The sequence below is a fragment of the Anabrus simplex genome, chromosome X (assembly GCF_040414725.1).
Source record: "Anabrus simplex isolate iqAnaSimp1 chromosome X, ASM4041472v1, whole genome shotgun sequence".
Lineage (NCBI taxonomy): Eukaryota > Metazoa > Arthropoda > Insecta > Orthoptera > Tettigoniidae > Anabrus > Anabrus simplex.
The window spans coordinates 6,194,479-6,338,657 of NC_090279.1; positions in this window are offsets into that span (position 1 = coordinate 6,194,479).

The following is a 144,179-nucleotide window of genomic DNA, read 5'->3' on the forward strand; positions in this document are numbered from 1 at the left end:
TTTACTTTCTTATATCCTTGACCTCAGATTTTACTGTAAAGTTTTCAAAATTACTGTCCCAGAGGAAGAAATGGTGGCAAGAATTTTAAAAGGCATCTCTCCCTTATACAGGTCCTACCTTTCCCTGAGTAAGTGCCCAACTACTTTTGATGAACTGGAGGTTGCATGCTCCTTCGCTGAAGACGTCAAGCATGGAGATGCCCCCAGACCTGTAAGTTTACCTCCACCTGCCAAACCTGTTCATCCTGTCCCCTCTCCTATATATAAGGATGCCAGTGCCAAGAAGTGTTTTAACTGCGGTTCTAGGAACCACCTCAGAAATGCTTGTACTGTAGTTAAGCGCAACTCTAGGGGTTGTTGCTATTCTTGTGGATCTGCTCAGCATCTTAAGAATAATTGCCCCTTGTCAGCTCCTAATTCTGGTCGATGACTAAAAGTTTGTAATATTTGTTCCGAATGAGTAAATTTATAATACCAATATAAATGGTCCGTTATTGGACATTATAAATTTTCCAGCCAACTCATTCCTGGTTGCCAGCGTTTCGCCCTCGTGTGCTAGGCTGGGCTCATCAGTTGGTACCTAGCACACCTACCAAGACGCATGGCTAGTGCATACCGTGGAGGCCACTGTGTAGGCCAATTGTAGCCACCGGCAGTGCCAATGCACTATGAGACACTCTGTCTCACTACTAAAAATTGATGCCTGCTAGGCCATCAGATAATACAGATGTTGATTCCCATAGGGAATCTGTAATATTTGTTCCGAATGAGTAAATTTATAATACCAATATAAATGGTCCGTTATTGGACATTATAAATTTTCCAGCCAACTCATTCCTGGTTGCCAGCGTTTCGCCCTCGTGTGCTAGGCTGGGCTCATCAGTTGGTACCTAGCACACCTACCAAGACGCATGGCTAGTGCATACCGTGGAGGCCACTGTGTAGGCCAATTGTAGCCACCGGCAGTGCCAATGCACTATGAGACACTCTGTCTCACTACTAAAAATTGATGCCTGCTAGGCCATCAGATAATACAGATGTTGATTCCCATAGGGAATCTGTAATATTTGTTCCGAATGAGTAAATTTATAATACCAATATAAATGGTCCGTTATTGGACATTATAAATTTTCCAGCCAACTCATTCCTGGTTGCCAGCGTTTCGCCCTCGTGTGCTAGGCTGGGCTCATCAGTTGGTACCTAGCACACCTACCAAGACGCATGGCTAGTGCATACCGTGGAGGCCACTGTGTAGGCCAATTGTAGCCACCGGCAGTGCCAATGCACTATGAGACACTCTGTCTCACTACTAAAAATTGATGCCTGCTAGGCCATCAGATAATACAGATGTTGATTCCCATAGGGAATCTGTAATATTTGTTCCGAATGAGTAAATTTATAATACCAATATAAATGGTCCGTTATTGGACATTATAAATTTTCCAGCCAACTCATTCCTGGTTGCCAGCGTTTCGCCCTCGTGTGCTAGGCTGGGCTCATCAGTTGGTACCTAGCACACCTACCAAGACGCATGGCTAGTGCATACCGTGGAGGCCACTGTGTAGGCCAATTGTAGCCACCGGCAGTGCCAATGCACTATGAGACACTCTGTCTCACTACTAAAAATTGATGCCTGCTAGGCCATCAGATAATACAGATGTTGATCCCGATAGGGAATCAGTAATATTTGTTCCGAATGAGTAAATTCATAATACCAATATAAATGGTCCGTTATTGGACATTATAAATTTTCCAGCCAACTCATTCCTGGTTGCCAGCGTTTCGCCCTCGTGTGCTAGGCTGGGCTCATCAGTTGGTACCTAGCACACCTACCAAGACGCATGGCTAGTGCATACCGTGGAGGCCACTGTGTAGGCCAATTGTAGCCACCGGCAGTGCCAATGCACTATGAGACACTCTGTCTCACTACTAAAAATTGATGCCTGCTAGGCCATCAGATAATACAGATGTTGATTCCCATAGGGAATCTGTAATATTTGTTCCGAATGAGTAAATTTATAATACCAATATAAATGGTCCGTTATTGGACATTATAAATTTTCCAGCCAACTCATTCCTGGTTGCCAGCGTTTCGCCCTCGTGTGCTAGGCTGGGCTCATCAGTTGGTACCTAGCACACCTACCAAGACGCATGGCTAGTGCATACCGTGGAGGCCACTGTGTAGGCCAATTGTAGCCACCGGCAGTGCCAATGCACTATGAGAAACTCTGTCTCACTACTAAAAATTGATGCCTGCTAGGCCATCAGATAATACAGATGTTGATTCCCATAGGGAATCTGTAATATTTGTTCCGAATGAGTAAATTTATAATACCAATATAAATGGTCCGTTATTGGACATTATAAAATTTCCAGCCAACTCATTCCTGGTTGCCAGCGTTTCGCCCTCGTGTGCTAGGCTGGGCTCATCAGTTGGTACCTAGCACACCTACCAAGACGAATGGCTAGTGCATACCGTGGAGGCCACTGTGTAGGCCAATTGTAGCCACCGGCAGTGCCAATGCACTATGAGACACTCTGTCTCACTACTAAAAATTGATGCCTGCTAGGCCATCAGATAATACAGATGTTGATTCCCATAGGGAATCTGTAATATTTGTTCCGAATGAGTAAATTTATAATACCACGGTATGCACTAGCCATGCGTCTTGGTAGGTGTGCTAGGTACCAACTGATGAGCCCAGCCTAGCACACGAGGGCGAAACGCTGGCAACCAGGAATGAGTTGGCTGGAAAATTTATAATGTCCAATAACGGACCACTTATATTGGTATTATAAATTTACTCATTCGGAACAAATATTACAGATTCCCTATGGGAATCAACATCTGTATTATCTGATGGCCTAGCAGGCATCAATTTTTAGTAGTGAGACAGAGTGTCTCATAGTGCATTGGCACTGCCGGTGGCTACAATTGGCCTACACAGTGGCCTCCACGGTATGCACTTGCCATGCGTCTTGGTAGGTGTGCTAGGTACCAACTGATGAGCCCAGCCTAGCACACGAGGGCGAAACGCTGGCAACCAGGAATGAGTTGGCTGGAAAATTTATAATGTCCAATAACGGACCATTTATATTGGTATTATAAATTTACTCATTCGGAACAAATATTACAGATTCCCTACGGGAATCAACATCTGTATTATCTGATGGCCTAGCAGGCATCAATTTTTAGTAGTGAGACAGAGTGTCTCATAGTGCATTGGCACTGCCGGTGGCTACAATTGGCCTACACAGTGGCCTCCACGGTATGCACTAGCCATGCGTCTTGGTAGGTGTGCTAGGTACCAACTGATGAGCCCAGCCTAGCACACGAGGGCGAAACGCTGGCAACCAGGAATGAGTTGGCTGGAACATTTATAATGTCCAATAACGGACCATTTATATTGGTATTATAAATTTACTCATTCGGAACAAATATTACAGATTCCCTATGGGAATCAACATCTGTATTATCTGATGGCCTAGCAGGCATCAATTTTTAGTAGTGAGACAGAGTGTTTCATAGTGCATTGGCACTGCCGGTGGCTACAATTGGCCTACACAGTGGCCTCCACGGTATGCACTAGCCATGCGTCTTGGTAGGTGTGCTAGGTACCAACTGATGAGCCCAGCCTAGCACACGAGGGCGAAACGCTGGCAACCAGGAATGAGTTGGCTGGAAAATTTATAATGTCCAATAACGGACCATTTATATTGGTATTATAAATTTACTCATTCGGAACAAATATTACAGATTCCCTATGGGAATCAACATCTGTATTATCTGATGGCCTAGCAGGCATCAATTTTTAGTAGTGAGACAGAGTGTCTCATAGTGCATTGGCACTGCCGGTGGCTACAATTGGCCTACACAGTGGCCTCCACGGTATGCACTAGCCATGCGTCTTGGTAGGTGTGCTAGGTTCCAACTGATGAGCCCAGCCTAGCACACGAGGGCGAAACGCTGGCAACCAAGAATGAGTTGGCTGGAAAATTTATAATGTCCAATAACGGACCATTTATATTGGTATTATAAATTTACTCATTCGGAACAAATATTACAGATTCCCTATGGGAATCAACATCTGTATTATCTGATGGCCTAGCAGGCATCAATTTTTAGTAGTGAGACAGAGTGTCTCATAGTGCATTGGCACTGCCGGTGGCTACAATTGGCCTACACAGTGGCCTCCACGGTATGCACTAGCCATGCGTCTTGGTAGGTGTGCTAGGTACCAACTGATGAGCCCAGCCTAGCACACGAGGGCGAAACGCTGGCAACCAGGAATGAGTTGGCTGGAAAATTTATAATGTCCAATAACGGACCATTTATATTGGTATTATAAATTTACTCATTCGGAACAAATATTACAGATTCCCTATGGGAATCAACATCTGTATTATCTGATGGCCTAGCAGGCATCAATTTTTAGTAGTGAGACAGAGTGTCTCATAGTGCATTGGCACTGCCGGTGGCTACAATTGGCCTACACAGTGGCCTCCACGGTATGCACTAGCCATGCGTCTTGGTAGGTGTGCTAGGTACCAACTGATGAGCCCAGCCTAGCACACGAGGGCGAAACGCTGGCAACCAGGAATGAGTTGGCTGGAAAATTTATAATGTCCAATAACGGACCATTTATATTGGTATTATAAATTTACTCATTCGGAACAAATATTACAGATTCCCTATGGGAACCAACGTCTGTATTATCTGATGGCCTAGCAGGCATCAATTTTTAGTAGTGAGACAGAGTGTCTCATAGTGCATTGGCACTGCCGGTGGCTACAATTGGCCTACACAGTGACCTCCACGGTATGCACTAGCCATGCGTCTTGGTAGGTGTGCTAGGTACCAACTGATGAGCCCAGCCTAGCACACGAGGGCGAAACGCTGGCAACCAGGAATGAGTTGGCTGGAAAATTTATAATGTCCAATAACGGACCATTTATATTGGTATTATAAATTTACTCATTCGGAACAAATATTACAGATTCCCTATGGGAATCAACATCTGTATTATCTGATGGCCTAGCAGGCATCAATTTTTAGTAGTGAGACAGAGTGTCTCATAGTGCATTGGCACTGCCGGTGGCTACAATTGGCCTACACAGTGGCCTCCACGGTATGCACTAGCCATGCGTCTTGGTAGGTGTGCTAGGTACCAACTGATGAGCCCAGCCTAGCACACGAGGGCGAAAAGCTGGCAACCAGGAATGAGTTGGCTGGAAAATTTATAATGTCCAATAACGGACCATTTATATTGGTATTATAAATTTACTCATTCGGAACAAATATTACAGATTCCCTATGGGAATCAACATCTGTATTATCTGATGGCCTAGCAGGCATCAATTTTTAGTAGTGAGACAGAGTGTCTCATCGTGCATTGGCACTGCCGGTGGCTACAATTGGCCTCCACGGTATGCACTAGCCATGCGTCTTGGTAGGTGTGCTAGGTACCAACTGATGAGCCCAGCCTAGCATACGAGGGCGAAACGCTGGCAACCAGGAATGAGTTCGCTGGAAAATTTATAATGTCCAATAACGGACCATTTATATTGGTATTATAAATTTACTCATTCGGAACAAATATTACAGATTCCTTATGGGAATCAACATCTGTATTATCTGATGGCCTAGCAGGCATCAATTTTTAGTAGTGAGACAGAGTGTCTCATAGTGCATTGGCACTGCCGGTAGCTACAATTGGCCTACACAGTGGCCTCCACGGTATGCACTAGCCATGCGTCTTGGTAGGTGTGCTAGGTACCAACTGATGAGCCCAGCCTAGCACACGAGGGCGAAACGCTGGCAACCAGGAATGAGTTGGCTGGAAAATTTATAATGTCCAATAACGGACCATTTATATTGGTATTATAAATTTACTCATTCGGAACAAATATTACAGATTCCCTATGGGAATCAACATCTGTATTATCTGATGGCCTAGCAGGCATCAATTTTTAGTAGTGAGACAGAGTGTCTCATAGTGCATTGGCACTGCCGGTGGCTACAATTGGCCTACACAGTGGCCTCCACGGTATGCACTAGCCATGCGTCTTGGTAGGTGTGCTAGGTACTGTACCATTACGTTACGATTGACGTCAGTTTACATGAATATACATCGGAAGAAAAATGGCGCAGATCAGCTTCAAGCGTTAAGAATGCACGGAATAACTTTTTGTGACAAGTTGACCGGAATTAGGAGGCAGTGCCTGGCGAGATGGAAAGGAAACTCTATGAGAAATGAACCATTATACGTAAAATAAAATTGAAAAAACGGTCTATTATTATCTACTTTGGCAAGAAGATTTTTCGTCGTAAACGGACTGTGAATTGCAATTACTTGACCAGAAGATTAGCTGACATAATCAATATAACCATAATAGGAGCCATTCGAAGGAAGAATCCAGAAACAAACTACTGGAAAATACATAAAAACGGCAGGGAAACACGCATAATAGATTTCAAATGCTGTACGGAAGAAGAGGTATTGGGATACGGCATTCGTAAATAAGGCCTACACTGACTTAATAAACGGCCAAATTTTCATCAAGTTATACGTATTGCCCATTGATAAGATTTAAAGAACATTATTCAGGCAACATAAAAAACCAAGGAAGAGCCAGTTTATGAAAATAAAATTGAATCTGAGCAGTATCTTTAAAGGAAAAGAAATATAAATTCAGTTAGAGAAAGTCCTTGGAAAAGCTCTATATACTGAAAATTAAGATGTATTCTATCAATTTAATAATATCTTTTCGTTGCATGGAATTTGGACACGAAATGGAGCTAGCCTAAAGCGATGGAGGGAGGCTGACCAGATCATCGTAAGCTCAAGCCTGAAGACCTAGAGATCCAGCATGACGTGATCCGGCACAAGGCTAGACGTTCCGAGATGCCGTGAGCAGGAAGAAGAAAGCAACGTCGGACATAACATGGCCATGAGATAAGTAACATTCTAAGAAATTTAACTATAAAGTATTTCATTTGGTGTAGTATAATTGTAGGAATGCTGTAGTGCCAAATATATGACCTGTTTGTGCCATTGTGTGAATTCTAAGGCATATGCCGGAGAAAATAACCACAGATACGTATTATTTATGTGTAGTAATATACTGCCGTGCTCAAAAGTTTGATCTGAGGTTAATGTGAGCAGTATCGGGAAGAGAATTGATGTTTTGAACCTATATGCTTAGGGAAACGGAGTATTCAAGCTAGGCGAGGCTGAGATATGAAAGTGAAGTGCAGTATAATAATAATAAACCTAGGCTACCCAATGACCAGATTGAATAACTAGGCCAATATCGTCTACATTTACGATGAGTTGAAATAAACAGTAGCAGCTTGCGGTGTTTTGAGTAGATATTTAGGTAAAAGGAATGTTTTAATGCGACGTGGTAGACATTACGTGGAATCTGAGTAGAGATATTGTTGTATGCGGAGGAATCGCAGTAATTAAATGCATAAATGATAATATGTTGTTGGAGATTTGAGATGTTGAATAGGTATTGTGTAAGTAAATGATTGATGGAAATAGGTGCGAATTTATGCTTAGCTACAGTTATGTTGCGATTGAAAATGAGGCAAGCAGTGAAATTAAGGCCTAGATACGTGAATATATTAAGTGAAGCAGTGAGATTAAATGGTCTATTGGTCGAACTTATATGGAATATGGAGATAGATGGATCGTAATTTACATGTATTTGAAGTGCATATAGAATAGAGATATAGTCGCCTAGTAATATATTTGTCTCACATAATGAATATATAGCATTGGAGCACGCGTTAACCTGAAAATGGTAAAATTAGTAGGCAGTAGAAGGAGTAATTTTAATTGAAAATACACATAATAATTAATCGGTCGGTACGATTCCGACAGGTCATGACGGTTGAAGAACATGGCGATGGCATTCGTAAATGAAGATATTTAATTTTATTTTTGGCACACATTTTTAATATATAGGATGTTGGAATTAATATTTATGGTTAGGATTAATTTCTTTTAGATACTTAAAATGGCATTTTGAAGCCATCATTGGAAAGAGTTACTTATCTCATGCCATAAACAAGTCAATACGCAAATTCCCAAACCAATTCCAAAGAGTAGTGCAAATAGACCTAAAGGAAAGAAAGACCACTCCCTCCTTTAATAAAGAGTAAATCCTAGTTGTCCCCATATTGAACTAAAATGATGAAGTGTGGTCACGCAACAAAATAATAATTGCCCAGATGAATTAAAGATACCTGCCCAATTTTAATTATGTCAATTCGTCAGTTTTAGTTGTCAAGAAAAATAATATGTGATTTTTTTTAGTTTACTTTCCTCTATTACCAAAGATGATTATTATTTTGTTAATTATAATACTGGCATGCTAATAAATTAGTTTTAAGATTATTCTAGCGTTTATTTTCAAAGGTAGAGATAGGAAGATTAGTTGTAAGGATACATTTAGGCTGATATTTCGGAGTCATGATATTTAAAGGCTTATATTAATTCTACGGTAGGATTTCGGAGTAAATGAGTAACACATTGAACTATACACCCTCTTCAACGGAACTCGCGAAGGTAAAAAGTATTGTTGAATATATATAGATGTTTTTACCCTGAGATATCGACTTAATATGGACATGCAACCACCGCGTTTGATTGGTATATCCATCCCCGATTTCGCATAGTTAATTAGCAACATGTAAGTGGAAATATTGCACGGGCAACATCATATTAAATTAGTACTACAACTTGAGGTGAAGTATGAGGAAGTACAGCGCGATGGTGATACCTATATTTTTATCAGTCCAACCTGGACCTTGGTAAGAATTAGGACTACGAGGCCACCAATAGGTTGCATTAAATTTGTTGCCCATACATGGGGCAAAGTGAAGAGAAAAACACTGTTGCCGCAGGTTGCATTAAATATGGCGGCCCGAACGTGAGGCAAGTTTGAAGAGGTCGGATGAATAATTAGATTCTGGATATACAGAAATTTGATAACTTGATTATGGAGTGAATCTTGAGGATGAGATATGGATGTCAGGCTTGGACATATGTCATATGATGCCGTAGCGTCGAGCAAGTCTGAAAAGAAGGATGAATTGAGGAATGAGAATATTTTCAAGAGAAAGATACCGGGGTTGTTGAATTAAATCTTGGACCACAGTCATGAAATTTATTCGAAGAAGGAGACGATGCCTGATAGTTTATGAACTGAGGTATGGCATGCGACGCAGAATGGATTGATAGCCATGAAGATTAAGGAAGAGAGGGCTTAACTAATGGAGAAATTTATATTTTTGGATGGAGAAGAAGAAGGTAGCAAGAAATTTGATGCGGAGTCTCGCAATATTTGACAGTCTCGTGGAAGGAGAAAGTCTACTGTATATATATTTAGGTTACTTTAAGGAATTTGATGCATGAGTGATGATGAGGGAAGAGTTTTATAACGCAAGTTTCATATTATTGATTTTATATATATGATTAGGTGGATACGACATAAATATAATTAAAATTGGGCATATAGGTCAAGGTTTGGATTTGCGTATGACTTGTATAGGTTGTCATGGCTGAGTTACGATGGTCTGGGTTAGTCTTTCCCAGTTAAACAAGAAAGTACAAAGTAAACTTTGAAGTATTTATAATAATAGATATAGTTATAAGTCTGATAGACTATTTTATGTTGATATTTGATGATTGGTTGGTTGAAGTTGAGGGATAAATAGAGAATTAGGGTTATATATAACATAACTGGAATTATAGAGCATTTTAAGTGGAATATCAAAAAAATGTCGAACTTAGCTCAATTAAAATCACAATTTGAGGATTATAAGAAAGAAATTGAGGAGGAGAACAGGAAGAGAGATGAAGTAATACAGAAAACCAAGGAAGAGCAATTAGGGATTCTTGAAGTGTTTAGACAGATAGCTGAAGAAAATAGGAAGCAAAATGAGAAGCTGCTCCAGGACATGATTAAAAGTCAGGAGGAGAAACAACAACAGGCGAATGAAGAAAATAGGAAGCAAAGTGAGAAGCTGCTCCAGGAGATGATTAAAAATCAGGAGGAGAGACAACAACAGATGGCTGAAGAAATTAGGAAACAAAATGAAGAAATTAGGAAGCAGAATGAAGAAAATAGGAACCAGATGACTGAAGAAATTAGGAAACAGAATGAAGAAATTAGGAAGCAGAATGAAGAAAATAGGAACCAGATGGCTGAAGAAATTAGGAAACAGAATGAAGAAATTAGGAAGCAGAATGAAGAAAATAGGAACCAGATGGCTGAAGAAATTAGGAAACAGAATGAAGAAAATAGGAAGCAGAATGAAGAAAATAGGAAGCAGAATGAAGAAAACATTAACAGACTGGAAGGAAAGCTCTTGGAAAGGATGAATGAGAAAAATGAGGAATTTCAGAAAATAATCAACGGACAGGATGAGAAACAAAAGCAAATGATTGAAGGAAAACTTCAAGAATTCATTAACAGGCAAGAAGAAAAACAGCAGGAAACAATGAAGGAAGTGAAAGAAGCTGTAAGGATGGAAATGGAAAAAGTCGGAAGTGAAATGACACAAATTAAAGTGGATATTGACGTTTTACGTAAGGATATGACAGGGATTATGGAAAATAAGAATCAAGAGGTAAATCAAGAGATAAATAAAGTTATGGAAGAATTGACAGAAAGCAGAAATGTTATTCAAAAGTTGAAAATGGAAGAGATGAAGAGTATAACGGATAATTTGGAGAGTTTGAGGATAAATTCCACAGAAAGAATTAATAAATTGAATGAAGCAATCGAAACAACGAATAAATCAGTGGAAGTAAATATCATTCTGGCAAGAGAGCAGGTGTCAGATAAAATTAAAATAATACAAGAAGAAGCTGAACGGAATAAAAATGAAACTGACAGCAGAATCAGCAGAACGGAGAGAGAATTACATACGATTCGTAAGGAAATTCAAGAAATGAGAATAGAGAACCGAACAACAAGGCCTAATGTCATGAGAACAGTAGAAATTCAGGCTTGTGATAGGGAAACAACGCCAGCAATGACTACGGATTCAAGCCAAGGTATTAATGGAAGTTCGATGGGGAACGGAAATAGTAATAATGGAAGTCCAGCAATAATAAATATAATTAAAACCATCGAGGATAAGCCAAAACATTTTAATAATACTGCAAGTTTATCCCCAAAACGATTTTTGAGGGAGATGGAGGATTATTTTCGGGATAATAACGTTCCAAACGAGAAACGACTCAAAGTAATTGAAAAACATTTAGATGCTAACCCAAGTATTTGGTACCAGGCATTTAAGTACAGTTTCCACGAATATGAGGATTTTAAAACGGCATTTTTAAGGAAATATTGGAGTCCGGAAGTACAACAGCAGCTTAGAATGGAATTGTATTCACGAAAATTTGCTGTTACCGGTCAGACAAGATATAGTGACTATTTTGCTTTCCAATTTCAACGTTTTCAGGATTTGGATTATGCACCCAGTGAATTGGAAGCTATTAAAACTATTCAAAGCCAACTTCCACCTGAAATACAAAGATTATTGGCGACCTCGAACGTTCAAACGGCAATTGAAATGGAAGATAGGCTGAGACAAATTGACATGACGACTTCTCATCCCACGAGTAGGTTAATACGTAGTATGGGAAATGAAGAGTCAATCAATGTAATAGCCCATGAGAATTACGAAATTAACAAACGAAGAGGACAAAGAGACGTGGCTAGGAACCAGGAGATGGATGAAAGAAAAGAGATGAGAGGATACCAACGTCAAAGAGATCAAGAATATCGACGGACATATCAGATGGATGGAAGATATGTGCCATATGACAGGCAAAGTAACAGATATACAAGAAACAGAAATATGATCCGAAGAAGGAATTATTACGGAGGAAGAGGTGGACGGAACTTCAGAGAAAGGGAATTCGGAAATAGAAGATATGCCCAGGAGCAGAAAGAAGACTTGAGAAATCAAGAAAAATGGAAGCAAGCGATTAAAGACAAGGAGATTGTTGGAGATATCGAGGGCGCAGAGAGTTTAGAGCTCCAACAATATAAAAATTCGGAAGCAGGGAAACGTCATCTTAACCCGAATGCACAGAATTTCAATACAGGGTTAGACGTTCCTGAGAAAAAAAACGACAATTTTGAAATAGATTATGATAAAAATGGTAATAGAGGAAAGAAAACGGATATTAAAATTATAAGTTGGATGACCAGGATAGGGATATGGTAGAAAAGTTACAAGCGATAGCTGAGTTACAGAAAACGGATGTGGAGTTAGCTAAAATCATATCTATGTTGGAAAACCAAACCGGAGAAACCCCATTAACCCAGACATACAGGATAATAGATGGAAGATTGAATAGATATCTTACCGAAGATCAAGATAAAGCACGGATAGTGGTGCCAAGGAAATTGCAAAGAGAAGTAATATGGTTAACTCACAGAATAACAGGACATGGTGGAATAGATAAGGTGTTGCACACCATCCTAGAGAGGTTTACCTGGAAGGGATTAAGAGCAATGATAAGGGAAATCATTAGAACGTGCGATGTTTGTCAAAGAACGAAGCATAGTACGAGATTAAATAGCCATCAACCAATCGCGATATTGCCAGCCAAGACCAGAGAGATATACGCAATCGACATTTTCGGACCACTTCCTATAGCCAGGAAAGGGAGAAAATTTATAGTGGTCACTATGGATATATTTTCGAAATATGTGGTTCTCCAGCCTATACAAAGGGCTAATTCGAAGCAAGTTATTCATGCAATTATGAAAGGCGTAATACCAAAAATGGGAAGGCCGGAAAAGATATTAAGCGACCGAGGTACTCAATTTACCTCTGAACAGTTTCGCGAGGCTATGCAAACATTAAACATAAAGCACGTATTTTGCTCAGTTAGACACCCGCAATCCAATCCCGTAGAACGTTGCATGAGAGAAATTTCGAAGTTTTGCCGAATATATTGTGGAAAAAGCCATTGGAAATGGATTGATGTAATCCCAGTTATTGAGTATTATATGAACAACACTATACACGAATCTACTGGGCAAATACCGAAAATATTACATAGAAACGAAGTCCCAGATAGGCCTTGGGATATTGTTCTAGGGAAGCTGATAGAAAATAGACCTAGTGCAGAGGAATTAAATGATATGGTACAAAGAAGATTGCAGGAACAATCCCAAAGAAGGCTTAAGAGGCTGAAAAACAAAAAGTTTCACCCTCAATTGAAGGTAAATGACTTGGTACTTATTAGAAAGACACCAAGTTCCAATGTATCCGGAAAGATCTTTGCAAAATTTCTGCATTTATATGATGGCCCATATATTATAAGAAAAGCATTTGGGAATAACGCTTATCAAGTTGAAAATTTATCTGGAACATATAAAGGAATCCATAACGCAGCAAATATCAAGTATTACTACCGGGAAAATCAGGAACAATCCTTAAATGATATACCGGAGATATGCGGAAAGGAAGGATGCATTAATTCAGAATGTCAAACAGATGGAGAAGAGGAGACTGTTTAAAAAGAAATATATAGAGTAATTGCAAAGTCAACAGTTATGAAATGAAGTACGGAGAAGGAAGTTGAGTAACGTAAAGGTCCATTTATTATACGAATGGAAGCATAGTATAAATATATTGTGACCAACATATTTAAAAAATAAGTGGGAGGAGAAAATGTACCATTACGTTACGATTGACGTCAGTTTACATGAATATACATCGGAAGAAAAATGGCGCAGATCAGCTTCAAGCGTTAAGAATGCACGGAATAACTTTTTGTGACAAGTTGACCGCAATTAGGAGGCAGTGCCTGGCGAGATGGAAAGGAAACTCTATGAGAAATGAACCATTATACGTAAAAAAAATTGAAAAAACGGTCTATTATTATCTACTTTGGCAAGAAGATTTTTCGTCGTAAACGGACTGTGAATTGCAATTACTTGACCAGAAGATTAGCTGACATAATCAATATAACCATAATAGGAGCCATACGAAGGAAGAATCCAGAAACAAACTACTGGAAAATACATAAAAACGGCAGGGAAACACGCATAATAGATTTCAAATGCTGTACGGAAGAAGAGGTATTGGGATACGGCATTCGTAAATAAGGCCTACACTGACTTAATAAACGGCCAAATTTACATAATTTGAAACTATAGGTGTTGATCATGATTCGAGAATGCACTGTTATGTTAGGGCACCCTTTCGGGATGTTGTGCATGATGTTTATCTCTGTTTTCCTCCCCGTTCTTCTGTCTACGGGGGTTGGTTTTGTTTCTACTGTATGATTGCTCACTCGTGCTGGTTGTAGGGCAATAGTGCATTCATCGCAGGATATGCTTCGCATTGTAATATCATTTCATTAGGTGGTGTAGGTTTGGAAAACCATTATTAATTGTCAGTGACCATGCCCTCTCTATGTCTAATCTTTGGCGGAAGTGATTAGTTGTGAAGGAGCTCTGTCGACTGGTGTTGGGAGTGGTAACCTGTTTGCCTTGTGCATGGACTTGAGTCTTTCTGGTTCTCCACTGTCTGACTGTTTGTAATAGGTGCTCCTCCTTTACTAATTCTCCTAGTGCCCGGTTTTCTACTATTCCCATCTCTTTGGGAGTTGTGAGTTCTTTCTGAGATTGGCTCGTTGCTAGTTCGTCGTACCTAAAGGATCTTCGTACCCAATTTGATAACTGTTGGAAGTATCTTTCCTATTATCGTTTTCTGTAGCCCCACGCTAAACTTTAGTTCTGAGCTCCTCTGGAAGCTTTATTCGCCAGGTTCCTTATTTCAAATTATTTATTTTATTTCCTGTTGCATACTGTTCTATGCGAGTTGTGTGCTGTTGTACTATGTGGAGTATCCTACCATATCTACCTGTTGTTGTAGTGTTGTGTTGTGAAAGTATGGTTCTTATCCTGAGAATTCTACTTCTTTAGCCGCGATAGGTTTGGTGTTGGGCCTGTATCTGGTGGTGTTATTTCAGTACCGGTGTGTTGTTTTGAGTGTAAATTTTGATGGTCGCATGATGACTTCATAGGATGGTGTTGAAGATTGTGTAATCTTTTAACCCTGAAGGGCTGACACATGTTTATTGGAAGTTATTGTGGTTTTGATGTTGTGTAGTCGTTATTGGGCAGTTATGGCACTTGTTAGAAGGTTGTGTGACCTTATAATTTCTCATGTGTCTTGGTAGATTTGGGAATTGTTTGTTTGTTGGTAACGCAACTCTTGTAGAATAGTATGTAGGTGGATTTAGGTAACTGGCTTCTTGTTGTATTTTGTTTCTGCCATCTCATGGATTTCCTGCATAACCTGTCTCTCAGTCGTCGTCATGTTTTCCATGGTTGTACTGTAAAGTTCATTTAAAGTCAATCTACCGCTCTAGGTGTTTCTTAGTGGATTTTGATGCTTGTTGATACGATTGTTTTAATATCTGTTGTTCTGTGTTTCATCGAATAAGTATGGGATTATTTTGTTGAAACTCTGGATGAATGCTAGCGTCCTTCCGCTAAACGATCATGAGGTATGTGCGTAGCATTCCTTCCTTCTTCTTGGTCTTATGGAAAATTTTCTATCGTCCTGCCTCGTCCCTGCCATTTATTCTTTTATTTACCTCATCTCCTTGGGAAATGGAAATAGGTACCTGTCTGCTGTTGAGCAACAGGGTGATTGTGATGTCACTTATTTTTAGTCCGATTTGTGTCGAAGTCCTGACGGGCTATGGCGTATAATTACTTGAAAAAAATATATATAATTCAACCACCCGATCAATTATAAAGCCAATACAACAAATATGAGCATGATTACTTGTAATCATAATTTCTTGACTTGCTGTCAATTTGAAATATGACATTGTGTGGAGCAACAGGATGGCACGGTGCAGTTTGAACGAAACAGAAGTAATAAAGTCGTAATAACTCAAGCAATAACTGTACTACAGAAGACTGGACTGAGTGAAGCGAGGATGGGCGTATTAACATAAGAAATGGGACGGCATGATGCGCACGGCCAAGTAATGGACAACAAAACGTGCCAAAGTAGCCTAAGTGTACGTACTCTTTCTCATGAACTAATAGACATATTAACACAGAATTTGTGCTAAATGAATCTTTAAACTATTTATCTCGGTTCTTCCACTCAAAGTTTCTGAGACAACAATTACCCTAGTTTTCACTGCATTATGAAACAACCCATGCAAATACAAGAACGTCACTTTATTTCCATAGAAAATGTGGAGGGTCCCTTCGTCATTACTAAACCATACGTAAATATGAAGTTAATGAATGTAAACTACATTCATTTGAGTCTCTACTGTAAACAGTTGAAAATAATCTGAGCCAAACTGTAGTTACAGTGAATTTTTAAAGACATTGCTGTATAATTACAGTGCTCACATCTGAATCACCTCTGTCCGCAGGGTAAAACGGCTCTTGAACGTTCCATGTCACCAAGGGGCTGTCAGTGAAACTTCAACACAGCAATTTATATAAGAAAACTTAAAATGCTAAAATGTGATATTTTATGTAATATCATGAAGAATACATACATACATACATACATACATACATACATACATACATTATCATTATAGACTGTTATGCCTTTCAGCGTTCAGTCTGCAAGCCTCTGAGAATTTACTAAACGTCGCCACAATCCTCGATTTGAAACTAGTGTTGTGACCTTATTTAGTTCTATACCTCTTATCTTTAAATCGTTAAAAACCGAGTCTAACCATCGTCGTCTTGGTCTCCCTCTACTTCTCTTATCCTCCATAACAGAGTCCATTATTCTCCTAGGTAACCTATCCTCCTCCATTCACCTCACATGACCCCACCACCGAAGCCGGTTTATGCGTACAGCTTCATCCATAGACTTCATTCCTAAATTAGCCTTTATCTCCTCATTCCGTGTACCATCCTGCCATTGTTCCCACCTGTTTGTACCAGCAATCATTCTTGCTACTTTCATGTCTGTTACTTCTAACTTATGAATAAGATATCCTGAGTCCACCCAGCTTTCGCTCCCGTAAAGCAAAGTTGGTCTGAAAACAGACCGATGTAAAGATAGTTTCGTCTGGGAGCTGACTTCCTTCTTACAGAATACTGCTGATCGCAACTGCGAGCTCACTGCATTAGCTTTACTACACCTTGATTCAATCTCACTTAGTATATTACCATCCTGGGAGAACACACAACCTAAATACTTGAAATTATCGACCTGTTCTAGCTTTGTATCACCAATCTGACATTCAATTCTTTTGAATTTCTTACCTACTGACATCAATTTACTCTTCGAGAGGCTAATTTTCATACCATACTCATTGCACCTATTTTCAAGTTCCAAGATATTAGACTGCAGGCTTTCGGCACAGTCTGCCCAAGTCGTCAGCATAGGCCAAACTGCTTACTACATTTCCACCTAACTGAATCCCTCCCTGCCATTTTATACCTTTCAGCAGATGATCCATGTAAACAACGAACAACAAAGGTGAAAGATTACAGCCTTGTCTAACCCCTGAAAGTACCCTGAACCAAGAACTCATTCTACCATCAATTCTCACTGAAGCCCAATTGTCAACATAAATGCCTTTGATTGAGTTTAATAATCTACCTTTAATTCCATAGTCCCACAGTATGGCGAACAACTTTTCCCTCGGTACCCTGTCATATGCTTTCTCTAGATCGATGAAACATAAACACAACTGCCTATTCCTCTCGTAGCATTTTTCAATTACCTGGCGCATACTGAAAATCTGATCCTGACAGCCTCTCTGTGGTCTGAAACCACACTGGTTTTCATCCAACTTCCTCTCAACGACTGATCGCACCCTCCCTTCCAAGATGCCTGTGAATACTTTGCCTGGTATACTAATCAATGAGATACCTCGATAGTTGTTGCAATCCTTCCTGTTCCCTTGCTTATAGATAGGTGCAATTACTGCTTTTGTCCAATCTGAAGGTACCTTACCAACACTCCACGCTAATTTTACTACTCTATGAAGCCATTTCATCCCTGCCTTCCCACTATACTTCATCATTTCAGGTCTAATTTCATCTATTCCTGCTGCCTTATGACAATGGAGTTTATTTACTATTCTTTCCACATCCTCAAGCATAATTTCACCAACATCATTTTCCTTCTCCCCATGAGCTTGGCTGTTTGCAACACCACCAGGATGATTTCCTTTTACATTGAGAAGATGTTCAAAATATTCCCTCCACCTCTCCAGTGATTCCCTGGGATCTAATATGAGTTCACCTGAATTACTCAAAACACTGTTCATTTCCTTTTTCCCTCCCTTCCTAAGATTCTTTATTACTGTCCAGAAAGGTTTCCCTGCTGCTTGACCTAGCCTTTCCAGGTTATTACCAAAATCTTCCCATGACTTCTTTTTGGATTCAACAACTATTTGTTTCGCTCTGTTTCTTTCATCTATGTACCAATCCCTGTCTGCCTCGGCCCTTGTTTGGAGCCATTTCTGATAAGCCTTCTTTTTACGTTTACAAGCTGCTCTCACTTCATCATTCCACCAAGATGTTCGCCTTTTCCCATCTTTACACACAGTTGTTCCTAGGCATTCCCTTGCTGTTTCTACTACAGCATCCCTGTATGCCACCCATTCACTTTCTATATCCTGAACCTGCTTATTGTCTACTGTTCCGAAACTTCTCACTAATCATATCCATGTACTTCTGTCTAATTTCCTCGTCCTGGAGATTTTCTACCCTTATCCGTTTGCAGACAGATTTCACTTTCTTTACCCTAGGCCTAGAGATATTTAGTTCACTACAGATCAGATAGTGGTCTGTATCATCGAAAAATCCGCAAAAAACTCGTACATTCCTAACAGATTTCCTGAATTCAAAGTCTGTTAAGATAAAGTCTATTATGGATCTGGTACCCCTAGCCTCCCATGTGTAGCGGTGAATAGCCTTATGCTTGAAGAATGTATTCATAACAGCTAAACCCATACTAGCACAGAAGTCCAGCAAACGCTTCCCATTCCCATTAGCTTCCATATCTTCCCCACATTTACCAATCACCCTTTCGTATCCTTCAGTTCTATTCCCAACTCTCGCATTGAAATCGCCCATTAGCACTATTCTATCCTTGCTGTTCACCCTGACCACGATGTCACTCAATGCTTCATAAAACTTGTCAACTTCATCCTCATCTGCACCCTCACATGGTGAATACGCAGACACAATTCTTGTCCTAATTCCTCCCACTGACAAATCTACCCATATCATTCGCTCATTTACGTGCCTAACAGAAACTATGTTGCGAGCAATGGTATTCCTGATAAAGAGCCCTACCCCAGACTCTGCCCTTCCCTTTCTAACACCCGTCAAGTACACTTTATAGTCTCCCACCTCTTCCTCATTATCTCCCCTTACCCGAATATCACTTACTCCTAGCACATCCAGATGCATCCTCTTTGCTGACTCAGCCAGTTCTACCTTCTTTCTTCCATAAGCCCCATTAATAACGATAGCTCCCCATCGAATTTCATTTCGTTCGCCAAGTTGTTTCCAAGGAGTCCCTCGCCTGTCAAATGGGAGTGGGACTCTATTACTCCCATAGGTCCGAGGCTTGCTTAAAGTGTTCTGAGCTCGGTAAATTCATGAAGCAGGATGCTGCCCTACTTGCACATAGTCCAAGTGAGGATCTCTCCTCTAACGGGTTAAGGACCACCGGTGAATTTTATAGTCCTAGCCGCCTGAGCACAAGGAGGGCCACAACTCAGAATATGTCCGAGATGCCCACTCCCATTCCATAGCAACTGGTATCCCGACTCTCAGGACCACTTACTAGGCCGCTCAGCCGTTGCCCATGGTTCACGAACTAGGACGTGACTATAGTAACCCACGAACATGAACCATTGAAGAATACATACAAATATAAAAATATGTACAATGAAATTCAATTATAATAACCCTAATACAGTGGTTTATGAATATATAACTTTCCCCAGCATCTAAATGGAAAGGAACAAAAATCAACTACATTGCTCACAGCAAGCCATCAGCCAATCACTCTTCTAAGGCCTGTGTTCATCAGGGCCATTATTCTTAAAACTGATGTGAGTGTGCGTGCCAGGTTCTGAACACACTCGTAACAGAAACATATGGGTTAGTGTTCAGAAACTCAGGAATAAGATCCCAGATACTGTAGTAAATGAAAGTGTTGACGAAATATGTATGCTGGTCAAGTAGCATGCATAGAAAAAAGCACCACTGACACATTTCATTCTTTACAGAATTTTTTCTGTGATAATTTCGAGCAGTCTATAATAGTTAGCACCTTCGCATTATGTAAATTACATGGAGTTATTGTTTTTACAATTTATAATAAACGCCTCAAAAACAGTTCTGACCTGTATTTTTTGTGTTCGTAAAGGATGTTTGCTCTAAGAGTTGTTGCATGACAGACATCCAAAAGACGTGTAATGCTACCTGTTCATGGATGTAGAGGTAAAGCGCAGTCTCAGAACAGTCTAGAAGAGTGCGCTGTTACTGTCACCTGTGGACACAACATGTAAAGAGCACATTTATGTCCTGTACAGTATAGAGACATGCCTCAACGATTCATTACCACTTTTGACCATACGCACATAACGACATTGTATGAGCAAGGCCTGTCTGTGAGGGCAGTTGCCAGCCTGGTTGTTGTTCACCATAGTAATGATGTCAGGACATACAGACGCTATCATTCAACACAAACTGTTGAAGATCAGTCTTACAGTGGTTGTTCATTGTGAACAACAGCAGCTGAAGTCCATTACATGTGAATCCTGGGTCGCAGGAACTAGTCAGACACAGCAACAGAACTACGTAAAGCCTTAAGGCAAACAACTGGTAGGGCTGTGTTTATGCAGGCAATCACAAACAGGCTCCATAGAGACCACCTACACTCAAAGAGTTCCTTGGCAAGCACATGCACATACAACCCAACATCATTGCACCAGTTACAGATGGGCAAAGGAGCACTTGGTCTGGACTCCGGTAGTATGGCAGTGGGTCCCCTTCACAGTGAATGCCAAATGTATCTGATGCTAAGTAATCATTGGAGGAGGGTTTCGAGATAGCGAGGTAATAGCAGACGAGTCTTGTATGCCATCCAGCATGTCCAACAGGGAGGTGGATCCATCATATTTTGGGGCAGCCTTACATATGGATGTGGAAAGCCACTCACTGTCATAGAGGTAAATATAACTGGTACACAATACCGGAACAGTATCCTTGAGCCCACTTTTCAACCATACTGAGATTTTTGCAACAGATTCATTCTGCAAGATGACAACATGCACTCATACTGCTCCACTATTATGAACCTCCTTTGGAGAGCCCAAATCCATTGGATAGACTGGCCTGCAGTATCTTTGGACATGAATCCCATTGAACGTGCCTGGGACATGGTGAAACAGGCAGTGGGCTGAGTGCCCACCTGTCAGAGAATGAGACAGGATCAACCAGGACGGCCTCAACCGCCTTGCGGACAGCATGCCGCAATGGGTCTGATTATGCTTCAGTGCACAAGGTATAGTAACACCATAATGAGAGAAAGAATTAGATTCTGTTGTTCGATAGACGGGTGCACGTTGCTGGAGAGTAGTGTGTGTTGTGACTGCCGTTGCTTTCTTTTTTACATCAATCATGCTATGTCTGACTAAGTGTGTATTTGCATCCCATGTTTCCTGGGGTCATCAGCAACATAGAAACCCAGAATTCCAGGTGGTGCAAAACATTTTTTGAGGCGTGTATTATTATAATTTAAGTTTTGGCAAAGCAATTACAAATTAATGAGGAAAGATACAATCTACGAACATTTAATTTTACTATAAAAGTAAAGATCTGGAATTACGCTATCATTAACCGTGAACTGTAAGCTACACCACACTCAAGTTTATGCAATATTGGATACTCCGCGTGCTTTGTGTACTGCCACCTTCGAGCGATTAGCACAAGTATGTCTATTGTTTTCATTTCTCCTTCACTACCACGTGCACTGACTCTGTCTTAATGTTTCTCTCAACGTACTACTCACTGTGTATGACTCGTGTAGCGTCCACATCAGTCCTGTTCGATCCTTCTGTTTGGGTCAAGTCTCAGATCAAAAGCCTCATTCTGATGTGACTAGTCATTTCTCTGTACACTTTCTGCATTTTAATTTCCCTGTGCATTCCCCCTTTTTCTTGAAAATAGGTACCCTGGTCATAATTAGATGCCATTGAGGATACCTGCTAGTTTCACTCTAGAAAACCAGGTACAGTGAAACTCGGTTAAGAAGTTCCTGCATAAGAAGTTTTCCTTCATATTATGTGTGATTTTCTTTGTGCCTTGATCAGTTGTATTAAGATATATGTATAATTTTCCCGTTTAAAGTGTTCTGTTGTGAATATATTTCCCGGTTAAACAGTTCAGATTTTAGAGCCCCTTGAGATAGAAAACATCCACTCAAGCAGCCCATGGTTAGAACCCTCCAGTCTTCGCGCAAGTTGCACCGTGTTAGACCATTCGCACGCTTGTGGTGTGCCTCTGGTGTCATGGAACCTGTCCGGGCTTGCCAAGGCCATACGACATCACACTATGACAGACACCAGATGCTCACTCTCACCTTGTGGAATCAAATCAAACCTATCAGTCAAAATTTCCACTCCACCATTCCATCTAGCGGAATAGAATCGAACGGATTCTACCCGGGAAACATAAAGCACGCAATGATTGGTTTCATTAAATTTTAATGCAGTAAGTTGCGTGCCGTAACAGGGTGAAGTCATTAATCGAGGAGGCCTAAACATTAATTAAGAACCGTAAAGTATAGTTGTCCACAACATTACTGTTTGTTAGGAATACATGTACAACAAACCTATGGAATGCCACTTATAAAATTATAATAAACACTTAAGGATCGTACATTCCAACCAATGCCAATTATTGTACTGACATACCATACTGTATATGGACTTTAACATGGTATGATTCTGAAATAAGGTCAATAATAATTGCAAAATAAACTAAATACTGTATAGACCTAACCTATCATGAAACTGAATATTCTAAACTGCTTGATTTTTCATTCCCTTGCTTATTTCCTTCCAGGCATTCTCGCATATGCTGTTGTTGCAATAATACTTATGGGCCTTGTCGTAGAGGAAATTACGTTTTTTAACTAAACTGATAAGATTTTTCGTGTCCATTATTAGTGAGGTGAACAAAAACAACTTCACAATTCTATGCAGGAAACAGCCGACTTGCCAGCTGATACACATGCTGCCAAACAGCCGGCCGAAAGATCCCGATCGTCTACAAAGTTGAACGAATGTTGATAACCAACTGGGTGTTTGTGGGAGGCACACAGAGGCGTTGCAATAAGATGTGTTGGCATAAAATTAAAAGTTATTTTTACCTTTATACAAGCTAAACATTGTATTAATCTGTCACTTGTAATTATTACATCGCATTATTAGAATGTAGCACAAGGATGAGGAGACATGAAATAAAATTCTCGCAGGGAAGAAAACTGTTTACGTTTAGATGTGCCAGCGTTGCTACTGTGCCTTTATCACTCCCACGTAATACCCCAGATACTATTCCATGCACTCATTTCTGCATCTTCAAACCTGTGTTTCTTTTCTTCATTACCTATAGCACGAAGAGGATTGAAGCGGAAAAGTAAACTCAATACTGGCTTGGCCATGTGGTACTTGCAAAACAGCCAGAAACTACGCCCATTGCCGTGACAACCAGTAGGAATGCAGGGGCGATTCAGGCTTACATATTAAGAATCTCTAAGAATGAGTTGCCAGATTTCCCATTTGCTGCCGTTAACCTTGAAGCAGGTGTGGTTGTGGCGGGGGGGGGGGGGGGGGGGGCGAGGAAGATAGAAAGCACATGCTAACGAACTCTTGTCCTTGCATCTGGTAAGCCTAAGCTATGGATTGCCAAGCATAGTGTAGCATCGTAATTAGTGTGAATAAGAGTCAGAGAAGTTAATTTTACTTGATATCAACGTACGGACGTTTAAAGTGAAAATGAGTGGCACTCAGAGGAAAGAGATCAAGCGAAAGGCACTAACAATAAAAGACAAAGTGGAGATTATAAGGAAAGTGGAGTCAACTACACTTTCCCGTGTTGTTTTGGCAATGGAGCTGGGAATGCCGCCATGTACTTTGAACGGCATTATAGCGAAGAAAGAAGAGATCTTTGCTTCTGCAGGGAATACTTTGCAAGAAAGTTAAATCGGAAAGTACGATGAAGTAGAACAAGCTCTGCTAATATGGTTTAAACAGCAGCGAAGTTTTGAACATACCTTCCAGCGGGACTATTGTGAAGGAGAAAGCCGAAAATATTGCGTGCAAATTAAAGGTACTTTTCATCGTGTCGAACGGGTGGCTGGACTGCTTTAAAAATTGAGCTGGCATTTTTATACAACAATTTGTGGCAAAGCAGGGAATGTAAGTGCGAAGGAAAGGGAAGCATAAAATTTCCCTGTACACTTTCTGCATTTTAATGGAAGGAAATGGTTCTGCCTGCTAAAATAAGCAAACCTTGCGACATTTTAAATCTCAATGAATTCACACTTTTTTACCAGCTTATCCTGGATGTCACTAGTTTTGAAGGGAGAACCTTGCCACAGAGTAAAATTAAGTAAAATGTGAGTTACGGTATTGGTTGGTGCTAATATGGAAGGAACTGAAAAACTACCTCAACTGATGATAGGGAAGTGTAGCGAGCCACGTTGTATCAAAATGTCAGGTTTTTGCCGTGCAAGTACACCAGCAACAAGTCAGCTTGGATGACAAGTTCCCTGTCTGAAGAATATATGCAGGCATCAAATTAAAAAATGGGGAGACAGAAGAGGAAGATTGTGGTGTTTATGGACCACTTCTTTACTACTTCTATCCAAGGAAGGAACATCAAGGTAGAAGTTTTTCCACCGAATACTACATCGGCACTACAGCCCATGGACCAAAGAGTCATTAAGGTATTGAAGCAGAGGTATCGAAAATCAGTTGTGAGCTGTATGCTGCTACACATGGAAGCAGGCGAACCCATCCACAAACCATCTCTTTTGGACACAATGCATTTCACTGCCTCATCACGGGATTCATTGAAGCCTGTAATAATAGCAAATTGCTTCAGGAAAGCAGGCTTTGATGGTGGTACCAACAGCATAGTTATGGAAACTGGTGATAAAGAGCCTGGGTGCTGGAAAACTATACCGCAGAAGATGGCGATTACCAGTAGTTTCAAAGACTTCACTGCCATTGATGATATGGTAATCACTTGCGAGGAACAGACCATCGATCAGATCTGCAAGGAAATTCAAGCAAGAGAAGAGGAGATTGAGAAGAAGAAGAAGAGGTTGAGGAAGAGAATCCCCAAAACCATCTTGCAGTGAGGCAAGCATCTGCCTTGAAAAACTGAGGTGGTTTGTGAAACGTTCAGCCAGTGTGCCTCAGAACACATGGAAGGCAATGTGGGAAATGGAGAGGTTTATACTTTAAAGCAGTAAAAACCTGAAACAGTCAAACCTGGAACATTTCTTTTCCAAGTAGAAGTCTAGACTTTTGTGTCTGAAAATGTATTCAATGACTAATGCAGTAGAGAATTTACATAATGTACAGTTACCATCTACCGTTTTAATGTTCTTAGTATTACTTCTTGTGTCTTGTGCAAGGTTTTATATAATATGTTCCCTTCACTTATCAAATGTATTTATAATATGGTGCGTTCAATTATTTTACTTTATCTCTAAAAATACATGTCATGATAATACAATTTTTATATTTTGGCTTTCTTTTAGCAGCTCCTATATATTGGCTTATTTTGGTATTGTTCACAAACAAGGAAATCTGTTGGCTGTGTGTTTCACTTGTATTTCAAAGTACAGAATAAGTTTTTGGGCATTACCACTTTTAAGAAGATTCCTGCTTAAGAAGCTTTTCTTTTTTTGCAGTCCCTTGAAAAACTTCTTAACAGAGTTCAGCTGTAGTTATTTCAACCCATTTACCCACTTTCTCTCTCTAAATATAGCCGACTGTCCCCACAGAACATTATTGGTTCCTCTCTTATTTTAACACAGGAATCAAGCTCATTTTAAAGTCCAAACTGCAGATCACAACTTATTTTTCTTTTTCAGTATTAAAATTTGTATTATTTTTTTGAAAAAATAATTTGATTTGTTTAGAGTCCACTTAGGAATAGGCACAAGCACCTAATCAGTAGCTTCGTCCACTTGTTCTAATATACAAATTTTGGTATATTCTGTCTGTTTTTTTAATTAAAAGATGTGCAGATGTTAGATTTGAATAGAGAACTAAATCATACCTTTTTCAGTAAAATAACTTATCCTGAGGGCTAATTAACAGTCTACAACCAAAATACAGTTATTCAAACATGGTCAAGGGGTCAGAGAACATTCTAATTCTCCAAAAGTACATCTCTCGAGTTCACATTGGTGGACATGTGGGTAAAACAAACTAACAAACACCCTGATATCGGAATTAATGTCCTTTATATTACAGCCATTATGTAAGATACATCATCATCATCATCAGCGTTCTGCCATATGCCATGTCTTCACATGACAGCTCTCCACACAATCCTGTCTTTTGCCACCTTTTTTGTTTCCTCATACTTGATACTGTCCAGCATCTGATCTATTTTCCATCCTCTTTGTCTATTTCCATTCACCGCTCCTTCTATAGCATCTACAAGCATGCAATCTCTCCTCATCCGATGACTAATCCAACTGTGCTTGCTCTTCTTGATTACTTTTAATATATTTCTCTCTTCCCAACTATTCTCAAGACTTCTTCATTCTTTACTACTTCTATCCATTGTATGCTTTCCCTTCTCCTCCAAATCCACATCTCAAATGCTTCCAATCTTCTTTCATCCTCTTTTTTTCAATGTCCATGACTCAGCACCATACAGTGCCACACTCCATACAAAGCACTTCATGAAATGCTTCCCCAAGTCTCTATCCACACCCCCACAAAAAAGTCTATTCTTCTTATTTAATGCTTCCTTCGCAATCACACTATGAGTTTTCAGTGGTGGTGGTGGTGGTGATTATTGTTTTAACAGGAAGTACAACTAGGCAAACATCCTCTATATAACACTAATCAGAGAGAAAAATGGAAGGGATCCGACACTTCGAAAAATGAAGTTATCTGCCAAAAGAAGACAAGGACCACGAAGGGTGTGAAAATAAAGGATTCCCTAGCCCTTGCAAACCTAATAGTGCTGGGGTCGGAAAATAACAGGAGTTCACCACGAGAGGTCAGAAAGGATAGATGAAAGTTAGGAGCCCGGCACAAGTGGAAGCAATGCCAGGACTCTGCTAAGGGCCCTATGTTCCCCAACCTATGCTCCAAAGTTCAGAGCCCTTGGGGCCCCTTTTAGTTGCCTCTTACAGCAGGCAGGGGTACAGTGGGTGATATCCTACCACTCCCACCCACAGGGGGATATGAGTTTTCACCTCTCGGATGCACTTCATGTGCTTTGTTGTTCCACTTCCCAAGTATTTGAAAGCATTCACAAATAGCCATACCATGTGTTTCCTGGGGAATATAATGTGGTAGTGTCCCCTTACTTTCCACATAGGCAAGAAGCTGCCCAACCTAATAGGCGATTATTCCATTGTGACCGAAGATGTTCACAGTTTTGGGTTGTCATTTCCTCTAAACCCAACTACCTATGGTTTGCCTGCCAATACTCGGGAGGCTGACTGCAGTAGTTTCCCACTGGGAGATGGGGTCGCCACATCCCTATTGTTTAATTTTTTAAAAGTAACTTTATAATCTATTACTTCCAAGATACAAACACTCCCATTTTCATCTGGAAATATATCACGAGCATTGTGTATCAGTACGTTAACAACAATTTTACTTAACTGTGGGTTTGTGAAAACTGGGCTTACTTTCTATAGAGACCTTGCGGTTAACCTGTTAAATCTTAACCTAGTCACCATGTCTTAACATTTACATTAATAAATAATAATAATAATAATGATAACAATAATAGTTCATGGTGTTTTTTTTTTTTTTTTGCTAGGGGCTTTACGTCGCGCCGACACAGATAGGTCTTATGGCGACGATGGGATAGGAAAGGCCTGGGAGTTGGAAGGAAGCGGCCGTGGCCTTAATTAAGGTACAGCCCCAGCATTTGCCTGGTGTGAAAATGGGAAACCATGGAAAACCATAAGTTCATGGTGTAGGCTTCTGCAGTCACATCCTAGCTAGTGAATGATGGGGAGCAGCTGACTTGGCCTGAGAATTGGAATACCAGTTGCTACAGAACAGCAGTTTATATCTAGATAAAACACTGAGTTATGGCCCTGCTAGTGAAAAGTTACTGCAAGTAGCTCACAGTTGTCAGAAAGCATTCCCAGCCCAAACTATCCCTACAGTGGTCTGTTTTCAGAGGATTTTTGCTGCAAGAGAGTGAAGTTGGTGCACTTGGGATATATTATTCATTCGTTTTTAAATAACAGACATGAAAGGAGTGAGAATCATTGCTGGTACAGACAGGTGGGAACAATGGTAGGAGGTACTCAGAATTTGGGGAGATAAATGCCGAGTTAGGAATGAACTTATTTGATAAATATGTAAACCGGCATAATAGGTGGGGTCACATGAGGAGAATGGAGGATGATCGGTTACCAAGAAGAATAATGGACTCAGACATAGAGGGAAAGAAATGTTGCAGATCAATAAGATGCGGGTTAGACTCAGTTTGTAATGGGTTAAACATTACAGGTATGAAAATTAATGAGGCCAAAAAGCCTTAAAGACTTACCATAGTCCTTCTTCCAAGTTTCACGGAGCAAAAATGATAACACTAGCTGCAGGAAGTGATGGCCGATAGACAGCTTGGACACGGGTCACTGCTGATCTCTTCTCTCACAATAACTGTTGTATTCAAAAGTATGTAGAGCTAAGTATAAAACCCTATAAAGAACGAACAAATGGGTCAGTCCCAATCATTTGGTAAATACAACTTCAGCAGAAAAGAACTAACAGAACAAGCAAATAATAGAGAAAATAAAAACAAGCTATTAACATCCAGATTTGTTGTTTAACATGAAAGGTGACCACAGAAACACACAAATATTACATACTTTCATGATTTTCCATCTTTATGGCACTGAATTCACATCTTATTAAATGTAAATCAATATAAAATCAACAACTGCATGCAGGCAAAAGGCAGTTTCAATTTTAGACTGAAATTCTCATGAGCTTCATAATAAGCCAAATTGTTTACTGCTATGATCACCCAGTAATTAGAAAATGTTGTTTCACAAAATGTACAACTATTTTCACAAATATCAGATGAAATAAAAGTTTGGTATACAGATCAACAATAAGTTGCTTTAAGATGTGTTAAAGTTTGGTAAAAATCAGATCAATTTTCTTAAAGTTATGAGTTTCCAAAGTGAGTGCTCCATTGGAAATGGAAAAATACTGGCACTTTTTTTTGTTGAACCTCCATTAAAATTTTAACTGGGTATGATAAACATTTCTGCTACACATAATTAAACATACAATAAAATAAATTTTGGTGTAGCTTGTTTCTGTCTGGGACAAAGGGTAAACTCACCTTTTACTCTTCGGCCGGAGAAACAAATGCCTACAAGACCTGCCTAGCAACGACTTTACATAAGTGCATACTTGATCTGCTTATGAACTTCAACTATATTTGTTTTCGGCGCAAGATAGTGATGTTCTGTTTACTCTCTTGACTGTGATTATTGTGTTTTGAACATTAACTGAATTGCTACGATATGATACAATGTTAATTTTTTGCCTGTGTTCAATATATTAGTTGTTTTAAGATCTTCGCTAATTGGCTGATGATGACACTTGAAATGTGTTGAAACCGGTCCCAATAAACAGGTTGTAACTACTTTTTAGTTCAACTTACTACAGTGTATTGAAAGGTGGATCCTTCCCTATAATATTGTACATCTTCTTATTTCTCTATTCAATACGGAACAATCATGAAGTTTTTAACTTTAAATTGACCATGGCTGGCATTACCTTGTAACTCACAGCTACCATTACCAACTCACGCAGAATAAAAACACAAGATTCACAAGAAAAGGCTGTGATAGAGACTAACCGATCTTTGGAAATCCAAGCCACTCTGTCATGAGAATAGTGGGGCCACACTCCCTTCAAGGGCCTTTTATCTATGCTGCAGCACATACTGCCTAGACAGCAAGGAAGAAAGTATTTTAGTAACGATCACCCAGCATGTCAAATCTCTAACCTGGGGAACTACTTTGTTTCAACAGTAATCACTCCGGGGAACTGCACACCCTGACCCCTTTTACATTTTTTCTACGGCAACAGTGAATACCCACCACATGGCAATAACCTTTTGTAACAGTTCAGAGCACGTTAAGATGCTCCTTCTGGTAATCCCCTGAATTAAGCAGAGAACAGAAGGAAAAAAATGCTTCACCCACTGCAGAGTCTCCTTGAGCACTATGTGAAGTGTGTTAACTAGGGTTGTGCCCATCCCTGCCTTTGCAATATATCTCGCCATGGTATGTCTAATTTTATCTCTTTCCGCTGTTTTATGACAATGGAGTTAATATACTAACTTTTACACCTCCTCAAGCGTAATTTTGCTACCATCATTGTCCTGATCCCCATGAGATCGGTTGTTCACAATGTCAACAAAATGATTTCCTTTTACAATGACAATATTATCAAAATATTTCTTCCATCTGTCCAGTGATTCCCATGGATCTACCATCAATTCACCTGATTCACTCAAAACACTGTTCATTTCCCTTTTCCCCATCCATTTCTAAGATTCCTTATTACTGACCAGATAGGTATATCTGACACTAGGCCAAGCCTTTCCAGATTCTTACCAAAATCTCCTAACCACCGCTTAGATTCAACATTTATGCATTTCGTTCTCTTTTCTTCATCTACGTACAATTTCCTGTTTGCATCAGCCCTGGTTTGGAATGTCTGATACACCTTCTTTTTACTTTACAAGCTGACCTCACTTCATCATTTCACCAAGATATTAACTTCTCCCCATCTTTACCCACAGTTGTCGCTAGGCACTCCTGTGTTGTTTCTACTGCAGCATCCCTTATGCCACCCATTCTCTTATTCTGAACCTGCTTCCTGTCTATTATTAGCAACTTTACACTTATCATATCACTGTACGTGTCTAATTCCCACGCCCTGCAGATTTTCTATCCTTATTCGTCTCCAGACTAATTTCACTTTCTGTATCCTAGGCCTACATGTACTTAGTTCAAGACAGATCTGTATCATCAAAAAATTTGCAGAATACTCATACATCCCTAGCAGATTTCCTGAATTCAATGGCGGTTATGTTATAGTCTATTATGGATCTAGTGCCTCTACCCTCCCATGTGAAGTGATGAATAGCCTTATGCATGAAGAATCTATTCGCAGCTACTAATCCCATACTAGCTCAGAAGTCCAGTAAACGCTTCCCATTCCTATCTGAATTATTATCTTCCCCATCACCTTCTCATATTCTTCATTTCTATAATTCTTGTTATTACTGATGAACAGCCTGCCTCACACTCTGCCCTTCCTTTTTTTTTTTTTTTTTTGCTAGGGGCTTTACGTCGCACCGACACAGATAGGTCTTATGGCGACGATGGGATAGGAAAGGCCTAGGAGATGGAAGGAAGCGGCCGTGGCCTTAATTAAGGTACAGCCCCAGCATTTGCCTGGTGTGAAAATGGGAAACCACGGAAAACCATTTTCAGGGCTGCCGATAGTGGGATTCGAACCTACTATCTCCCGGATGCAAGCTCACAGCCGCGCGCCTCTACGTGCACGGCCAACTCGCCCGGTCCTTCCTTTTTTAACACATATTAACAACACATTATAATCACCTATCTACTCCCTGTTATATCCTCTTACACCTCTATCAAGGTTAGTATATAACATGTTGCCCAGAACTGAAGTTTCTGCAATCAGAGGGCTTCGGCTACGCTCGATTATAAGTCAGCCAGTTACACAACCAATAACCTTGACCGCTAGTATCGCTAAAAGTCTGTGCAGTAATACTGTGAGTGAGTAGTATGTGAGTTTCTTTAATATGTGCAAATGAGTTGCAGTTTTGATTTTATAGTTTTATGGTGCTTTCTATGACTAGTCCTTGTGGTGAATAGCTGCTTTCTTATGTCAGTGTTATTTTGTGTTTGACTTAAATTGATTTATCTCGGGTTGCATATAAACATACATGGTACGAGGTGTACGATTGCTCATCTCACGAATTCCTACAGTCCAGCAACTTCTAAAGTCCCTAGCAAAACTGTGTATGGTCGTCAGTTAAAACAACAAGACAAAATTTTAGATAAAATGTGTGGCCTTATTAGCAGTATGACCTGCAAGGGGAAAAAAGTAAAGCGAGTGTCCCAGAAAGCTATCCTTGTGACTATCTCCTCCTTGAAATATTTGATCTCAGGAGTTCAGAATCTAGGAAATAAGTACATTTTAACTCACCGACTGAACCAAGATTCACTTGAGAATTTGTTTTCCCGGATCCATTCTCAAGGAGGATTATATGGCCACCCTACGCCGATGAATGCTCTTTATTGTCTTTGGATGATTATTCTCTGAATAATGCCAGTAAAATAGAGAAATACATGAGATGAAATGGCATATGGCTTTTAGGGCTGGGAGTGTCCCAGGACATGTTTGGCTCCCCAGGTGCAGGTCTTTCGATTTGACAACCATAGGCGACCTGCGCGTCATGATGAGGACGAAATGATGATGAAGGCAACATGTACACCTAGCCCCCATTCCAGAGAAATGAACCAATGAAGGCTAAAAATTCCCAATGCTGCCAGGAATCGAAATTCCCAATGCTGCCAGGAATCGAAACCGGGGCCCCTGTGGCCAAAGACCAGCACACTAACCATTTAGCTATGGAGCCGGACAGAGAAAAACAAGAACACATGAACAGAAACCTCTGATGAATATCTCTCATCATAAATGCTGAGGAAGAGCGAAATAACGTGTCGTGAGTTAGAATATTCTCCTGCTCAATGTTATTTTAAAGAAGGCAAATATGATGCTGTTCCAACATTTGCCAGTAAAACTGACACTGGAATGGGGGTCGAAGGTTTGAATTACATTGCAAGTTAGATAGCTAAAAAACATGTAGCACTCATCCACACTTAGGTTTCCAAAGTTGCATAGGAAGAACATAGGCCAGTACGTATTGTTCAGGGTCCTGGGTTCGAAATCTGTCATACAGTGGTCTTACAGAGCTGACAGCTGAATGGTTACAAACTGTACAAGATATGCAGAAAAGTTTTTGTTCTTATCACGGACTTACAGTCCGAAGAGAACCAGTTTCTTTAATATGTGTAAGTTATCGTAATTTAAGTAGTGATCTGGTGGCCACATTTGTGAAAATGAGGACACATATGCACACATAAAACTTTTAAACAAATGTGAGGGAATAGTGGAAGCAAATGTGTCAACGTTATGGAGGGGAAAGTAAAGGAGATAAAGAAAATGAAGAAACTTACCAATTAAGGTAAGACTCACTTTATCATAATAGAACTATTTGTTTGTTCTTTTATTCACTTGCTTGTTTATTGGTCATATTTAATGCACAGTTTTGTTTAACTCAGAATACTTTATTGGATTTCAGTAGCGCAGTATGGCGACTAAAATACTATTAGCAATAAAGATGGTCTTGCGACATGATTAGCTCTTGTATTATACATTATTGTGTTCGTTATCTACTATTTACAAGGTCAATTTGAGCAAGTATAAGGGACACACAAGATAATAATTGGTTGGTTGGTTAAAACATATTGCAACCACTAAATTCCTTTGGAAAGCACTCCTGCGATCAGAGAGCAGTATCTGTACGATGTCACGCTCGAATAGCCAATGACGGCAAGCCAGCCATTGTGGGTAACCTGTTACATACTAACTCTGCCCCTCTAATGACAATTAATTCTTAACACATCCAGACACATCCTCTTTGCAGCCTCAGCCAGTGCTACTTCCATAAGCCCCATTAATATTGATATCTCCCCTTTGAATTGTTGCCATGGAGTCCTTCGCCTTAAATGGAAGTGGAATTCCATCACTCCCGTAGGTTGAACTTTGCTTAAAACATTTTGAGCATGATTGGTATGAATTCTACAGAGAGGAATGTTACGCTACTTAGTCCCAGTGCGTAGAGGTGGGCTAAACTGTTGTTTTTTTTCCAATAACATGTTCCAACATTCCAGTTTGATCGAGATAATATGTTCTGTTAACAAAAATAACATGATCAAAAACCAGAAAAGCATAACATTACTCAACAAAGTATTTGCTAGATGGCACCAGATATCTTGACGAGCGAGTCAAGTTGCACAGTCAGTCAAAGGGGCGAGATTTCTTGAGAATCATTCATGTGCAGTCTATTGCCATGCACTTCTGACCACACAGCTCATGTAGTGTAGTGTAGTATACTACACTGAGAGCGCTTTCAATTAATTAGTGCCAATAAACGTTTAGCATACAGAAATACGACAAAACTGAATCTAGGAAGCATTAAATGTACACAGGGCTTGCACTTTTCACTTTTTGCTCTACGTCACACCGACACAGATAGGTCTTATGGCGATGATGGGAAAGGCCTAGGAATGGGAAGGAAGCTGCTGTGGCCTTAATTAAGGTACAGCCCCAGCATTTGCCTGGTGTGAAAATGGGAAACCACGGAAAACCATCTTCAGGGCTGCTGACATTGGGGTTTCAACCCACTATCTCCCAGATGCAAGCTCACAGCTGCGCGCTCCTAACTGCACGGCCGACTCGCCCAGTGCACTTTTCACTAGACCTTCCATATTTCTGTAATGCATTGTAGTAAACAAATAATAACAATAAATGCAGTATATTCAAACAGACAAAATGTAGACATATTTTATACAAAACCATTGATAGGCTATATAAGAGTACATGTCCCATGTCTTGAAGATGTGGCATTTAGTGACACTGGCTCAGATTTGAGAGGACAATTTTATCATGTCCAACCGTAAGATGCCATATGGACTGGAAATATTAATGTGATGCCCTCTCTCTCTCTCTCTCACACACACACACACACACACACACAGAGGGAGGGAGAGGGAGAGTGAGACCGTGTACAGAATGTCCTAAAATACCATGGGCTTTTACAATCAGCTCATGTTAATAAGAACAGTCAACATGTTATGAATAGTCCACCAGCGATTACGCTATGCAGTTTGAAAATAGCTCTGAGTTTGCATTCAGGAGATCCTGGGTTCAGACTCCACTGTCGGCAGCCCTGCATTCATTCTCCCAGTGTTTCCCATTTCTACACCAGGCAAATGCCAGGGTAGTAATTTAATTAAGGCCATGACCACAGCTTCCTTCCCCCTCCTAGCACTTTCGTATCCGATCATTGCCGAAAGAATTATGTGCCGGTGTGATGTAAACCCAATAAAAAACGAGGATAATCAAACATAAAATCAGTGAACATAGAATGCATATGGCATACATTACAATTATTGCAAAAATCAGGTATTGAAATAATACACAAAACAAATAAGTTGAAGCAATTAATGAACTTAGCACACAATATGCATAATCAACTTCTATTATTTCACTTGACAACTGTTTTTTAAAGATCAGATTCAGTGGTCAGTAAATCAAGAAATAGAAGGCAATACAAAATATCACACCTCGAACAAGATCACACACTCCAGGAACATATTTTCAGGATGGATGTCCGTTTCCCTGTGACAGGTTGTGGTAGTGATTGAAATGGCCGGGTTTGGTTGAGGATGCATTGGGTATAATGCCAATGCCTTCTCCCACATTTTCTTTTAAAACTGATGGCATACTATGATGCAGAGTCATTTTCGTATATTGTGGGTACCGGTACAAATTGAAGTGGTTGAGTTTGAATGGGCTCCCAAATTTAGATTGGGGTTTTTGAAATTATTAACGGTAAAGTTAAAACAGCCTTTGATCACAAATGTCATACGAAGTGAATTTATTCAGTGTCAATCACCGAGAAATATATGTTTATATACGTTAATCTGTGTTCAATCTTTTATTTATTATTAGTCTGAGAGGGGATATTTTGAAATGTTATAAGTTTACAGAATAACACAAAGAAAGGTATCAGAAGCACGCTACCGGTGTTACCTGAACAGAACCCTCGTTGGCATGGAACAATGTTCCACAGAGCTGAGGCTGCTATCTCGACAAAACATTAGATGTGAAGGAACGTTATTCCACAGAAAACAAGATCTGCTGTGGCCGTTACCTCCGCACAATACTTGTTGCTGTGGAACAGTCTTCCAAGTTCATGGGAAACAGGCAGGTAATTCATAGCACAATACACCAGCACAGTAATACCACAAATAGCGCACTACAGTCATTGCCTTGCTCTTGAAGTGTGCATTCAGAAGGTGAGCTCCCTGGATACACAAGTGAATGATGGTATGTAATAAGGTAGATCAAAATATAGAATGCCATGCATAACACATGGTCTGATTGAATACGAGGAAAGAGAATGAATCATGACATGCTTTCTCCTGTGTGAAACCATATTACAACATGAATAAAAACTGATTCAATGAAGAACTTGCTAAGTCATATGGAACTAAATTAACATCAGTAAAAATCAAGTAATGTCGGATGGCAAAAAGACTAGTGAGATACTTAAGGGTTTAGGAAGTGCTGCTACCTGTGACGAAAATAACAGGGTTAATTCAGTACCTACAATGTTACCAGGCTGGAACAGTTGTCTAAACTAGTACGTTAAATATCACCCCATCTCTACCAGTGAGCATCTCCCCTGTAACAGGTTAGGGACCTCCGGAGGAATGTATAGTCCTAGCCGTCTCGGGACCACTTAATAAGCCACTCAGCCATTGCTCATGGTTCGCCAAGTAGGACATAACTAACCCTACCTTTCACATCGAACTACTACTAATAATAATAACAACAACCGAGCAAGTGGGTGACCGGTTTGTGTCACGTAGCAGTGAGCTTGAATTCGGGAGATAGTGAGTTCAAGGCCACTGTCGACACAGCCTAGTATATCGTTTTCCTTTGTTTCCCATATTCACACCAGACAAACGCCGGGATGTACCGAGAGTCGGTGCGACGTAGTAGTAATAATAATAAAAAATCATCATCATCATCATCAAGTCACACCCTCCTTTGCGATCATACTTTACTGACGTACTAAATGCACACTTGCCTTCTTCACGTCAACAGGCCCGCAGCTGTTCTGTTCTGTTCTGTTCGTGAAGTTTATTTGGGCTCGTTATTTCACCCAGACACTATACCGTATGATATTTGTACTAGATCTACACACGCACACAATTTCAATAAAGTAGTACCAAATACAGTAGAGACAATACACGACACTGAGCGAGATATCGAGGGACAGCTATTGGAGCTCACTCTAGCGGATAGACCTGAACGGTTCTGATTCTGTCATAAGAGCACGTGTATTTTTGTGTGAAGTTTTTGGTGTTATTTATGCGTTTTCAGTGAGTTGACATAATTAAATAGTAGCGTGTGTCATTCCTTGATACCTCCTCTCAACAAGAGGGGAAAGGTATGTGCTGTGTTTGGCTGCAGTAATTACGAAGTAGAGAAAAATGCGCGCTCGTTCTTCAGGTTCCCTCGTGACAAGAACATGTAAGTAATATTGTGTATGCATATATATTCTTCCAGTGACAGAGATTATTATAGTACTTCATAATCTTCTGACCATTTTACAGTTTGTACACAGAGACACAAGACTCTAAAGGAATACAGCAAAGAATAGTGTATTTTTGTATCTATTTGTTCAATGTATACTAATTTTATGCACGTTTGTGCGCTCTTTTCTTAATAATAATAATCTTCTGACTTGCTCGACCCATGTTTTAACGGGCTTAAAATATAATTCGCATATTTTATTGTATAGTGCAGCAGTTAACCTTCAATACCGATGTGTTGTTGTAGGTGTGATCTGTGGGTTTTGAAATGTCACAGAAGCGATTTGGATAAAGTGTACAAGAAAGAAGGGACGTTACGCTTGTGTAAGAATTGTAAGATCTGTTCAGATCATTTCCAGGCCAGCGACTTTAAAAATCCTCGACTATACAGCCAAGGGTATGTTACATTTTTACTCTAATTGTACGTAAATATTCCTCAAAGCATCACTATCGACAACATTTTCAAACTTTTCTTTCTTTTATCCCTCTTCTCAGATTAAAGCCGGGATTTTATAGATTTTCTTTCTGTTAGTAGGCTTCATGTTAAGAGGAAAATTGTCCAGCTATTATACCGTAATAAATGTTAATTCAATGCATCATATGTGTAAGGAATGTGCCGATATTTTTATTGACAAATGTCTTAATGTGATGATACATTGTTTTTAAATGAGGAAAAAAGACATATCCAACCATAAGATTTCAGGCAGGTATGCTAAAGCTAAAAAAGTAATGCATAAATGAAAGATCAAGCCATTTCACAGCAGTCCATTTCACACCTTGTTTATATGTCTAATTTCAGTCTTTGAATAATAACCTTTTAAATAATTCTTCATTCATTTATCCAGAATTGCTTTAGCAACTTCGAAGTTAATATCTCAATACCACTTTCTTTCTAGACGTAATTTATTTATCCATTTCCGTATATACATTTCCATTGATATTTGAATTTAGCGCGATTTGTTCAGGTCAAGTCAGTAGGAGCGCCACCGTCGAATTGTCTCCCATTTTAGCAAGGCGAAATCCGTAAGTGTCGTGTATTGTCTCTACTGTATTTGGTAGTACACCAATGCAGTTGACAATATTTTCGGAGTACGAAGTACTTGAAGATTGAGGGAAGTAGACCATGCAGCAGACTCACAAAATGGGTTCAAAGCACTAAAAGTAGATCAAGAAAAGACTTATCACCTAGACAATTAAGAGTGAGGAATTACGTATACAAGACTAGGAGATATAGGAAAAGCACAGGGACACAAGGTATACTAATCTTCACGCTAGAGTGGCCGTCTCAGCGACTTCTACAAAACATACACACCGGGCCAACATATAAGGGACAAGCAGGAGAGGGCAGGGGAACGACGGAGGGGTGGATATATGTGAGAGCGTAGGACTTTGGACGGATGGAAAGAAATATCTGAGCAACGTATATGGGGGATGTAGGGAGGGGAAAGTGTCGGTGAAATCCGTAAACAAAAGAGGAAGAGGGGCGATATTGTGTTGTTATGAACATCAATGAAAATGTACACGTGATCGGCGGAGGGGGAGATGAGAAAACGGTAGCTATGTGTCTTGGTTGAAGAGGAGGCGTTAGGGAGGGCGGGAGGCAAATGAGAATATGATGAAATATGTAAGTAGTGTCAATGTATTGTGGGAAAGTGGGGTTAGAGTTGTAAATTAGAGTGATCTAAGAACTGATTTAAGATACGTATGATTGTGGGAGAGGGCTTGTAGACGAGACATGCAATAGGCCCGCAGCTGGAATGACGCCAAGCCATAGCAAACACCACTAGCATCAAGAAATGACGTCATGGCAATCAGGGCTGCCAATCTCCACGAACAAAACTATCGATATCTAGTATTAAAATTATCGCGTGTTCTTTACTATTGACTATCAATATAGTAGTGGTAGGCAAAACTCTCGTTCCAGACAAATAGCAACCGAGTAAGAGAGCATTGGTGGTTAGTCTGAATATTTGTGTTCGTATGGATATTAGTGATTCTTGGTGACTAAGTTATATGTAAGAACGACCTGTGTGTGTGATAATTGTCACGGGTGAATAAGAAATATAATTTATTTTACGTGAACTAAGTGCGAAACAGTGTTTGAGACCGGAATTTCTGTTTGAGGTTATGCCCAACAACAAACAAAAGAGTCGCGGAAGCAAGGAGATGGCAAGCTTGGAGCAGCAACAGCCACAGCAGCGCAGTGCAGCGGATGGGATTGTGGGGACTCCACCTAACGTAAACAGTCGCTCAGAGGATCTGTTGGCCGCGATGAATAAAATACTTCGTAAGTCAACATTTTTAGATTCAAATATGGATCGATTAGTTGACACAGTTATTGACAGGCTGAAGGAAAGTATTGCTTTCAATACTAAAGTAACTGAAGACTTAAAATTGGAAATCAATAAACGGGATGAAAGGATCAAGGAACTTCAGCAGTTCACAGGATGAAGGCCGATTCCCATAATGAAGTGGAAAATGGTAACCAATACTTAAGGAGAAACAATATTGAAATCGATGGCGCACCAGAACTTCCGAATGAAGACATTTATAGTGTCGTGACAAATATTGGTAAAGCTATTGGATTTGAATTTAATAAGTGTCATGTAGACATTGCTCATAGAATTTCCTCGGCAAACAAGACACTACCCAGACCCATCATTGTCAAATTTATGAACAGATGGAAAAAAAACAGGAATTTATGGCAGCAAAGAAGAATGTCCGGCAGAAACCATCTGTAGCAATGGGCTTCAATGCTTCAGATCGCATGATTTAAGTTTACATCAATGATCATCTTACACCCAGAGCCAAAGGTCTTCTTAAGAGCGCCAAGGATTTAAGAATGAAAGGTTATAAGTATGTGTGGACACGGGAAGGTAACCAGAAGGAAACCAGAGAATTACAGACCAATCAGCTTGACCAGTAACTTATAGTTTGTAAAATACTGGGGAGTTTAATAGCAAAGTACATCAGAGGGATATGTGATGATAAAAATTGTTTCATGAGGAGCCAGTACCGGTATGGATTTAGAAAGTAATTTTCTTGTGAGGCACAACTGGTGGGATTTCAGCAGGATATATCAGATCGGTTGGATTCAGGAGGCCAGTTAGATTGCATAGCCATAGAACTTTCCAAAGCCTTTGATAGAGTGAAACATGGAATATTATTAAAGAAATTGGAGGGAATAGGATTGGATATAAGGGTTATACATTGGATAGAAACATTTCTAAATTCAAGGGTTCAGAAATTCAAAGTAGAAAATAATATATCACAGAAAGAGAAAGTTTGGAAAGGAATTGCACAGGGTAGTATAATCGGTCCGTTACTTTTCTTAATATACGCAAATGATTTAGGGAACAATGTAACATCAAAAATAAGATTGTGTGCAGATATTTATAGGGAAATAAATAACATTGAGGATTGTTCAGAAATACAAAGGGACCTTGAGAGTATCTAACAATGGGTTGAAGAAAATAATATGAAGGTTAATGGAGGCAAATCAACTGTTACAACATTTACAAACAGGAGCTTTAAAACTGAATTTGAATTTACTTTGGATGAGGTAGTTATCCTAAAAGATAGCAAGAGCAAATACTTAGGTGTGAGACTTGAAAGTAATTTGCACTGGAACGGTCATGTTGATGACATTGTTGGGAAAGCATACAGATCGTTACATGTCATAATGAGGCTACTTAAAGGATGCAACAAAGAATTAAAAGAAAAAGTTACTTAAATATGGTTCGTCCAATATTGGAATATGCAAACAGTGTTTGGGATCCTCACCAAGAATACCTAATAAAAGAAATAGATAGTGTGCAGAGGAAAGCAGCAAGATTTGTAACAGGGGATTTCAGAAGAAAAAGTAGTGTACCGGTATCAGAAATGTTAGAGGAACTAGGGTGGGAAATTTTAAGTAAGAGAAGGGAGAAAACTAGACATAGGATTAAAAAGAGCCTATACAGGAGAAGAAGCATGGGGAGAAATCTTTGAGAGGTTTCAGTTGGAAAATAATTATATCGGCAGAGCTGACCACAAGTATAAAATTAGAAGCAATTTTTGCAGCAGCGATTGGGGTAAATTTTCATTCATTGAGAATGGCGTGAAAGAGTGGAACACTTCACCAGGGGTAGTGTTTGATCCGTTTCCAAAATTTGTACAAATATTCAAGAAGAGAATAAACAGCAACAGAGAAAGTAAATTAATTCCATCCCGTGGTCTATGGAGTTTGGACAGCCGAAGTAGGGGACTGCCTGTAGGGGTGAAATACAGTGTTGACTTCGAGGGTCCTGGGACCGCTACGGTAGCTGTGAAGGCCCTTCATGAACTCTGAAAACTGGTGGCAAAAGGGGCTCTGGTTAAGACGCAGCAGGTCGTTATGCTACTTAGGTTCGAAAAGTGGGTAAAAAAATAAATAAGTAAATAAATGCAATGTAAATTTTAAACTTATACCAGTTGTATAGTATTATTTGAAGTAATTTAACATACTGTATATGAGTTGACTATGTAAGTACAGGAGATATTATAAGTAGAATTTTGTAAACAATATAAATTTATTAAGGATGAGCTGTGTGTTTAATAGAAAAATTGTTAGCGTAAATTGTATAATATTGTATTCTAGGAAACTTTTCTGCTTCTCTTGTTAATTTAAAATTTAGTGCTTGACAATAATGTGTTTTAGTGTACCATTTGCCACCGAGGTGGACACTTCATTTGCAAATAAAGAGATTTTGATTTGATTTGAAGATTTTTGTTAGGAAGGAGGACAACTCGAATGTGATAAGCATACGAAATATCGAAGATGTTCTTAATCTTGAATCAGCTTGAATTATGATATGGAAATTGTAGAGGCTCAGTTAACAAACTTAAGACAACTTAAAACCAGAGAATGCCATCTGAGAATTTTTATGCTAACTCGCAAAGTATCCGTAGTAAATGGCTAAACTTAACCAGTTTAAGTGTAGATGTACAGATGCCAGAAATCATTATTATAGTAGAAACATGGTTATTTCCACAAGATGAGAAATATTATAATCTGAAAAGTTATGAAGGTTATTTTTGTTCAAGAACAAAAGATAGAAGGGGAGGGATTGCTAAATACATTAAAGAATCCTATAAAGCTAAAATATTAGTTTCGATTTACACTCCTGGCGCTCCGTACAACTTTTTATTGGTTAAAATGAGCGGTCTAGAGAGGGATATTCTTATTTTGGGATGTTATAATCATTCATTCATTCATATCCTAAAGGCAAGTCCTTGTCGCTGCAACCACATTTGTCTCTCAACTGCTGAGCGTTTCACATCAACATACTTTTTCAAATTCAGCCTGTCCATCACGGAATCCAGATTCTTCTTCCTCGGCCTTCCTCTTCCCTTCTTACCCAGAACTTATCCTTCCAGCAGAGTCGTGAGGAATGTGTTATGTCGAAGTGTGTGGCCAAGGAATTTATTTTTTCTCTTTTCTACAGTGTTTATCAATTCCCTTGTTTCGTTTATTTCCTTAAGGACCCTATTGTTTGACTTTTTCTCTGCCCAACTAATTTTCAGCATCCTCCTCGATATCCACATTTCCATTGCTTCCAGGCGTTTTATATCCTGTTTTGCTAAGACCCATGTTTCGCAACCATACAACAAAACACTCCACACAAACATTTGGCAAATTCTTTCCTAACTTTAATATTAATGTTCCTGCTTGTCAGAACCTGTTTCTTGTTACTGAAGGCTTGTTTAGCTAGAGCAATCCTCCTCCTGATTTCTGTGGTGCACCTGTTGTCCTGAGTGATAATGCTTCCCAAGTAGCAAAATTGACTTACTTGTTGTACATTTTCATCGCCTACCTTAGTGTTTATTGGTATTTCCTCAGTTGATTTCTTGACAACTAATGCTTTTGTTTTCGAGGTGTTCAGTTTCAATTTTGATTCTTGTAGTGTTGATGTTAAAACTCGTAGCATTTTACTTATTTCCCTCTCTGAATTTGCAGTTAATGCAATGTCATCGGCAAACCTTATACAGTGGATTTGTTGTCCGTTAATTTTCATTCCTTTGGTTCTCTGCTTCAGTTTTGATATGGCCTCCTCAATGAACATGTTGAACAAAAATGGAGATAGCGCACAACCTTGTCTCACTCCCCTTCTAATGGATGCTGTCTTAACATTACCATTGATTTCTATTGTTGTGCTTTGATTTTTGTACAGGAGTAAAAATGAGTCTTCTGTCCCTCCAGTCCAGTCCTATATTCTCCATGTTCCTAAAGAGTTGTTTCCAGTTTACTTTGTCAAAGGCTTTCTCTATATCCACAAATGCAATGTATGTTTTCCTGTTAACACTTAGTCTTCTTTCTAGAATAGTTCTTAATGCTAGAAGAGCTTCTCTTGTTCCCTTCCCTGTTGCAAAACCAAACTGATCCTGCGATGTATATTGTTCAATATTCTTTTTAATCCTGTTCTTAATTACATTAAGCAGTATTTTGGATGCGTGTGATAGCAGTGTTAGTGTTCTATAGTTGGAACAGTCAGTAGCATTTCCTATCTTTGGTAAGGTAACTGTCCTACTTTTAGTAAAGTCTCCAGGAATTTCACCATTGTAATAGCATTTCGCAATGATGTTATACAGTTGTTGTTTCATTCTTTCTCCTATTCCCTTCAGAAGTTCTGCTGGTATGTCGTCCGGTCCGGTTGCTTTCTTGTCTTTTAATTGTTTTAGTGCTAGGTCAAATTTTTCCCATGTGATTATTGGGCCTATATTGTCTTCTTCCACCATTTGTTCAGGTTCAAGATAGTCTGAAATTGCCAATATTTCTTCATCCCAGTACAGGTCTTCAAGATATTCCTTCCAGCGTTCTGCGATATCTTCACTATCGATAAGTAGTTGCCCATTCTCATCCTTTATAACTGAACTTCTTGTTTTGGGTTTATATTGGAGTGATATGATCATGCCATATGCTCTATCTGTTCTTCCTCTTATTATATCATTCTCTATAGTCTGCGTAATTTCCTTCATCCATGCTTCTTTTGCCTCCCTACATTTTGTCACAATGAGATTCTTTGTTTTTCTGTACTGATCTTGGCTTAATGCTGTGTTTATCTTCCTATACTGGTTTCGTCTCTGAATGAGGCCTAAAATCTCTTCAGTAATCCATGGTTTTCTTGGCTCTAGTCTTCTATTACCTAAAGTTCTATGTGCTATCTCAGAGATTCCTTGTTTCATCATTTCCCAGTCCATCTCACAATTATTATAGTCCATGAGTGCATTTGTATCCTCCCCATATTTCTGTTTAATTTGTTTGTTTTGCAATCTGTTTAAATCCCATCTGACTTTCTTCCTTCTGATTATCTTTTTAAGTCTGAAATTGCATTTTGCATCACAAGTGTGTTATCACTGTCCACTTCAGCGCCAGGAAGGCTGTGGTATGATTTGATTTGATTTCTATACCTAGCTTTAACTAATATGAAATCAATTTGGTATATTTGCAAGTAGTATAATAAGCGGGTTCGGCGGCCTCCTCCTCCGCCCGCGGCGCGGGAAATTTGAATTCTGGTGGGAAATTTGAATTTTTGGCGGGAAATTTGAATTTTGGCGGGAGATTTGAATTTGTAAACAAAGCCACGTGCTTTTTGACAGCTGTCATCGACAACAACGCATCGCTAACCTCACTGCCGCCATCTTGACGGGCCTAAACCTCACTAGTGCCAACTTAACCTAACTAGCATGAGGTAAACAAAGCCACGTGTTTTTTGACAGCCACGTGCTTTTTGACAGACAACAACGCATCGCTAACCCCAGTACTGCCATCTTGACGGGCCTAAACCTCAGTAGTGCCAACTTAACCTAACTAATGTGAGGTAAACAAAGCCACGTGTTTTTTGACAGCCACGTGCTTTTTGACAGATTTGTAAACAAAGCCACGTGCGTTTTGACAGCTGTCATCGACAACAACGCATCGCTAACCTCAGTACTGCCATCTTGACGGGCCTAAACCTCAGTTGTGCCAACTTAACCTAACTAGCGCGTGGTAAACAAAGCCACGTGCTTTTTTGACAGCTGTCATCCGCCATCTTTAAAGACTGTGCTGCCCTCTTTCATCACCTGTCATCGGTAGTGCTGCCATCTTGGCGGGCCTAAACCTTAGTGCTACCAACTTAACCTCACTAGCTCGAGATAAACAAATCCACGTGCTTTTTGACAGCTACGTGCAGCTGTCATCCGCCATCTTTGAGCACCGTGCTGCCCTCTTTAGCTACTTACCTTTGACAGCTGTCATCCGCCATCTTGCATCCGAAACCTCAGTGCTGCCTGGTGATGGCAAATTCCACGTGCTCTTGTTTGGAAACAAAGCCACGTGCAGCTGTCATCCGCCATCTTTGAGCACCGTGCTGCCCTCTTTAGCTACTTACCTTTGAAATGTGGTACGTCACAGCTGTCATGCGCCATCTTTAATCCAGAGAGAACAGTGCTGCAATCTATGTGGTGGCGGCAAATTCCACGTGCTCTTGTTTGGAAACAAATCAACATGCTTTTTTTTGACAGCTGTCAACCGCCATCTTTAATCACCGTGCTGCCCTCTTTAGCTACTTACCTTTGAAATGTGGTGGCGGTAAATTCCACATGCTTTACAAACCTATATGCTTTTCTGACAGCTGTCATCCGCCATCTTTAATCCAGAGAGAACAGTGCTACCCTCTATGTGGTGGCGGCAAATTCCACGTGCTCTTGTTTGGAAACAAAGCCATGTGCTTTTTTGACAGCTGTCATCCAGCCATCTTTAATCCAGAGAGAACAGTGCTGCCCTCTATGTGGTGGCGGCAAATTTCTGTTAGCTATCATCCGCCATCTTTAATCAAGAGAGCACCGTGCTGCCCTCTATGTGGTGACGGTAAATCCCGCGTGCTCTTGTTTGGAAACAAACTCACGTGCTTTTTTAACAGCTACCACCCGCCATCTTTAATCAACAGAGCATAGTGCTGCCCTCTATGTGGTGGCGGCGAATTCCACGTGCTCTTGTTTGGTAAACATAGCCACGTGCAGCTGTCATCCGTCATCTTTGAGCACCGTGCTGCCCTCTTTAGCTACTTACCTTTGAAATGTGGTACGTCATCCACCATCTTGCATCGCAAACCTCAGTGCTGCCCGGTGGCGGCAAATTCCACGTGCTCTTGTTTGGAAACAAAGCTACGTGCAGCTGTCATCCGCCATCTTGCATCACAAACCTCAGTGCTACACTCTATGTGGTGGCGGCAAATTCTAAATGCTTTACAAACCTATGCCCCTTTTTTTGACAGATATCATCCGCCATCTTTAATCACCGTGCTGCCCGGTGGCGGCAAATTCCACATGCTTTACAAACCTATGTGCTTTTCTGACAGCTGTCATCCGCCATCTTTAATCACCGTGCTACCCGGTGGCGGCAAATTCCACGTGCTCTTGTTTGGAAACAAAGCTTTTAATCCAGAGAGAACAGTGCTGCCCTGGTGGCGGTAAATTCCACGTGCTTTACAAACTTATATGCTTTTCTGACAGCTGTCATCAGCCCAGCAATTCTCTTTCTATATAATAATTTCGTGTGGCTATTTCTAGCCAAGTGCAGTCCTAGTCTTGTTACATCAGGAAGGGTGACTGGCTAAATCCTGGTCTTTCAGCGTCAGGAAGGGCAACCGGTCGAAAACCATAGTGTAAGAGGCTAGATACTACCAGTTTGGCGTCAGGAAGGGCAACTCAACAAATTCTTGCGATTTAAAATCTTAGTCAGGAAAGGCATCCAGCAGTAAAACAGTAGTTCGTGATTTAAAATCTAAGCTAGCTGTATAACCCCCGATTCTCGACGGATTCTTAATCCGAGTTCTTTGACGTCAGGAAGGGCAACCGGTCGAAAACCATAGTGTAAGAGGCTAGATACTCCCAGTTTTGCATCAGGAAGGGCAACTCAACAAATTCTTGCGATATTTCATGTAGCTATTTCTAGCCAAGTGCAGTCTAAAAAATAAATCCTAGTCTTGTTACATCAGGAAGGGTAACAGACTCTAGAACGAGGAAAAAATATTCTGGGATAGCATGCCTACACACACGCGCGCGCACGTAAGCTGCATCCGGCTCGCTAGCTCCTCGCTGGAATGTGTTTGCCTCAGCAGGGTACAGAGTCCGCTACACGCGTACAATTCGCATTAAAATTATTAGCAGCTTCTCGAGCTGAACTCAAACCCCTCACGACAATGTCCGACCTCAGTAGGCTGAAACTTGGTTTCTTCCGAACATTACAACATAGCCTACTCCTACCGAAGAAGCCTGCACAAGGCTTATTGCCTCCATCCGACAAATGAATCACCCTCAACGTCTTGTACTCAAAAAATCATTTTCGAAGGAGTCTGCACAAGGTTTAACGTCCCCATCAACAGCCCTTACTTATTGCTAGCTTTTTTGCACACCCCGCCTCTTAGATCATACACCATAGTTTTACGACCGGTTGCCCTTCCTGACTAGGATTTTAAATCGCAGTGTACGCGATAAATTTGTTATAGCGGGTTTTATAACTAGATATCCCGGTACCGGTACATAGCCTACTCCTACCGAAGAGGCCTGCACAAGGCTTAATGCCTCCATCCTACAGATGAATCACCCTCAACGTCTTGTATTCAAAAATCATTTTCGAAGGAGTCTGCACAAGGTTTAACGCCCCCTATCAACAGCCCTTACTTATTGCTGGCTTTTTTTTTTGCACACCCGCCTCTTAGATCATACACCATAGTTTTACGACCGGTTGCCCTTCCTGACTAGGATTTTAAATCGATGTTCCGACATAGCCTACTCCTACCGAAGAAGCCTGCACATAGCTTAACGCCTCCATACGACAAATGAATCACCATCAACGTCATGTACTCAAAAATCATTTTCGAAGGAGTCTGCACAAGGTTTAACGTTCCCCATCAACAGCCCTTACTTAATACTGGCTTTTTTGCACACCCCACCTCTTAGATCATACACCATAGTTTTACAACCGGTTGCCCTTCCTGACTAGGATTTTAAATCGATATCCCGACATAGCCTACTCCTACCGAAGAAGCCTGCATACAGCTTAACGCCTCCATCCGACAAATGAATCACCCTCAACAATCTTCAATCATTCTCACTACTTCGGAGGATAGCGGGTTCGAACTGGAAGCCGTAAATGCTAGGTGAGGGGCCCGCGCGATCGTCATTACATGATCTAGCTTTAGCTCGATACCTTTAAGTGCCTACAGGTAAGGAATACCGCGTATGTACCCTCGAGAAGTCGAGGATCGCGCGCTAACTTTCCAAGGCTCGATCCGCTGTAGAACTCTTAAATTCTGACACCTCGGCATCAACAGGAGGTTCGATTCCGGCTTAAATGCGTCAGCTTGCGGGACTACAGGGAGGGCTCTTGTTGTATAAACACTTCGTTCCGACTGTACTGCAGTTGTCAGCGATTTCTCACATCCGCTTGGTAACAAGCAGCATATTTACTCGCTGCAGTCTGCGCGAAGTGCTCACAGTTCTCTGTATGCGTTTATTACGTACACACACATCTCCCGTCTGCTGTGAATATTATTCTTCAGCCTTTATCTTAAGGTAAGGTAGAACTGTTAGTTACTTTTTTGCAAAGCAACTCCTACGCTAGACATCTACATTCATATATGTTTGTTCTTTTCAGGTACCGTTCGAAAGTACGCATTTTATTTATCCGAGTAACAGTCTGCAGCACGTGCATTTTTTAAAGGTATGTTTTCGAACTTTGAGTTGTAAAGATAACTAGGTTAAATGATGTACCCCTACACACTACATTCATATATGTTTCTTCTTTTTAGGTACGACCAGAATATTATCATTCGAGTTTCAGGCTTGAACGCACGCGTTTTATTCATCCGAGTAACAGTTTGCAGCGCGAAGATTTTAAGGTATGTCTGACCTCTATTCGTTGAAACTTGGTTTCTTCTAAAACATCGTAACTTTGGTCTATTGATAAATAGTTGTTCTCTTTAATCCTCATGCTATAGACGAGGTATAATTTCAAACACGCGCACATAGCTATGTCTGCCCTCAACAGGCTGAAAGTTGGTTTCTTCTAAAACATCGTAACTTTAAGCTATTGATAACTAGTTGTTCTCTTCAACCCGCATACTATAGACGAGGTATAATTTCAATCGCACACATAGCTATGTCTGCCCTCAACAGGCTGAAACTTGGTTTCTTCCGAACATCGTAACTTTAAGCTAATCATAAATAGTTGTTCTCTTCAATCCTCATGCTATAGACGTGGTATAATTTCAAACACGCACACATAGCTATGTCTGACCTCAACAAGCTGAAAGTTGGTTTCTTCCGAACATCGTAACTTTAGTCTATTGATAAATAGTTGTTCTCTTTAATCCTCACGCTATAGACGAGGTGTGCACATAGCTATGTCTATCCTCAACAGGCTGAAAGTTGGTTTCTTCTAAAACATCGTAACTTTAGTCTATTGATAAATAGTTGTTCTCTTTAATCCTCACGCTATAGACGAGGTATAATTTCAAACACGCACACATAGCTATGTCTATCCTCAACAGGCTGAAACTTGGATTCTTCTAAAACATCGTAACTTTAGTCTATTGATAAATAGTTGTTCTCTTTAATCCTCACGCTATAGACGAGGTATAATTTCAAACACGCACACATAGCTATGTCTATCCTCAACAGGCTGAAACTTGGTTTCTTCCGAACATCGTAACTTTAAGCTAATCATAAATAGTTGTTCTCTTCAATCCTCACGCTATAGAGGAGGTATAATTTCAAACACGCGCACATAGCTATGTCTGCCCTCAACAGGCTGAAACTTGGTTTCTTCTAAAACATCGTAACTTTAAGCTAATCATAAATAGTTGTTCTTTTCAACCCGCATACTATAGACGTGGTATAATTTCAAACGCGCGCACATAGCTATGTCTATCCTCAACGGGCTGAAACTTGGTTTCTTCTAAAACATCGTAACTTTAAGCTATTGATAAATAGTTGTTCTCTTCAACCCGCATACTATAGACGTGGTATAATTTCAAACACGCACACATAGCAATGTCTGACCTCAACAAGCTGAAAGTTGGTTTCTTCTAAAACATCGTAACTTTAGTCTATTGATAAATAGTTGTTCTCTTTAATCCTCACGCTATAGACGAGGTATAATTTCAAACACGCACACATAGCTATGTCTATCCTCAACAGGCTGAAAGTTGGTTTCTTCTAAAACATCGTAACTTTAGTCTATTGATAAATAGTTGTTCTCTTTAATCCTCACGCTATAGACGAGGTATAATTTCAAACACGCACACATAGCTATGTCTATCCTCAACAGGCTGAAACTTGGTTTCTTCCGAACATCGTAACTTTAAGCTAATCATAAATAGTTGTTCTCTTCAACCCGCATACTATAGACGAGGTATAATTTCAAACACGTGCACATAGCTATGTCTATCCTCAACGGGCTGAAACTTGATTTCTTCTAAAACATCGTAACTTTAGTCTATTGATAAATAGTTGTTCTCTTTAATCCTCACGCTATACACGAGGTGTGCACATAGCTATGTCTGCCCTCAACAGGCTGAAACTTGGTTTCTGCTAAAACATCGTAACTTTAAGCTATTAATAAATAGTTGTTCTCTTTAATCCTCACGCTATAGACGAGGTGTGCACATAGCTATGTCTATCCTCAACAGGCTGAAACTTGGTTTCTTCTAAAACATCGTAACTTTAAGCTATTGATAAATAGTTGTTCTCTTTAATCCTCACGCTATAGACGTGGTATAATTTCAAACACGTGCACATAGCTATGTCTGCCCTCAACAAGCTGAAACTTGGTTTCTTCTAAAACATCATAACTTTAAGCTATTGATAAATAGTTGTTCTCTTCAATCCTCATACTATAGACGTGGTATAATTTCAAACACACACACATAGCTATGTCTATCCTCAACAGGCTGAAAATTGGTTTCTTCTAAAACATCGTACCTTTAAGCTAATCATAAATAGTTGTTCTCTTTAATCCGCATACTATAGACGTGGTATAATTTCAAACACGTACACATAGCTATGTCTGTCCTCAACAGGCTGAAACTTGGTTTCTTCCGAACATCGTAACTTTGGTCGTTCTCTTCAATCCTCATGCTATAGGCCTAACTCACAGCCATGTCCAACCTCTATACGTTGAAACTTGGTTTCTTCCGTAACTTTCACCTAATCTCTTTCGGTCGTTCTCTTTTCAGATGTTCCCCTGCTGCGAGGAATGTAATGTAACGTTTGCAAGGCGTGATAACTTCATGCGCCATATGAAATCAAAACACCCTAGCATAACATCTGCTTTATGTAAAGTTTGTAGTGTGTATTTCGCTAACGTAGTGCGATACGAGGCTCACTTAGCAGAGGTACATCAAATATCTACTTGCCCTCAGATAGTAGTAGGGAAAAAGCGTGCAGCTACTGATGTAGCTGTAGAAAGTACTAGTAGTAAAAACCTAGACAAAATCATGAACTTCAAACTATTCACTGCGAGCACTGTAACACTGATGTACCATCTTCGCATTTTCAGGGACACTTACGGAGTAATGCACATAAAAATAATGCATGTAGAAGTGGTAGTAACGCAAACATCGAGGAAATTAATACAGCATTTTAAAGTAGGATTGCTAGTTACCGAATTCGCACCAGTCAAAAGTTTCAGAGCACTTCAAACTTTTTAAATTGCGTTCAACCAGATGTACAACAGCTTCTTGCTAAATCTTTATCCAATCATAGTTTATTTAAAGTTAATTTTGAACTTTTCGCCTTGTACATTAAAAACACGGATGAATCCGAAATAACGGACATTAAATCATTTAATACGAAGAATTTTGTCATAAGTCAGTCGACTAATTTTGGTGATGTACTTAGGGATGTCTCTAACATTATTTCAACTAAGAGCGAGGAATTTCAGGAAAAGGAATCAGGGTGGGCTTTAGTTGAAATAATGTATCTAGAAGTTAACATCAATAAGTACAATCCCATGCGAGGTTCATCGTACATCGAGCTGCCGACATGGATTCAGCGAAAAGAAGCTGTTGTAAACATCCAAAACAATGACGAAGCATGTTTTGCATGGGCGGTGATGTCAGCTTTAAATCCTGCGAAATCAGACGTAGCTAAGAGAACATCATCGTATCCACACTATTCAACGCAGCTAAATTTCGATAGTATAGAATTTCCTGTGCAGATAAAGGATATTAAGCGCTTTGAGGAACTAAATAACATTAGTATTAATGTGTATGGTGTAGAGAAAAAGTCTGTAGTAGGTCCTCTGTATTATACATGTCATAAGAAGAGTACTCATGTTAATTTACTCTATATTGAAAACAGTGTGAATAGCCACTTTTGCTGGTTTAAAAATCTGAGTAGACTTGTTAGCAGTCAGTTGTCAAAAGAAAAGTGTAAAAAGTGGCTATGTGATGGATGCTTGCAGTATTTTAGAACTGGAGATCAGTTAACGAAGCATTCCAAGAATGACTGCAATCATGTACGTACAGAGATACCTACTACAGGCAATAATGTTTTAAAATTTACAAATTTTCACAAGCAGATGTGGGTACCGTTCGTGCTTTATGCAGACTTTGAAGCCATCCTCACGCCATGCAACACATGCTCACCTAATCCTGACAACTCTTTCACTAATACTACGCACATGCATGTCCCGTATAGCTTCGCGTATTACATCAAGTGTAGTTACGATAGTACGCTTAACAAGTTAGAGCTGTATCGAGGACATGATGCTGCTAAAGTATTTTTAGAAAGACTTGAAAGTGATGTAGTTCGTCTTGGTCGTATTCTAAATAGTAATATTCCTATGAAGCCACTCACCGAAATTCAGTTAAATGATCATGAACGTGCTACAAAGTGTAGCATTTGTGATGGGGAATTTTCCGAAAATGACCCTAAAGTTTTTGATCATGATCATTTAACTGGTTTCTACAGATGTGCCGCTCATTATAGCTGTAATCTTAAGTATAGAGTTCCTAAATTTATCCCTGTAATTTTTCATAACTTATCTGGTTACGACTCTCATTTCATCATTTCACAATTTGGAGCTTCAGATGAAAAAGTAGATATAATCCCTCGGAATAAAGAGCGGTACATTCCGTTTGCAAAGTCTGTAAAAGTAGATGCTGAGCATTCTATAAAACTGAGATTCCTTGACTCGTTTCGCTTTATGGCGAGTAGCCTCGATAAACTTTCTAGTCATTTACAGCCTGAACAATGTACGGAAATTCGACGCGTTTTTCCCGAAGAAGTGCAGTTTAATTTACTTCGGCGTAAGGGTGTTTTTTGTTACGAATATCTCGACTGCTTAGACCGCCTCGAAGAACGTGCCTTACCATCGAAACAATCCTTTTACAGCTCGCTGAATTCAGCAGATATTAGTGATGATGACTATTTACATGCACAACATATCTGGGAGCAGTTCCACATTCAAACGCTGGGTGAATACTCCGATTTATATTTAAAAACAGATGTACTTTTGTTTGCTGATGTTTTTGAAAATTTTCGCTGTGTTTGCATGAACACCTACAGCCTTGACCCATGTCAGTATTTTACTGCACCTGGGTTAAGTTGGGATGCGATGTTGAAACACACGCATGTGAATTTGGAACTGCTGACCGATATCGATATGGTGCACTTCATAAAATCATCAATTCGAGGCGGTCTGAGTCAGTGCAGCGGGCGGTATTCGAGGGCTAATAATAAGTACATGCCGAGTTTCGATTCCAGTCAGGAATCTCGGTATATCGTTTACCTCGATGCTAATAATCAGTATGGGTGGGCGATGAGTCAGCATCTACCGGTGAGTGGTTTCCGCTGGCTGACGCAGTGCGAAATTGATGCTTTACAGCTACACGCCCTAGGTGATGAAGCTGATAAAGGCTATTTCCTCGAAGTTGACTTACAGTATCCTAAAGAGTTACACACTTCTCATAATGACCTACCGTTCTGCCCTGAAAATATGAAGCCCACGTACATCGCATCAACGACGAAAATGCTCATTGCTAATTTGTGCGATAAATCTAAGTATATCATTCATTACCGAAATTTAAAACAGTGTTTGCAGCATGGTTTGAAGTTATCCAAAATTCACCGCGTACTAGAATTTAATCAGTCACCGTGGCTAAAGCCATATATCGATCTGAACAATTATTTAAGAACGAATGCGGTTAACGAGTTTGAAAAAGATTTCTACAAGCTCATGAATAATAGTGTGTTTGGTAAGACTATGGAAAATGTTGACAAACGCGTTGATGTAAAATTGATTACAAACTGGGATAATATTAAGAAAAGGTATGGTGCTAACTATTTAATAAGTAAACCAAATTTCCATAGCTGCACCATCATACATGAGAATTTAGTTATTATACAGATGAATCGTGTCAAGGTTAAGTATGACAAACCTACCTACGTCGGCTTTGCAATACTTGAATTGGCTAAAACACTCATGTATGAATTCCATTACGATTATATGATGAAGAAGTACGCGCATAATGCGCAATTGCTCTACACAGATACCGATTCGTTTATTTATCAAATCAAAACTGATGACTATTACAATGATATAAAGCCGGACTTGGGTAGGTTTGATACAAGTAACTATCCTGCAGATAATCAATATCATCTACCGCTAGTGAACAAAAAGGTTCTAGGTAAAATGAAAGATGAATGTGCTGGGAATATTATAGATTCATTTGTAGGTACTAAATCCAAGTCATATTGCATAAAACTCTTAAATGAATCACAAATAAAGAGATTGAAGGGCGTTAAAAAGAATGTCGTTCAGAATCAGCTAAGTTTTGAAAACTATAACAATTGCATTAAAAGAAATCCACCTGTTTTGCATAACCAAATGTCTGTCATTAGAAGCAAGAAGCACCAGTTGTACACTCATTTAATTAGTAAGGTAGCCCTTAATAGCGATGATTGTAAACGGTTTGTCATTCCAAATTCTACCAACACGCTAGCCTGGGGGCATAGTAGTATTGATCGGTACTACTTTACATAAACATTATGCTAGAGGTGTGTACTTACGTTACGCTGTCTTACATCACAAAGAGGTACGCTGAGAGCGTAGTACGGCGAGTTTAAACTTGTACATTCAAGAATTGCATCGAGAAGTACGCAAACATCACTAGGGTAAAACGATTCAAGATAAAACTTGTACATACAAGATGTAAATAAATAATGTAGAATTGGCATATTCTTTTATTTTAGGTTAGGTATCGCCTTCCTCCCGCTCCTTATTTGCAAGATAGAGTTTTTGTTTATTACTCATAGAAGAAAGAAGGTGATGAGCAGATTCGTAAGTATAGTATCGTCTATTTCGGTAAGTATCTCGAGAGCAGAATTTTTTGTCAGAAAAGCATACAAGTTTGTAAAGCACGTGGAATTTACCGCCACCAGGGCAGCACTGTTCTCTCTGGATTAAAAGCTTTGTTTCCAAACAAGAGCACGTGGAATTTGCCGCCACCGGGTAGCACGGTGATTAAAGATGGCGGATGACAGCTGTCAGAAAAGCACATAGGTTTGTAAAGCATGTGGAATTTGCCGCCACCGGGCAGCACGGTGATTAAAGATGGCGGATGATATCTGTCAAAAAAGGGGCATAGGTTTGTAAAGCATTTAGAATTTGCCGCCACCACATAGAGTGTATCACTGAGGTTTGTGATGCAAGATGGCGGATGACAGCTGCACGTAGCTTTGTTTCCAAACAAGAGCACGTGGAATTTGCCGCCACCGGGCAGCACTGAGGTTTGCGATGCAAGATGGTGGATGACGTACCACATTTCAAAGGTAAGTAGCTAAAGAGGGCAGCACGGTGCTCAAAGATGACGGATGACAGCTGCACGTGGCTATTTTTACCAAACAAGAGCACGTGGAATTCGCCGCCACCACATAGAGGGCAGCACTATGCTCTGTTGATTAAAGATGGCGGGTGGTAGCTGTTAAAAAAGCACGTGAGTTTGTTTCCAAACAAGGGCAAGCGGGATTTACCGTCACCACATAGAGGGCAGCACGGTGCTCTCTTGATTAAAGATGGCGGATGATAGCTAACAGAAATTTGCCGCCACCACATAGAGGGCAGCATTGTTCTCTCTGGATTAAAGATGGCTGGATGACAGCTGTCAAAAAGCACATGGCTTTGTTTCCAAACAAGAGCACGTGGAATTTGCCGCCACCACATAGAGGGTAGCACTGTTCTCTCTGGATTAAAGATGGCGGATGACAGCTGTCAGAAAAGCATATAGGTTTGTAAAGCATGTGGAATTTACCGCCACCACATTTCAAAGGTAAGTAGCTAAAGAGGGCAGCACGGTGATTAAAGATGGCGGTTGACAGCTGTCAAAAAAAGCATGTTGATTTGTTTCCAAACAAGAGCACGTGGAATTTGCCGCCACCACATAGATTGCAGCACTGTTCTCTCTGGATTAAAGATGGCGGATGACAGCTGTGACGTACCACATTTCAAAGGTAAGTAGCTAAAGAGGGCAGCACGGTGCTCAAAGATGGCGGATGACAGCTGCACGTGGCTTTGTTTCCAAACAAGAGCACGTGGAATTTGCCGTCACCAGGCAGCACTGAGGTTTCGGATGCAAGATGGCGGATGACAGCTGTCAAAGGTAAGTAGCTAAAGAGGGCAGCACGGTGCTCAAAGATGGCGGATGACAGCTGCACGTAGCTGTCAAAAAGCACGTGGATTTGTTTATCTCGAGCTAGTGAGGTTAAGTTGGTAGCACTAAGGTTTAGGCCCGCCAAGATGGCAGCACTACCGATGACAGGTGATGAAAGAGGGCAGCACAGTCTTTAAAGATGGCGGATGACAGCTGTCAAAAAAAAAGCACGTGGCTTTGTTTACCACGCGCTAGTTAGGTTAAGTTGGCACAACTGAGGTTTAGGCCCGTCAAGATGGCAGTACTGAGGTTAGCGATGCGTTGTTGTCGATGACAGCTGTCGAAACGCACGTGGCTTTGTTTACAAATCTGTCAAAAAGCACGTGGCTGTCAAAAAACACGTGGCTTTGTTTACCTCACATTAGTTAGGTTAAGTTGGCACTACTGAGGTTTAGGCCCGTCAAGATGGCAGTACTGGGGTTAGCGATGCGTTGTTGTCTGTCAAAAAGCACGTGGCTGTCAAAAAACACGTGGCTTTGTTTACCTCATGCTAGTTAGGTTAAGTTGGCACTAGTGAGGTTTAGGCCCGTCAAGATGGCGGCAGTGAGGTTAGCGATGCGTTGTTGTCGATGACAGCTGTCAAAAAGCACGTGGCTTTGTTTACAAATTCAAATCTCCCGCCAAAATTCAAATTTCCCGCCAAAAAATCAAATTTCCCGCCAGAATTCAAATTTCCCGCGCCGCGGGCGGAGGAGGAGGCCGCCGAACCCGCTTATTATACTACTTTTGCATGTCTCCGGGACTTTTCCAGGTATATCGTCTTCTCAAAGGCACTTCAAACATGGTGTTAGTTAATACCATACCGGGCGAGTTGGCCGTGCGCGTAGAGGCGCGTGGCTGTGAGCTTGCATCCGGGAGATAGTAGGTTCGAATCCCACTATCGGCAGCCCTGAAAATGGTTTTCCGTGGTTTCCCATTTTCACACCAGGCAAATGCTGGGGCTGTACCTTAATTAAGGCCACGGCCGCTTCCTTACAATTCCTAGGCCTTTCCTATCCCATCGTCGCCATAAGACCTATCTGTGTCGGTGTGACGTAAAGCCCCTAGCAAAAAGTTAATACCATATCATACTGTTCGCGAAAATCGAGTAGCCTTTCACCTCGCCTGTTTCTCTTTCCCAGTCCAAATTTCTCTATTCCAATCCTGTCTGGTTTTGAGCCAACCACAGCATTGAAATCTCCCATAATCACCAGATTTTTGAAATTTTCCAAAGAGTCTCTTAATGTACTTGAGGATATATGGAATAAATACGGTAATTATATGTGTTTTACTGTAGATGATTTCAATATTGATAAACTTCAGCAGAGTCTACTAAAGTCTGAACTTAAGAGGTTGTAGCGGCCTCTAGTATCAATATATGTGTATAAACTCATATATGTGTTATAAACTCCTTGAACTTTGTTAGGGTTTCGAAGACTTTTATATATTGATGTTCTGTGCTTGTAATATTATCTTTATTCTCTCTGATTATTATTCATGTTTTCACTTTCGTCTCCACGATAGTTGGAGTGTTAATTAAACACATTAATACACCGTCCCTGTTCTATTATTCAAGTACATAATCATCATCAATAACTACATTGGTGACCCCGACGTGATATTAAAATACGGCGCGGAACACATTTTGTGGTTAGTCAAGTGTGAAAATGACCGATGCCAGCAACGAAACAAATCCACCGCCAACAACAGTATGGAACGAAGCGGGTATTGCTCGCATTTCAGTGAAGATTCCACCCATCTGGAAGAAACACATAAAGGTATGGTTTCTTCACGTTGAAACACAGTTTACTATGTTGGGTATCACTAACGAAACCACGAAATTTAATCATGTTGTTGCTTCATTAGAAGCGGATATTGTAGAATTAATTTCCGACTTTTTATCTCGACCACTATCTACCACTCCGTTCACAGAGCTTAAAGCACGACTAATTCAGGAATTTGAAGAGTCAGAGAATAGGAAAGTGACGAAGTTATTAAAAGAATTAGAATTAGGTGATAAGAAGCCAACTCAACTCTTGCGTGAGATGCGAACTTTAGCCGGTACGCAAATCAAGGACGATTTCTTGAAAACCATATTTATGCAGCGGCTTCCTGTTACCGCACGTTCTATATTAGCTACGAGTAAAGATAATCTGGACACCATAGCCACTATGGCTGAAAAAATTGTTGAAATTTCACAACCGGGATTAAATGTTTGTGCTCAAACCGCGCAGGCACCATCCACCATTGCAGTCGAAAAAATAAATGATGTCAGTAACGATCGTATCTCAAGACTAGAAATGCAGATCGCTGAATTAACACTGAAAATCAATGAATTGAAAACGTTGTCACGTTCTTCAAGAAGCAGCTCACGATCATCTCGTTCCTCACCAAGAAGGTCACGAAACAGGTCCCAATCAGCCCACTCTTTTAATCCTAATGGAGCACTATGTTGGTATCACTTTAAATATCGCAGCAGGAAAAAGAAATGTCAAAGCCCATGCTCATATCAACCACCTTCCCCTCAGAATTCTAACATGCAGTCAAACTAAAACGCTCCACACTAGCGGCGGCAGGTGATCGGAGTCATTTTTCACGCCGCCTATTTCTCACAGACAGAAGTAGCGGAAGTCATTTCCTGGTCGATACCGGAGCTGATATTTCTGTGATTCCGCCTTCGGATAGTGATCGCCCAAACAAGACAGATCGTAAACTTTATGCAGCAAACGGCACTGGTATTAACATTTACGGAGAGCGTCTACTAGTACTCAGTTTGGGCTTACGGCGCAATTTCACATGGAAATTCGTAATTGCAGATGTGCAATCACCGATTATTGGAGCCGACTTCATTCACCCACGGCTGATGACGAGCAAGTTCGTTTTCGTTCGACACGATGCGGTCAGAACACCTCTTAAATCACCATATGACGGGCCATATCCAGTCCTGTCTCGCAGTGACAAACACTTCGAGGTGGAGATGCCAACAGGGAAACAAACTATTAGCATTGACAGATTGAAACCTGCCTTCCTTCTGGCAGACCAATCATCGGACAACAAGGAAGACATATCTGGAGAAACTACTCTGGATATTCCGTCGAGTTCCATTCCAAAGACTGTCAACCTTCAGAAGAAGACAGGCAGCACTCAATCCAATACACCCGCACCTCGGATCACCAGATCAGGTCGAAGGGTCACCTTCCCTCGAAAATACATGGACGCTGTCACTGCCGAGGGAGCGTGTGGCGGCCTCTAGTATCAATATATGTGTATAAACTCATATATGTGTTATAAACTCCTTGAACTTTGTTAGGGTTTCGAAGACTTTTATATATTGATGTTCTGTGCTTCTAATATTATCTTTATTCTCTCTGATTATTATTCATGTTTTCACTTTCGTCCCCACGATAGTTGGAGTGTTAATTAAACTCATTAATACACCGTCCCTGTTCTATTATTCAAGTACATAATCATCATAAATAACTACAAGGTTATGTGAATGCTATAACCAAAACCCATGCAACAGCAGTTTTCCCACCAAGATTACTAACAGTACAGCTAGTCTGTTAGATCATGTTTATGTCGATAAGCTGTGTAGGTGCAAACTGTATAATATAATTAATGATTAAAGTGATCATAATTTATTAGTCTGCGATATAAATTTGTTACCGAAAGTGAGAACAGAAAATTCATACTTGAAATCAAAAACATGTAGGGTCGTATTCATGAACGAGACTTTGACTTTGACTTACGTAAGTTCACTTAGTTGAGTTTCGTGGAAGTCTGTTTCATAGACGCAACTTTTACAAAGTAGACTCTGGCGTAAGTAGACTTTGGTAAGTTACGATGTGAAGAATTAGATATGAAGTTGGCAATGAAAACAATGGAAGAGCAGTGCAGCGTCTTGCGTCACTCAAGGTTGTTTTCGTAATAAAGCAGTAGAAGAAGAAGAAAGTCAGCTGTTTCCTGCGTTATAGATTGCATTGGACTCTAAAATCAATACAGTTAAATTTCTATTTCGCGGCGATGGATGGAAAGAAAAAATTGCCAGCCTTCAACAACTATGAAAGGGAAGTGTTATTAGAATTACTGAAAGAGAAGAAAGATACAGTCGAAAACAAAAAGACAGACAGTGTTAATATGAGGGAAAAATTAAAAGCGTGGGAGGATATTAGCGTAAAATTTTGTAGTGTAGCTAACACGAGCAAGAGAAGTGGAGAGCAGTTAAAAAAGTGTTGGAACAATATAAAATTTAGATCTAGGCAACGCAAAATGGAGCAAAGAAAGGAGAGTATTGCAACTGGTGGAGGCCCTAGTGCAAAAGGTGACAAGGATGACAGTTTTCTGGCAATGGTGGAAAGTGTAGTACCTCACCTTAATCTGAGGATTCCGAGTGAGTTTGACAGTGATGGATTCATGGGTGAAGAGGAGACGGAAGAGGAGGTGTTGTATGATGAAGTCACTGAAGTACTGGAAACATCCGGAGCTGAGAGTGGGCCTACATTACTGGCAGAATCATCAGCCGAAAAGGAAGCCACAGAAAGAAGAAAGAGTACAGGTATGTCCAAATGTGTGAATAGACCACGAACTGAGGCAGTGTCATATCTGCAAGCCAGGAGGGAACTTGATGTAGAGCAGATGAAAGAACTTCACAAACTAAAGATTCAGCACGAGAAGGAGTTCCATGCAGCGAGGATGAAGTACCAAGAGGAGGTGCATAAGTTGACTATTATGCAGATGAATGAACTCCATCAATTAAAAAAACTAAATACAACTAATAATGTGTGTATATATATATATATATATTAACCTATCCTGAAATGACTAACATTAATGAACACACTGTTATTATTATATAAATGGGCACAATTATTATAAAATAGATTTTAGAGCATTAATAAAGCAATTTTATGAAGCAAATGATGTTACATAATTGTGGTAATGCATTTATGAAAGGGCAATGTTGTTATTTTAGATGGATATTTTAGATGCCACAGAACACTTTTAGTTAAAATATCGTTCTATGATGTGTCTTCTGGCTACAGCTCCCAACATTTGGGGTGTAGGTCGGTCATGATGTTCACCACCGTCATTCCCTTCATCAGGTTCTTCCAGGAGACCACGATCTGCAGCAATGTTATGAAGTACAACGGTAGCCACAATGACCGGAGGTATGTTGTTTAATTTCAATGTAAACTTTCTTGATAAACACTGAAATTTTTTCTTCCAGCTTCCGAATGTTCTCTCTACTACGTTTCTAGCAAGAATGTGAGAAGCATTGTATGCTTCTTCAGCTGGTGTTTGGGGATTAATAAGGGGTGTCATCAAGAATGGCCTGCAAGCGTAACCGCTATCTCCAACGAGTAATCCACGTCGCTGTCCCGTTTCAAATTGTAAACAAACCCTGCTGTTGTTGAAAATTCTATTATCATGTGTAGAACCCGGCCAACCCGTCACGAAATCAATAAACTTCATCTCGTGGTTGACTATGCCCTGACAATTGAAACTAAAAATTCCTTTCCTATTACGGAAAACCTCAGCATGGTCGCCACCTGGACTTATTATTGGTACATGGCTGCAATCAATAGCTCCAACCACTCCAGGGAATCGGGATCTTTCATACACACGACGCGCATTATTTCGACATTCAGCTTCATTTGGGAACGAAACAAACTGTGGTCTCTTTCGGGCAATCAGGATCGATATTCTTCTGATTATTCTACATACTGAGGGCTGGCTTACTCCTCGTAAATCTGCGGAGTCAATTTGGAAGTTACCTGAAAACCATGGAAGTGCGAAAGGCTATTGTAATTACCATTAGAATGCATTAATCTGTACTGATCATCCCTTAACCTAACTAGATAACACAATGAGTAGAGAGTGCAAAAACCTTGCACTGCAGTAACAACAATTTTACTCTTACCTGCAGCATAATATCTTAACGAAATTAGCAACTGTATTATTGGAGGTATGGGTGATCCTCGATTATTATATTTCTGTAATTCGTCTTCAAACATCGTTAGTGCATCTAATACTGTACGTTTGTCGAATCTATATCGTTTTCTGAACTCATTTTCTGTATAAAATTCAACTGGGTTCTGTGCATCTCTCATAATACGCCGAGGATTAGGCACAACGTACTGAATAATTTCCTGGATCTCTTCGACTTCGTCTACAAAATTAACTACATCAGCAATATCTGCCATTTTATTATTTTTCTTATCTCAGAGTCTACTTAAGTACGGAACATCGGCGACTTGGAAGTAAGTCGCCATCTAAGTTTACTTACCTCCAAGTAGCGATTATGAAATGGAAATGGCGACTTACCGCCTCCTAAGTCTAAGTCTAAGTCAAAGTCTCGTTCATGAATACGACCCGTAATGTGAAGAACATGAATGCTTATATGTCTGCCAATCCTATGATCATCAGTGAAGGTGATAGTTGTGATGTGATAGTAAATAAACTTAACAATTATCTGCAGGAAGCCAATAGTAGCAGTAGGCCTATAAATCAAAATGATAAAGCAAAAAATAAGACATCCAGAGGTAGGCAATATTGCCCATGGATGAATGGAACTTTTTCCAGCCTCATTGACCAAAAGAATAAACTTTACTCTAAAATAAGAAGACAACAACTAAGAGTAAAAATGGGCTGTGATTATGCATCACAGCAATTGATAAATTACTATAAACTGTTATGTAATCAGGTAACTAAACTTAAAAGACAGTTGGAAAAGCATTTTTCATAAATAGATTAAGTAATGCCAAAGACATTCCTTGGAGAATCGTCAATGAAATCTTTTACCTTTTAACAAAAACAGGAATTTACAACTCAAAGTTCAGGATAATATTGTGACTTGTCCAGTAGAAATATCAAAATTATTTAATGACCATTTTATGAATATAGGAAAAGTTAGCTACCAATACTCCTACCCACAAATCACCTAATATTGGAAATGGGCCAAGTAATTTATTGTTTTTGAAACCTACTAATGACCTGGAAGTTTCGGAAATAATAAGAAAATTTAAAAAATAGCAGCAGTAGTGATGTGTACGGTATTATTAATAACCTATTTAAGACTCTAGCTGTGCATTGAATTCCGTGCATTATGAAGTTAATCAACAAATCGTTAAGTGAAGGTATTGTTCCACGTGAGTTAAAAATTGCCAAGGTCATACCTGTGTATAAAGGGTCTGATAAATTTGATCTCAATAACTACAGACCTATATCAGTCCTTCCCATTGTATCAAAAATCCTAGAGATAGTGGTCAAGGATAGGCTATTAAAATACCTACAATGTAATGACTATTTTTATCCATATCAGTATGGATTTTTGCCTAACTCTAGTACCTACAATGCTGTGGAAGACATTATTATTAAGTTACAGGAGTACTTAGCCTCATGTATGGTAGCATCAGGCCTCTTTATAGATCTTCAGAAAGCATTTGACACAGTTGACCATAACATTTTGCTACTGAAGTTGGAAGCAGCAGTGGTTAGAGGTTTAGCACTTAACTGGTTTACAGATTATCTCAGAGACAGGGTACAGTTCGTTAGTTGTATGGGAGCAGAAAGCACGTTGCAGACTATAACAACTGGTGTGCCTCAATATTCTGCTCTAGGAAAAACAGTATTTCTTGTATTTGTCAACGATATTGGTAACTTGCCGCTGTTCGACAAATTGTCATTATTTGCTGATGACACAAATATTTTCTACACAGGGAATTGTATATATAATATTGAAGAAAAGATGCAACATGACATATCTTTAATTCAGACCTGGCTTACTACCAACCGACTAAGATTTAATCATAATAAAACTAACTATATCATATTTCACAAACCATTATGTACATTTCCTCTGGCCATCAACTTAACTTTCTATGATCAAGTGATACCTCGAGTTCAATTAACCAAATTTTTAGGATTTAGCATAGATGAGTCGCTAACGTGGGAGAATCACATCACAATGCTGTGTGCTAGAATAACTCCTGCTATTGGTGTACGCAGCCGAATAAAATACAAAGTTTCTCGTGGACTGTTGAAGAGTATTTATCATGCCCTAATTGAAATGATTCGTATCTGGGCATGTTGCAGTAAAGAACAATTTGAAAAGATCAGTATCTTACAGAAAAAATACTCTTCAACTTACTCACCCTAACACCAACCATACAGGTCTACCAGTATTGTAATGTGCTGGTCTTCGTAAAAAAGACAAAGACACCTCCATACAGGCCATGAAGGCCCTTGGAGGAGTGCAAGGTAAAGGCTTCCACCATTGTTAACCGCAGCACGTGATGGGGTAGAGTGGTTAGCTCTACGCCCGGCCGCCTTAGTACCCAGGAATTAACCTGGTACTCATTTTTGGTGTAGGCTGAGTGAACCTCAGGGCCATATGCACCTCCGGAAGTGGAAATCTCGTTTCTTAAATTTTAAGACTTCCTGACGTGGATTCGAACCCACGTCCTTCCGGGCGAACCTCGGCCAGGCAGCCCCCTTCGTAAAAAACTTCAGCTATTATGTTGTATCAATTGAAAATGGACAAACTCATTCGAACACACTTTGCAACTTGAATTCTGATATACGGTACATTCATACAGTACAAGAGGATCTACTAAAATTCACTGTAAATCATCAAAGTCTACTAAGTATGGCACTAATTCTTTATGGCATTTCTCTGTAAAGTTTTTAATAGCCTTCCTGGGCATATTCGAGAAGCCGCTAAATTACCCGGCATTAAAACCAAGCTTCTTAATTTTCTAAAAGTAAAAATGCTATCTTCTTCTTCTTGCGTTACGGCCTCTGTAGGACCACGGACAGCTCCTTCACGGATTGCATTTTCTTCTTCTCCTCCCAGAACCTCTTCATCCTTTCTCTTCTTCTCTCCCGCTCTTCTTCCGAGATATTCAGTATCCTCTTCTCTTGTCTACTCCACTGGTGACTCTCAATCCTTTTCCTGTATCCATCCCTATCATTGATCTCTGGCATATTAGTCGGTATGTACTTGCTTTTCCAATTTTCCTTTTCTTCCACCTTGATCCCCAATTCTGACCAATCTTTCCGGAGTTCAACTACCCACTTGGTTCCTGTCTTTCCTCGTGTCCTCGCTGTTGTTTCCCATACTCTTTTCGTCATTCTATCCATATTCATCCTGATTACATGTCCCGCAAACCGTGCTCTTTTCAGTCTGATTTCTTCTGAGATTGTCCTCATGTTCCGGTATAGTTCTTCCCTGGGTCTCCTCATCCATCTCTCACCTCCTCTCTTAGGGCCTAGTATTTTCCTCAATATTTTTCTCTCTTCTTTCTCTAGTTGTTCCGCACCATTTCTTCCTAGTGCTATTGTCTCAGCAGCATATAATACAGCATTTCTCACCGTTGCCTTGTAATGTCTGATCTTGGCGTCTGTAGATATATTCTTTTTATTGTATATATCTCTGGTCATACAGAAGGCTGATCGCATCTTCTTTATCCTCTCTGTTATTCCCTCATTACTCCTATTCCTTCCTGTTATAAATTCTCCTAGGTACTTGAATTTGTCCACCTTTTGCACGGTGCCTTCCGGTGTTGTCCAATCCTCAGTGGTATTCAATGTCTTTGTCTTGTTGTAGGCGATCCTCAGTCCTACCCTTCCGGCTATATTGCTTAAGTTGTTGAGTTGTGTCTTTGCCTATAGAGTACTGTGCCCGTCGTAGTCAGTCTGCAAACACGAGACACCCCAGGGGTGCTCAGTTCGGTGGCTGTAGGCTTATAAAATAAATGAATGTGGCAGGATTTTATCATAGGGTTCATCAAATAAGCACGTTCCAAGTATAGAACAAATATGACACTTTTATTTAATTAAATGCAGTATTGGCCATCCTGAAATCTGTGATTATGATTATGATCGTTACGTTATGGAATTTTATATGGCTCTTGATGTAACAAACCTATGTGCAAACAAATGGGATGGTACACGACAGTTGTTTCCCTAACATTCTAACAGAGTATTTACATTGTGAAAAAAATTTTTTTCTCGTCTTTAAAGTTATTAAGTTATTGGTTTAAAGTTGAATTAAAATTTTCATTCAGAAAAATGAGGTCTGGGCCAAGCCTTCATCGATAATCTGGAAAAAATGCAGTAATTGTAAGAACGAGTATAATAAATATCCAAGATTCAAAAAGTTAACACTCATAGCAAAAAATAAAATTTACAGTCGTTATCTAACAATTTGGTAATTATAAAATGAAAATTTGAATTTGCCTTGGTTTTCTCTAAGTTAATCCGAGACGTCGGATATACCTGTTCACGTCATCTCACATCTCTTTCCGTGAGAATTTATACTGAACGTTAAGTATTTGACCAATAATTAAACAAAATAAAACGCCTTCTGGGCTTGCAAACGTAAGTAAATGGGGAGAATACCATCCATGTGGAAATCCTGTCCACTATCAATCGATAATATCAGTGTCACATATTTCAGAACAGAACACATAAAAAATAATCCTCTAAATACTAACAACTTACTACTTCTACAGCTAACTACGGAAATTGTCAAGAAGACTGTAAGTACCAAGAAGAAAATATCTACACTATGTACATGTCGACGAGTGTCGATCAACCGTATTACTCTCCTGTTAACGAATTTATTGAGTTACAGCAAGATTGAGTTATCACATGAGAGCGAAAAATTGCATCAACGAATGAGCTGATATAGTCACGAATCAGATATTATTTAGATATTTCGTCGAAGACCTGTTCTTCAGACTTAAGGCCTTCTCGAACATTCATCTGTACCTTGAGCTTGAAATGACTGGATTACTTGAGAAAAGTTGGGATATTCCCACGAATTAAAAAGTACATCAATTAACATGGACTTTCATTTTCTTCATCTGAAGACACTAACATTAGACTACACTGCATTTATCGCGAATAATCCATTAACATGTGAAAAGCTCAGTTTCGCGAAGATTCGTGCCATGCACAATTATTCCATATACTCTACACGTACAGTGTACCACAATGACGACCCTAACTTGTCGCATCCTAATCTCAAATATGTGTAGCCGTGAAATATCAGGACCTACCATCGTCCTACAAATACATAATATCCACTTAAAAGTGTCTCGATGATTAATTACTCCAACTAATTATCACATGCTCCCAATGCACATGTTCACATTAAATTCGTACATAGAATTCGGACTCAATATCCCGATGACACGTTGTCTCAGACACGAGGTACAAGTAGAAGTTCCAATACAAGGAAAATATAGAAAATGTGGACGAAATATCCTACCAGTAAATCTATCGGACATAAATTAATTCATATTCGTGACGAAATTTACTCAATAAGCAAAGATGGTGTCGATAACACATGGATAACTCTATCAGAACCCTCACTGTCAAATCCATGGCCACATGGTCATTAAGTAATCACATGTGTCAGTTTTACGACGTATTCGAGCAAATAAACAACCATAAAATGTGTCAAAATAGCTTACTAAGAAGAAAGAAAGAATAGAACAAAACTACATAGAACAGATATAAATGAGACGTAATCGACTTAACTTATAGAGAAATCTTCATGTCTGGAAGTCTGGGTTCTCAATCAGCCATGCCAGGACGAAAGAATCTGCATCCCGACGCCGCCAACGATGGTCAAAGGTTTAGAACTTCATGGTGAAGCACTGGTAATCCATAATGCGAAGTTCCATCCTCTTCTGGAAATATTCACGTCCACGTCTTCCGCGTCCACTCGTGAGAAAGCTGAAACTTACACAAAATGCTTTAGAGTAGGCTCCAAACACACACGTAACTGTATTTTGGAAATGACACGTACTTAAGGGATTAATATCTGCACATTCGACGTCTGATCACAGCACTGTTCTAAATTGTATCCAATTTTCAGACGTGTAGAGCACAGGAGTGAAGCCAGTATTCACGACGTTCCACGCTGAGCGACTGAAGGTGATAGTCCAGGAACACGCCAGTGTGTGAGTGAGAATGAGTATTCGTATCACATGACTTAAATATCATGTCTGGTGCACATGCACGGAAGTAAAGTCAATTTAGACACTAAATTCTTCTACTGTATGAATCTACACTTCATCACCATTTCAGCCACAAGGTCGTGTAAATTATTTCAAAATTTCAGTTTTTAATTTATATCCTCCAAATGTGCTATTCTTTTATCCAGTTTATTTTACTTTAACCCTTGAGCCTTCCGTAATTATGCACGTCGCCACCAAAGATATTACAAATATTTCATTCATATCGTTCCTCGCAATTACAGGTGACACGCGCTGGCCTCCTTCTTTCACTCGCCAACCTTCATTTTTTTTTTATTCCGTTAGCCAGCCGGCCGCTCTCCGCACAAAAAAACTCGTTCTCGCCCTTGTCCAAGGTCGCGCGCACCCCATCTCGCCGACAAGCGAACACAAGCCGCACCAACACCTGTTCTCTCATCGGTGGCCTCACGGTCACATCCACCTCTTACTGGGACAAAAATTTTAAACAAGGTTAAAAATTTTTAGATCATGTTCATTCCTTAAAATGTGGTCCGTATGTTGTCTACTTCACTGTTTAATTTTCCATGGTATTGATAATTTCCAAGCATCTGTCAGTTGTCTGAACGGTAATCATTCTGCACGACACAAACTGGTACTTTGACGGCCGACCTGGGTCTTTTCTTTTTTCTTTCTTCACTCTTCTACTTTACGGTAGAGTCTTAGGTTCGAGGCATTGAATATAACTGTTCATAGGAGAGTAATAGTTTGATATCTTTACATTGGAGTCTTTCTTCTGGCGCCCTGATTTTCAGGTTGATATTGTGGTGCCGAGGGATTTAATCTATCGTCATGAGGTGAATTCCGGTGTCGCTGGGACTGTAGGCTCTCGGCTCCCATCACATCTGGATCGGTGTCTTGATTATGAATGGCGTCCTTCCATTTTGAGCCTTTTTCAGTTTCCTTCCTTAATTCTTCAATGTACCTCATGCTTTCTCGATGACGGTTCTCCATCTCGTCTCTGAAATTCTGGTAGTTACGATCCGAATAATATCTAGGTCTATCATAGGGCCTATTCCGTCTGTAGTCCCGTGGTCGATCCCGTGTCCTGTAATTTCCCCTTCTTCGGACGTTCTTCGGATCTTCCATCCTGTCCTCTCTGGGTCTCGTTCTTCTCTCTTCCCATCGACGGTCGTACGCTCTGGGATGGTTTTTGTACTCTTTAGGTCCGCTCTGACTTCCATTTTCAGGCGTTGGGGTCGAATTCCGGTTTTTCGGAGCGTCTATTACGTTGACCTGGTAAGTATTGCTCCTTTGAGTTTTCGGTACTGTTGAGACATTCATAGTGTGGTCGAGCTGTCTGAGGATGGCCTCAGCCTGCACGGCGGTCTGAACATTAGCAGCAATGAGTAAACGCTGTACTTCCACAGGAAACTGCTTTGTTATCGCCTGGACCAACTCATTTTCAGATGGTGGGGTGTCGAGGTCTTTCATTCGTCGTACTTGATTACAGAAGTAATTAGCGTACTGCGTCTGCCCATCTATGGAATATTTTCGTGAATACAAATCCAACCGTAGTGCTTGTTGCAGATCCGCTCCCCAGTATCTCTGTAGGAACAAGCGCTTGAAACCTTCATAGTCTTCAAACGTATAACGGAAAGCATGGTACCAGTTGAGCACGTCACCCTCTAAAAATTTCTCCGCTGTTCGCAGATGTTTTTCAGTAGGGATCTTCTGTTCACGAATATATTCATCAAGGTCCCTAATGAAATTTTTAGGTGTGACCCCGTTTAAGTTGTTGAATTTTCTAGGCCTGTCCTCGCTCATTCGGATAAAATTAATGATTTGAGGTACACTTTGGGCCGGTGTAGTACTGAGATTTACTGTGGGTTGTTCGATATGGGTAATATTCTGAGACGATTCAGCTACGGGCGATATTCCTTCTGTTACAGTAGATTTAGCCTGTACGACCTCTTCGACATTACTCTGTCGGTCCATTAATGATGTCACTAAGACTCTAGTGCTCCTATCCTGCAACTTCAAGAATCCTACTTCTTTTTCTAATTTTTGGAGGGCGTCCATATTTTCCTCCATCTTCTGTTTCCCGGACTTGACATCTCCGGCAAGATTAATAATTTGTTCGAGTATTTCCGACTTGTCTTTGTCAATCATGCTCTTGATATCATCGAACTGGAGTGAAATATCTTGTATCTCCATTTGGTTGACTGAGATACTGTCCTTTACGGAACGGAGATCATCGTCGACCTTCTCTTTTATTTTCTTTAAGTCTTCTGTGACCTCTCCTCTAAGATTTTTCACTTGTTCTGACATCTCTTCTTGTGCCGTAGAAATCTCTACCTTTATAACATCTATCTCCTTCCTCACAGATTCAATGTTATTTCTGACTAGGAACACGTCACTCTGAAGAGCGGTGACCTTCCCGGTGATAACCTTATTATCCTCTTTAATCTGGCTCGTCAAAGTAACAACTTGTTCCAGGGTTTTTTTCTGATTTTCCCTGCACTCTAACACGATATTGTCAATCCGACAACTAGTTTGCTCCAGTTTTGCATATAGTTCGTCACGACCTTTTTTTGCCTCTTCCTGTATCGCAGCACCCATAATGTTCATTTTTTGACTCAATCGTTCATTACTATCTTCCTGTATTCCCTGTATTTTTCTGAGTTCCTCTTTATTCTCTTCCTGCATCTTCCTAAATTCCTCTTTATTCTCCTCCTGTGCTCTCCTACTCTCTTCCTGCATTTTTCTGAGTTCCTCTTTATTCTCCTCCTGTGCTCTCCTACTCTCTACTGTCATAGTCTCTAATAACTTCCTAATCTCCTCGAGATCCATTCGATTATTCATAAAGTGACCTGTGTCAGCAAACGCCGAAATGCAGAAATTTTCCCCCCAGACATGTTGATTGTGATAAGGCAAATTCAAGTTTCATGAAGAAAATTCCTAACCCTCATTTTTCCATGTGAAACACATCATCTTAAGTAAAATATTCTGAAAATTTCGCGTACTCTGTTAGAATTCTACCTAACTGGGATGGCATTAAATCTGAAATGAACCTGCCGAACCTTGAATAATTAATAATTTGAGCAAGTCAATTTAAACCACGTGGAGAAGCAATTAATCAAATTCCACGATGGATTAAGCCACTTTTAAGCCACAAATCGAGCCCCACGGAAGGGACTAGCCACTAAGATGCCCCACGGATGGGAAAAGCCACTAAGATGTGCCCGTCGTAGTCAGTCTGCGAACACGAGACACCCCAGGGGTGCTCAGTTCGGTGGCTGTAGGCTTATAAAATAAATGAATGTGGCAGGATTTTATCATAGGGTTCATCAAATAAGCACGTTCCAAGTATAGAACAAATATGACACTTTTATTTAATTAAATGCAGTATTGGCCATCCTGAAATCTGTGATTATGATTATGATCGTTACGTTATGGAATTTTATATGGCTCTTGATGTAACAAACCTATGTGCAAACAAATGGGATGGTACACGACAGTTGTTTCCCTAACATTCTAACAGAGTATTTACATTGTGAAAAAAAATTTTTTCTCGTCTTTAAAGTTATTAAGTTATTGGTTTAAAGTTGAATTAAAATTTTCATTCAGAAAAATGAGGTCTGGGCCAAGCCTTCATCGATAATCTGGAAAAAATGCAGTAATTGTAAGAACGAGTATAATAAATATCCAAGATTCAAAAAGTTAACACTCATAGCAAAAAATAAAATTTACAGTCGTTATCTAACAATTTGGTAATTATAAAATGAAAATTTGAATTTGCCTTGGTTTTCTCTAAGTTAATCCGAGACGTCGGATATACCTGTTCACGTCATCTCACATCTCTTTCCGTGAGAATTTATACTGAACGTTAAGTATTTGACCAATAATTAAACAAAATAAAACGCCTTCTGGGCTTGCAAACGTAAGTAAATGGGGAGAATACCATCCATGTGGAAATCCTGTCCACTATCAATCGATAATATCAGTGTCACATATTTCAGAACAGAACACATAAAAAATAATCCTCTAAATACTAACAACTTACTACTTCTATAGCTAACTACGGAAATTGTCAAGAAGACTGTAAGTACCAAGAAGAAAATATCTACACTATGTACATGTCGACGAGTGTCGATCAACCGTATTACTCTCCTGTTAACGAATTTATTGAGTTACAGCAAGATTGAGTTATCACATGAGAGCGAAAAATTGCATCAACGAATGAGCTGATATAGTCACGAATCAGATATTATTTAGATATTTCGTCGAAGACCTGTTCTTCAGACTTAAGGCCTTCTCGAACATTCATCTGTACCTTGAGCTTGAAATGACTGGATTACTTGAGAAAAGTTGGGATATTCCCACGAATTAAAAAGTACATCAATTAACATGGACTTTCATTTTCTTCATCTGAAGACACTAACATTAGACTACACTGCATTTATCGCGAATAATCCATTAACATGTGAAAAGCTCAGTTTCGCGAAGATTCGTGCCATGCACAATTATTCCATATACTCTACACGTACAGTGTACCACAATGACGACCCTAACTTGTCGCATCCTAATCTCAAATATGTGTAGCCGTGAAATATCAGGACCTACCATCGTCCTACAAATACATAATATCCACTTAAAAGTGTCTCGATGATTAATTACTCCAACTAATTATCACATGCTCCCAATGCACATGTTCACATTAAATTCGTACATAGAATTCGGACTCAATATCCCGATGACACGTTGTCTCAGACACGAGGTACAAGTAGAAGTTCCAATACAAGGAAAATATAGAAAATGTGGACGAAATATCCTACCAGTAAATCTATCGGACATAAATTAATTCATATTCGTGACGAAATTTACTCAATAAGCAAAGATGGTGTCGATAACACATGGATAACTCTATCAGAACCCTCACTGTCAAATCCATGGCCACATGGTCATTAAGTAATCACATGTGTCAGTTTTACGACGTATTCGAGCAAATAAACAACCATAAAATGTGTCAAAATAGCTTACTAAGAAGAAAGAAAGAATAGAACAAAACTACATAGAACAGATATAAATGAGACGTAATCGACTTAACTTATAGAGAAATCTTCATGTCTGGAAGTCTGGGTTCTCAATCAGCCATGCCAGGACGAAAGAATCTGCATCCCGACGCCGCCAACGATGGTCAAAGGTTTAGAACTTCATGGTGAAGCACTGGTAATCCATAATGCGAAGTTCCATCCTCTTCTGGAAATATTCACGTCCACGTCTTCCGCGTCCACTCGTGAGAAAGCTGAAACTTACACAAAATGCTTTAGAATAGGCTCCAAACACACACGTAACTGTATTTTGGAAATGACACGTACTTAAGGGATTAATATCTGCACATTCGACGTCTGATCACAGCACTGTTCTAAATTGTATCCAATTTTCAGACGTGTAGAGCACAGGAGTGAAGCCAGTATTCACGACGTTCCACGCTGAGCGACTGAAGGTGATAGTCCAGGAACACGCCAGTGTGTGAGTGAGAATGAGTATTCGTATCACATGACTTAAATATCATGTCTGGTGCACATGCACGGAAGTAAAGTCAATTTAGACACTAAATTCTTCTACTGTATGAATCTACACTTCATCACCATTTCAGCCACAAGGTCGTGTAAATTATTTCAAAATTTCAGTTTTTAATTTATATCCTCCAAATGTGCTATTCTTTTATCCAGTTTATTTTACTTTAACCCTTGAGCCTTCCGTAATTATGCACGTCGCCACCAAAGATATTACAAATATTTCATTCATATCGTTCCTCGCAATTACAGGTGACACGCGCTGGCCTCCTTCTTTCACTCGCCAACCTTCATTTTTTTATTTTTATTCCGTTAGCCAGCCGGCCGCTCTCCGCACAAAAAAAAAACTCGTTCTCGCCCTTGTCCAAGGTCGCGCGCACCCCATCTCGCCGACAAGCGAACACAAGCCGCACCAACACCTGTTCACTCATCGGTGGCCTCACGGTCACAGTACTGATTTAGTATACTATATCACTGCTGTTCATATTTGGTTTCTATCACTAGGATACCTTAATATTATTAATATTATTCATTGTACAGTATATTATATTTTTGACCTAGAAGCTGATGTTCTCAAATCTCATCATTGTTGCGAAATGTAATTAAATGTACTGCTCCATTATGAGCCTTGGCTCTGGTGCCTCTTTTGAAATAAATAAAAAAGACACTCATTAGGTCGAAGTCCTCACAAACAAAAAGAATACAACACACAAGGCTTTCACAAAAAATACGGTTCTAGGCCAGCCTCCCCTCACAGCGGGCGGGGATATGAACCTCAAACCACTCATTAAAGGAAGAACAAAATTCGTTCCTTTAAATACACATCATATTACCGCAGCACATCCCTATAATCACGAGGTCAATTCCTCATTCATAAATCTCTACATGTGCAATACCAATATCTGACACCGTGAGTCCTGACTTCGAATTATCCTGACTTTGCAAACCTCATCTCCGCACATAATTTCAAAAACAGCTGATCCGGTGGTAGTTAATGTGACACGATCCCCTGACCATCAAGACACCGTTTCCTAATATTAATATTGTTCTTACCGGGCGAGTTGGCCGTGAGCGTAGAGGCGCGCGGCTGTGAGCTTGCATCCGGGAGATAGTAGGTTCGAATCCCACTATCGGCAGCCCTGAAGATGGTTTTCCGTGGTTTCCCATTTTCACACCAGGCAAATGCTGGGGCTGTACCTTAATTAAGGCCACGGCCGCTTCCTTCCAACTCCTAGGCCTTTCCTATCCCATCGTCGCCGTAAGACCAATCTGTGTCGGTGCGACGTAAAGCCCCTAGCAAAAAAAAATTTCTTCGTCTTAATATTATTATTATTATTATTATTATTAATATTATTATTATTATTATTAATGATGCTTTCAAATGGGTCTACACTTCCTCTGACCTGCCTACTTGATTCATCTTTCACACACGCATTAATAAAGCAACATACTGCAATTAAATCAACACAGGTGTCAATAAAGCAACACACTGTAATTAAATCAACACACGTGTTAATAAAGCAACAAACGCACAGCCTAAAATGACACAAATAAAGTGAAACGGTCTCTAGCTACGTAAATCGTTGAGGGCTTGGCTTCAGTTGTATTTGCACCTCTTCTCAAAATAACTTGTCCTCCCATAATATCACTTCGCATGCATAACTAACTACGCCGGTCCAATATCAGCTTATCCTACATTATTAAACCTAGATTCCATCAAACTACAGATCTTATAAAACAATAATGTAACCTAAACTCCCCAAATAATACGAAAAATAAAATTCCTTCTCCCATAGATCATTTTCACCATATTTACAATCAAAGCCACTCAGACTTATTACAAAGGAAAGCCTATGTGCTCTGCTTTGGCACATTTATGTTTAAATACAATTGAATCCCTAACATTAATAGCTATAGTTTTTCATAAAATAATTCCCGTATCTAAAAATAATGCATAAGGAGATATGGATACTGAGCCTCAATTTCCTCGGGACACCTTCATCAGCTGGGGTTTAGTGCCAATCCATCAGCACCGAGACGGTCGCTGATTGCATCTGTTGACTGCTGAGTTGACTCACCATTGTCCTTGGTTGGTGACGACTCTCCAGGTAACTAGGCACAGAATATGCACATGTTCAACCCACGTTACGCACGTCAGCTTCACCGCGCACGACACGATGCGTTCTTTGATTAGAACCCTTTCAGTGTGAAATTATTATTTTTGGGAGAATTCTTTTCTCCTTTAGAGTAGTTGTTTTAGAACACAGTGATCATGTCTGTTAATAACGTTCAGAATTTCCCACACAAATTTAGAAAATCCAGCATGTTGCTCTGGGTTATCTTTGGGAGCCTGTGGTAACATTCAACTGCGACATACATATTTCACAGAGCAAATTACATGGTGTTCTTCTGTACGCAAAATTACACCTAGCAAACAACATCTAACATTGTCTCATTATATAATTCTACAAAAGCGAAGTCCGACTCGTTGGCTGAACGGTCAGCGTACTGGCCTTCGGTTCCGAGGGTCGCGGGTTCGATTCCAGGCCGGGTCGGGGATTTTAACCTTAATTGTGAAATCTCTCTATTAAATTTAAATATAAATAATAATGACTAATGGAATTTGGGAGCCATAAATATACAAATAAATAATTCTTAAACTTTGCCGGCTGTTGAAACTCATCTTCAGGGTCGTTGCCTTGTGACAAGGAGATCTGAATCACTTGATACCTAAAAAATTAATATTGGAAAAGGAGTCCATCTGGTAATTTCCCCCACCCATAGAAATTAAACAGAATATAATTTAATCTCATACAATTTACTTAGTCAATTAAACCTGTATTTACCTAGAAATCCGAGCAGAGCTCGTCGTGATACACCCTTGAACATATATAACAAAATAAAGAGAATATTGATATAAATAATAAATGTCTTAATTTATGAAATAACTCTCTCTCAATAACTGGTACTCAGTTTATTCCGCAACGCAAAATATTCACACGCAGTCATGACTCATTTTTCAAGAATGGACTCCACTTTGCTGATGGCGTTGGTATAGTTTGGAAAGGCCCAACACGTTACCTTACGTAGACTCTCCGTAGAATTATATATGGCTAACATTCATAACCATAGAATGTTGTTACACTCCAGCATCTTTCTCCCTGGTTCCTTCAACAGCAGATCTCGAACTCCCAACATGGCATGGGACATCTTCCTCACAACTCGTACAAAACACCTCTCAGATTACCACCAGTATCACCTCTGCACACTGCAAGCTGCAACTTCCAACTACAGACGCGTTCTTGCACCACACTAGCCCAAGCCAACACAACAGCATCTTAAAATAGCCCAGTTCCTGGAATTTTCCACCTCAGCTCCGTCAACACGTAAACCCCCGCTCGGAGACTCGTCACGTACACAACCGGGAGATAAACTGAGTGATCGAAACACACTAGTCCCAAATAAAATATAGAGAGTATCCATAATACCGAGAGTTCCAAAAAGAGTTACTAAGCCGCGACGGCTAAATACACACATAATTGAAATATGCACATGAATAAATAATAATAATAATAATAATAATAATAATAATAATAATAATAATAATAATAATAATAATAATAATAATAATAATAATAATATCTGACCGGGGTTTGTCAGGTTACAATACTCCCCCTTTGTTTTCCAACAGATGCAAATGTTGGCAAAACAACACAAATCAGGTGGCTGATGGCCCAAGGACAGCTCCTCAAACTACCCATCAAATATACAATATACAACATTAGGGATCCCGATGGTATCTCCTCAAATTGAACACATTATAAGTTCCAATACATTTCCTATTAGCATCAATTAAGGAATATGCACACCTCCCTATCCTTCTCGCAACAATAAAAGGACCCTTAAACAATTGAAAAAACTTAGACATGGTCTTATCCTCAGCGTTAGATGGGTGAGGCACTCGCAACAATACTTCATCTCCTACCTCTAAACTATCAGAGCACCTATTCTGAACTATCCTCGCACGTTTCTGACCAGACTTAATCAGCTTCTCCCTAGCAAGCTGTACAAATAGATCCTGAGGAACCTCCTCCACGCTCTCCAACCTCAATATCTTGGCCAACTCAAAATCAGGCTTTCTCCCAAAGTGCACCTCAATGGGTGTAAGACCAGTACTCTCATGTCTTGTGACATTGAGCCAATTTTCCATCCTACTTAAATGTTCATACCAAGAGCTATGATTATGACTTACATAGGTCCTAAACATCCGTCCAAGTTCCCTCATGACTCTCTCAGACATGTTTCCACAAGGAAACCTTATAGACGAATATGTTACCTGAATACCTCTGTCCTGTAGAGTCTTCTTCCAGATGTTCGAAGTGAACTGTGAGCCGTGATCGGATAGGATCCTCCTAGAGTTACCGAATTCCTCGCAATACTTACTCACTGCATTGGCACCTCCTCTAGCAGAAGCCTTCCGAAGTGGGTATAATTTAACAAATTTAGAGAACGAGTCAAGTATTACAAATATATATCGGTAGCCATACCTAGACTTAACCAACGGTCCATAGATGTCCACACACAGTAACTCACCTATATCCTCGGTTATCACAGCCTGCCTCGGCCCGTGCATATACCTATTTGGGTGTTTACACTTCTGACACACATCGCAAGTAGCCAAAGTCTGACGGACTTGTCTACCCATATTGCGCCACACAAAGTGATACTGAATTGCACATAATACCTTCTCCGCACCAAAGTGACCTAATTCCTTATGGAAATACCAAATCATGTCTTTCCGCAAGGCTTGAGGCACTACAACCCTCCATACATCCTTATGACATATGCGAGCTACTAAACCACTCAGAAGTTTATACCTCATATTCCCTTTTTCCACAATAGTGTCAGGCTCAGCAGCCTCTAACTCAAATAAAATATCACACAACTCCTCAATAATCTCACCTCTGCGACAAGCTTCCTCACAAAATTTAAAATTTACACAAGACTTATGACTCCCCGAGTCTACAAGCAATTTCTCCTTCACACCCCATATGGTAGCCTCCATAGCTGGGTTGATCAATAATTCAGACGAACCACCTTCCTTAGCACTATCCTGGTCACACAACAAATCCTTACCAACATCAATCTCAAAAGCCTCCCTGATAACATGGATTTGCACATCAAGTGGGGATCTCCTAACGGACCTATTTAGGACATCCCGTAGGAGTTTAAATTCTGATTCTGATGATTACCACTATTATTACCTCTCTCATCCCTTCTCCCCCTATCATTCAAATCCCTAGACTGATTACTAGAATTATAATTCCTACTATCTTGATTCCTGAAATTAATCCTGGTTTCTTCCTGCCTATTCCCATTACCCTGATCCCTTCTGCTATAGTCATTCCCATTCCTACGATTACTTTCAAATGCTACTCCTCTCCTGTGATTATTTTCCCCCACACTCCTATGTCCTACCTGCCTACCCAAAGAATCGAAACGTTGCAACAGCCCTTCCATTCCCTTAATGGTCTTAACCTGCTGGATGCACATGGCCAACTGAATATCTTCATTAAAATGTCTAGCCATCCTCCTAACAATATCCTGCTCTGGCAAACTCTCTTCTAAGTTCTGACTAATAGCCACGTGCACAAGAAAATACTCCGTACGAGAAATACCCTCATTACCCTTATACTTCCCAGCCATAATCCTATCTCTTTCCCTACCCTGAATCCCCTCATCCCAAAACTTATCCATAAACAACTCCCTGAATCCCCTTAAACCCTTAATATGACCTCTATAAACATCATACCAACTCCTAGCTTCACCCGTAAACGCACTTGCTAACATATCATCTACCAAGTCCCACTCTAACACACCTTCTTCCAAGCTCCTAGTAAAACGTTTCTCCACTACCTTGAGAAATTCCAGAGGGTTAAACTGCTTACCATTAAACTTAGGCAGCTCAATTTCCTTAATAATATGCCTTTGTATGCTAGAACTCTGAACATCACCTGAGGACCTGACTGATTGAATCTTTTCGTCAACCCTCTGTAATACATCTGCCTTCCATACATCAATATGACTAGCGTTCTCTCTGACCTGATGTTCAATTACACCTTGTTTACTTATCACATTGTGAATACTGTTAAAGTTATCTAAAATTTTATCCTGACATTTAGAATTATTTTCAACAAGTTTAGCTTCAAGATTATTAGCAACGTTACAAATTACTCGGTTAAATTCACTTTTATTTGATTCAGATATACCCCTAATTTCTTCAATTTGCCTATCATGCTCAATTTACCATTAATTTCTACACATTGATAGTTTAATTCCTTCCTCATCTCCATAATACCTGAATCGACTTTCTCACTTAACCTCTTTACTTGATTATCCATCCTATCACTCATTTCCTGAACTTGTTTTTCAATTTTAGCAACATTAATTTCCATTTTCTGATTATTATCCTCAAGTTTACTTTCAAGTTTCTGTGTTAACTCATCATTCTGCTCTCTAAGTTTACTTTCAAGTTTATTAGTAAATTCACTCAAAATATGAACTAATTGGTCTAGCTGCTGGTCACTATTATCGCTACTCTGCTCTGATAGAGATGATGAAGCATTGTCCCCGGTTACCATCGAATCTAACACAACATTTAAATTATTATCGCCCATTGTGGCTTCACTCTCTGAATTAATCATGTCAACGGTATAGTTTGCTCCCCCTGTACTACAATTAATATGCACTTTCCTTTCCACACTCCTATTTCTTAATTTTAACAGATTAATATTTTCTCTCGTCCAACTCATCACCTTGCGTTTCCCACATACGCAAAATTTCCACAAGACATATTATACACTCCACAGCGAACAAGAAATCTCCACAACAACTGTACATATCATGAAATCTGAGAGCAACTATACCATTTCTGTGTGCATACCCTATCGTGACTCAGATCAGTCTTGCCCCACGTTGCTAGCGACATTGAAATCTCTCTATTAAATTTAAATATAAATAATAATGACTAATGGAATTTGGGAGCCATAAATATACAAATAAATAATTCTTAAACTTTGCCGGCTGTTGAAACTCATCTTCAGGGTCGTTGCCTTGTGACAAGGAGATCTGAATCACTTGATACCTAAAAAATTAATATTGGAAAAGGAGTCCATCTGGTAATTTCCCCCACCCATAGAAATTAAACAGAATATAATTTAATCTCATAAAATTTACTTAGTCAATTAAACCTGTATTTACCTAGAAATCCGAGCAGAGCTCGTCGTGATACACCCTTGAACATATATAACAAAATAAAGAGAATATTGATATAAATAATAAATGTCTTAATTTATGAAATAACTCTCTCTCAATAACTGGTACTCAGTTTATTCCGCAACGCAAAATATTCACACGCAGTCATGACTCATTTTTCAAGAATGGACTCCACTTTGCTGATGGCGTTGGTATAGTTTGAAAAGGCCCAACACGTTACCTTACGTAGACTCTCCGTAGAATTATATATGGCTAACATTCATAACCATAGAATGTTGTTACACTCCAGCATCTTTCTCCCTGGTTCCTTCAACAGCAGATCTCGAACTCCCAACATGGCATGGGACATCTTCCTCACAACTCGTACAAAACACCTCTCAGATTACCACCAGTATCACCTCTGCACACTGCAAGCTGCAACTTCCAACTACAGACGCGTGCTTGCACCACACTAGCCCAAGCCAACACAACAGCATCTTAAAATAGCCCTGTTCCTGGAATTTTCCACCTCAGCTCCGTCAACACGTAAACCCCCGCTCGGAGACTCGTCACGTACACAACCGGGAGATAAACTGAGTGATCGAAACACACTAGTCCCAAATAAAATATAGAGAGTATCCATAATACCGAGAGTTCCAAAAAGAGTTACTAAGCCGCGACGGCTAAATACACACATAATTGAAATATGCACATGAATAAATAATAATAATAATAATAATAATGACAATAATAATAATAATATCTGACCGGGGTTTGTCAGGTTACAATTGGTTAATGCAAATGGCACGGGGGCTAGGTGTATGTGTTGTCTTCATCATCATTTCAACCTCATCACGACGCGCAGGTCGCGTACGGGCGTCAAATAGAAAGACCTGCACCTGGCGAGCCGAACCCGTCCCGGGATATCCCGGCACTAAAAGCCATACGACATTTCATTTTTTTTTTACAAAAGCGAATAGAGCAACAAATCGTGCATCAAAATATATAGTTTCCTCAATTATTTGTTATGAAATTGAAAGAACGAGTTCTTTGCTCCTGTCAAGCACAAATTAAGTCTGCATTTAGAGCAGGTCATCTGGATTATTCCACTAGGACAAAATTTACATCGGCCTTTCTTCGTTTCATACGGAGGCCAGTGTCCATATGCATGATACCTGACATCATCGACTGGTCTTGGAGCAACATTTTTTCGACTGGGTTCTGGAATTGCCATTTGGTCACCCACGCTTCCGATTCAGAACCTGCTCTGTCCTAGTCAGTGCATGAGACATTTCTAACTGAAATTGTACAAGGGAATACATTCATTTTTCTCCTCGCTGCATTTTATGTTTATGTTACAGTAGATAACCATTTATTACTGTAACACTAATTCACATATATCACTTGACCAATCTAATGTCTATTCTGAATAGCTAGATCTACTCTCCCATGAACGGATTATATTATTTCACCGCTTGGGGACAGCCATTTTCCACAGTTTTCTTTTCTGACTGGCCCCATCGTTGTCTCTTATATTCTGGACCTACACCTACATATATGTAGAAATAAAGTTGATTGCTTCCTGCCGAACAGCCGAATCACTATCTTCGGATTCGGACTTTGTCCCGTCAACAAGCTTCTCAAGAATATACTCAATTTCTGTCTCTTTCCGTTTCCTTCCAAAATGCTTAATTTTGCTCAGTATTGTTTTGAGGTTAGGATATGGTAACACAGTTTACCCCTTGAGTCCCAATGTTCCTTTAGATTAACAACTACATCAAACCTATTTATAACAAAATAATATTTCTAAATTTAAGTTTATCTGATGCACATGGTATTTTAAAGCTTTTTACACCAAACAAAATAAATACACTCCTAATGCAACACACTCCCACTTATAAAACGTAGAATTTAAACACCAAGATATAATCCTCCATGACCATGCAGTACACCACTGTCAACTTTTTTATCTAGGATAAATTAAATACGACTTTTCTGCCATCTGTTGACTGATTATGGAAGCTTACATCTATAGTTAATTCACAGGAACGTTCGAACACAGGGGAAAATAATGATTTTAGTGCATGTAAGCATTGAACATCATGTTAACCTAAAGCAACATTGGGATGAAAGGGTTAGCAAGTCCCGAATCAAAAAATGTTGATACAAGGTATTGCGATACAGCCCGCACAAGAGAATCCACTACTCAACACTGAGTTACCCTGTATCTTTACTGGAACAGTTCATTTACTACCACGCGTTCCCACAGTTACTTCGAAAAGACGTTGGATAGTAATAATAATAATAATAAAAAGTTTACAAGATACGTAAAGTGTTCTAAAACTCGACACGGTTTTATCACTCAGCCATTGAAGTCGCTTGCATCAGTACAGCGCACAGTTCACTCGAATTAATCGGTTTGTTTGCTAATTTGAAACACAGTTCACAGAACAAGGGGATACTGGGAGCTCGCCTGGCGTAAGTCCGCCCCGCTTCAGTAAGGACGTGAACAAATCACAGGCAGAAGGAATATCTTTAAAGTTATCATTGCGATAAATCACTGAAAGTTCACTTCTCAATTTCTCACTGTAAATAAATGGACTGCAACTTAATGAAAAAGTATTGACTAAATTCGTTGGGGAAATTTCTCTGAACGTAGCAAGCATTTTGGAACAAAATTTCGAAACTACTAAATATATGAGACTGTTGGAATCTATCTTTCATTTGGTTGATTACTATATCCCACACTTCTTTGACATCTACAATCAGGTTTACACCAGAACTGTATTTAGAGCTTTTCGTTGCTGGAGTGGAACATTCATCTTCATCTACCTGATACCTTCCATTGTTCTCTCTTATTTCAGAAACAGCTGATTCAAAACGTTGTAATCCATTGGATATGGTAACAGCATTGTCATTCTGCGTCGGAATCGTGTTATACAAAATATCAATATGTTTCATCGTCTCATAGAAGAACTTCATAAGGAAAGAAAATTCTGAATTATTAAGTAATTTAAAAAGAGAACACTCCCTTATTGTTACATCATCCCAAACATCTTCATTCTCAATCTTCTCAAACACTCCAATAAATGTGATTTCTTTTAAGACCATACAGCATGTAGTTGAATTGAAATAGTCCAAAAGGAATGATTGCGGCTGAGTTTTCTTTACCTTCGTCTGCTACGCATATCTGTCAGAAGGCTTGTCAAATGCCTAATTTAAAAAGCACTGTTTTACCTTGAAGAATGTAACTGAAGTCATCAGTGAGAGGCATGGTACACTCGTTGAGTCTGCGATAGTTACCGCACAAACACACACACCAGGTTAACCAGTCAAATCTTAAACACAAGGTGCGAAATATATTTATGTATTTACTTTTAGATAATGAAAAACTAAAAATCAGTATTATTACAGTCTGTAGCCTGCTGGTAGCCTGCTTTCAAGTGCGAAGACAACTGCTGCTCCTAACACCTATTGGACTGTCGCGGATGATGGGCCGATTTAGATCCTTGGTAAGTCTCAAAGGCTGCGAGGTAATCAAATCGCGTAGGAAATGACCACAGTTTAAGGCCGATCCTTAGAGTTTTCCCCTTGCTTGGGGCTGTGACGGATGCAATAGGAAACCATTGCTTCATCCACTGCAAGATCACTTGAACTGATTTCGTAAAATTACTGCCCAAAGTTCTGATTAAGAAATTAAAAGTATTTTTGTACCTTGCCAAGTTCGTTCTTGAGGGGGGAGAATCATATTATCTGAAGGATACAAATACTGGTGAATTTGTGGAAGTGTATTTCTTCTCATGCTGTTGGAAAGAAAGTTACTCTAAACATCTGATTTTATTTCCAAAAATATTCTTATGCCTTCCAGATTAGTTTTGCCAATCAACAATAGTACAGTGATATAAAACCTTATGTCATCTGAATGTATGTCTAACATATGGTTCCTGTGCACAACGTATAACTTCGACAATGAGATACTTATTCTTCAATGAACAGTAACTCAAAGCACTGAACTGGAGACAGTTGCGGTCCGTCATATTCAGAAGATTCCTCATGCCCGTCACCTCGCCCAATCGGAAAATAAAAATTCTCCTCTGTATTTTTGTTAGAAGATGCTGGTTTATTTATCCTAGAAAAACCTGCTGCATTTCATTAGAAGGTACGGGCGTACCATCATCTGCTGATATCACACTTATTTCCACTGTCAACCTCAACATTCTACCGGGAAGGGGATTGAGATCTACAGAATTAGTTGCCTCATCGCCACTTTCCTCATCCGTAAAATATCCATCATTTCGTAGAAAGATGGTAACATCATCGATAGATCTAAACATCTTCCAACATTTTTAGTACCTCATCCAATGTCAGACTGTAAAGGGAGAGAAAACATAACATGAAGATCAGATACTATTCATAACTGAAACTGGACAGAGACGCCTACTTTATGTGACCAATGTCACCTACAGGTGACATCATGCCTTTTCATGTCAATAACGCATGCTTAAGCTATAATATTATGCTTAAGAATGTATCACTTTCATTTCTAGCCCTTTAAGCAATATACAAGCATAAACTGCAAAATATAATTACCTTTTATCACACACTTCCCATGCCATAATAACGTGTAGTTGCTTCTCCACTTCAATTCAGTCCGTTTCCTCTTTTACTTGAGCGTGAGCTGACTGACCAGTGCAGGCTGCGATTTTAAAATGTTACATTTCAAATTACAAGATCTTCCTTTGAGTACTTCCAGTAGACAGAGAAGTTCAAGCAGGAAATTTGATTAATATTAGGTGTCACCTGTAGGTGACATTGGGATTTGACAGGTTAAGAAAGGATTTCAGCTTTGTCGTTCCACAAAGAGAAATACCTCTTCCTGAATGATTTTGTTGATAACTCATTGAGATCTTGCTACACAATTTGTTACTCCAGATGCAATATAGTGAAATAGACAGCCTCAATCTTGATGCCCAGTGTAGCTTTTCTCTTCACGGAATTTGATGATGCGCACTTTCTAGGTCACCGAGATGGGTTTTAGAGGGCGATACAGTCACTGGGTTCATAACAAAAATTGCCGAGGTATGAATCTCTATAGTGTATGGTAAGAATTATGAAATGAAAAATCGTGTACGTGTTGTTTGAAACCGGCATAAATCTGTAGCTCTCACTCCCTTCACCAAAAGCAATGAGATACGTAAGAGACTAGCATCGTCACCCTAAATCGAATTGGTGGGAGGAGATCGATTTGGATAAATTTGATGAGAGGAAGATATAAAATGGTAGACACCCAGAACTTGTTCAGCGTGTGTAGCCAGTAAGAACGGTACGGGTTAGCCAAGGTGTGAATATGACAAGAAGATTAGGGCAGATGTAGGAAGCAACAGTTATGTACAAGTAAAAGATTGGTATTTGATAGGGTGGCAAGGAGAGCTGAATGAAACCACTATGTGGGCTGATGTCTGAAACAACAACAACGAATATATAAATGGCATGGCAGGCTTGTCGGCACATATGTTGAAAAGTACGGGTGAAAATTTTCAGAAATTATGGAGAACTCCAGCTTAATGGTTATGTGACCAGTGGTCTTGTCACTAGCAAGATCAGTGGTCTTGCCACTAGTCAAACCAGTGGTCTTGTCACTATCCACACCAGTTGTCTTGTCACTATCCAAACCAGTGGTCTTGTCACTAGTCAGATTAGTGGTCTTGTCACTAGTCAGAGCAGTGGTCTTGCCGCTAGCCAAACCAGTGGTCTTGTCACTATCCACACCAGTTGACTTGTCACTAGCCAGACCAATGTTGATGTAACACAGGATACTGGAGACCTGGGGGCAGTTTCGCGGCACTGATATTGGGGCTTGCTCCCCCCCACACACACACAATTCAAGGCCGCCTAGGCGATCAGTCATCCCTAAGCTTTTCTCACCAGCCGGACCTAACCCATCCAGACACAGGGTCTTGTAAAGAAAGCCTTGTGTTCGAGCCACGCCATATTGGTTCCGCCTGTCAGTCTCTACAGCTGTGGAAATGGAGATGTATGAACACATAAAAATTAAACTAGTCATCTTAATATATTCATTAGGCTGTATAAAATGAACCCATTCATCTTGCTCCTGTAAATTGTCGTGTGTCATTCGTCGGAAGGAAGATTTTTTAAAATTTCATGTGGCTATTTCTAGCCGAATGCAGCCCTTGTAAGGCAGACCCTCCGGTGAGGGTGGGTGGCGTCTGCCATGTGTAGGTAACGGCGTGTTATTGTGGTGGAGGATTGTGTTATGTGATGTGTGTGAGTTGCAGGGATGTTGGGGACAGCACAACACCCAGCCCCCGAGCGATTGGAATTAACCAATGAAGGTTAAAATCCCCGACCCGGCCGGGAATCGAACCCGGGACCCTCTGGACCGAAGGCCAGTACGCTGACCATTCAGCCAACGAGTCGGACGGAAGGAAGATGATCGGGATCTTCTTAAGGGTTCTTCAAACAACATTGATCGAGGATGCCATACAGCCTTCCAATAAATATTGGCTGTGTTGAATTTGCACAAGTTGCTTCATAAATTGTGTTTCTCCAGTTGGCAGATCATCTCAGTTCTTGTATGAAAGATACGTATTTGGAACAGAATGAGTGTTGTTCTTTAGAAAGTTTGGAACTCAGTAAGAAGCTGAACCACAGCTTATAATTTACGTTTGTTATACTGAATAGCGCTGCTTTAAGGGCTCATTTGTTCATAGGCTGTCTGAGCTTGGCTCCTTACTCATTGTATTTCCTCCATATTATAATCTAGGAATCCTGAACGTTAACAATGAATTATCCTGTTTTAGGATACTTTAGGTGTGACTCAACTTTTGTTGCAATTCTCATAATGAATTGATTATATTTTTTACTTTAATTTAGATTGATTAATTAATTAATATCACCTTTCCCGCACTATCAAAAATGTGTTTGGAATAAGGAAATGGGTATAAACATATTAACTTACAATAAATGTCAGTTTTTAGAAGTCTACTCAATAATCTCGTATGATAAAATACAATCAATCGTGAAGTTTATTGTCTTAACTTACTTTTCCACATCCTCGTCTACAAATGCAGTGCCACAAATAAGACAAATCATGAAGGTATGTGATATTTATCTAACATGTATCACTCTAATGTTCCCCTTTTTCATATCATACCAATATTGTGTGCTATTTACCTGAAACAATAGTTAACATTTTTATAAGTAAATACTCTCCCTTCGGCAAACTTGTACCAGTGTATATACTTCATGGAGCTTTTGAGAAGAGGTCAGGCTCATTATTTAGTGAAACGATCCCTGCTGGAAATAGTTACCCTACATATGACAGCTTACACTGATAAACAGTGAAATCATGGTGGATCAGAGCTATCCGCGGGCTCTTGTCTCTCTGTGCCTCTGCTCGTCTGATAGCGATCACATGGTTTCTTTTTTTTTTTTTTTTTTTTTTTGCTAGGGGCTTTACGTCGCACCGACACAGATAGGTCTTATGGCGACGATGGGATAGGAAAGGCCTAGGAGTTGGAAGGAAGCGGCCGTGGCCTTAATTAAGGTACAGCCCCAGCATTTGCCTGGTGTGAAAATGGGAAACCACGGAAAACCATTTTCAGGGCTGCCGATAGTGGGATTCGAACCTACTATCTCCCGGATGCAAGCTCACAGCCGCGCGCCTCTACGCGCTCGGCCAACTCGCCCGGTCACATGGTTTCATTGGTACAAGTTGAAACATACAAAGCTCGGAGTTTCCGTGGCATGGTGTATGTGGTCTGAGTGTAGTTGCTGTTGCTGTATCAAAATGGACAGCAATGCTGAGTGACATGTTAGCAAAGTAGATATGAGACCCTGGATATGGGAGCTTTCCAATAAAGGCATATAAGCAGTGGCGGCTTGTGCATTTAACACTAGGGGGGCTGCATGTATAGGCTAATTACTGAATGTTATCTTATTTATAAATGAGCTGCATTCGGCGAGACTTGTAGGCTGAAAATATGTTGATAACCTTCTCATCGAAATTTGGTATATTTCTCATCAAAGTAGTTTCCATTGACAGCATTGCCAGAGCTGTCAGTCTTTCTTCACCCATAGTGCTGCGGAGGTACGTTTTTATCCTCTTCATGGCTGAGAAACAGCTTTCTGGTTCACTCGTGGTAGTTGGCAGAGTTGCTGCAATGCGAAGAAGTTTCACTACTTCTGAAAGTGATGACTGAAGATTGTTCGAGATGATGAACTGAATCAGCTGGATAGCACCAGACAGTGATATGAATTCTTCTCTGGAGTATAAAAGAGATAGTTCAGTTTGTAGTTTTTCTTTGTCAAAAGTAGGAAAAAGTCGTACACAGTCATTTAGCTCTTTCTCAGGAAAATCTGATTTGAAGGAAGAAAAATTTGATGGCATCACCAGAGTTGACATTTGGAGATATATTACGAATTGAAACCGGCTATTTGCCTGGGTTATGATGACATCGCGGACTTCCTTGGCCGCAGACACTCTTGTCGCAGTTTGTTTCCATTTCCGGTTTCAGAATTTTCGTTGGAGTCTAGTATTGTATTTCTCACATCATTAACAATTTTAACAAAGTTTGAAACATGACAACGAATTTTTGCTACATCTGCCTGCAGATTTTGGAGTTGATTGTACAAAATATCAACATTAGGCATGATATGATGAAAGAATTTCAGCCAGAAGTTGAACTCTTCATCCTGAAGGTACTTGTACAAAGCCGATGCTTCTCTGATTGTGATATCAGTTGAAGACTCAGATTCCATCAGTAGTTCAAAGCAATCTATTAAAGCATTTTTTTCTCGAATACAGTGTTGACTGTTCTCGATTTGAAATTCCGTCTTGTGGCAAAGCGGAAGAATTAACACGGGAAGATAATGTTGGGGTATCAGAGAAGGAGATTAAGTTACTAGTCGAAACCTCAGGTAAAGACCGAGTATGATATAGTGGGGGTGGAGATGAAACGCTATCGGCGCCCAATCGAAAATTATCCGAAAAGCAAGCCATAGTGTTACTAGAGCAACCAATACAAAATGCGAAAAGATCTAAGGAGAAACCAAAAAAGTGTATCAATTTAAACAAGAGAATATGATGAAAATGGGGAAGAAAAAAATGTCAGAAATATACCAGGATTCTCGGAGTCTGGCCTCTCGTCATGTCCTTTCAACACCAGTTCCTTTGACCACAAAACTTAATACAGTTTATTATTCTGGATAATACTTGCCGATTTTTGCTTATTTCATTGTTATGACGCTGTACAGATTCCTCATAGGCCTTACTTAAACCTTGGCGCACATCTACGGAACCTAGAAGAGCTAAGTCTAGCACACTGTTCACATGATTTTCTGATTTTTCATGTTCCTTTATTTTATCACTAAGTCTCTTCAGATCACGAACTCCTGCATCAACCCACGCACTGTGTACTCCTTCACTGGCACTTCCAGAAATAAGGCATGGGAAACAAAAAAGTGCATTTTGAACTTCGCACCCACACAACCATTCATGTTTACTATATACATCTGGATTGAAAATTCTTGCGTACTCTTTGTCATGGCTCTTACCAGTCTGGGAGATTTTCAGTTCTGGGGTAGGTATTCCTCGAGCTTTAATATCACACTTTTCATTTAGGGTTAAACTGTTAAGTACGATAGTTTTTAAAAACTGCACCGAGTTAACAATACTCATGTTGTTGTTATAACTTCTACTATCGCAATCGGTGGACAACAAATAGACACAGCGCTAGAGCGGGGTATAGCGCACATGGAAGGGGAAGTGGATTCAAAGCCTTATGGCCAGATAACAGAGCCATGTCCTGGCAGTCCCAAGAGAGGGAGCATCATCATCATGTGAAGACAAGCATTCAATTATTGCGCTATTCCGCAGTTGAAATTCAAGTGTTAAAGGAACTCGCAGAACGGAATGGCAATATTTCCCTTGAGAGAATGGCGTCCTACGAAGAACTTCTTCTTCATGGTCTTCTATTAAAAAGGAAAAACCGAAGGGTTAGGAAAGTGCTGAAACATCCTATATTTGTTTCTCGGCTGACTAGAGGATTATATTATACATTGTTTGATGATCTAAATGAGGATGACAGTAAATTTTTCAATTACCTGCGCATGTCAAAGTCGTCATTTTGCGAACTGCTTGGCCACATAAAAGAAATAACGGGAAACGACATAGGACTAAACAAATGTTTCCCAGTTAAGCTGTAATTCACTAATATAACCATATAATGGATCAATGATACTTGTAAATGTAAACGATTATATAATTGATATGGGCATTACATATTGTATTTCCATATAAGAGTAGTAAACGTTTTATAATACTCACACACCGGGCGAGTTGGCTGTGCGGTTAGGAGCGCGCATCTGCGAGCTTGCATCCGGGAGATAGTGGGTTCGAATAACACTGTCGGCAGCCCTGAAGATGGTTTTCCGTGGTTTCCCATTTTCACACCAGGCAAATTCTGGGACTGTACCTTAATAAAGGCTACGGCCGCTTCCAACTCTTGACCTTTCCTATCCCCTCGTCTCCATAAGACGTATATGTGTCGGTGCGACGTAAAGCCACTAGCAAAAAAAATGTTAATACTCACCTAGAGTATTCTTCTCGCCTACGGGTTTTGATTCGAATTCTGGAATAAAGTTCTTCAAAATGCTGTTCCAAGAATTCAGTGTTTTTATTTTGTCAATGTAAGCTTCAGTTCTGGAATCCCAAGTGACCGGTTTTCATTCTACCTCAAAAATGATCTTCAGTATTTATTTGACTTTCAAATAATTTTGCCATCTCCTTCATTTGCTGTTGTTCTTTATTTGATGTCTCCATGTTCAATAAATAAACTAATAATTAATAATGTTATTTGCTTTACGTCCCACTAACCAATTTTTTGGTCTTTGGAGACGCCGAGGTTCCGGAATTTAGTCCCGCAGGAGTTCTTTTACGTGCCAGTAAATCTACCGACACGAGGCTGTCGTATTTGAGCACCTTCAAATACCACCGGACTGAGCCAGGATCGAACCTGCCAAGGCCAGCGCCTTAACCATCTGAGCCACTCAGCCCGGCAATAAATAAACTATCACAATAAGTAAAATATTCACTCTACCACAGCACGAGACCAAACAAGGTAATGAGGAAAGACAATGGTTAGGTAGACTGCTGACTCAATTGCGTTCCATCGTCCGCATTACGTCAAGCTGGTGTGAGAACACGAACTTGAGTGACGTTTCCGTATGCGCGGGGAGGTACATCGGGCGACTAGTTACGCCACAAGTCACCCACGGCTAATAGCGGCCTAAGTTTCCTGTAATGAAATGTCGTATGGCTTTTAGTGCCGGGATATCCCAGGACGGGTTCGGCTCGCCAGGTGCAGGTCTTTCTATTTGACCCCGTAGGCGACCTGCGCGTCGTGATGAGAATAAAATGATGATGAAGACAACACATACACCCAGCCCCCGTGCCATTGGAATTAACCAATTACGGTTAAAATCCCCGACCCGGCCAGGAATCGAACCCGGGACCCTCTGAACCGAAGGCCAGTACGTTGACCGTTCAGCCAACGAGTCGGACAGTTTCCTGTAAATTGTGGAACATGTGTATGAACACTGGTTACTGCAGACAGTCTTCTCTCGTAATTCATGTGCATAGACTCGTCTGACTGGAGAACAAATTCTTTCAGCACGTCCCATTTGCAGGTGTCTACAGTAGAGGTGTGACGGTCCAGAAATAATGTGTCACTGCTCCAACTGCTCCAGTGACGACTGGAGCAGTGACACGCTGCCGGTCCAGTGACAGACCGGTCCAGCTGAGGAGCATGGCTCCGCGGTGACACGCTACCGGTCCAGTGACAACCGGTACAAGCACAAATGGAGCTGAGGAACATAGCATAGTAGGCTTACGTAGTCAGCGGATGCACGATTTGCTCTGTTCTTCGATTATGTCATGATCACGCCTGTCTTATCTGATTCGATAATAGCACACTAGTGGTAGGTTGAAAGAATCGAAAATATGTTTTATCTTCAATTAATAAATACATACATAATAATGTTATTTGTTTTACGTCCCAATAAGTACATTTACGGTTTTCGGAGACGCCGAGGTGCCGGAATTTTGTTCTACAGGAGTTCTTTAACTTGCCAGTAAATCTACTAATAATAATGTTATTTGCTTTACGTCCCACTAACTACTATTACGATTTTCGGAGACACCGATATGCCGAAATTTAGTCCCGCATGAGTTCCTTAACTTGCCTCTAAATCTACCGATTTGAGGCTGACGTATTTGAGCACCTTCAAATACCACCCGACTGAGCCAGGGTCGAACCTGCTAATTTGGGGTCAGATGGCCAGCGCGTTACCGACAAAGCTACTCCACCCGGCACAATTTTATTTCAAGAAGTAAATTACAAGTAGACTTTGTGGAAAAAGTAAGGATTACAAGTATTTTTTTAAAATGTAATCGTTACAACTAATCCGATTACTTTTACCCAGTTACTTCCCAACTAGGAAAATGATAATATTTTGTGTGCAATTCTTCGCTAAGATTCTGACATGTGAATGACCTATAATGTTGTTTAGAAATCGCCGATGATCATTTTGAAATATCTAACGTTTTAAAAAGTATTCAGTGTTGTGAATTTAAAATGTTCATTGATGATATTCGCCAGATTAAATGATTAGTTATAGTATTAAAAGTGACGTTTAACTATATTTTAACTATGTTAAGAAAAACAGTCATTAATAATAATCACAATAATATATTATTATTATTATTATTATTATTATTATTATTATTATTATTATTATTATTATTATTATTATTATTATTATTATTATTATTATTATTATTATTATTATTTGTAGAAACGTTTTAGTGCTGAAGTAGATTACTGTGGATTTCTTTCGTTCGCATGAAATATTGAACACCATACTGGTATATCTCCGTCCTGTTCTTGTCACAACCTCCCTAACGGTACGGGACGACGACGGCTGTGTCGATGGACCGTTTGCGGATAGCAGTAGCAACACTTCCCGGTACAGCAAACTGCGAGTCGCAGCGCAAGACCGTCACAGTCTGGTCACAGTAGCAGACAGCAGTGGACCGGTAGCAGCAAACTGCGAGTCGCAGCGCAAGACTGTCACAGTCTGGTCACAGTCTGGTCACAGTAGCAGACAGCAGTGGACCGGTAGCAGCAAACTGCGAGTCGCAGCGCAAGACTGCCACAGTCTGGTCACAGTAGCAGACAGCAGTGGACCGGTAGCAGCAAACTGCGAGTCGCAGCGCAAGACTGCCACAGTCTGGTCACAGTAGCAGACAGCAGTGGACCGGTAGCAGCAAACTGCGAGTCGCAGCGCAAGACTGTCACAGTCTGGTCACAGTAGCAGACAGCAGTGGACCGGTAGCAGCAAACTGCGAGTCGCAGCGCAAGACTGCCACAGTCTGGTCACAGTAGCAGACAGCAGTGTACCGGTAGCAGCAAACTGCGAGTCCCATTGCAGCACTGTCACAGTAGCAGACAGCAGTGGACCGGTAGCAGCAAACTGCGAGTCGCAGCGCAAGACTGCCACAGTCTGGTCACAGTAGCAGACAGCAGTGGACCGGTAGCAGCAAACTGCGAGTCGCAGCGCAAGACTGTCACAGTCTGGTCACAGTAGCAGACAGCAGTGGACCGGTAGCAGCAAACTGCGAGTCGCAGCGCAAGACTGTCACAGTAGCAGACAGCAGTGGACCGGTAGCAGCAAACTGCGAGTCGCAGCGCAAGACTGTCACAGTAGCAGTGGACCGGTAGCAGCAAACTGCGAGTCCCATTGCAGCACTGTCACAGTAGCAGTGGACCGGTAGAGAAGAGGATCCTGGAGCAGGTTGTCACTGCTCCCTTCGGAGAATAGGTGACGCGTACCGGTACGCCAGTACCGACACACCTCTAGTCTACAGGTGTGAGATCCGGAGTCCCGAACAAAGGACCATTGTGAGTTAACACGTGCTGTACCAAGGCACATAGACATGTGACCCCGTGGACACCTTTCATGTTACAATGACAAATCACGATGTTCATAGCTTGTTTGTAATTTCAGCATTGTTTGCTTGTTTTACCCCAAACTGTATTTGTTTGTTCTTTTCTGCTGAAGTTGTGTCTATCAAGCGATTGAGAATGATCCCCCCACGGTACTTAACGCCCTTGAAAGGGCTTGGCCTGCCAAGCGACCGCTGCTTAGCCCGAAGGCCTGCAGATTACGAGGGGTCGTGTGGTCAGCACGCGGCATCCTATCGGCCGTTATTCTTGGCTTTCGGTACCGGGGCCATCTCACCGTCAGGTACCTCCCCAATTCTGATCACGTAGGCTGAGTGGACCTCGAACCAGCCCTCAGGTCCAGAGAAAAATCCCTGACCTGGCCGGGAATCGAACCCCGGATCTCCGGGCTAGAGACAGGCACGCTACCGGGGCCAGCTTGAGACTGATCCACATGTTCATCTTATAGGGTTTTATACACAGCTCTACGTACTTCCGAATGCTACAGTTATTGCGAGAGAAACAATTAGCTCTGTGTATCGGCCATCACTTCCTGAAGCTTGTCACACCATTTCTTCTCCGTGAAACTTGAAGGAGGGATGAGGTAAGTCTTCATGGCCTCATTAAATTTCATACCTTTAATGTTTACCTCATTAGAAACTGAGTCTAACCATCGTCGTCTTGGTCTGCTACTTCTCTTACCCTCTATGGCTAAGTCCATTGTTCTCCTACATAACCCATCATCCTCCATTCGCCCCACATAATCCCAAAATACTCAGGTTTACACATTTATCGAATGAGTTCATTCATAATTCGGCCTTTATCTCCCTTTATTCTGAATAATCTCCTGCAATTGTTCCCACCTGTTTGTACGAGCAATCATCCTCACTCTGTTCATGTCTGTTACTTAAAACTCATCAATAAGATATCCCACTTCCACCAATTTCACTCCCTTGCAGTAAAGTTCCTCAGAAAAAAAGGCCTATGTAGAGTTATTTTTGGGCCGGGAATGCTTTCTCACAACTGCGAGCTACTTGCAGTAACTTTTCACAAGCAGGGCCGTGACCCACATTTTTCTCGAGATGTCCACTCCTATTCTTTGGCAACTGGTATCCAGAGTCTCAGTTCCATTTACCAGGTCATTCAGCTGTGACCCCTGATTCACAAACTAGGACGTGACTACAGTAATCTACACCATGAACTATTATTACTAATATAAATTTTATAACATGGTAAAAGGTTTAAGGCTTAGCGGGATAACTGAAGGACTCTGTAGAAAGTAGGCCTAATTTTCAGTAGAAGTGGTTTTTAACATTCGTAGTTTGCGTTCTCATTAAAAATATGAAAATCATATGATCATTTTACATGCATCACGCCAAAATTCATACTAACTTATTGTGTATTCTGAGAGCAGATTCAGTTTATACAGAACGGTAGTTTGAGAAGACGTATTCTCTTCTCTTGCGTATATACCGGTACTTCATTTGTGTAGACAATTCTTGATGCTTGTTCTGAAGGTATAATGAAGGAGGTTTCATCCAAGTTAATAGAGCACTGTCAATGATAATGATTCCGCCTGTAAGCAAAGTATTACCCCCTGCGGGTGGGGGACGCACATGTAGAATACACCCGCGGTATCTCCTGTCCGTCGTAAGAGGCTACTAACAGGGGCGACAAGGGATGATTGAATTAGAACCATGAAACTACTTTTGATTCGTACCATCATGCGGGGAACACCATGGGTTGCCTGTACTTGCGAGTAGTACTACTAAATTAGGTACGAAATAGGTTTGTGATTAGTAGCAGTAAAAGCCTGGCCTGGGGGTTTCCAGTACCCGTGCGTCGTACCCATGTGAGCAACACCGCGGGTCTGAGCGTACCTGTGAGTTGTACCACTGTATGAGCGACACCGTGGGTCTGCGTTGTCTGTGATTAGTACCCACTATGTGAGGAACACCACGGAAATACCGGCGCCCGTGACTTGAATATCTAGGTGAGGAACCTTATCGGTTTGCGTTGGCTATGAGTGGCGCCATTGTGTGAGAAACACCATAGGTCTGCGTTACCTGTACGAAGTGCAATACTTGTGAGTAGTACCATCTTGTGTGGAACACCGTGAGTCTACGCTATTTTTGATTAGTACCCCAACATGACAAATACCATGGTTCTACTTTACTAGCGACATGTACAATTCTGTGGGGCCTTAGACGTGGATTTTACACCCCTTTAGACATCAAGCATCATTGTGCTTTATAAGTGGTCCCTTGGTCAGTAATACTATTATTTACGATTTTTTTTAGTCTGATCCACTGTTTTTTTGTTTGTTTGTTTGTTTGTTTGTTTGTTTTTGTTGGGTTCATGTCCATCCATTCATTCTTCATAACATTTTTATTTTATTTTGGTCAGTGGATGAATTTGAACTTTTTGTTATTTCATTTCGTACCAATAGCGGCCGATGACCTCGATTTTAGGCCCCTTTAAACCAGAAGCATCATCATCATCATCATCATCAGCAAAGTATTAATGCATGGCTAAGGTCGTGTGTAATCTGTTCATTTGTATTAGATAAAATTTAGAATTAGTTTGGAAACATCCGACGATTGTTATCCAAACGCAATTTCTTTTATCAAAAACATTTAGGTCCACTATTTGTGAATGTTAATATGTAGTGTATCATAAATGTGAATCTTTATATTACGTCCAGATTGTTTTCAACTTAGTACAATACAAGCTGTACCTCAAATGTCCATAAAGAAGGACCGAAACATTTCTGTTCTTTTAAGTAAACTTGACATGAATCTATAACCCCCTCAGGAGGTTGAATAAGGTACTGAATAGGAGGAAAAACAAAGGCTTATACTTTGCACAATTTAGCACTGACAATACGGATCATAAAGTTTAGTCCAGATTATTTTCAAATGTTTACAGTAGAGACTCAAAATAATGTAGTTTACATTAACTTTGTATTTACCTTGATAGTTTAGTAATCGAGGAGAGACCTTCCGCATTTTTACAGAATGAAAGTGACGTTCTTGTATTTGCCTGGGTTGTTTCACAATGCAGTGAAAACTACGGTAATCGTTGTCTCGGTAACTTGAGTGGAAGAACTGAGAACAATAGTTGAAATACTCATTTGTCACCAATCCGAGGTTAATGGGTCGATTAATTCATGAGAAAGAGGGCGTATACGTTGGCGTGTTTCGTCGTCCATTACTTGGCCGCGCGCACCATGCCCTCCCATTTCTTACGTTAATACGCCCATTCTCGCTTCCCTCAGTTGAGTCTGATATAGTGCTGTTATCGTCTGATTTATTAAAACTTAATTACCTCTATTTCATTCAAACTGCTCTGCGCCATCCTTCTGCGCCACGCAATATCATTTCAAATTAACACCGAGTCAATTAATTATGATAACAAATAATCAGATCATATTGGCCGTGTTGACTTTGTAATTGATTGGGTGGTTAATCTATATTTTTTCTCAAGTAATTACGAGTCGTAGGAGTTTTCAAGGCGATGAAAAGATTATATCAATTCACCAGATGATGTCAACATTAATATCAGTGAGGAGATGGCGATTTATACTATCAATCTGCATGAGGAAACATCCCGTAATGAAATGTACATCTGCTAGAATGCAGCAGAAATATAAGCCTTCGTGCTCTCAGGCGGATAGGGGTCAGACTCTTTCAAACATTTCGGAGAGAAAGACAGAAACACTGATTTGGGATGATTCACACATACAAGGAAGGAAGAGATCTTTACAGGCAAAGATATACCATTTCCATCTCTACAACATTTTTTACTTTAGTAACTACAACAAAATGAAGTTAGGCCTGCAGGTGTCTATACCACGTATGGATGTCGGCATCAAGCGGTTAATGTGGGTCTGTTGACAGTTGCCTCAATCGGGAAATTAAGATACAGTAATTAAGGTACGAGACTGCAGGAAGTATGACTTATATTTTGTTCTAATTCACGTAATGAATTGATTATAATTTTCACTTAATTTACTCTAACAAATAACTATCACGTTTTTTGAAGTATCACAAATGCAATTGAAATAAGGAAATGGGTATAAACAAATAAAAAAATGACGTACATGGTCAGTTTTTAGAACTCAACTCAATAAACTCGTATAACAAAGTAAAATAATTCATTAAGTGTATAAACTTACTCTTGTCACCTCCTCATCTGTAAATTCACTGCCACAACCAAGACAAATTACGGAAGTATGTAATATTTATGTCACATACATCACTGAAATATTCTCCTTGTCCCTATCGTACTATAGTTATGTATTATGTATGTATCATAGTTAGTAGTTTTATGTTGAGGTTTATATGTAAACACTCTCCCTTAAGCATGACTGGTACCACTGTGCATCCTTCATAATGATATTTTTTTGCTAGTTGTTTTACATCGCACCGACACAGGTAGGTCTTATGGCGGCGATGGGACAGGAAAGGCCTAGGAGTTGGAAGGAAGCGGCCGTGTCCTTAATTAAGGGACAGCCCCAGCATTTGCCTGGTATGAAAATGGGAAACGGTGGAAAACCATCCTCAGGGCTGCCGACAGTGGGGTTCGAACCCACTATCTTCCGGATGCGAGCTCACAGCTGCGTGCTCCTAAACGCACGACCAACTCGCTCGGTAATGATAATTTTAGAGATTTTGAGAAGAACCTAGGCTTGTTATGAAGTGAAGTGAGTCTCCCCAATACCTGGAAATAGTTTCCGTACACAAGACAGCTTACACGGGAAAACAGAGGGAGCACTGTTGGTCACAGCTGTCCATGAACATGCCTCAACTTCTCCCTTAGGAATCACATGATTTCATTGGTAGAAGTTGAAGCTTACAATGATCATCCTTTCCCTGGCATGAAGTAGCCGGTCTGAGTGCAATCGCTGTTGCTGTATGAAGATTGACAGGAACACTGAGAAGCATGATAATTAGCAAAATGGAGTTGAGATCCTGGCTACGGGAGCTTTCCACTAGAAACATGTACAGAATTATAGAAACGCCCGTAAACGTTCGTTGGATAACTGGCTGATGTCTCCTTCACTTATTTCATTTCCTCATATGTTTGCGTAGCCAGTGTGTAATGTAAGCACTGGCACGAACTGGTATGCACTTTGCTGTACAAGTCTATCAAAATGTGTGGTCTAATGCGTCATGCATTGATCATAAGATTCCTGTAGATCGTCGAACATATTTGTGAATACTGGCTGCAGCAGACAGTTTTCTCTTGTAACAAAATAATGTACATTTCTAGACTGAGTCGCCTTGACTGAAAACAAATTCTTTCAGTATGCCCCATATGTGGCCATCTACAGGTGTGAGATCCGGGTAACTGAACAAGGCGAATAGATATGTGATTCCGTGGTCACCTGTCATGTCACAGTGCCGAATCTTGATGTTCATAGCTTGTCTGTAATTTCAGTATTGTTTATGTTACCCCAGAGTTTATTTGTTATGTCTTTCCTGAACAGCGCAGACCTTCGTTTCTGGGTAGATGGTGGCTATGCGGTAAGGAGTATTACAAAACAGATAGCACAATCTTCGTTCAATTTGGAGAGGTCTACAACTTTCGTCCTATGATTTATTGTGTCTCGATTGTTGATACGTTAGCGCTGGATTCCTCGATTATAATGAAATCTCTCCAACTCGATTGTGACTGGCACTAGGAAAAGGGGCCTGCCTTTATAATAAAAACTCTCCATCTCTACAGTGAATGGCAGTTGCCAAGTGAGCCTTTCGTTATAGTAGAAACTACCGAACTCGATTGTGATTGGCAGTAGGAAATGTGGCCTTCCATTATTAACAACACTTCCCCAATACCTACCTTACATCGGATGCAACATGTGATGTCCGCACTGCTTTTGTTTCTCGGATATCGCTAAGAGACATGCAATTAAATAAAAACTTACCAACTGCCTTTACAGTAATTTACGGAGAAATGCGAATACGATGTAGAATATCGGGTACATTTGCTAGTCATTATATAAACTTAGTATTTGAGGTACTTCCCAGACTTTAACTACGTCATAGTGTCTAGGATACCTCCGCATGCATAACCTTATTACCAGCTGTATGTATCTTCTCTGTTTTAATCTTCTTTTAATTTATTTTCCCATATTCTTATCATAATAGTACATAGTTTTGCTGGTGTCTTTATCCTCAGTTTAATACCGTAACGAGAGCGTCAAATTCAGCTTTCGTTTCAATTTTACCTATCTCTTTCTCATCCATGTTTCACTCTGATCTTTCTTTTTCTCCTTACAGTCTTCTAGTAAATGAGTTACTTCCATACCTTTATAGCATTAAATGCATCAAATTTCCGGATGTTCTTGTCTTACAGCCTTATCCCTCTCATCTCCATTTTTGTTAAAACTTTAGTCCTTACTGCCATATTTTTACTCATTCTCTTGAGAATATTTAGTACATTTTGTCCTTTCGTTTGTCCTTCAGAGTCTTGAACCACCTCTTTACACAATCCCGTATCTTCCCTTCCCAATTGTATCCCGTTCCTATGTCACCCAGTCTTCATGTATACTACTAGATAGGGACGACAGAGCGGAAAACAAATACTTTCAGCATGTCCCATATGTAGACATCATCAGGTGTGAGATCTGGGGAAATGAACAATCTCCAAAGGACCGTTGTGAAGTGAACACGTGCTGTACCAGGGCACATAGATAATATGTGTTCCGGTTGATATGCGTTAGGTTATATATCAAATGTTTAATAGACTGTGGTAAGTTGACATTAGGTCAAGCAAGTTGGCTACAATAATAATACTCACGAACATTAATACGATAACAAATGGCCAACCGACCAAGAGCGATGATAATAGGAACTAACAAGGATCTTGGAAGTATTTAGGTAACCAGAGGTTTTCGTAGGAAAGTACATTATTGACAAAAGATAGTAGACAAATATTTCAAACAACTCAACGTATAACATGTACATACGCGAAGAATTAAATACACAATTCAGAGGACCAAGTTAAGAGAGCAACATTAATAAAACGAATCACTGACCAAGGTGCAATGTACCAGCCACATATTACTGGAATGGTCGGAAGAAGTAAAATGCACTTTAAGAAAATAATATTACATCGAATCTCAGATACAAAGTTCGAATAACAATAACAATAACAAGAAATGGCGAGCATTAAAAAGAAAGAACCCGATAATGGGAAAAAGGAAATGGGGAACTCGGGGGTGGTACATGAATCGAAGCAACCGTCCCGCGGAGTTGAAAATGACATAAGTAAAGAAATATACTTCACATGGCCACACACAGTTACGTAACCAAAATAATGCAAAGATCGTTAACCACCTGTAATCACTGTGCTTCTCTGGAAACTTCATAAATTTCGAGATAGCTTAATAAACACTCGTAGATGATTCGCTAATGGAGCTGCTGAAATGAATGTAAATAAATTTTGTATTCATACATTTTTTCTAAATTCTTTTCTGTCTCCTATTATTTTCCTGTTGATCCCCACCTGCCTTAAGACTTGGTTATTTCATGATACGAATTTGTTTTCTTGCTTGAACCACATCAAAGATTTTCTTTGTAAGTCTGTTATAATCCATTCTCTGTATGTGCCCATAGAAAGTTAGCCTGCGTTTTCCGTTCATGTCTGTGAGTCTGTCAGTGTGCTGGTAGGTAGGTCATTTCATCCCATAACATTATTATTATATTTTCCTCCACAATATGTTTCAATTTCTCTGACAATGAGGCGTATAATAGACAAATTCCTCCCTAAATATACTAGATAAGGCCAGTATTCAACCACCTGGTAGAAAAATGTTTGCAAGCTTATACTCCTGATGGCTAAGTATCAGTTGATGAGAACCTCTTGTTATGGAAATGGTGGCCAGGGTAGAAAGTTTACATACCAAGGAAACGATCGTGTTTTGGAATGGTAACATACAATTAATGTGAAGCCGGGATGAACATGATCTGCTTGTGTGTGTATCATAAAGACCAGCTGTAAAAGACATAACAGTGTGAAGACTGTAAGTGCTGTAAATATTACCTGTACTGTAATGTAGTCCGTGTATGTCACCCAAGAATTGTAGGTAGGCTTTTATACACTGTATCCCTCAAAAGCGCTAAACAACGTAGAAAATGCCGTGGGTGTTATAATTTATTCGATTTAAGTACATGTAAACTTTGTGAATCTAATATTTACATATGCAGAAAAAATAGTAAACCGCATAAAATATTTAGGTATTATAAGTTACTGTTTAAACAAAAACCAGAGCTCTGCTATTAGGGAGAAACAAGCTCTGTATCACAGTGTGAGAACTCTTGGATCTTCTTGCGTAAAGGATTGAAAAATTAAAATAGGATTTTTCAACTATTAACTACACTATATTCAAATAGAGGCCCTTCTATAGTTCGTTTTTAGTCTAAGATGGTTTCTACGCAAGTAATTAAATATTTTATTCAATGAGGAAATCGCTCCCCACCTGGGAGTGAGCCGATTTTAGTCATTATATAAAGGAGAACCATGTGAAGCATATTTAATTCCTTATCATTTTAAGATTCAATCTTGTGTGCGCTTCAATTTATTCAAAAGTCTTGGAAAGTTGTGAAGCAGACTACAATTTCAACTTTTGCCTGCCAGTGAAAGAAGAAGGCCTGCTTCCTGATGTATGGAGAATTTTGCAGTCAAACTGCACTGCTGAGGACTTTCTTTGTGGGGAGGATTCTGTGATAACTGCAGAGGAAAGAAGTGTGGAGGAGTTGGTAGCATAACAACAAGAAGAAGAGCACAGTGAATTGATGCTTCCCAGTACTGAGGCAAGTCGTAGATATCTGCCATCTGTAGAGGGGCCTGAAAATGATTTTCATAACCGCAAATTTTACCCTGTACCGGTACATTATCTCCTCGACGTTATATTATGAAAAGGTCTGCGATTTTCTTCTGAACACTCCCAGACACAAACGAATATTCAAGGCAGTCAGCAACCACTGCACGTAAATTTAACACTGATTCTGGCACATCACTTCGTGACAGAAGAAAATCCTGAAGACTACGTGCCATGTTTGCTGCCTGCACAAGTCTGTTGAACACTTTGAGGCACATCTTCCTCTTGCTACTCATCATCACACGGATTTCCATCACTTAAAATATCTATTGCTTTAGAAATTGATATGTTGGCATATATGTCTTTCATGTTACTTGTATGCTACTTTGTGTTACTTTCCTCTAATTCAGAATCCTTGGTTCTGTTGCAAAATTCAATTTTGTTGTTGTGTACAACTGTCAAAGTGAACTTAAAATACTTCTAAAAACTGGATAAAATTTGCCATCATGTAGGTTAGTCTATTTTTAAAATTTACTATTGAACTTACCGGTGTGCTAATTTTATGAACTATGAATAGGGTAGTTTAAATATTCCTTTATGACATTTATGACAGCAAAACCTCGTTAAGACGTTCCTACAGGGGACAACAAAAAGAACGTGTTAAGCAAGGAAACGTACTGCTGTATATACGAGTAAACGTTATCCAACAAGGATATAGAAACAATAAGTACGACTTTTTCCTACATGAGAGCACTTTACGTTGTGTAGCCGCGGGTACAGTGTAAACTATATCTACCATATCTAAAGATGAGAGAAAGGTATTATTAAAAGGTGTGAAAAACGCGCGAAAACTAATATGAAAACCTTTTCTGCTGGGGCTCATAAAATACCAAATGCCCTGAGTAGGGAAAATAGGCAGAGCTGGCACAGGGCTAATGCGCAAGCTGGCGGATATTAATGGGCTCTTATGGGACTAACTCCTGGGAGCTGGCCCAGGGTCTACTGCGCAAGATGGCCGCGACGCGCAATCCACTTCTAGCCACGCGTTACGTCCTCTGAAACCTCCAGACAACAGGATGCCGTTATCTTATGGAATACTGTCGAAAGAGGCTACTCAAAAGGGTGCCTGACTTAAGAGAGCATGTGTTAGCGAACTCGGGGTCTTCATCTGAGTCTAGGTATGATGTACTCTAAGTTGTTGTCTATCTAACCTCCCTTGGCCAAATCTTGTAGGACACTTTATTCTGGTGTGGTGGGGATAGAGCAGAGTAAATCTCCTCCAGGGGCAGCCTTGTCTCGGGTAGGAGTCGAGCAACCTGTGCTGTTGTTGTGTCTGCATTGGTGAACTAGGGGTCTTTAGCTGAATCTAGACATGTTGTGTGCTAAGATGTTGTCTATCCAACCTCCCGGGCCAACTCTTGTAGGACACTTCATTCTGATGTGGTGGGGTTCCAGAAGAGTAAAGCTCCTCCAGGGGCACCCTTGTCTTAGGTATGAGCCGAGCAACCTGTGCTGTTGATTTGCCTGCATTGGCGGAATCGCGGGGGTCTCTACCTGAGTCTAGGCACGTTGTGTGCTAAGCTGTCGTCTATTCAACCTCCTTGGCTAAATCTTGTAGGGGGCACTTCAGCCATAGAGGAGCAGAGTAAATGCCACTCCTAAGGATTCGAACGTGGAGTTGACATAATTTCAGAAGCTAAAGAGATTAAGTGCAATTCAAATATCCTCACCCTGATTGAAATATGTTTACGATGAAGGTGTACTGACTGCAGTAAATGTGGAGACGCGTACATGTCAGCGGAATTGCGAGCTCAACTGTATTTTTCCAATCTGGTGTTGTAAGGGAATGCGACAACGTGTTATGACGCAATAAATCTGACTTGAGAGAACCCGGAGTGTTCAGCTACAGGTCAAAGCTTGTTCGTGGTGTCGTTACTTCAACTCTTGCTATTATGATGACGTCACTCCACCCAGATCCTCATTTTTTATGAGGTGAGGTGGAGGGGTAGAATTTCGTCAATAGTATACTGCAAGTCGTAAGGGTGACTAAAAGGGAGGGCTAAATCTGGTGAGAGCTGTGCGAGGACACAGTGGTAAATAGGCATAGACAGAGCCTTATAGATGCATTCCCTAATTTTTCTTCTTCTTCTTCCCCTTAGTTATTTGTTTACCCTCCAGGGTAGGTTTTTCCATCGGACTTAGCGAGGAATCCTACCTCTACCGCCTCAACGGCAGTGTCCTGGAACTAGAGACTCGGGGTCGGATGATACAACTGAGGAGGATGACCAGTACCTCACCCCACCTCGCCCACGCGTTAACCTCTCAGGACCTAACTGCTGATGTGACTATGGTCAAAAGTGCTAGGTTAACCCATGCATTTGACACCAGGCTTAACTTTACAAGGGCGTTACAGTTTCAAGTTTGAGATTCGATCCTACGCTCAACCTAACTAGACGAGATGAGACAAGATCCAGGGATTTTGATGCTGAGATTGGTGGAAGCTGATGTCTACACATAGAACTAGGAATATGATGTAAGGTGTAACACAAATGCTTTATTCATAGGGGGCGTAATATTAGGAAGCATCTTCGAAGTTCTAGATACGGAGAGCCTGGCATGCACATATCAGCACGTGCAAGTTGATTAGCTTTGGACGTATTTGCTGACACATGGAATGCAAAGTTCATTTTCTCTACAAGTTCGCAACTTAGGTACAGTACAATCGCACAGGAAGACCTAACCTATCTTCAGACTAAATACCCAATATAATACGTAAAAAATAATGTGCTACCGGAATTTAGCCCTGCAGGAGTTCGCGTATTATCAGAATTCCCGAATACAGAATAAAATCCCTACCTACACTTCACGTTCGATGCCCCTGCAGGCCCAACGTTGCGCTGACCACGCGTTAACCTCCCAGGACTTGACATGGTACCAGAGAGATAGTGTTAGACTTAATATATATTCTTTAATCATTGAGGCGTAACGCTGAAAAGCGACCTTAGGTCTTGGAGAGTTGAGCGACCGCGCAAGGTATAAGCCAAAGAAAGGGAAAGGCTACAAAAGGCGTGAAAATTAAAGGCTCCTTAGCCCTCGTAAACCTAATAGCGTGGGGGTCGCAAAAGAACAAGAGTTAACCGAGGAAGGTCGAATAGGATAGGTAAAAGTTAGTGGCCTAACACAAGTAAGTATAAGCACGCGTGTACATGGGCTCTTATTGCACTAAGCCGGCGGAGGCCGTGCTAAGGCTTTTTTCACGTATTGCCCTAATTCGAGGTTCTATCATCCCAACCGGATGCCCTTCCTAACTTGAGACTCACGGTGGAGTGATGTAACATAGGCAGGAGGGTAATGGAATACTTCTGTAAGAAACGACTAAAAAGGGGTGTGTTATGTGCTCTTAGCTTCCGAGCGTGGTATTATCGGCTAGAGAACCTCAAGCTGAGTCTGGCTTCTTCTTCTTCTTCTTTCGGTGCCTATCCGTTTCGGATGTTGGCGATCATGATGGCTATTTTCGTCTTGTTTGTGGCAGCGCGGAACAGTTCAACTGATGACATATTGCACTAGCCTCTAAGATTGTCAAGCCAAGATATTCTTCTTCCAACAGGACCTCTTTTGCTGTTGTGAGTCTGGCATTAATTATAATTGTTTAACTTTCTTTGAATAGGGAATCGAGGGTTGCTATTAATTTGAAAGGATGAACTATTCCCTAGAAAAACTAAGCTGCCAAAAAAGAACGTATGACAAAATTATAGAATTTTTAAATTAAAAAGAATAATAACTTAAATACTAAAATTAAAAAGTGAAGAATATCAATTACTCTCACAGTAAAGAAATGTCCAAAAATTCATATCGTAGAAAAGTGACAGGTCGTAACAATCCTAGAAGTAAACATTGAACCGTCAAAATTGAGAAATACAGGTAGTTCAATATAAAACGTGTGACAGGTGAGGGCTCTACATTACAAAATAAATTCAATGTTTAAATCATCCTTTTAGCGTGCAATTGTTTCTTTATTTCGTTGTTGGCAACCTGACTACAGTGCCACTCAGCTGACGATGTAAGTTCCTAGAGGGATCCTGCCGGTAACAAAGAAATCTGTGTTGTGTCGTTGCCTAGAAGCGAATGGTATTCTGTGCTAAGGTTTGTACCAATGCAAATAAATTGTTTCAAGGTAATAAAACAGTAAATGCAAGTTAGTGCTGGCCCCAGAACCATCTTCCTTGTGATTAAATTAGCAGCTCTCTGCCTCCTTTGTTCTCGAGGGGTGCAGACCATATGACGCTAATTGGGAGTTGAGTAGAGCAATATACTTGCACAGTATCGTCCAATTAAGTGGTTGAAGCCGCTCTACAGGCTGAAGACAGTGTGAATAGTCAGCACCATAGATCATCCAGGTAGGTGGCCTTCAGATGAGGCAGAGATGGGAAACTTGAAGTAATGTACGTAATTTACCCATCACACAGATGACAAGCATTTCAGTCATCTTATCATTTTCATGCTTTCCCTCCTCACCACTACATTTGGGCTTTCAGTAGTTCCTGCATAGATCCCTGCAGTAGTATTTGAATTACTTTTTAAACAGGGGTGAAAGTGAGAGTCGATGCAAGTGGCTGTGTCAGCGGAGAATAAGGCAGACATATGATTCACGTATCCCAGTTCTTGAAATGCAATTTTACCAGAGTATGAACTCAGGCTTGAAATTAGAAACCATATTCTGAGATTAATTACATAGTATTTATCAAAATAATAATTAATGTTCTCAATTAACTTAAGACGATAAGATATCTTTTGCAGTGAATATTTGGTTTGAAAAGCCGTTGGCTCAGTAAACTCGCGTCCTCACCCTAAAGTAGTGCAGCTAATTTCAGGTGCGCCCCCAATTGTGCCACACATACCTTTTTAACCACGTACCTGGAATCCAACGCGGGCTAAAGGTTATACTGCCGTGGTTTCATTGAAATGGCAGAATGGGTTCGAACATAACACAGGTTGAAAGGAGGGAGCTGACGGCTGTCATACTGAGCTATGCACAGGGGAGAACGCCCAATGACATAAGAGGCATGTCGGTACAAAGAAACTATTGATCCCATAGGAAGCTTGAGTGGGTCACTAGTTGCACTATGCGATATTATGCAATTCAATCTAAATATTTTAACTCTTACTTCCAACAAATCATTTGCGAATCTTCCCACAAGAAATGCCTCATATGATTCCTTGATGCATTTAGGAATAACCGACGTAGTGGGAAAGAAGGGTGCAACCTTCAGTCTGTCGCCACTGATCTGCATTCAGGTGGCAGGTTCACTACTAGATGTTCACCACGTATATTCTCAAACTGATATGGACAGGTCCTACGGTGACAATGAAATAGGGAAGGAAGTTACTCTGGTCTTAGTTTGCCTGGTGTGCGATTTGGAAACCACAGACATCAATATTCAAGTTTGCTGAGGTGAGGTTTGATCCCATTTTCTCCCGACAGTTATGTGGTCACTCGCTCTGTGGAAACATTTTAGTTATGCTGTAACTAAGCTGTGACGGGAAAAGTGAGATAAAAGTGATTGGGCTCAATTAGTTACCCCAGAAAAAATTACTTTCTGAATGTAATCAGTAAAGTTACAATAATCATAGAACGCGAGTCTTCAGAGAACCACTGGCATTGTTTCACATGGATATGCCAGAGAGAAATATATTAGTCTGTTTTGTACCTTTTAGTATAAGGATATTAAGTGCCTATCATCGCTGCGTGAGACTAAACAAACATTAAAAATGATAGATCCCGAGCAAAATTAGAATGTCACTTTCGAGTTTTCAGGGTAACTTATTCAAATAGGGAGGTGGAAATGCCTTAACCGGCCCCGTGGTGTAGGGGCAGTGTGCCTGCCTCTTACCCAGAGAATCCGGGTTCGATTCCCGGTCAGGTCAGGGATTTTTAACTGGAGCTGAGGGCTGGTTCGTGGTCCACTCAGTCTACGTGATTAGAATTGAGGAGTTATCTGACGGTGAGACAGAGGCCCCGGTCTAGAAAGCTAAGAATAGCGGCCGGGAGGATTCGTCGTGCTGACCACACGACACCTCGTAATCTGCAGGCCTTCTGGCTGAGCAGCGGTCGCTTGGTAGAACAAGGCCCTTCAAGGGCTGTAGTGCCACGGGCATTTTTTTGTGTTTTTGGAAATGCCTTAACCCGTTCACTGTCACGTGTTTATTCCGGTTCTATTCTCCACGACGTGGGGGCTGTATTCCCTGCCTGTAGTATGAGGCGACTTTAAGGGAGACCAAGGACTGTCAGCAGGGGAGTGTCGTTTGGTGACCACGGTTCCGCTAGCTGAGTCTGGTGTGAGACTCCTCCACGGTTTGAGGTGCTCGAGTCCTAGGGCGTCCTCCCACTCTTTTGACGATACCTTCACTTCTCCTCCATTTTCCCTCTGATTAGTGTTAGTAGAGGATGGTTGTTCAGTTGTACTTCCTCTTAGAACAATAATCACCACCACCGTCTCACGTCTCAACAAGCCGTGAGTAAATGAACGGGTGCTGGGGCTCCAATGTTACCAAGCTCTCGATGCGATGTATATCGATTACCGGTACTACAATGTATCGATTACAATTTTATTTTCAGAAGTAAATTACGAGTAAAAGTTACTAAGAAAGTAGTCGTTACAAGTAATCCAATTACTTGCCAACTCTGTAAGTAAGATATTCGTGCTCATGACACAAGCTCGTATTACCACGTGTTAACGGTACTGATGTCGGACCAGAGTACAGTATTTTTACATCCCGATTGTTACAGAGCACTTCATAGGCAGGTAATACCTGTTCTACGGATTCCATCATCATCGTCTTAGCTCTTGTCCTGCAGTGGAACAGGGTCTGCTGTCTCTTGTAAGCCAATATTCACTTGGTTCTATAAGGGCATCATTTGAAACAAGATGAACATCCTTCATGTCTTCTTGAAGGTGATCAAGCCAGCGTTTCTAGGACCGACCACGTGGTCTGTTTCCAGACGGTGTGATGTGAAGTGCCCTCTGTACGCATTACATGGCCACACCAAGTAGGTTATAAAGATAATAGCAGAAACACTCTCAAAAGCGCATAGCTTTCCGACGAGGCAGCGCCACTACCACCATCTAGCGGCTCCCAGTGTAGAAACGAACAGCTGTCGACTGCTCCTTGTGGCTGCTATGACATAATAACTGAACCAGAGGTCTCGAGATTGTATTGTATTGCTTTTAAGTACAAAATGTTTGATCTGAGGTTATAATATTTCATTAGTCACGAAAAGGCATGAAAAATGACATCAATTTTAGGGCTACACCTAGACCAAAACTACTGGATTTTTCATGTGATAGCCTACTGTCGACTTTCATATGTGTCATATACATTCAAAACTATATTATCCAACTGTACACATGCTATTTCCCACAAATTGAAGTTCAGTCATGACAAATTTCTGTAACAATTTGCATAAAACTACAGGCCAGGCAACCATATTTACTGACAACCATGCACATAGAATAATTATATATACTATATTATGTACATCTCAATGCACTTGAACATGAAATTACATATGTGTTCTGTAATCTGGCATTTTTCTTTTTTTGCTGAAGGTAAGAAAAATCAAATTTTGTTTTCTGGATGCGTACAGTTTTCCAAGTGAACTGACTTTTCTTAGAAAATATAAACGAAATTTTCATCCCTGTCCTTTAGTTTTGATTTTAATTTGAGTTTCCGTCACAATGTCGCTTTTCAATCAACCTATAACATTTAGAAATCAGAGAATTATGAAGTGATCCTAAACAACGGACATATTATAGTTTTAACAAAAAAATCAGCAAACATATTCATTCCGTCTTATAGGACATTACATTTTTCAATACGGTTCATGTTCTCTCATCGAGAACTGACCTTGTAACCATTGTAATGAACATATTGTAGTCCCTGACCGTAGGTTAAGAATATAAAACAATAACTGCAAGTAGCTTCTCTTTAAGGGGATCAGAATTCATCCTCATGCAGAGCTTCCTGCTCAGTAATTGGACAGTTGTTGACAGTGTCATGGTAGACTTAGTATACCGTATACTGAGAGAACGAATGGAGAATAACGTAAAATAATTGAAGTATTATAAGAAAATTAAGTATTACACTTGACAACTGTTTTGACAACACCAAGTATGTCGTACTTTTCATAAGAATGCAAGTGTATTTTGCACAATTACATCTTCTGACAGGGCACACTTACATTCAGTGAATTTATCTAGGCCCTATATCAGGAAGTGTATTTTCAGCTTCCGCAGTGGACTTCAACTTCGAAGACTGTGTCAATCAGCGGTAAAGGACTAACAGATCCTTGTACTTTTGCTTGGAAATCGGAAGTGCAGTGATGAAAAAATATTCGGCTGTAGTTTCTTCGATACAAGCAGGTTTGTGTCATCATTCAGTGTGTATTCTGATTTCAGTCGAACTGAAGGATTCACCTGATGAAGAGAAATTTCATTTTTGATCTCTTGTTCTTCTTAATCCTTGGCTAGCTTCAATTTCATTTGTAGAGTTCCACACTTGTGACATATTTGAAAGATATTCCCTAGAATATAGAGTGCGACCGACACGGAGTACATAGTGAGATTCAAACGAACGAACCTCAGCCACACATCGCATTACCAGGTGACTTTAATATAGAAAACATTTCTTAGCTGACAATGTAGGGTCCCCATACTGCGAAAACCATAAATGTAGGGAATTTCCTCAATTGTGCCGAGAGTTGAGGGGCTAACGTGTTATGTTGTGAGCACTGGAGAGCTCTATCAAACTAAAAAAGCAAATTTCGAAAATCACTTCGAGCCTAAAACCGCTTCGTCATTACTCGTTTTCTATCTTATTCAAATCCTAGCCCAAATATTCTTTCTGTAATGCATTCCTTGGTTCAGCACTCTCAGGGATCTTTGATTTTTTGAAAAATGGATCACGTCCAACGCAGGTTTTTCTATACCGGGACATCGATCCTGTACTACGCACTAACCAAGGGGTGGAGGATGGCTGTTCAGGTGGACAGCGCCACCGCTGATGACCTGGTTAACTTGCCGCCCGGTTTCCAGTTTCAGAACCCCACCACGCTACCCGCGGTCAGTCGCGGCAGGGGTCGCGGCGCTCGTGGGGCCCGTGGGGCGCCACCCGGAGGAACAACCTAGTGACGACGTCTGGGAATTGCCTGCCGCCCAGCACGCCGTACATCAGCCATCACCAGTTGTGTCATGGACTTGTGGAGTGATTCTGTGTATTGTTTTGTTCATTACAGCCTATGCAGTCTTCATCTTATTCTTTTGTTAATGGTATTCTCATGCATAATTTGTTTGTACTAGGTCTTCGGACCGCCCTCCTGTATTCTTTCATGTTAATAAAGCACTTGAGGGTTCCAGCTTGACGCCACAATCGACGTTCCGACTAAGCGAGTTTGGGGAGTACCCTCTGGTCAGACGCCCGATTGTAGGTCTCCAGCGGAGCCTCTCGCCACCGTCGCCCGGACGCGCGTGGCTGCGCCGAATGCTGCCCGGCGGTGGGAATGTGACGCCCCATCGCCCCGAACCGACAGCCGACTGACGTCCCTCCCGGGGAGAGCCTCCTTATATAGAATTGAGGCTCGCGTGTACTGAGGACAGCACTTCCCGGGAGGGAGCGTCAGCAGGATTATCGGCCGACGCGATGGGCTTTACTGAGAACTTGTACATACAAATCAAGAAGAAATACATTAGAATGGAGGGCAGGTCCGCGGCCCGACTACAAAGTGTATCGGGCAACGGAACTGTCCGTATACACAAGAACATGATCATAGCCCAAGTGGGCAAAGTCCTGTACGAAGTGATGCACTGCCACGACCGCGGCCACATTGATCCGATGAGGCTGGTGGAATGCCTGTGCCCAGGCCTGGTTCACTGCAGGGCAGACTGCTGCAACGCTTTGTGGGGTGGCGTCGCTGTAGAGAGCCACCGGACATCTGGCGGGGCGTCAACAGGAACTGAGGGGTGAAGAGTCCTTGTACCCAGAAGAACTCGCCTGAAAGGATGTGTTTAGCAGGGAATATCGGCCACCCCATGACCCAGCAGAGCCAAGAATAGCCGGCAGCCTGTTGGAGTTGATGTGGGGACAGGTCGTGCAGCTCGCGCACAAGGGAGAGTGCGCGCCGCTGGGTGACATGATGCATGGTCACCTCTTGGCTGGGGATGTCGATGGTGACGCCAAGATACGTCAGTATGGGAGTCGGGTGCAGCACCGACTTGGAATAGTTGAGGGTGATGCCCAGAATCTGGGTAAGATAGACATCGATCTCGCGCATGAGAGCGTCCGTGAGATCGGGGCTATGGATGAGCCAGGGATCATCTGAACACCGAACTCAAGGGACTGCAACAGCCCAGCGTTGGCCAGGCTATGTCCCATCGGCAGGCGGGTCCAGCGGTAGAGTATACCGTAGGGGTGTCGGGTGTCGCGGGAGATCGGGATCCATGTGGGGCCAGGCTATGTCCCATCGGCAGGCGGGTCCAGTGGTAGAGTATACCGGGATGTCGGGATCCATGTAAGGCCATATGGACGAAGACTTAAGTGAAACTCTGCATAGACTCACATTAGCGCTCGTAGTGGTGCTTAAGTGACACAATGCACTGGCTCACACTAGCGCTCGTAGTGGTAGACAAAGGCAAACTGCTAAACTAATCGACCGGGTAACGATGATTAAACAAATGGTTGCAGTTTTTAGGAATCAATATAGAATATATTCTCATAGCTTATTATATTTTATTTACGAGTCGTAGCTCATATCCCTAGGATATTTTCAGCATTGAGTTGCTTGTCAGAGGCCTAGAACTGTGGATTTTCCTCCCTTTTCTTCTTGAGTTATGCCAGATGTAGAAGCATTTTTGTTCATTACTGCCGATTTGTTTATAAAACATCCTCCGCACACTTTTATTCATACCCCATCTGTCTTAAGATATGAAACATATGACACAAGTCTAAATGTCCCCTCATCAGGATCTCCAGTAGTGTATCAACAAGTGGTGTTCTCCCCTGCGCACTTTTACCCATACTACATCTGTCTTAAGATATGAAACACATGACACTATTATAAATGTCCCCTCATCAGGATCTCCTGTTCTGTATCAACATGTGGTGTTCTCCCATGCGCACTTTTACTGATACTACATCTGTCTTAAGATATGAAACACATGACACAATTCTAAATGTCCCCTCATCAGGATCTCCTCTTCTGTATCAACATGTGGTGTTCTCCCCTGCGCACTTTTGCTCATACTACATCTGTCTTAAGATATGAAACACATGACACAATTCTAAATGTCCCCTCATCAGGATCTCCTCTTCTGTATCAACATGTGGTGTTCTCCCCTGCGCACTTTTGCTCATACTACATCTGTCTTAAGATATGAAACACATGACACAATTCTAAATGTCCCCTCATCAGGATCTCCTCTTCTGTATCAACATGTGGTGTTCTCCCCTGCGCACTTTTGCTCATACTACATCTGTCTTAAGATATGAAACACATGACACAATTCTAAATGTCCCCTCATCAGGATCTCCTCTTCTGTATCAACATGTGGTGTTCTCCCCTGCGCACTTTTGCTCATACTACATCTGTCTTAAGATATGAAACACATGACACAATTCTAAATGTGCCCTCATCAGGATCTCCTGTTCTGTATCAACACGTGGTGTTCTCCCCTGCGCACTTTTACTCATACTACATCTGTCTTAAGATATAAAACACATGACACAATTCTAAATGTCCCCTCATCAGGATCTCCTCTTCTGTATCAACATGTGGTGTTCTTCCCTGCGCACTTTTGCTCATACTACATCTGTCTTAAGATATGAAACACATGACACAATTCTAAATGTCCCCTCATCAGGATCACCTGTTCTGTATCAACATGTGGTGTTCTCCCATGCGCACTTTTGCTCATACAACTTCTGTCTTAAGATATGAAACACATGACACAATTCTAAATGTCTCCTTATTAGTATCAACATGTGGTGTTCTCTTGCTTCTGCTGCCAAGAGACCAATATTCTTTCAATAATCTTTCTCATACGTCTTCACGAAGTCTCTCTTTACACTTTGATCGATAGTCGCTAAGTAGTTCCATTACTATGGCTCTAAAGTGGTATAAGATTTTCCCTTTCCGCTGTTTTCAACCTGCGAACAGCATTCTTCTCGCGAGAAACCTGATGGAAAACATTAACATTTTCTCCACTTGAGCTTTCAACTTACACAGGCAGAGAATCTGGATCGTTTCCCTGTTGTCATTCACTTCTTCACTTTCATCTCTGGCCATTGGCTGCAACACTCAAATGACCATTGTTGTACTCCTGAGCACGTAAACCCGTACACTAAGGATGCAACCTTACTCTTTCTCCCCTGTAATGTAAGGATAGTGATTTATAGTTACTTTTCTAACTGTTTGTTTTCTCTTCAGTGTCGCTAACCATACAATATAGGGACCCTACTTTCCGATACAACGTCCGACACTATACAGTCACGATTTATCTCGTGAATTGCCAGAATTACGTGTTGCCACTGCAGTCACTAGTCTTACGTTTGCGGGTATAATTGTAAATCTGTTTGGCTAATACCAGGTGGCACTTGATAACGTAGTTTATGACAAATGACGAACGCAGCATTTTATTAATGTTGGTTTATTAATTTGGTTTTATTTCGTCCAATACTTACAGAAGTCAGTTAGGATGTCAAACGAGCACGAAATGTCATCAAGGACTCCTAAGAAATGAAAGCAACCTTACCTCGTTCACAGAAATCACTTCAGACATTGCTACGGGGTATTGAAAAAGGAAGGCGATGAGTTGCCACTCTTAGTGATATGGACTTTATGGCAAGAGTTTCACAATTAATTAGGGCAAGTGTTAATTTTAACTTTATTCCTGTGATAAGTTTCTGACAATGAGAATCAGTTGAAATGGAAAAATACTTCGTTATGAACCTATCCTAACCAAACCTAACCTAAACATGTCTTGTCTCGAATTTTAATGCGGTTTGCAGACCTAGCCTTTGTGTATTCTTATTGACTTACGGCATATGCGTATGCAATATACTTGCTCATGTGTATTATTACAGCGAGGTTTCATTTAGATTTATATTCTGTTTACTGGGTAACATCTGCCGCCTGGGCGACTGTCCTAAATGCTTCCAGTAATGCTGGGTGGTTTGCAAACCATTTCTAGTGGTGAAATCCTCCACTCTCTAGTAAATTAATAGTTTCCGACTGCAACTGAAGAGCATCCTCTATATTTTCACAGCCGCTTACTTGGTCATCAGCATAAAAATCTCTGCGAACAACTTGTGCGTCTCTGGGAAAACCTTGATTCTTCATCTTCAGCAAGTTGCTTCTGCGATCTGGTAGCTAGGAAGGCTGCTGCTGCTGTACCATATGCTACAGTTGTCAGTCCATAATGACCGGGTGGGTCCCTAGGAGATTCACTCCAGATAATACGCTGAGCGTTCCTATCATCTGCATGAACCATGACTTGCCGATACATTTCAGCATTATCTGCAGTGAAGGCAAAGATATGAATTCTAAATCTTAGAATAATGGAGTAATGATCATCCTGTATTGTCGTTCCAGCCATTACTATATCATTAAATGAAATATTGTTAGAAGTTTTAGCAGGTTAATCAAATACAAGCCTCGTTTTTGTAGTTGAGCTACTAAGCTTAAAAACTGGATGTAGTAGATAATAGTCTCCACCTTCATTCCCTGACCTTAGCCATATACCACATGGCCTCATACTAGTGAAGAAGGTTACATAACTCGTGCTTAAGTGAGGGCTGCCTACTGAAATGCAGTTCTAGTTGTGTTAGTCTTGACATGGTATGACTGAAGGAGTTTCCCAGAATCTCAGGTTTGTGCTTGAGGGGTAACTAAACTACAAATGTACCTGTAGCTTCCCTAGTGGTACTGCAAATTGCCTTTCTGTTGCTCTCTCTTCTCTTGTCATGACTGGGGACGTAATCTCTTCTATTTCCCAGGACTGCTGTAGCTGCGTGTCTAACCTCTCCTCTGACTTCGACAAACATGTGATTAATGTAAGACATTATTCTCTTCCCCTGATGGTAGTGTGCAGCAATAATCCATCCTAGTTCAGTGTCTTGAGGAATAGGATAATCTCGTGATCGAGTTCTGGAACCAAGTTTCAATAATGAAAAGAACTGTTCTGTACCCATTAACATATCAATGTCACTTGGCGGGAAGAACTTGCGGTCAGTGAGCAAGTTCCCATGTTCATGCTGAATGTAGAGCTAACACTCTACACAACAAGTTCCAATGTTCATGCTGAATGTAGAGCTAACACTCTACACAACAAGTTCCAATGTTCATGCTGAATGTAGAGCTAACACTCTACACAACAAGTGCCAATGTTCATGCTGAATGCAGAGCTAACACTCTACACAACAAGTTCCAATGTTCATGCTGAATATAGAGCTAACACTCTACACAACAAGTTCCAATGTTCATGCTGAATGTAGAGCTAACACTCTACACAACAAGTGCCAATGTTCATGCTGAATGCAGAGCTAACACTCTACACAACAAGTTCCAATGTTCGTGCTGAATGTAGAGCTAACACTCTACACAACAAGTTCCAATGTTCGTGCTGAATGTAGAGTTAACAATCTACACAACAAGTTCCAATGTTCGTGCTGAATGTAGAGCTAACACTCTACCCCACCAAGTTCCAATGTTCATGCTGAATGTAGAGCTAACACACTACCCCACCAAGTTCCAATGTTCATGCTGAATGTAGAGCTAACACTCTACCCCACCAAGTTCCAATGTTCATGCTGAATGTAGAGCTAACACTCTACCCCACCAAGTTCCCATGTTCGTGCTGAATGTAGAGCTAACACTCTACCCCACCAAGTTCCAATGTTCATGCTGAATGTAGAGCTAACACTCTACACAACAAGTTGCAATGTTCGTGCTGAATGTAGAGCTAACACTCTACCCCACCAATTTCCAATGTTCGTGCTGAATGTAGAGCTAACACTCTACACAACAAGTTCCAATGTTCGTGCTGAATGTAGAGCTAACACTCTACACAACAAGTTCCAATGATCGTGCTGAATGTAGAGCTAACACTATACACAACAAGTTCCAATGTTCGTGCTGAATGTAGAGCTAACACTCTACACAACAAGTTCCAATGCTCATGCTGAATGTAGAGCTAACACTCTACACAACAAGTTCCAATGTTCGTGCTGAATGTAGAGCTAACACTCTACACAACAAGTGCCAATGTTCGTGCTGAATGCAGAGCTAACACTCCACACAACAAGTGCCAATGTTCGTGCTGAATGTAGAGCTAACACTCTACAAACAAGTTCCAATGTTCATGCTGAATGTAGAGCTAACACTCTACACAACAAGTTCCAATGTTCATGCTGAATGTAGAGCTAACACTCTACACAACAAGTTCCAATGTTCATGCTGAATGTAGAGCTAACACTCTACACAACAAGTTCCAATGTTCATGCTGAATGTAGAGCTAACACTCTACACAACAAGTTCCAATGTTCATGCTGAATGTAGAGCTAACACTCTACCCCACCAAGTTCCAATGTTCATGCTGAATGTAGAGCTAACACTCTACCCCACCAAGTTCCCATGTTCGTGCTGAATGTAGAGCTAACACTCTACCCCACCACGTTCCAATGTTCATGCTGAATGTAGAGCTAACACTCTACACAACAAGTTCCAATGTTCATGCTGAATGTAGAGCTAACACTCTACACAACAAGTTCCAATGTTCATGCTGAATGTAGAGCTAACACTCTACCCCACCAAGTTCCAATGTTCATGCTGAATGTAGAGCTAACACTCTACCCCACCAAGTTCCCATGTTCGTGCTGAATGTAGAGCTAACACTCTACCCCACCACGTTCCAATGTTCATGCTGAATGTAGAGCTAACACTCTACACAACAAGTTGCAATGTTCATGCTCAATGTAGAGCTAACACTCTACACAACAAGTTCCAATGTTCGTGCTGGATGTAGAGCTAACACTCTACCCCACCAAGTTCCAATGTTCATGCTGAATGTAGAGCTAACACTCTACCCCAACAAGTTGCAATGTTCATGCTGAATGTAGAGCTAACACCCTACACAACAAGTTCCAATGTTCATGCTGAATGTAGAGCTAACACTCTACACAACAAGTTCCAATGTTCATGCTGAATGTAGAGCTAACACTCTACCCCACCAAGTTCCAATGTTCATGCTGAATGTAGAGCTAACCTTCTACCCCACCAAGTTCCCATGTTCGTGCTGAATGTAGAGCTAACACTCTACCTCACCAAGTTCCAATGTTCATGCTGAATGTAGAGCTAACACTCTACACAACAAGTTGCAATGTTCATGCTCAATGTAGAGCTAACACTCTACACAACAAGTTCCAATGTTCGTGCTGAATGTAGAGCTAACACTCTACACAACAAGTTCCAATGTTCATGCTGAATGTAGAGCTAACACTCTACACAACAAGTGCCAATGTTCATGCTGAATGTAGAGCTAACACTCTACACAACAAAAGCCAATGTTCATGCTGAATATAGAGCTAACACTCTACACAACAAGTTCCAATGTTCATGCTGATTGTAGAGCTAACACTCTACACAACAAGTTCCAATGTTCATGCTGAATGTAGAGCTAACACTCTACACAACAAGTTCCAATGATCGTGCCGAATGTAGAGCAAACACTCTACACAACAAGTTCCAATGTTCATGCTGAATGTAGAGCTAACACTCTACACAACAAGTTCCAATGTTCGTGCTGAATGTAGAGCTAACACACTACACAACAAGTGCCAATGTTCATGCTGAATGTAGAGCTAACACTCCACACAACAAGTTCCAATGTTCGTGCTGAATGTAGAGCTAACACTCTACACAACAAGTTCCAATGTTCGTGCTGAATGTAGAGCTAACACTCTACACAACAAGTTCCAATGTTCGTGCTGAATGTAGAGCTAACACTCTACCCCACCAAGTTCCAATGTTCATGCTGAATGTAGAGCTAACACTCTACACAACAAGTTCCACTGTTCATGCTGAATGTAGAGCTAAAACTCTACACAACAAGTTCCAATGTTCGTGCTGAATGTAGAGCTAACACTCTACACAACAAGTTCCAATGTTCATGCTGAATGTAGAGCTAACACTCTACACAACAAGTTCCAATGTTCATGCTGAATGTAGAGCTAACACTCTACCCCACCAAGTTCCAATGTTCATGCTGAATGTAGAGCTAACACTCTACACAACAAGTTTCAATGTTCATGCTGAATGTAGAGCTAACACTCTACCCCACCAAGTGCCAATGTTCGTGCTGAATGTAGAGCTAACACTCTACACAATAAGTGCCAAAGTTATGGATAGTGGAAGCCTTTACCTTTCAACATTCCAATGGCCCTCATTGCTTGTACGGAGATGATTTTCTTTTTTCCTTTTTAAATACAAAATACTCGTGTATATTATATTTGTTAATTCACACTCCCTGCTCTGTAGGTAATTCAGTGTCCATGGAATGGCTCTTGATGTTGTAAATTACCGTTCATTTATTTTGTATTGCATACTTTTGTTATTATTATTATTATTATTATTAATATGACATACGGTATCTCTTAAAATGTAAATAAACTAATATTTAATATAGTAAATTATGCTTATTTCTTTGGATTCATTTATTTTATTGCATATTGTTATCGCTATGGCAACATGACTTCTCTATGATGTAGACACAGTACAAAAGTATTTCTTACCAAACAGATTTGTTATACACCCCGTGTGGGTGAGGGACGAAGATGAAGAATGCACCCATGATGTACTCTGTCTGTTATAGGAGGCGACTATAAGGGGCGACCACGGGATGATAGTGTTAGAGCCATGAATATAATTGTGATTAGTAGCATCATGCGGGGAACTCCATGGGTAACATTTACTTGCAAGTGGTACCACTATGTTAGGTACACAGTAGGTTTGTGATTAGTAGCAACATAAGGTGAGTCTGTACGGGTTTCCCAGTACCCGTGATTGGTACCATTGAGCGAAACACCACGGGTCTGGGCGTTGTCTGCGATTAGCACCACTACAGTATATCAGCGACGCCGTGGGTCTGCGTTGCCTGTAATTAGTACCCACTATATGAAGAAGACCAAGGGAATACTGGAACCCGTGATTAGTACACCTAGGTGAGGAACACTATGGGTTTGCGTTGCCTATAAGTAGCGTCATAATGTGAGAAACACCATTGGTCTCCGTTACGTGTGCGAAGTAAAATACCTTTGAGTCATACCATAATGTATGGAACACTATGAGTCTACACTATTTTTTATTAGTACAGCAACATTACAAATACTATGATTTTACTTTACTAGCGATACGTGTCATTATGACGGGCCATTGACCAGCATTTTGGACCCCTTTAGACAACAAGCATCCTCGATTCAGGATTATGCTTTAGAAGCAGTCCCTTGGTCAGTAATACTATCGTTTATGACAGTTTCTGGGTCGGATCCACCGATTGTTTTAAATTCATATCCACCCATTTATTCTTCATCTCTACGTTTTTATTCTGCTCTGTGGACGATTTTGAATTTTTAAATTGTCATTCTCTTTCGTCTCATTTCATACTATTAGGGACTGATGACCTAGATGTTAGGCCCCTTCAAGCAAAAAGTACCACCATCATCATCACTCGGTTAATTATACCCGCACCAGTTAGACTACAGACTAGGGAAATGCCTTTTATTGCACTACATAACGTTCTTACTTATTTGTATCATTAAAGATCTGAAGATCCATATAGGGTTATAACTGGTATAAATAGAAACTGTGTAACTTGGGAGAGAGTAAGCCCATGTGGTACTGCGCGTCACAAGAAACTGAGTGAATTGGCTGTGCAGTTCGATTACACTGCTGTGAGCTTGCTTTCAGGAGGTGGTGGATTCCAACCCCTCAGTCGGTAGATCTGAAGTTATATTTGTTTTTTCCTTGGTTCCCTCGTTTCCACTTTAGGCTAATTCTGTGGCTGTACCCTTATTATGGCAAAGACCACTTCCTTTCATTTTAGTATTAGCCCTCTTTCCTATCCCATTCCTGCCTTACAACCTGTCCTCTATCAGTGCGACTTATGCCAATATATTAAAAAATCTGGTAATTTTGTTTGACACATTTGTGCCCCTGGAGAATTCCTGGGCTCCCCTAATGTGGTAAGCTTGAGATACACCAAAGTGTAAGTTCAAGATATGTTTAAAATGACCCTCCTGTCCTCTACTGCTTATTGAGGAGAGAAGAATAAAAAACATCCAAGCCAAAGGAAGGATGTATAGGTCCTACGTGGTAAGTCCTTGAACTTATGGAAATTGCAATAAAATATACAATCTAGATCTCTCTCGCTCCCCCCTCCCGTAGACAATACGGTTATACTAATGCCTAAATCAAAATAAAGGCAGGAAATATTTACATTTAATTTAAGCTGATGAAGGAGGTAACGTATGACTAGCTCGGGTTGGCGGGTTCGAGTCCGGCAGTATTTGAGGGTGTTCAAATACGCCAGTCTCATGTCTGTAGACATACCGGTACGTAAAAGAATTCTTGTGGGACGAAATTCTGGCTCCTCGTCCTTTATATAAACCATAGATTTAGTTAGTAGAAATATTAACATTATTATTATTCTCAATTCAGAAAGCTTGAAAGCTCACCTAATTTCCGTTCACATAGCTTAGCACATTAGTTCTCCTCTATGTTTCCTGGATAAGCTTGAAGACATAACCAGCCTTTAAACTGAAAATATGACGAATAATCTCTCTTACAGGTTTACGGGGATTTTTCGGTGATACAGACCACTATCCGATCTGTAGTGAACTAAGTATCTCTAAGCCTAGAATTCAGAAAATGAAATCTATCTGCAAACGAACAAGAGTAGAACATCTCCAGGACGAGGAGATTAGACAGAAGTACATGGATATGATTAGTGAGAAGCTTCGAACAGTGGACGGTAAGCAGCTTCAGGATATAGAAAGAGAATAGGTGGCATACAGGGATGCTGTAGCAGGAACAGTAAGGTAATGCCTAGGAACGCGTATGTTTAAAGGTGGGGAAAAGCGAACATCTTGGTGGATTGATGAAGTGACGGCAGCTTGTAAACGTAAAAAGAAGGCTTATCAGAAATGGCTCCACACAAGGGCTGATGCAGACAGGGAATTGCACGTAGTTGAATGAAACAGAGCGAAACAAATATTTGTTGAATCCAAAAAGAAACCGTGGGAGAAATTTGGTAATAACCTGGAAAGACTATGTCAAGCAGCAGCGAAACCTTTCCGGACAGTAATAAAGAATCTTAGGAAGTAAAGGAAAAAGGCAATGAGCAGTGTTTCGGGTAATTCAGGAGAACTCATAATAGATCCCAGGGAATCACTGGAGAGGTGGAGGGAATATTTTGAACATCTTCTCAATGTAAAAGGAAATCTTCCTGGTGGTGTCGCGAACAACCTAGCTAATGGGCAGGAAGAAAGTGATGTTGGTGAAATTACGCTTGATGAAGTGGAAAGGATGGTAAAAAACTCCATTGTCATAAGGCAGCAGGAATAGATGAATTTAGACCCAAAATGGTGAAGTATACTGAGAAGGCAGGAATGAAATTGCTTTATAGAGTAGTAGGATTAGAATGGAGTGTTGGCCAGGTACCTTCAGATTGGACAAAAGCAGTAATTGCACCTATCTATAAGGAATGGAACAGGAAGGATTCCAACAACTATCGAAGTATCTCATTGATTAGCAGGGAACGGATTTATATGTAAAAGCATATCTCTTTAGGAAGATAAAATTAATTATATTTTTCATTATCTTTACGATTCATGACGCGTGGAGTTAAAAATGGAGTATTCATTTTCCATATTTTTCCATATTTCGGAGTTTAGTACCGGTACATATGTTCCATATTCTTCGTCATTAAAATCCATATAGTCCATATTTCGGTTAAAAAGTATTAAATTATATTAAATTAGCAGTCATCTCAATAATGAAGAAATAAATTAAAAATCAATATTCAAAAAAATAATATTTTAAGTGGTGTGCAGGTTATTATCACGCCTGTCCAGGTCTGGGCTGATAAAGTAAGCTGAAAAGCGGTGCGAAGAAAGAGAGAGGTTGAGCCCGGAAGTGGTGGAGATCAGATGATCAGTACCGTGACTATCTGAATCACACTTACAGCACTGATAAGCTGCATTACATAACATCGACTGTGTCTGTGCCATGCTTTCGTAACTAGGGAAATCTAATTCAACGACGATGTGCTAGTGGTTTCCGGATTAGTTAATTCGGGCATTCCCGTCGATTGCTTCATAACTCCATCTAGTTCACTACCAGTCTTCACAGTTTGAATTAGCAGTGAGACGGATCATAGTGTTCTAGTACGTTCAGTGTGTGCAGTTGTATATTGATATTCATTGAAGACATTAACATTGTTACAATGTGCCTAAAGTAGCTCAGTCAACCAGTTTAAAATTGAAAAGTTACGTATCAGAATGTGAAGAAGATGGTTTATCAACTGACAGTAAGATATTATTTTGTAATTTGTGTCTTTGTACACTGACATCTACTCAAATGTTCCTAGTGCAACAGCACGTTTCAACCAGTAAACACCATGCTAACAAACAAGGAGATTCCAAGCAGAGACAGTTGTTTCTGACACAACCAGCAACTTCCAGTGCAACGTCCGAGTTCAACACCGATCTCTGCCGTGCTCTCATCTCTGCTGACATACCTCTCTTATAATCAGAGCTTCATGGAATTCCTCGAGAAATATACCAAACGATTTCATCCCGGATGAGTCAACGTTCAGAAAAACGTACTGTTCAGCCATATACGATGAAACCGTTCGGAGGATAAGGCAAGAGATTAAAGACGGTCCAATTTCGGTTTCCATGGATGAGACAACAGACAAAGAAGGCAGGCTAATTGGCAACGTAATCATTGGCCTTTTAAGCGAAGATTATTGTAAACGGATTCTCTTACACTGTGATGTTTTAGAAAAGTGCGATAACAAAACTATAGCAAAACTGTTCAGTGAGGCTATGAGTAACCTCTGGCCACAGGGCGTTAAGTATAATAAAGTGTTACTTTTTATTAGCGATACTGCACCTTATATGATGAACGCCGGAGAAACATTAAGTGCTGTATTTCCTAAGATGACTCATTTAATATGTGTAGCACATGCCTTTCATCGTGTGGCTGAAGTGGTAAAAGGCAGTTACCCCAAGGTAAATTTATTGATTTCCTCAGTGAAAACAGTTTTTCTCGAAGCCCACAGAAGAGTTCATCTTTTGAAAGAATGTGCCCAGAGATTCCAGTGCCGCCTAAGCCGATTCTAACTAGGTGGGTTACGTGGCTGCAAGCGATTGAATATTATGTTGAATATATATAGGCTGTATTAAGAACGTTCTGCATACCATGGACTCTGAAGATGCAGCCGCGAAAACAGTTGTTTGCGACATATATGCGAAAAATGACTTATGTTACATTCAGCATAATTTTTTATGCATCAAAAAACACTGAAAAGGCTCCAAAACTCGCATCTCCCACTTTCTGAAAGTTGTGAAATTGTGAATAAAACTGTGGAACAACTAAATCCTGCAAATGAAGCAAACTGTGCTTTCAAATAACCCCGGACAAAGGTTGCTGCAATGCTGTGTGGAGATTTAACTGTAAAATTAACACCGGATTTAACGCCAGTAGGTATTGTGAAGTTGAATTATGCCCCCATTACGTCTTCCGATGTTGAACGCAGTTTCAGTCAATATAAAACAGTCCTTAGAGATAATAGGAGGAGATTCACTTTGCAGCACTTAAAAGAACATTTTGTAATCCATTCTTTTTGTAACAGAGAATAAAATATTGTGTGTTCTTCAAATATATTAAAATGTGAAGTGAAACATTATGTTGCATGTAGATCTACTTTGTTTAGCTTCTTTGAACTTTGATAAAATAGAAATGAATGTTATATGAGCAATTTTAAGTCCATATATAATTCCATATTTGAATAAAAATAACTAATTATATACTGTATGTACATATTTCAATAAATATTAGTACATCAAAATCAGTTCCCTGTATGATTACTATACCAAGCAAAGTATTCACCGGCATCTCGGAAGAGGGGGTGCGATCAGAGAGGAAGTTGCATGAAATCCAGTGTGGTTACAGAGCACGGAGGGTCTGTCAAGATCCAATTTTCAGTACGCACCAGGTGAATGTAAAATGTTAGGAAATGAATAGACAGCTGTGTATTGGTTTAGTATATCTAGAGAAAGCATATGACAGGGTACCGAGGGAAATGATGTTCACAATTCTGCGGGGGGATGGCATTAAGGGTAGATTATTAAAATCAATCAAAGGCATTCGTGATGACAATTGGGCTCCAGTAAGAATTGATGGTAGAACGGGTTCTTGGTTCAGGATACTTACAGGGGTTAGACAAGGCTGTAATCTTTCTCATTTGCTCTTCGTAATTTACGAGGATCATCTGCTGAAAGGTATAAATTGGCAAGGAATGATTCAGGCGGGTGGAAGTTTAGTATGCCGTCTGGCCTCTGCTGACGACTTCGTCTTAATGGCACATTGTGCCGAAAGCCTGCAGTCTAATGTCCTGGAACTTGAAAATAGGTGCAGTGAGTATGGAATAACAATTAGCCTCTTCAAGACTAAATTGATGTCAGTAGGTAAGAAAGTCAACAGAAGTGAATGTCAGATTGGTGATACAAACATGGAACAGGTAGATAATTTTAAGTACACTGACTGACAGAGCAAATGCAACACCAAGAAGGAGTGGTCAGAACTTTATGCCAATTTCAGGGTAGACTGACGTCACTGAGGTATGCTCATGATGTGAAATGCGCCGCTGTGCTGCGCACGTAGCGAACGATAAATGGGACACGGCGTTGGCGAATGGCCCACTTCGTACCGTGATTTCTCAGCCGACAGTCATTGTAGAACGTGTTGTCGTGTGCCACAGGACATGTGTATAGCTAAGAATGCCAGGCCGCCGTCAACGGAGGCATTTCCAGCAGACAGACGACTTTACGAGGGGTATGGTGATCGGGCTGAGATGGGCAGGTTGGTCGCTTCGTCAAATCGCAGCCGATACCCATAGGGATGTGTCCACGGTGCAGCGCCTGTGGCGAAGATGGTTGGCGCAGGGACATGTGGCACGTGCGAGGGGTCCAGGCGCAGCCCGAGTGACGTCAGCACGCGAGGATCGGCGCATCCGCCGCCAAGCGGTGGCAGCCCCACACGCCACGTCAACCGCCATTCTTCAGCATGTGCAAGACACCCTGGCTGTTCCAATATCGACCAGAACAATTTCCCGTCGATTGGTTGAAGGAGGCCTGCACTCCCGGCGTCCGCTCAGAAGACTACCATTGACTCCACAGCATAGACGTGCACGCCTGGCATGGTGCCGGGCTAGAGCGACTTGGGTGAGGGAATGGCGGAACGTCGTGTTCTCCGATGAGTCACGCTTCTGTTCTCTCAGTGATAGTCACCGCAGACGAGTGTGGCGTCGGCGTGGAGAAAGGTCAAATCCGGCAGTAACTGTGGAGCGCCCTACCGTTAGACAACGCGGCATCATGGTTTGGGGCGCTATTGCGTATGACTCCACGTCACCTCTAGTGCGTATTCAAGGCACGTTAAATGCCCACCGCTACGTGCAGCATGTGCTGCGGCCGGTGGCACTCCCGTACCTTCAGGGGCTGCCCAATGCTCTGTTTCAGCAGGATAATGCCCGCCCACACACTGCTCGCATCTCCCAACAGGCTCTACGAGGTGTACAGATGCTTCCGTGGCCAGCGTACTCTCCGGATCTCTCACCAATCGAACACGTGTGGGATCTCATTGGACGCCGTTTGCAAACTCTGCCCCAGCCTCGTACGGACGACCAACTGTGGCAAATGGTTGACAGAGAATGGAGAACCATCCCTCAGGACACCATCCGCACTCTTATTGACTCTGTACCTCGACGTGTTTCTGCGTGCATCGCCGCTCGCGGTGGTCCTACATCCTACTGAGCCGATGCCGTGCGCATTGTGTAACCTGCATATCGGTTTGATATAAACATCAATTATTCATCCGTGCCGTCTCTGTTTTTTCCCCAACTTTCATCCCTTTCGAACCACTCCTCCTTGGTGTTGCATTGTCACTGTCAGTCAGTGTATTTTTGTAGGTTGTTCCCCCAGGATGGTAATATAGTGAGATTAAATCAAGGTCTAGTAAAGCCAATGTAGTGAGTTGGCAGTTGCGATCAACATTGTTCTGTAAGAAGAAAGTCATCTCCCGGACGAAACTGTATTTACATCGGTGTGTTTCCAGACCATCTTTGCTTTACGAGAACGAAAGCTGGGTGGACTCAGGATATATTATTCATAAAATTGAAGTAACAGACATGAAAGTAGCGAGAATTGTTGCTTTTAAAACAGGTGGGAATAATGGCAGGAGAGTAGGCCTACTCGGAACTAGCAGATAAAGGCTAAGTTAGGAATGAACTCGATGGATGAAGCTGCACGCGTAAACCGTCTTCGGTGGTGGGCACATGTGCGACGAATGCAGGAGGATAGGTTACCTAGAAAAATAGTAGTCCCTATTATGGTGGGTAAGAGGAGTAGAGGGAGACCAAGTTGACAATGGTTTGATTCAGTTTCTAACGATTTAATGATAAGAGGTATAGAACTAAATGAGGCCACGGCACTGGTTGCAAATAGAGGATTGTCGCGACGTGCCGTTTTGGTAAATTCACAGAGGCTTGCAGACTGTACGCTGAATGGCATAACGGACTTTAATGATAATGCATGTATATATGTATTAAAACCGTATGATTTTATTTCCGTTAGTGTACGAAGAATTGGATCGTAAAGTTCAGGCACTTGATTCCTCCTTCCATGGCTGTCCACATTCGTTTAGACTTACGGACCTGCTTTCGTATTCTCTTTCTTTCACCCGGAGAGGTTCCTTCTCCCTTATATATCCTCTTTGAGCTAGACATAGTGGGACACAGGGTTCTTAAACACTAGTCATTTCACTCAGTGCCAACAGTGCACTTTTCAGTAAGTGCCTCATACTACAATTGTAGACATTACGGATGTGTTCAACTACAACTCTCCCCACAGTTGTGTATTTTAGTATATATGAGTGTTACAGTGTGATTTATTACAAGTATGGAACTGGATGATATAACAAGCCCATTCACATTTCAAGTAGCGGAAGAAGTGTCTCATACTCTGTAGTTGTCTTAAGTAATACAGTCTACGCTGTGCTGCGAATCAGTTCGGTTGTACAGTGTGCACGGTATTTACTTGGTGGTCGCGAGGAGTTTGTTCGTGCTTTGTGTCTTGTGAAGTTAGCGTGTGATGGCTGCCGCCAGTGATGGGAGGTCCCTTCTGGATATCTCCAAGTTACCAGTTGAAAAGGAGATTGAGGTGGAAATGGACGATGTTTCTCTAAATAGTCAATCTAATAATCAAAGTTCTCAAGATCCAATACCTAACAAACAAACCACTCAGAATACTCAAAAGTCGACATCTTTGATTAGTTCGGACGAATACACTGGAGAACATTCTGGTCCTAACATTGTTCTAGTAGAATCTGTAACGGACAAAAATGTTGGAGAGCTGCATCCTATGACCTTAGGTCGTTTATTTTATGATCGAAATTTACCAGTAAAATCCATCATACGTAAGGGCAGAAATCGTCTTCAGGTGCAATTTGAGCATGCTACCCAAGCAAATAAATTTTTGAGTCACCCGTTATTAGAATCTATTTGTGCACGGGCATATATTCCAAGCACAAGCATATTCCGTGTTGGTATCATAAGAGGGGTTGATAAAAATTTGACTGAGGAATCTATACTCCAACATCTCAAATCTGACTACATTGTTAAATCTGTCCAGAGATTAAAACGTAAAGCGGTTGTTAATGAGGCTATCGAATACCTTCCTACTGGATCAGTAAAAGTAGTTTTCCGATCCCAGCAGTTGCCACGATATGTCTCTCTATATAGTGTCTTTCTGGAGGTGGAACCATTTATCTTTAATCCCATAATTTGTAAAAAATGCCAGCGATACGGCCATACAATACGTCAGTGTCGTTCGCAAACGTTCCGATGCGGCAAATGCACCTTGTCGCATGCTACGGATAAGTGTACGGAGCAGTATACCAAATGTGCTCATTATAATGGGGACCATCCCACAGGACATGAGTCATGTCCCGAGCACAAACAACAACAGCTTATTAAGAAAATAATGAGCACCGAGCATGTATCTTTTCTTGAGGCCAAGTCCAAGATTTCACCACCTAGCTACTGCCCAGCGCAACACCCCAACAATTTCTCCCTCTTGTTGCTGAACACTCCTCTCCTCCTATTTCAAATCCGAGAAAACGAAAGTTTACTCAGATTATTACTCAATCACCCAGACCGCAACCCGCTCAGGGGTATGATCGAGCTGCACACATGGCTATCTTTCGGGATACCCCTAATCCACTTACTGTCCCTATGAACATCAATGCTCCCCCCCACCCCTTTCACAGCCGCAATTCCCGGCTCCTTTGGCAAATGTAATTTCCCCCCTTCCATCTTCTGACCAGCCACAACGTCCCGTTTATCGCCAAAAAGACGACTTACAACAGGACATACATAAAATTCTTATCCTCCTACTGCAGGCGGTAGGCGGTCACCCTTCTTTACAGCATATTATTTACCAATTACGTGACAGGTTAAGTGATATTTTTTCGTTATATGATCAATATCGTCCAATGGAATGCTAGGAGTGTCCTTCATAAGAAGAGTGATATTCAGTAAATAATTAATGAAACTCATGCACATGTTATTGCTTTACAGGAAACATAGTTTTCCGAACAAACAAATTTTCTACTTCCCGGATATGATCTTGTGCGGCATGATGGCCCGGGGTATGGAGAGGCTGCATTTCTTATTCATTCTACGATCTCATATAAATCATTACCTATACAGTATTACATTCCACATACTTTTCTTGTCGCCATTTCTTATCGGCAACTACACCTTATTAACCTGCATTGCCGCCCCCCCCCCCTGATATTTATATTTCGAGTTCGAGTTGGTCTCGCTTTTTCCAACAATTTCATCATTTGTCTCATATTATCATCTTTGGCGACTTCAATCTGCACCATGCAGCATGGGGTGGCATTAGTGATACCCCACGAGGCTCATATCTCCTCATAGCGTCTCAGCAGCATGACCTAACTCTTCTTAATGATGGATCCCCCACTCGCCTCACTGTACCTGGATTCCCACCTAGTGCGGTTCATTTAACATTCTGTCGATCAATCTTGACCCCTATAATTACGCGGTGAAGACTCTCAGATACCTACACCAGCGACCATTATCCCATATGGATTACGTATGGGGTTGGTAGACCCATACAAGACCAGCCCACTTCAATGTCATCCAGCAATGTACGTTCAATACGATCATTTGATGAACAGACACATGTATCTTATAGGCAATATCATCTTCGTCATATTTCCGAGCGCATCAACACGTAGGCCTACTCTTCCCTTATGTCACTTCTTCATCAGTATCTTGATATCTATCATCCTCCCAAACCATTCGCCTCTTCTACTCCTCGCCCATTCCAATATATCCATTGGTGGGATAAGGAATGTCACCAATTAATATTAATCCGCAAGGTTTTATTCCGCACATATCGTCGTTCTCTAACGCGAGATAATTATTTACGTTTAAAGAATCATATTGCCAAAACTAAACTTATCTTTAATCAGAAAAGACGTGCTGTGTGGAAGTCGTTCATCTCCTCTCTCAATTCTCATATGTCAGCTCTGCATTTATGGAACGCTATTCGTATGTTGTCACGTGCCTCTCAACATCAAGTACATCGAATCATCCCACGTGATATCATCAATAAGTTTCTGCATTCTCTGACCCCCGACTATGTGATACCTTATTTTGAACTTCCCTCGTATAATGTTCGCTCACAGTACTCCACTCTAATTCAACCCATTCAATTAAGTGAAATATCAGCTGTCCTTCATTCCGCCTCTAAATCCACCCCAGGCCCGGACTGTATTTCATACACTATGCTCCGGCTCTTACCCTTACGAGCACAAAATGCACTTCTAAATGCTTATAATGATATTTTACTGAATAAGCATATTTCACCGCATTGGACTGAATTTTTTCTGATACCGATCCTCAATCCACAAAAATCCCCAGCAGATCCAAACAGTTATCGTGGTATTGTACTTGGATCTAGTATTCGTAAGACATTCTTAAAAGTATTATTAAAAAGACTATTATGGACTATTGAGTATTATCAGTTAATACCAGTGGCAGCTCGTGAAATAAATTTTAGGGGGTTCACAACAACATTTTTGTTCGTGTCTCAAATCAGCAAAAAAGTAACATAGGTACATAAATCATTTCACTAAAAGTTTCTTGTACGGTTCCTTCTTCAAAAATAATTTGGTAGAACCCCTGTAACCGAGGATAAAGTTTATACGATACTAATCTGTTAGTGTAGAACAAAAGTAAAATTCACAATAACTTTACTACACTGCGAATATTGAAGGATGCGAGCACTATTCTTGGTTTTTTATCAGCACGAAGTTCACCTGGGTGTTAGTGTAGAACCATACCAAACCCCATGGCCTACCAAGCGACTGCTGCTCAGCCCGGTGGTCTGAAGATTACGAGGTGTCGTGTGGTTAGCAGGACGAATCCTCTCGGCCGTTATTCTTGGCTTTTTTGACCTCCATCTCACCTTCAGATAGCTCCTCAATTGTAATAACGTAGGATGAGTGGACCTCGAACCAGCCCTCAGATCCAGGTTAAAATCACGGACCTGGCCGGGAAGCGAACCCGGGGCCTCCGGGTAAGAGGCAGGCACGCTACACCTACACCGCGGGCCAGCTGTCTTAGTGTAGAACAATAGTAAAGTTCATAATAGCTTTACTGCACTGCGAACACTGAAGGATGCGAGCACCATTCCTGGTTTTTAAACAGCACGAAGTTCACCTGGGTATGACAAGAATGTGTACCGCATTTACCCGTAATTTTTTAAAATAATTATTTCCGGATTGACCCCAATAGTCTCCACATTATCTCGGTTAGTCAGGGTTCTACTGTATCACATGGTAATTATTCTCATTTTGCAAATTATAGCCACAACTCTAAACAATTTATAGCATGCAGTACAACCAACAACACTAGATCATGCTTATTTAATTGATAGCATTTAGATTAGCAACTCACGTAAATGCTGATTACTTGTACAGGAAAGCAATCCTTCTGTCCTTCAATCGCGCAAATTTCTCAATCACTTAACGATTGAATACACTGATGTAAAGCAAACTTCTTCCCGCGATTACAAACACCTGTTCACAACGAGCTAGAAAATGCCTATTCAGAATTAGGGTGCTAGCGAAATCTGCCGGTAATGTAATGCAATAGTAGTTCCTGGGAGGCTGTGGCTAACCGTAATAGGGGAGGTGGCGGACCCTTGTGGTCAACTGTAATACTGCCACTGGGTTGAGGGTGGCTCTAGATGACAAGGCACGTACCTTACCGTGCTCTTCGCTAATGGGAATATCAGTGCAGAAAACCATGACGTCATCTGCTTTGCGCATGCGTATAGTCTTCAGCACAATAGCGCATTATCCAGTGTACTCGCTGCACTGTCAGTCAAAACGAACAACTATCGGTGTAACGGAGCTTCGATATAAGTCGAATGCTTTCGATCGATTGTCGAAATCAGGTCGAAAGAAAGGAAAGTTTTAAATTATTCATGAATGCGTGAATACGTATTAAAACTGGGTGTTCACGTGCTCCTGTGCTCCTGAGAGCCCACCGCCACTGGTTAATACCTAAATATCAATATGCTTTCCTTAAAGGCAAAAGCACCCAAGATCCTATTAATATTTTTACTATTGACCTGCTCCTAGCCAAACATCGAAAGCAAAGTACTCTTTCTATATTTTTAGATATCAAAGGTGCATATGACTCCACTGTCTTTGGGAAAAATTAGTGGCAAAAGGCATACCTCCCGCCTTTATTGTTATCCTGCAAAAATTATATACATATCGCTCATTAAATATTAAATCATCGTATCATCACGTACCCAGCCGCTCTGCTTGTAATGGTTTGCCTCATGGTGATATATTAAGCGGAATTTTATTTGCCCTTTATATCAGTGAATTGGAACATCTCATTTCACAATATGCCCGAGTACTTATTTATGCAGATGATATAGTTCTTTACACATCGCAAGACAACATTGATGTTGCCCGACAGCTGATGAACCAGGTCATGAGTCACGTGTATATATGGCCTTCAACTATCCATCGAAAAATGTGCGGCAATGATATTTACTCATAAGCGTTCATATGATCACTCTCCCTTTACTTTTGAGGGATATAGTATCCCTCTCACTGCTCATCATAAATACCTTGGCATAATCTTTGATCACAAACTCACCTGGCAACGTCATATTACTTTGATACGTCAAAAAGTTGATGGATTTATCAAAATTCTTAAAACTGTGGTTCGTCGTAACTGGGGCGCCGATCCCAATACTGCTCTTTCCTTATACAAAGCATCTATACGCTCCATTTTTGATTATTCAGCTCACATAATAGACATCGCTTCAGTTACCTCGCTTATTCCACTCAATACCCTCCAATTTCAAGCTTTACGCCTTTGTATTGGAGCACTTAAGACTACCCCAACCAATGCATTATTAGTGGAAACGAGTGAAGTCCCACTTGTGATAAGGCGTTTACTGCTCTCACAAAAATATCTGGTTAAAAGGCTTGCTTTTTCATCTTCCCCTTTAATTCCAAAGCTACAGCTCTTACATGACTACTATCAACAATGTCCGCCTAGATCGGGACGCGTGCTAGGTATATATACGCTATTCGTATGTTGTCACGTGCCTCTCAACATCAAGTACATCGAATCATCCCACGTGATATCATCAATAAGTTTCTGCATTCTCTGACCCCCGACTATGTGATACCTTATTTTGAACTTCCCTCGTATAATGTTCGCTCACAGTACTCCACTCTAATTCAACCCATTCAATTAAGTGAAATATCAGCTGTCCTTCATTCCGCCTCTAAATCCACCCCAGGCCCGGACTGTATTTCATACACTATGCTCCGGCTCTTACCCTTACGAGCACAAAATGCACTTCTAAATGCTTATAATGATATTTTACTGAATAAGCATATTTCACCGCATTGGACTGAATTTTTTCTGATACCGATCCTCAATCCACAAAAATCCCCAGCAGATCCAAACAGTTATCGTGGTATTGTACTTGGATCTAGTATTCGTAAGACATTCTTAAAAGTATTATTAAAAAGACTATTATGGACTATTGAGTATTATCAGTTAATACCAGTGGCAGCTCGTGAAATAAATTTTAGGGGGTTCACAACAACATTTTTGTTCGTGTCTCAAATCAGCAAAAAAGTAACATAGGTACATAAATCATTTCACTAAAAGTTTCTTGTACGGTTCCTTCTTCAAAAATAATTTGGTAGAACCCCTGTAACCGAGGATAAAGTTTATACGATACTAATCTGTTAGTGTAGAACAAAAGTAAAATTCACAATAACTTTACTACACTGCGAATATTGAAGGATGCGAGCACTATTCTTGGTTTTTTATCAGCACGAAGTTCACCTGGGTGTTAGTGTAGAACCATACCAAACCCCATGGCCTACCAAGCGACTGCTGCTCAGCCCGGTGGTCTGAAGATTACGAGGTGTCGTGTGGTTAGCAGGACGAATCCTCTCGGCCGTTATTCTTGGCTTTTTTGACCTCCATCTCACCTTCAGATAGCTCCTCAATTGTAATAACGTAGGATGAGTGGACCTCGAACCAGCCCTCAGATCCAGGTTAAAATCACGGACCTGGCCGGGAAGCGAACCCGGGGCCTCCGGGTAAGAGGCAGGCACGCTACACCTACACCGCGGGCCAGCTGTCTTAGTGTAGAACAATAGTAAAGTTCATAATAGCTTTACTGCACTGCGAACACTGAAGGATGCGAGCACCATTCCTGGTTTTTAAACAGCACGAAGTTCACCTGGGTATGACAAGAATGTGTACCGCATTTACCCGTAATTTTTTAAAATAATTATTTCCGGATTGACCCCAATAGTCTCCACATTATCTCGGTTAGTCAGGGTTCTACTGTATCACATGGTAATTATTCTCATTTTGCAAATTATAGCCACAACTCTAAACAATTTATAGCATGCAGTACAACCAACAACACTAGATCATGCTTATTTAATTGATAGCATTTAGATTAGCAACTCACGTAAATGCTGATTACTTGTACAGGAAAGCAATCCTTCTGTCCTTCAATCGCGCAAATTTCTCAATCACTTAACGATTGAATACACTGATGTAAAGCAAACTTCTTCCCGCGATTACAAACACCTGTTCACAACGAGCTAGAAAATGCCTATTCAGAATTAGGGTGCTAGCGAAATCTGCCGGTAATGTAATGCAATAGTAGTTCCTGGGAGGCTGTGGCTAACCGTAATAGGGGAGGTGGCGGACCCTTGTGGTCAACTGTAATACTGCCACTGGGTTGAGGGTGGCTCTAGATGACAAGGCACGTACCTTACCGTGCTCTTCGCTAATGGGAATATCAGTGCAGAAAACCATGACGTCATCTGCTTTGCGCATGCGTATAGTCTTCAGCACAATAGCGCATTATCCAGTGTACTCGCTGCACTGTCAGTCAAAACGAACAACTATCGGTGTAACGGAGCTTCGATATAAGTCGAATGCTTTCGATCGATTGTCGAAATCAGGTCGAAAGAAAGGAAAGTTTTAAATTATTCATGAATGCGTGAATACGTATTAAAACTGGGTGTTCACGTGCTCCTGTGCTCCTGAGAGCCCACCGCCACTGGTTAATACCTAAATATCAATATGCTTTCCTTAAAGGCAAAAGCACCCAAGATCCTATTAATATTTTTACTATTGACCTGCTCCTAGCCAAACATCGAAAGCAAAGTACTCTTTCTATATTTTTAGATATCAAAGGTGCATATGACTCCACTGTCTTTGGGAAAAATTAGTGGCAAAAGGCATACCTCCCGCCTTTATTGTTATCCTGCAAAAATTATATACATATCGCTCATTAAATATTAAATCATCGTATCATCACGTACCCAGCCGCTCTGCTTGTAATGGTTTGCCTCATGGTGATATATTAAGCGGAATTTTATTTGCCCTTTATATCAGTGAATTGGAACATCTCATTTCACAATATGCCCGAGTACTTATTTATGCAGATGATATAGTTCTTTACACATCGCAAGACAACATTGATGTTGCCCGACAGCTGATGAACCAGGTCATGAGTCACGTGTATATATGGCCTTCAACTATCCATCGAAAAATGTGCGGCAATGATATTTACTCATAAGCGTTCATATGATCACTCTCCCTTTACTTTTGAGGGATATAGTATCCCTCTCACTGCTCATCATAAATACCTTGGCATAATCTTTGATCACAAACTCACCTGGCAACGTCATATTACTTTGATACGTCAAAAAGTTGATGGATTTATCAAAATTCTTAAAACTGTGGTTCGTCGTAACTGGGGCGCCGATCCCAATACTGCTCTTTCCTTATACAAAGCATCTATACGCTCCATTTTTGATTATTCAGCTCACATAATAGACATCGCTTCAGTTACCTCGCTTATTCCACTCAATACCCTCCAATTTCAAGCTTTACGCCTTTGTATTGGAGCACTTAAGACTACCCCAACCAATGCATTATTAGTGGAAACGAGTGAAGTCCCACTTGTGATAAGGCGTTTACTGCTCTCACAAAAATATCTGGTTAAAAGGCTTGCTTTTTCATCTTCCCCTTTAATTCCAAAGCTACAGCTCTTACATGACTACTATCAACAATGTCCGCCTAGATCGGGACGCGTGCTAGGTATATATACGCTATTCGTATGTTGTCACGTGCCTCTCAACATCAAGTACATCGAATCATCCCACGTGATATCATCAATAAGTTTCTGCATTCTCTGACCCCCGACTATGTGATACCTTATTTTGAACTTCCCTCGTATAATGTTCGCTCACAGTACTCCACTCTAATTCAACCCATTCAATTAAGTGAAATATCAGCTGTCCTTCATTCCGCCTCTAAATCCACCCCAGGCCCGGACTGTATTTCATACACTATGCTCCGGCTCTTACCCTTACGAGCACAAAATGCACTTCTAAATGCTTATAATGATATTTTACTGAATAAGCATATTTCACCGCATTGGACTGAATTTTTTCTGATACCGATCCTCAATCCACAAAAATCCCCAGCAGATCCAAACAGTTATCGTGGTATTGTACTTGGATCTAGTATTCGTAAGACATTCTTAAAAGTATTATTAAAAAGACTATTATGGACTATTGAGTATTATCAGTTAATACCAGTGGCAGCTCGTGAAATAAATTTTAGGGGGTTCACAACAACATTTTTGTTCGTGTCTCAAATCAGCAAAAAAGTAACATAGGTACATAAATCATTTCACTAAAAGTTTCTTGTACGGTTCCTTCTTCAAAAATAATTTGGTAGAACCCCTGTAACCGAGGATAAAGTTTATACGATACTAATCTGTTAGTGTAGAACAAAAGTAAAATTCACAATAACTTTACTACACTGCGAATATTGAAGGATGCGAGCACTATTCTTGGTTTTTTATCAGCACGAAGTTCACCTGGGTGTTAGTGTAGAACCATACCAAACCCCATGGCCTACCAAGCGACTGCTGCTCAGCCCGGTGGTCTGAAGATTACGAGGTGTCGTGTGGTTAGCAGGACGAATCCTCTCGGCCGTTATTCTTGGCTTTTTTGACCTCCATCTCACCTTCAGATAGCTCCTCAATTGTAATAACGTAGGATGAGTGGACCTCGAACCAGCCCTCAGATCCAGGTTAAAATCACGGACCTGGCCGGGAAGCGAACCCGGGGCCTCCGGGTAAGAGGCAGGCACGCTACACCTACACCGCGGGCCAGCTGTCTTAGTGTAGAACAATAGTAAAGTTCATAATAGCTTTACTGCACTGCGAACACTGAAGGATGCGAGCACCATTCCTGGTTTTTAAACAGCACGAAGTTCACCTGGGTATGACAAGAATGTGTACCGCATTTACCCGTAATTTTTTAAAATAATTATTTCCGGATTGACCCCAATAGTCTCCACATTATCTCGGTTAGTCAGGGTTCTACTGTATCACATGGTAATTATTCTCATTTTGCAAATTATAGCCACAACTCTAAACAATTTATAGCATGCAGTACAACCAACAACACTAGATCATGCTTATTTAATTGATAGCATTTAGATTAGCAACTCACGTAAATGCTGATTACTTGTACAGGAAAGCAATCCTTCTGTCCTTCAATCGCGCAAATTTCTCAATCACTTAACGATTGAATACACTGATGTAAAGCAAACTTCTTCCCGCGATTACAAACACCTGTTCACAACGAGCTAGAAAATGCCTATTCAGAATTAGGGTGCTAGCGAAATCTGCCGGTAATGTAATGCAATAGTAGTTCCTGGGAGGCTGTGGCTAACCGTAATAGGGGAGGTGGCGGACCCTTGTGGTCAACTGTAATACTGCCACTGGGTTGAGGGTGGCTCTAGATGACAAGGCACGTACCTTACCGTGCTCTTCGCTAATGGGAATATCAGTGCAGAAAACCATGACGTCATCTGCTTTGCGCATGCGTATAGTCTTCAGCACAATAGCGCATTATCCAGTGTACTCGCTGCACTGTCAGTCAAAACGAACAACTATCGGTGTAACGGAGCTTCGATATAAGTCGAATGCTTTCGATCGATTGTCGAAATCAGGTCGAAAGAAAGGAAAGTTTTAAATTATTCATGAATGCGTGAATACGTATTAAAACTGGGTGTTCACGTGCTCCTGTGCTCCTGAGAGCCCACCGCCACTGGTTAATACCTAAATATCAATATGCTTTCCTTAAAGGCAAAAGCACCCAAGATCCTATTAATATTTTTACTATTGACCTGCTCCTAGCCAAACATCGAAAGCAAAGTACTCTTTCTATATTTTTAGATATCAAAGGTGCATATGACTCCACTGTCTTTGGGAAAAATTAGTGGCAAAAGGCATACCTCCCGCCTTTATTGTTATCCTGCAAAAATTATATACATATCGCTCATTAAATATTAAATCATCGTATCATCACGTACCCAGCCGCTCTGCTTGTAATGGTTTGCCTCATGGTGATATATTAAGCGGAATTTTATTTGCCCTTTATATCAGTGAATTGGAACATCTCATTTCACAATATGCCCGAGTACTTATTTATGCAGATGATATAGTTCTTTACACATCGCAAGACAACATTGATGTTGCCCGACAGCTGATGAACCAGGTCATGAGTCACGTGTATATATGGCCTTCAACTATCCATCGAAAAATGTGCGGCAATGATATTTACTCATAAGCGTTCATATGATCACTCTCCCTTTACTTTTGAGGGATATAGTATCCCTCTCACTGCTCATCATAAATACCTTGGCATAATCTTTGATCACAAACTCACCTGGCAACGTCATATTACTTTGATACGTCAAAAAGTTGATGGATTTATCAAAATTCTTAAAACTGTGGTTCGTCGTAACTGGGGCGCCGATCCCAATACTGCTCTTTCCTTATACAAAGCATCTATACGCTCCATTTTTGATTATTCAGCTCACATAATAGACATCGCTTCAGTTACCTCGCTTATTCCACTCAATACCCTCCAATTTCAAGCTTTACGCCTTTGTATTGGAGCACTTAAGACTACCCCAACCAATGCATTATTAGTGGAAACGAGTGAAGTCCCACTTGTGATAAGGCGTTTACTGCTCTCACAAAAATATCTGGTTAAAAGGCTTGCTTTTTCATCTTCCCCTTTAATTCCAAAGCTACAGCTCTTACATGACTACTATCAACAATGTCCGCCTAGATCGGGACGCGTGCTAGGTATATATACGCTATTCGTATGTTGTCACGTGCCTCTCAACATCAAGTACATCGAATCATCCCACGTGATATCATCAATAAGTTTCTGCATTCTCTGACCCCCGACTATGTGATACCTTATTTTGAACTTCCCTCGTATAATGTTCGCTCACAGTACTCCACTCTAATTCAACCCATTCAATTAAGTGAAATATCAGCTGTCCTTCATTCCGCCTCTAAATCCACCCCAGGCCCGGACTGTATTTCATACACTATGCTCCGGCTCTTACCCTTACGAGCACAAAATGCACTTCTAAATGCTTATAATGATATTTTACTGAATAAGCATATTTCACCGCATTGGACTGAATTTTTTCTGATACCGATCCTCAATCCACAAAAATCCCCAGCAGATCCAAACAGTTATCGTGGTATTGTACTTGGATCTAGTATTCGTAAGACATTCTTAAAAGTATTATTAAAAAGACTATTATGGACTATTGAGTATTATCAGTTAATACCAGTGGCAGCTCGTGAAATAAATTTTAGGGGGTTCACAACAACATTTTTGTTCGTGTCTCAAATCAGCAAAAAAGTAACATAGGTACATAAATCATTTCACTAAAAGTTTCTTGTACGGTTCCTTCTTCAAAAATAATTTGGTAGAACCCCTGTAACCGAGGATAAAGTTTATACGATACTAATCTGTTAGTGTAGAACAAAAGTAAAATTCACAATAACTTTACTACACTGCGAATATTGAAGGATGCGAGCACTATTCTTGGTTTTTTATCAGCACGAAGTTCACCTGGGTGTTAGTGTAGAACCATACCAAACCCCATGGCCTACCAAGCGACTGCTG